We start from the raw sequence: 107,410 nt of genomic DNA on the forward strand, positions 1-107,410 counted from the left end.
TTCTACATGCTCATCTGGTGGAAGGGATGAGTGGCATTTTGTTGGTGTTCATACTGATGACAAATCATTTGAGAGCTCATCCAGATGAGTTTTAGCCTGCAGAGCCAGTCAGAGCGTCGCACACTTGTTTTCACTGCACATCCAATCAACATCAACGTGTTTTCCAAAGCTTTGTCATGCTTGGGTAGACAGAAAGTATTTTTTCACTAATATTTGTATTGTTTCACATCTGGTTCCTAATAATTCTCATGCTATTGTCATTTGCTCTGCTATTTCCTTTCATGATGTGCTTGATGGCTGATCTGGAGAACGGTTTATTAACAGATTCAAGAAGATGCTGTTGTGTGTATTTTCCATTTGGCAAACTACAAATGTAGCCTTTACAGCTATAAACACCTGCATATACATATATGTTGTATAACTTTCTTCACAGAGAGATATACAGTGTAAATAACACACAAACAGCTTTCCACAAGTCAAAGGAATGCAAAAGAAACCCAAGACTCTTAAGGAAATAAAAATCAGGGAAGTGCCAGCTCTTTAAAACCTTTTCAGTTCCATTTCTTCCCAATCCCAGTCATGGCACTTCACATTTTCTCCGGTGACTCCCTTTTGGAAGTAGTGAATGTTGTGTATTCATTTTATATTCTGTTGAACAAGCAAAAAGCTTCAGAACCACTGATTATTTTTATTTAGCGTTTTGCTTCTCTGCCCATTCACAGAGTAGCAGCTGGCTATGAAAATGCTCTGTGTTGTGTCTGCTCTTTGTCAGCCTTTAAGAAGTTTCAATATGCTCTTCTCAGGGGAAAATGGAGATCCTCAGTTGAGTCAGGTTCACAGCCAAGGTTGGCATTAAGTCCTTTCACCTTTTGGTAGTTCTCACCTGAGCATTCTCTGGCATTTTTAGGCAGCACAATTTCCTCGCCCTAAACACAGTTAATCAGTCTTCAGACCCGTTGTTCAGCTGGAGACCAGATATATAAATTTTAGGACTAATATTCTTTACATTAAAACGTGGGCTTCAGTCATGCTGCTGTCTGACTAACTCTTGCTTTTCCTTCATGGCTTGTCTGGGGACTTTTGGCAATCTCTTGTGACAATGATGATAACCTTACAAGTATAGCACTAAAAGCAGACTCTTCTAATTTCTTTACAGATTCCAGGTGGAAATAAAAGTAGTAGGGTGAGATGTACAAGAAAGTCAATGTTTCCATTGGTCTGATGTGTTTTGAGCAGTGTATTGCAGCATCAGATACATGGACAAGCACACAACACTATGCATATCAATACTACATTTGGATGTGGCCACTTGTGCATAAAGACTGTGGAGTTCCCAGAAATGGTAACAAACTCACAGCTGCCCATAGCAAAAATACCTGGGAGAAAGTTCACACTCATGAACCTGGTATTACTGACTGAAACCTGCCTCTTGTCTGCATATCTCTCCAGAGGAATGGAGAAGGCTGTTGGGCAGGACCAAAGCAACATCTAACTTACTTTCCTGACCCTCACATTCCTGAGAAAATGCATGTTTTTTTCTCCCTGCCCCTTCCACATCCTTCAGTCCTCTTCCAGTGGAGGACACAAGGCAAAGAGGCATAAAAGGTGCAACTAAATTAATTTCACTGCCTGTGGAAGGGTAGAGGCTTACCCTGTAGTCCTCTCCTGCCTCTGCTCCCACACACTTCCAGGAGGTGCAAAGCAGCTCCAGTGGTGTGGAGAAACAGATCAAAGACCAGCAATTCAAAGCTGTTCACCTCAGACAAGGCTGCAGCATGGACCCCTGGGCAGGCTCTTGTAAAGGACTCATATAACAACTAGGTCTTTATAACTGCCAAGATTATGCAGAAGACCACTGAGGCCACCAAAAAAGGAGGCACAGGATAAATTCAAGCCACTTGAGACTCAGATTTTCTAAGCCATGCCTCTGAGAGTTTCTGCACGTGTCAACCTTTCACAGGCAGTTTGGTGCAAATGCTGAGCAAATGTTGGCCTTTGCCAGGAATATGCTTTAGAGAACAGCGTGGACAAAGGCTAAGAAAAACTTTCACAAAAAGCACAGAAAACAGGAATTAATGGAATCCCTTCCCCAGCTGTGATTCGCATGTGTTTTAACTACTATTAACACAGACAAAAACAAATTCTCAGATAGTTTCTGCAATAGCAAAAGTGGTTGCTATTATAACAGGTTACGATTCAATGCTTCATTTTCTCTTATGCATTATAACTTACATCCAGCCATCTTTTAGTTGGCTCTGTCACCAAGTCCTGACTCCCTGTTAAGCCTCAGTCTCTGGCACTCACAACTAAAGCAATGAGACCACATCCTTAAACCTTATCCACTAAATGTGTTGGCTCTGAGAGCTTTTTCCAGAATTATGTCAACCCTCCACTTATCACTTATCTTCCAACCTCCTGCAAGTGCCCCTATTCACAACACTTTGTACATAGCCTGGGACTGTCAAAGACCATTATGCAACATATTAAAATGATTCTAATCTGCTGCTTCACACATAACTCCTCAATCACAGCTCATACTGACTCCAACCAGCAGGCTTATAATCTTTGTAGGACATTACAAAAAAACCCCACAACACAACACAACGAACAACAAAAGAAAAAACAACAAAAAACCCCTACATTTTCATTCTTTCTTATCCATAACATGTGCAAATATTACCTCATCCGTCCTTGAGCTGGCTCCAGAGATTAACCCAAAGCTGACATGATAGATGTCTAATTTAAAAAATAGCCCGTTTCCTGGCAGTTGATTTTATTGTCAGTTTTGTCTTAAACTTCAACTTTGGGTGTGACATTGCTACCAGAATTTCATATTTTTAAATTCCATTTCACTCTCAAAAGCTGAAGCCAAGGATGATGTCATGTGTGCTAGTAGCTTAGCCCGTATCTGAAGTGGGAGCTCAAAGATTAAAAGGAAAGTTTTCCTTGCAAAAACAAGAGCGGGACCAATAGGAAAAAGACTTTTGTAGGAAACCAAGGTGACACTATTTAACCTTCTGATTAGGTACAGCATTACGTGAGTCTTTTTAATTGAGGGAAAGTCACTTAAGCAGTTTACTAAGCAGGAAGTGGCTGCTGATGCCTATGGAAAGCAGGCTGCATGAGGTTTGAAGCAGCACCCTTTGAAGTGAATGGAAAGAGTTTTACTGAGCTCAGCGGAGGTACTGTGCATCTGCACTAATGCAATTCCAAGCACAATCTGACCCATGGGGATGAAGGGCACTGGCTAAATGGAAAAAATAGCATGAATCCTTTGTTTATGTTACAGAAAATCTCATATTGTATGCAATATTACTAAGAAATAAAATATCCTTTGCAGTGAAACAGTTTGTTCTTCCTAATCCAGTATTATTGTTACGCATGTGTTAAATCATAGGATACACATGGTTGTAAAAGCTGATTTATTAACTAACTAAAAATCAGAGGAGTACACCCGAGCGCCACCCAGCATCTGCTGAGACTCATGTCCCTCAAAAACAACCCATATGGCAAAGGAGGGTATAGGCTCAGAAAAACACTATTCCCAGCTGGTCAAAAGAAGCAAAACAGGTTTTGCTTTATAGACTACAGTATTTTGTTTGTTTTCATTAAACACACTTACTGATTTTAAACATCTGTATTTGTTAGCTTGTTTAGTTCTTTCAAACTTAAGAGTACAAACAGTGCCATATGTGCTCACTGCTGGCATTTCTGTTCCCCATGCTAACATTTGCCTCCAGAGCCAGGCTTATCTCTGACAACTTGGTAAACACGGCTCACGATGAAATCTGAACTATGCAAGGCACTTTGCTGCCTAGAGAAGGCAGAAGGGACACGTGGAAACCTCTCTGTTAAAAGCTATGCCAGCCCCTGTGGCTGAAGCAAAGCTGACATAGGGGGGATAGCATGTGGCCACCTCTGATGTCTCTGGTTGTTTGCTTACTCATAGTTTGCCTTTGCTGGATGGAATTTCTGCAGGCAGGTGGAAAGCAAAACTCCTGTGACTTCCACATCGTGCTCTCACATTATCATAGAGGCTGGTTTAAAGTGCAACGAGTAGCTTCTAGCAGTTGCATGAGGCAAGTCTACTTGCCTCAAGTCACAACTGGTCAAGAAGAAGATTAAGAAGTGGCTTGGCTTCAATGTATTAGTACTTTCACAGAGACAAAGCAGAATGCACTTCAGGGCTCTTTAATCTAACAGAGGATAGTCTCACAACTAGAAGACTCCAGCTGAACACATTTAAGCGATTAATTAGATGGGTTTTTAACAAAAGGAGTAATCATTATTACTGAACAAGCTGACTGGCACCAGCTACTAGGGGAAGTGATGTCTTACAGCTGGTTTCCTAGAAGGCAGGTTGTAGTCAAACAAGATACCAGTCCCAATACCACAACATTTCCGATGGACAGGACATCAGGCTGTGTATTCACCTTCACCCTGTATACTTCAGAAACCCAGTGGGCTGTGGATGCATCATTTACACTCCTCAGAAGTGTAAGGAAATTATAGTCATGGTTATTCTACCACTATGGGACCACCTGAGGAATAAAACACCTTAAATTCTGCTAACTTTTGGCAATTTGAGAAAAAAAAAAAAAAAAAAAAAAAAACACGACTCATGAAAGGTATTTTTATAGAGTGCCCTCATTTTGAATATTCAGGCCATTTTTTTCCAACCATTAATCTAATTCCAGGCCAGCCCCTTTTTCATACTATTTTGACTTCAACTCTTTTCTCTCTTATGATCAGCTTGTCATGTCTAATTTCAGTTTCTAACATATGCCTCCTTGGTAGGTGTATGGTCTTGGAACCTAGCCTGGAATTACACAATCTTAAGTTTTAGCACCCAACTTTCCTGCAGTGTAGTTAATACAAACGGGTACCTCTGAAGCAACGAGTCTGAGCTTCTTTTTTCACAGGTACTTTGCCCCTTCACACAGAAACCACAGATAAATTAAACATTTGTCTATATTCAAAATTACAGAAACAAATTTCTCTTTCTCTTATATGTGCAGCAGCTCTGCCTGCCTCTCTCCAGCAGATGGCATAGGAAATACTGATACTACAGAAAAGCTGGGGGAGCAGAGGCAGGAAGAGGGGGTGGTAGGTACATGTATACATACATTACTTCAAAGGAGAAGAAGAATGGTTAGTGGAATATATATATGTGTTTACACGGGAAAAGGGGGGGGGCAAAAAAATGGCATAGCTTATTTGGCAAAGGCTGCAGAAGGCAGAGGACAGAGGCAAATTGGGGTTGTGGCTACAGCAGAACTGGGGACAGCTTCTGCTGTTTGTGTGCAAGTGTATATACATGTTGGGGTGAGGGAGAATCATGCTGTGAATACTCTGAAACTTCTCCGAGTCCTCTCTGAACACACCCCTTATGAACCTGAAAGCAGCTGGATGAGATGACTAACAAGATGAGGTTGGGCAAGAGCTATGGTACAGTCTTGGTTCATTGAACATGCCCCAAAGGCAGGAATCCAGCTTTAGGACAGGTGTGTTACAGTCCTTCAGAAGTTCAGTAATCAATCCATCAGACCCACTGAATGTCACCACTATTCCTGGAGACTTTCTGAAGCCTCTCTCAACATTTCACTAAAAAAAGTGTGTGAAGTTGTCTCTTTTGCCCTTGCAGACTTCCCTACAAGGAGGCATCATTAGTATGAGCTGCTCAGAGAATGCACAGGTTTCTAAACATGTAGTTGATACCTTTTTCTTGCTCCTCTTTTTCCTACAACATCTCTTTCACTCCTTTTAATTCTTTAATACATAACTTTTTTGGGATTATTAAGATAATGACAGTTAACCCTTGGCACATCAGTAAGGATACGTATGTTAATCTGATTAGACTCAAAGTCCCCTAAAAGTGCTAAAAAACATCTGAGGGGATTATCAAAAGCTTCTAGGCAATGAAATATCTCAAGAAATCTGGCTTTACTCTCCTGTGTGTAGACTGTGGCTTGTATACATTTCTGAAATCAGGGGCAGGTGTCTGGGAATGCTACTGCAAAAAAAAAAAGATGCGGGGGGGTCTAATTCATATCACTTCACATCCCCTTCTGAATTTGCACCTCTTTCCATGTCCAACTATTGGGTGGTTTTTATTGCTTATTACGTTTTGAACTCAACACTGTGAAGATCAAATAAGCAGCCAGTCATCGATTAACTTTCCAGGCCAAATACTTCAATATTCCCAACACATATGCATCACAGGCATAAATGCTGGGGGCAGGGGGTGGGGAGGTGCTGGCGTGTGTATGTGTGTGTGTGCACATGTAGAAGGAACCAGGGGAACAGGCTGCTCAGTTAACGCACAAGTTTCCAAACATGTAGATTATACACTCTCTTTGTACCCCTTCTCCCCACAATCTCTCTCTCACTCCAAATGCAGGCAGAGACACATACACACACGTGCTCAACTTTGACATAAAATTGGGCCTGACTCTTGCTGTGAATGTAATTTTCATCTGCTGAAGGGCTCTCTTACGCTGCTCTTCTCTCAGCGGTCTGAAGGGGCCACCAGGTAAGGAGAATTTTGGCCCACCATGTTTTAAACCTCATCGCACGTGAGGGCCAAGAAGCAGCAATAGCTTCTCATTGTAAATTGTGCCTGTTATTGTAATTTATCAGGATCAAACAGTTGCTGGCTGCCCCCTTTCCATAAGATCCGGTTGCAGTGTCTATATCAGCATCAGGCAAAATCAAACATGGCTTGCGAACAGAGGTTTAGCGATAAATAAATCACCCCAGGAGCTTTAGAGAAATAAGCCTTCACACACACCAATGTTATGGTACTTGTCTTTATTTCTCTTCCAGCTTTCCTTTCTTTTCTTTCTCTTTTTTTTTTTTTTTTTTTAATTTGATTCACAGTGTTCTCATGACATGTGTTTTGCCTTATTCAGCCATTTGGAGTACAGGTGCATGACTGTGTTTTTGATGGAGTGTTGCTATTCTGGAGTGCTCCATCCAAAACACAATCCCACACATGTAATCCAAACTGCCGAAGATGAGTCAACCATCTTCCCTTTGCCATGATAATTAGACATTTTTTTTTGTTCATTCAAAGTTGCATAGTCCTTATTATTAGTTGCAGATGCCATGCTTGAACAATATTGTTGAATCTTGGAAGGCTTTCACACCGGGCTATTTTATCCCTCAGAGTGGAGGAAATTAACAAAAACCCAAGCTTATCCAGACTTATAAAATAAAATAAAATAAAATATTACACTGCAAGAAAACAATGGCACCTAAATACCTTAAAAATACAGTTGAAAAACACAGCTTAATATTCCTTTAAGTAAATACAGGAGCTCACCTGGGAAGGTTTGTTGTAATTAAGGGATTCGTGGAACAGCAGCTTCCAGTCTAATCCACACAGGCCACACATCTAAATGTCTTGTCTTTGAAAATATTTCAGTTTCTTATCACATTAGGAAAATGACCACTTCCCAGAAACCTGAAACAACAAAGAACCTCACAGGGTTTAAAATCCTTAAGCTAGGTGTTATTTTCCAGACAAATGCTTGCAAAAGGCAATATTCACAGGTCTTAATATACACTGGCTGAACCTTGGGACTGCTGGTGTTTATTTCTGGTACCTTAGGAGCTAATAGGCAATTAGTGGGGTAGATATGGAGAGAAAGAGAAGACAGGGGAAAGCAGGTGTCGTAGTCCTTTGAGGCTAAGCTTTAAGGACTATTTTAGTCTTTTGACAAGCCGATCTCTTGGTGGCATTTTTGGTACTAGGTGGGTGGCAGACAGGCACCAAATGTTCAGCTGCTGAAAATCTCTAAGTAATGACAGGTTGGATCTCTTCTTAAAGCACTGTTTACAAAAAAACAGTGCTTTAACAGTATTTCAGAGTGGTGAGGTTTTCCTTTCCATAGCACCCATCTGGGTTTTTGTTTTCTGTGCCAGAAAATCGGTTTAGATTATTTTTATTCCCAGATACAAAAAGTAAAGCAAAAAGAAGGACATCTGCTGACCCCAGAAAGGCTGCTGCACCAAGTACAGAACGACACCTCCTTGTCAAGTGTCACCAGCACAGGGCAATGAAGGAAATGTGCATTTATAAATGTCTTGTAGGTGAAGGATCTACACCCAGCCAAAATGGCCCCAAGCAGTTCTGGGGATGTGGCAGTAAAGAAGGAGACCTCAGATTTCTCTGACTTCCCCATTCCCTGGCTCTGGACTAAGAGCATCTGTACAAACAGCACAAGACCAAGGCCAGCATCTCCGTAAGAGGGAGAATGATGAGTGAGATGGTGACATTGAATCAACAAACCTGTTAACTTGCTTTGCACAGAGAACAGACTTCTACTAGTCACCCTGTTCTCCCCATCGATACCAGTTAACACATCCCAGGGCTTCTCTTATTACACATGGATGTTAGTATGGGAGGAGTTATTGCTTCACTGGCCAAAGACAAAAAAAAACAAAACAAAACAGGGTATATCCATATGCACCCATCTACCTTTTTTCCATTCACTGGGAAACAGAAACATATTTACCTGGGTAGTCCATGGATCAGCCAGAGGAGCAGAACTTGTATAGGCAATGATTCCTGCAAGGATTTTATTCTGTTCCCTCAGCTTTTCAGACCTCATGCTCCGTTCCCTGTGCAGGAATGTTAACACTGAACCTCATAGCACAGTTTCAAAGAAAATAAAAAATGCAGAGCAGATTAAATTAGTACAAAATTATAATGAGAAAAAAAGCTTGGGGAAAAAGGTAATTGGGATAAATGTCACACTCCAGCTCTCCTGTCCAAATGTACACTGTAACTCCATTTAGCCTGATGGAAATGCCATAGAAATACCACTAACAAGCCGTTTGGTTCACAGGAATACTGTTTATAGCAGGCATTAAGTCAGGAAAACTGTGGAATACATTATTGGTTAAAAAGTTAAATCAAACTCCTGGCAAATAAATTAACAGTTATTCCAAATTTTCTTTCTAAAATGTAGGCTAGAATATGGATAAGTAAGTGATCCACTAACAAAGTAATGTCTTTCCAAGCCAGAAGACAACCTCATCCAATAATGAACTGCTTAATGAAATTATTACCTCAGCAGCATAACTACAAGCCTCTTGCCAGAAGCTGCAAAGGGTCAAGCAGACTCTGCCCATCAAGCCTGAACTCGGGTGCTCACAGCTCTGCTGTTTCAATCTGTGCAAGGAGCCATCCATGTGTGCCTCAGCCTGGCACAGGGGCTGAGCTCCCGGAGCAAAACAGACTGGTGTGGGATTAGCATTAATTACAATACATGTCCACACCTGCTGCTGTGCCCCACTTCTGTCCTGGGGAAGACAGACCTGGAGCTGCCAGAGAATTGCCAGCAGTTACACACAGGTGAAGAACAGGCTGGAGGGACTGTTCTCATACACCTCCATATGAGCAAGGAGCACCATGTTCCTCGGTCGCAGCCACCACTGGAGCAGGACACACTTTAGTGCCGGGCTTCAAATGCTCCCAGCCTCTGACTGAGACAAATCTCAACGTTGTAGCTGCAGAGCAACTTCAAAACCATTCTGACTGATTCTCCTGAGATCTTTCTTTTTACTTCTTTACTTTAGCAGAGACTCCAACCCAAAATAGCCATCCTGCACTGAAAGTTGGGATAGACTGATCCTTGGCCAAGTGGGTGTTCAGGTTCCCACTGCTCCAATAACAGATAATTTTTAAAATCAACCCCCTGAAAAACCTGAAGACCTCCCAGTTGACACTAAAAAAACCATCCTTTTTCAGCCAGTAGGATATAATGTAGTGTTATGACTAGCTGTATTTTAGGGAGAAATCTCCTGTGGCAATCCTAATGCTACCTTATTTTCAGAGGAAAATGCTGAAAATAGCAAATCTATCAATTAAGATCTTAGGCTGCTTCTGTGCTGACAAATGTAACCACACTTGCCATACTGTGCTTTTTTGGATACTTATCTGCAGTTAAATGATGTTCCCCTAAATTAGCTTTTTAAGATAAACACACATGCATGTGCTGTTTATTGTATTTAAAAACACACACACACACAAAAAAGTTGAGCACGGAGAAAATACTTCAAACTGCATTTGGAGAGTGACCTAAGATGTGGGAAAATTGTCTATTGCTTATGTTATTTTTTCACCCACTTTTGAGTGCTTTGAGGCTACATTTCCCCTGAGTTATGACAGATATTGCCACCCACCTTAGTTCTTCCTGCCTCTGCCCTAACAGAACCTCTTTGTTGTTTTATCTAATCAGATTCAGAGGCCCTGCTAGAGTTGGCTCTTTCAGACTGTTCAAAGCGGTTATATTTCTTATTTCCCAGGCTTCTGAAGAACTAAAAATAACCAAGTGAAAATCTGAAATGCAAAGCTAATATTCTTGCCAGTGTCAAGCAGAAATGTTGTCAGGATTAACGAGAGATTTTACAGATCTGAAAAACCTGAATAAATCTGAACACTTAATTTTTCTTTGCTGAGTTTTCTGAGTTTAATCTTTCCTAAGCTACTAAGAATTTTTTATAAAAATATTTACTTTAATTTTTTCTGAGCTAAAGATATGTGGTGTGTCTTCACACTTTTCTCTCTCACAAGAGAAAAATTTGTTATTAAACTTTCTATATACAAAGGAGAATATTCATGGCAGATGAAGGCTTGTAGTTCAAATTACTTTAGGGTGAAAGTAACCCAGGTTGTTTCTCCAGTCCCTGTGGAGTAAAGTAGTCATGGCTGTGCTGCCTGATGCCAAGTACTGAGAAATTTTACTGGAAAAGAAGTACCTGCAGTTGGCACAGGGCAGGATCATTAGGCTCATGCAACTGTCCTATGGTTGGTCACACCAGCCATGTTTTAATCTATCTTTGCACAATAATTTTCCCAGGATTTGTTAAAAGCAAAAGCTCATAATAGGAGGGATCTTGCTGCACTGTCTGGATTATGCAGTAGAGCAATGTTTCCCAACAAGTTTATAGAGGTGAGGAAATGGAAGAAAAAGCAGTGTTAAATGTTGGCAAATGCACTTCTTTTAAGTTGAGAGAGTGAGAAGCAGCTGTAATTACTGACTGCAAACATCTACCCTCTTGAATGAACTTAACTGCTTACATTTGCTGTCAGTAGCACAGTTTTCCTTATGATGGGGAACTCCTGTAGTCAGTAATTACAGCAACTTTGCTGCTCCCCCAAAAAGCTGGGAACCTGAGGCACAGTGTTAAGGCAATTAAGCATTTACACAAATGAGCCAAAGGGAAGATCCGTTTTCAAAAACTCAGAGAAACGGTGCATGTCTGCTAACTTCCAGAAACTGGGAAACGGCCAGCAACAGGACAGCCCAGCTTCTAAACCTGCAGCTCAGTTCAAGGGACACAAGTATGAAGCAGAAATAAGATTAGCGACCAGACTAAGCCTCTGGAACCATTTGAAACACCACACACAATTTATTTCTCAGCCCGTGGAGAAACTGCATGATGGAAAAGACTCAGTGAGTCAGAAGCTAAGCTGAGTTCAGGCAAGCTACCCTAACACACTTGACCATAAATCTGGCCCTCGGGATCTGAGGACTACAGTTAATCGGTGGCAGAACAAAATAAGACCTGCAGTAAAACAAAAATAAAAGTATTAAAAATTATCCTTTGAACTGAAATTACAGTTCGGTGAACTATTTTATAGCTAATCCTAACTTGACAATGCCAGACTACTGTTTTCCCTTCCACAAAATACAGTTTCACAAAATGTTTCCATTTTCTGTGCAACTTGCACTGGAAAGGATTTTTATTGCATAGTCATGCAAGGAACTATTATCACAGTGGGCACGCAGAGAGGATGCAGTTTTAACTTTGTAATTCACCACTGTTTGTTTGCTTTTCATTCAGTATGAAACTGTTAACCTCTAAAAAAACATAACCAAGAATATGGCTAAATATTTATTATCATAATCTCGTATTTCACATATTTGTGAGTTCAGAACTGAAACCCTATCTAAAGCAATGTCTCAGCCAAAGTGGATGTGGCAGACGTTTTGTCTCTTTCTTATTTGATGTCTTTTTCCCCATTGACATTTACAGATGACGCGGATCTGAAACTAGATGTGCAAAAGCAAAAGTATAGATATTTTATACCTTTTAATTTTACCACTAATTCTTTGAAATTATTATACCAATATGTGAAGCCTTATATTTTACCAATCTGAAGGGAAAGAAGCATGTTGGGTGTACATGTGCCACGCATTTAAATGAGAAGCCGGTGACTACAAAATCTGGTTTCACCTGAGTCAATAAAGGCTTCCCACCCGTGTCAGTGGAGCCAGATTTTTACCTTACAATCCGGGGCTCTCTCCAGCAGGATCTATTTCAGAATCTGTGCCCACCCTTCTGCTTTGTTAGCACTGCCACCCAAATTGCCACGTTCCTGGCTGAAATTCACGCCTAGCCCTGCTCTCCGCTGTTCTTCAGCTCCGCTGTGAAGAGCTCTAGAGAAAACTGCTCCAACTGGTTGGCATTAGAAGGAAATGAAAATCTTTTAAGTGGCTATTGTGCATGTCATTTGAATGCACTGGATGACATTTCAACACCAGGCAATGCCTCCTCTCCACCACAGCCATCAAGAGTGGTTTGGGTTTTTGTTTCGGTTTGGTTTTTTCTTCCCACATGGGCACTGAGGTTTCCAAGAGCATTGATCCCTCTGCACATTTTTCTATACTTTGTAGAAGCCTCTTTCTTTGAACATCTTTCTGCAAACAGAAAGGCTTCAATGTGCAACAGTTTTTCAGCAGCTTGCAGGACCGAGCCCTTGATGTGACTATTTGATCATACATGAAGTAACTCCGATGATCGATGAATGATGTCACAGCCATCACTTTGAAGTTAGCAACAAAATTTGCATTGGCTTGAATCGGAGCCGGATCAAGGCAAGCAGCACCAGACTGACATCCCTTAATTAACTTCCATATCTCGTTAAATGCTCATGCCTGGCTCCATGCTTTTTCATGAGACGAGGGAAAAGAGCAAACGCTGGGATCCGACGTTTCCACCAGCAGAAGGCTGCCACACTTAACAAATTGTCCCAGTATATTGGTTTACGTGGGCATCCTGTCCTTGATCAGCTCCCACATTTCCCACAGACAGCAGCAGAAGTTGTGCAGGGAGATGAGACAAACGAGCCATCCTTTCCAAATGGAAATACAATACCCCATCTGCAGAGAAGAGGCCTGACTGAAGGAAGTGCTGCAGCACCTTCAGCAAAGCCAATTCCTATAGGCTTGGGTGGAACACGTGGAGCTCGTGTTTCTCTGCTCCTTTGAATTTCAGGTGTGGTTTGTAGTGGCATAAAGAAATCTGGGCTACACAAGGGCCGCGCTGGAAGCAGCGTCTTTGTCTCTGCAGCTAGCAGGAAGCGAGAGACAGCAGGAACATTTCAACTGGTTTCTCAACTCGCAACGAGCACCCAACACTCGCTGAAGAAAACTTCCTTTCGAAATCTCTCCAAGTCTGCTCAGCCTAGAAGCAAAACGTGTGTGTGTGTGTGTGTGTGTGTGTGCGTGTGCGTGGACAATGCCCGTTTGTATTCTTAAGTGAGCTTGTTTTATTTTCCCATTTACCGAACGCTGGCGTAAAAATTCCTAAAGCAACGTGACTCTCACAACAAACACAACTGACAGGCCCGAGCTGGGGAGCACACGCAGGCACAGACTGCAATTGTGCTGCGGTTATTTGAGAGACAGTGGTCAGGGAAACAGGGGCCATTAATTTCTCTGGCGTTCTTTAAACACTTCCAGAGATGTGCTACAACGCGTTTAAAGCACAGCGGCCGCAACCCCAGGCTGGAGCGAAGCCGGAGAAGGGGATTTCTGTGTGAGAGTGAGAGGGGAGGGTTTGGTTTCGACCTCTGCATGAGGGAAAGCAGGACGCCTTTAACCCTTTCCACCTCGCTGCCGGAGCAGCTCAGCTGCGGGAGCCCCGGAGAAGGGCGGGAGGCCAGACGGGAAGGCTGCCCTCAGCCCGGCAACCGCCTCAGCCCCCGGGAACGAGGGCGGCCCCCGCAGGGGCCTGGCGTGGCCACCGAGCGCGGCGACAAACCGAGCGCGGCTGCAAACCCGGCGCTGCACCCGCGGCGGCTCCCGGGCGGCGGGAACCCCGACCCGCCGAGCTGGGGGGGGCAGGAGCAAGGGCAGCAGGGGAACGGCCCCGCGGGGGCAGGAGCAGAGCGCCCCGGGCCCGCCCCGCTCCCGCTCCCGGCCCCGCTCCGGCCGGCGCTCCCGCCGCGTCACGTGGCCGCAAGGGCACTTCCGCCTGGCGGCCGGGCCGGGCCGGGCCGGGCAGGGCCTGGGGAAGCGGCGGGTCCGGCCTCCCGGGTCCGGCCTCTCGGGTCCGGCCTCTCGGGACCCGCCCCCCGGTTCCGGCCTCTCCCGCCCCTGTCACGTGGCTGCGGCGACAGGCAGCGCCGGCGGGTCACGTGGCCCGCGGCCGGTTCTGGCGGGCGGTACGGTGGCCGGGAGGGTTTCCTAGGCAACCCCGCCACGCCGCCCGGCAGGGAGCGAGGCGGTGGCGGCCCAGGAGGGCCCGGCCCGGCCCAGGTACGCTCCCGGCGCCCCGGCCTCGGCTCCGAGCCGCTTCCTCTCCCGTCCCCTCGGGTGGCGGCACCGAGAGCCCCCTCCCGCCTCGGCCGGCGCTCGTCAGGCCGGGCGACAAGGGGGCTGGGGTTGCGAGGCGCAGGGCCCGCTGCTGCCTGGGCGCCGTGTGCTGCGGGGGAGGAGGGTCAGGTCCCGGCCGGTCCTGGCTCCGGGGTGATTAAAAGCTTACGTGAGGTGTGTTCGGCTGCATGAGCTTCCCTTCATCCTTGTGGTTTAGCCGTACCTTCCCCAAACTGCTGCTTTCTGCACCGTTAGCAGCGTGTATCCATCCCAGCAAGGGGCTTCTTTGTTTTGCAACCTGTAAAGTCATTGGTGAGCCTTCGACTCCAAAGGTACGGCTGCACAGGACTTGTGCTGAGCGTCGTGTTTGTCTGCACTCTGCTGTTACGGAAATTGGCTTATTTGTTGTCCTTCTGAAAAATGAAGTCTTGTTTTGTTAGAATTTATAAAAGCTGTAATTGTAAAGTAGACAGAAGTACAGATAATGTCAGAGGAATCAGTTTGTTTTTCTGGCAAGGCTGAAGTTAAGTATTTTCCTCTTCCTGAAGTAGTTGGCACAGCTTGTAAACTGTTAAAGCATCTAGTGTTTAGCATCTAGTGTTCTTTGATGTAAAAGTATAAAAGGATACTGGATTATGTGTGTCAGGAGAGGTGACATTCTTAATCTACTTACCATGTTTTCAGAGATATTGTCCAAGTGATTACGTAAGTCTATCTTACTCAATTCAAAGTCTGGGCAGTCTGCTATAACTTTTTTATTGTTTATCTGCTAAAGCCAAAATATCGGGTGGTCTATGGATGAATAAGGAGTGAAAACAGGAAGCAGTTGTCACAGCTCGCCTGACAAAATCAATTTACCAGGTAGGTAACAGTGTATTGAGAGGGCTCCATATTGGGATAAATTTTGTTTAATGGTAAAAGCATTTCTGTGAATGTTTAGCCCTTTTATGTTTATGTAGCACTTCTCGGCCTGGAAGATGCTGGGGTAGGTTAATGCTGCCATACATGTGCAGTTTTGAAGGTAGCCAGATGTGTGGAGCAGTGTGATCTACAAAATCTTTGTAGCATTTGGAGTGTGGAGCATATTTTATACCTGAGAAGTCAACACAGACTTTTGGGAATGGGAGAGGGACAAGTACCAGTGGCTTTCTGTGTCAGGGCAGATCAATTCAAATGTCATCCTCTAATCTTAAAAGACTTTCATGCATTTATTGTTTACTAAGTCCTAAGCACAGCAGAGATGATGAAACAAAATTTATAATGCCAGATGTCTCCGGTTTTGGAGAAGAAACATAGAAAGGAATTAAAGCCTTTAAAATGGATGGGAGGTATTACTGCAGAGGGTTCTTGTTTGATCATTGACAAAATGCTTAATTGTGGGAAGCTAAGAGAGCTGTCTTTTGAAGAAAAATGTAAAGATGGTGAAAGGAATCATATTTTACTTATCCCTCAAAGTTTGGTTTCCAACCCAAAAGCTATTGGTTTGGAAATTAGTATTGTGATTAATAAAGGATTTAAGTAATCCAGATATGTTTGCACTGATTGTCTCATTCAGGAAATAATTTATATTAGGGGTGGGAGGAATGAAATTTGGCATCTTTGTTAAGATACTTTTTGCTTACAGCTCTCTATGAAAGCAGCAAATCACTAGACCATCTCTAATTTCAGAATGCTTTTGATTAACTTTGTTTTTATTTTAAATCTCAGTGTTTAAACTCGGTCGTTTGAAAAGTAACATCCAGTTGCAGATTATGGCTCATCGATTTTCCAAAGAAGAATTAGATGAACAGTTTGAAGAGTTTCTGAAAGAGGTATGTCTCAGAGCAAGGTCACATCCCTTTTCTCTGTTAAAATGCAGGGGGAAAATTGAGTATGGAATAATATGAAATGGAAGGTGCAGCTGTGCTTTTGTCACATAATTCACATAGCTGTCTTATGTGTGGATCTTTGCAAGGTATTAACTTCGTTGCCAAACTTAATTCATACTAATTTGCTGGATTGAAACCCAGAGAACAGTTTTGTGATTCAGTAAATATTTTGTCACTGCCAGGTTGTGTCTTCAGAAAAAGCCCTTTCTTCTTTGTTTTTGTTTCAGTTTAATTGTGGGTTGTTTAGTAGCAGAAGCTTCGAAGTGATATATAATTGAAAATGAGATAAAAAACCTTTCCTGTGTGTAAGCACAAGCAGTGTTTTAAGAAATTACTGATTTGTCTGTGCAATACCCAATTTCGCTGAATTCTATTTAAAAATTCTTATATTAATCCTAACAAAATGAAGTGTGTCATAGTGATTAGAAAACTTTAATTTTATTCCTGTTGTTCCTCATGGTGCTTCCTGATTCTGAGTAGAGGCAAAATCATGCAAGCCTGTGGCTCGTGACTGAAGGTGACAGCGGACTGGGTCAGAATGTCCTAACTTGATACTTTTTTTCACTGCATAGAGACCTGTAATTTCAGAATTTGCCCTCCAGTCCCGCAAGCACACAGTGTGGTAACCCTGAGATAGGAGCACTGCACACATAAGGCCTTTACTCCAGGCTGGTAACTTCATATAAGTGTAGCTAATGATGGCAGAGATTATTCGTGGCATCTCTGTTACGTGAAATATACTCTTAAAGGTTTTTGGATGTAGAGGTTGTGCTATGATTTAACTACTTGTAGGTGCTAAATTCCATGAAAACTACACTTTGTATAGTGTAGTAAAGATCTGCAGAAACCTGAGAGTTCTTTTTCAAGAAGATTATGGCTTTCCCAGGTAGGTCTGTAACTCTGTGCTCACCATACAGCTTGTGAGGTGTTTTTACAGATACACACTACATGCAGCTTTACTCAGCGATATCAAATTAAGATCATAGGAAACCTAAATGCCATCTGAAAATTAAGATTCACAACAAACGTAGAGGTAGATTTTAGCCTTTAATTTGATGATGTAACATTCTGGAATTCACTTAAATTATTAATGTTAGTAAGAATAGAAAAAAAGGCTCTGCACTTCTGCCAAAAGTCCTTTGCTTACTGTTGTTATGAAGGGAGTTGCTCAGGGGGAGAGAAAGGTTTATTAATTTTGTGCGTGTGACAAAACTCTGCATATGATTGATTCTAGTAATTTGTTTTAATTTTTTTTTTATCCTTTCAAACTTGAACTGCCAATACTGTACTGCCAATCCAGTCATTTAAAAATAGGCATTGCTTTAAGTTTTGCCAGCTAGATACAGACCCAAACAATGATATTATCTGCTGTTACTTTATAGGCATGCATCTCCTGTTACGTCCTCCCCTTTGCTTCTATTCTTTATAAAAAGTGTGCAGCCTTTTGATGTTAGAGAATGTTTTAATCTTTAATGTTAAAGATGAGAAACCAGTGTGCTCCACTGTTTGAAATTGCTGTGTGGGTGATATTTGTGTTGAGTATAATGACGGGGTAGGGGGGAATAAAATAAACTGGTTTTAGTTGTTTGAGGAAGACTTAATGCTGTTTAAGGAAATCTTTCAGAGAAGGAATGGAGCAGAATGTTTTTGCCTCTTAAATAACACATAATTAGTGAAACTGCCTTTGTTTGGGGGGAGGATTCTATGTATGTTTGTGATTAAAACCTTTAACGTGAAAAAAAACAAGACTGTAAATACAGTTGGATGATGCAGGTCTAATATGAGGATTAAACTAAAGTCTTTTGGCTTAGGCACTGAACTTAGAAAGCTGTCAGGTGTCCCTGCCCATGCAGGGGCTTTGGAACTAGATCTTTAAGGTCCCTTTCAACCCAAACCATTCAATGATATCGATCTTGTACTTCTGGCCAATTATCCCTTACCCCATAAGGAAGAAAAAAAATCTAAATTTCACAGTTGAGACAACTGACATGTTGGGAGAAATGCAGTAGTATTGTTGTGTCAGCATTTCTTTCCCAGCTAGTGCAACTTTACTTTCTGAAGTTGACAAGATGGCATGGATGACATAGAAAGTTTCCAGAACTTGAGAACAACCTGTGGGAGTTTCAGTTTCTTTAGTTATAATTCTACTCTAAGGTGTACAAGCATCAACAAGATGCTGCTTGCAGAGTAGAGGTTACTGTTAGTCATAAAAGAAACAGCAAGAGATAACAGAGCTTGCATCAATCTAGCAGGAGACAGTCTGACCTTTGGGGACAGTGGCACTAACACTTGTGTTGGGAGTAATGTAAAGAAGTTTATAGGACTTTTATGAAGAGTGTAAAGTTGTTTTGTTCTATGCCACTGAGTCAATGTAAAGAAATTGCAATACATCCTGTTGTCCAGAAGTCTCGTAATTTATTCAAATTGTTTATTAAAGTGCAAGGCTCAGATCACTTAAATTGTCTTTCTGAGACTGTATGACAGGCATTTAGTTTTCTCAAGTGAAACTGTAAGCTTTAAAGATGTTATTGGTCGGAGATATTAACAACAATAGTTTGTTTTGTTTTGTTTTTTTTCTTAAATGGAAGTTCTGGATAATAGGCATTTCATTTATGCATGTTCTTCTTAAGTCTGTATAAGTTGAAGTGTTAGATACATAGTAAAGATAGGCTTTTGTGGTAGTGCTTTTTGTGCAATGGGAATCAAGCAGTGGACTGCAGAGGATTGTTTTAATAGAACATCCTCTCGTGTTTTACATATTAAGTACCCACAATCCTGTTGCCTCTACAGTTCTGTTTATGTTACTGCATTTTGTTATTCATGACTATTACCAAAGGGAAGCTTTTGAAATTGTCCCATATGGTGCATTTCACATGTGAATTCTGTGTTTCTTAAGCTTTATGGCTTTTGCTAGCTCTATTAACTCTGTTAAGATACTTTAGAACAATTAGCTTTAACAATTATGGCTAAAAAATTAGATAAAAATAAAAAGTATGCCAGTCCCCTTAAAGCCATGTTTACTGAGTTGAAGCACAAAGGATACATAACACCTAAGGTTGCAGTGCATTAGCTTAATTAATGTATTTCCTTGTTCAATGTTGGAACAGCTAGTTGTGGCTGTGACCAAGAAGAGCTTTTTTAATGGAAAGGAACAGAGTTTGATTAAAATAAAAAGCAAAAAAAAGGTGTATCACTTCAAAAAAACAGTTCCTGTTACTCTTCAGCAACTGAAATCCATAGCATTTCATGTTTACATGCTTACACCCTTTTTTTCCTCCACTGATTTAAGCCATCAGTCAAAATTGGCATGGATGAGTAACACATATAAAAGCTTAACACACAAAGATGGATACGAATGGCTCTGGCATTTCTGTTCATTTCCATGAACACAAAGTATAAAATTAACTTCTGAAATCTGACTTGCTGGGAGGTAGAATGATGTTTGTGAAAGCTTATTTTTAGAATATTAATAATATTGTTCATGTACAAAAGAAGGCCACGGCTAAACTGTTGCTGCTCTAACTCATCCTTAAGGAGGTAGTTAGGATTTTGGTTTTTACATGTTGTAACTAACCAAAACAGAGCTGATTATGCAGTTCATTTAAAAATATTCTCTAGTAAGCAATTAAGTTTTAACATGGCTAAACTTTGGCAGTGAGGTTATTATAATATGCAGTATTATGCCACATGAATATGGTTATTGTCTGTTACTCAACTTTGTCATGCATATACAAAAAAGGCAGGCAGTGGGGAGTACAGAGGCATCTGAACTCAGAAGTCTAGAATTGAATGGCTGAAAGACAGTAGAACAATGTGAAAATGTAAAAGCTGTCTTTAATCTTGTATGCAATTCACTCAGTCTCTTTCAGATGATTCACTTGGAAATTCAAAGAAAAAACCGAGCATTCTTGAGACATTGGGACAGCCCAGGAAAAAAGAAACAAAGAAAAAGGATTCAGTGCCATGGTGGATGTCTGAGGAAGATGTGGATGATGGTGGTAAATAATGTAGATTTGCAATTTTTTGACCACAGGGGGTCAGGCGAGTTCTTTCTCATACTTCATATGGGCCTGGATTCAGATTAAGTTACTCCCACGCAAGTGCTTTAGAACATTACAGCACAAGTTTGTAAAGTATAAAACTCAAATGCAGTTGTATTTTTAAAAAGGAATTGTATTCAGGCTGTAAGCAAGCTTTCTGCTGCTTTTTCTTACAAGTAATGAAAACTTGTAAACACCTTATAAATAGTAAGATGATTAGAAAATGTAACTTGCAAATTCTGCTGAAGAATTTGTAGGTGTGTTTTGTAACCAACCTGTTCCTTACACTTTCTATAGATTACTGTTTCCAGACTGAAGAGAAAAAAAGACTATTTTGTGTAATTTTAAGCTAATTGCAATGTTTGTAATAGGTTGGGGAAGCACAGAAAAACTTTCAGCAGCAGTTGATTCAGAGATGTATGTCTGTCCGTATGCTCAATATTTCCCTTGCCAGGAACCATGGCTCAAGGGGAAAAGGGCTGTGTTGACATGATTGCTAGTTCAGCATTGACTTAGTCACATAGTTCTGGAAGAACATATATTATTGTTTGCAAGCTTTCCACCTCTAGTTTTGCATTTCTTCATTGTTTAGTTACTGGCTGGTAAAGCCTATGAGTATTTAATTTCCACAGGGTGAGTGGCTCTTGTTCCTGTAGTAACTGGTTTCTTATTTTCATGATTCATATAACTCGTAACTGGAGCTTAACAGAAAATTCCAGCAATTGGTTTTTTATATGACAGGGTTAAGATACCACTGGTAGTCTGCAGTTTGAAGCATAAATGTCCTGTCAGTGTTGTCATAGTTAGGAGTCAAATCTTAGTCACCAGTTGTGTCATTTAGGCATAACCCTAATAGGTGGTGGCTGGACTGCTTATCTGTTTCTGGCCTTTTAAGATATTGCTGGGAAACTCAGATGGATACAAGTGATTTCATATCAGGCAGCGCAACTACCTACGAGGTAGTTATTAGATATTATGATACCTGCTTATAGTATTTCCTTACAGCTTCCTGAACAGTGGAAAGACAGAATGTTCTTGCTGGGCAAAGGGTGAGAATTAAGGGGTTAGCATGACCTCATTTTTCTACATACTATCAAAGAAAATTTTCAGGTGACTTTAGAAGGTCAGCATTCTTCTGTGTTTTTTCTGAGATGCTTGAGGCAACCCCTAAAGTGGCCTGATATTTCTCATACTACTTAATCCAAAAAACACTGGAATAGGTACTTAAAAGGCAAGGTGATTACAAATTTTAGAGAACAGTGCTTGCATGGCTTTGGTGCAATGCAAAGCAGAATCGGAAGAAATACTGTGATTACATCAAGTTGTTCTTATCCAAACCAATTTCATTTTTAAAATTAAGAATACTTTTATCAACTGTGTAGTTTAACTAGAGGTAAATATTAGAACTGAAACATGCTTGATCTGCAGTTTATTGATGTATAGAATCAAAAGAGACTTCTGAAACTTTTTAAGGTCTCTCTTAAAAAGAGTTTTATATCCTTTAGGAGGAAAATGTTTAGAAGGTGAGCCTGCGCAGTTTTGCCAGTATGGAATCAATTTACTTGAAAAAGAAGCTAGCATGTTCATATTCAGACTCTTGATGAGGGGGTAGATTTTTTTCAGAGGGAGTTGACAGTGATCTGTGTGTACTGCTTTTTGAATCAGGTCCAACATGTCTTGGCAGTTGGACATCATAAAAGTGAGAATACAAGAATGTGGGGCAAATATGCTAGATCCATGAATTGAATTCTTCCTTGAGCACCATGTTGCCAGCCAGATTATTAGTTTTATTTCAGCTACACCTCTGTCACCACTCTGCTTAGGATTCCGTGCTTGTGGGATGTGTGCTGGAAGCCATATTCCACTTAAAATGTAATACTTCAATCAGAAGGCATCTACGTTTTACTAGAGAGCTTTCCTAATTCTGTCTTGGCAAGAAGAGGATAGCTTTGTGATATGAAGCAGAGCTCCTGGTTGTATCACACCATGAGCAAAGGGCTTTGCTTGTCACACTGGACACTCAGAAATGGTAGCAGTTGTATTAACATACACTGTGTTAGATGAAGTACCATGTAGCACAGAAGCAATCTGATGAATGCCATTCTGCTCACTGAAGTCACACTTAGTAATAAGCCAATTACCCTAGAGTTCAAAGAGAGCCATTTGCAGAGGGCAACTTGGCCACTTTCAGTATAAACTGAGTTTTCCACTGCAGCTGCAGAAGTAGCTTAACTTCTATATGTAACTGAGAATGAGGAATCTCACATAAAGGGGTATTTATGCCCCTGTGTACATGCTGCAAACTATGCTATGATTTTAGTGTGGACAGGCTTCTAGGACTGATCCTTTTCCCTCTGTGTGTCTCTTTCATTGTCTTGCATGCTGCCAAGTACTTTGTCAAATACAATTTTGCTAGGTCTCATGTTCTTCAGCAGGTGTATGTTGTGTGCATGTGTGAGCATGGGCTCAGAAGTATTAATAATGCACAGCAGTGTAAGTTACTGCACAGCATGATTTAAAAGGTGATGGTTTAGATTTCTAGCTTTTTGTAAGGTTACTAAATGTGCCCTGAAGGGCAAAATAATTGTTGTGGGAAAAAAAAATAGTATTTTTGCAATTATGGCAAATAAGGAAATAAGCTGAATTTAGTTTCTAAAAAGTGTAATGTTGTTAGTCTTTGAAATTTTGCGGAGATCCCTGTGTATCCTTCTAGACTTGACCCTCCACATTGGTTGGAGACAGGACTTAACTGTCAGGTAATTGAACTGTTATTTCTAAAGTGAATCAAAGTTATGTAAATGTATAAATGTTACCTCCACCCACAGTGTGGCACTGCATTACAAGTATGTGTTCCACCTGTATGAGTTGGTGTGTTTGACTGACACTGTCTAGAGATACTGCTATGTTAATAGAGTACAAAGTCTGGCTAATTAGTTTGAGTAATGTGCTGAGCTGGTACATTTTTTCCAGATTGAGATTTCCATTTTGGGTTAACTTCAAGATCTGTATCATGCTTTCTTGAAAGACACAAACACAGATGACTGGAAGACAAAATGTATGCTATACATTTAATTGTCTGTTTTTTCTAAGGCATCTTGTTGCAGAAGTGCCAGGAAATAAGCAGAGATTTAAACTAATAGCCTGTATTCACTTGGGTTTGTAGGTTAATAATAAACAGTGCAGACTATTTCTGTTCATGTGGCTGGGAAGTATAAAGTACATTTTAAAATAACTTGTTATTCCAGGCACACTTTGGCTCTGTTCTTCAGCTTTAAACTGAAATGTCCAAATTATTATTCAGGATACTGTCTTCCATATTTGACAGCTTAAAGACCTACATCTAACTAATGTCCTTTCAACTTGCTTTTGTCATTTTAATGATAAAAAGAAATTGGATAATAAGAATTCTTGTCCTGTTTTGCTTGCCTGTCTGTTCCTGCTGTTTGAATTACTTTTCAAGATTTTCAAACAAGATTTGTTAAACTGGGAAAAGAGAAGAAAATGATGGAAAGCCAAGCTGAAATTGTGGAAAACTGTGAACAAAAGAGTCCCCATTCAGATTCCCAGTCTGGTATTTGGCTAAATATGTTTTGTTAAATTTATTCAGTAGAAGCCTTGTATTACTAGTGCTTGTCCTATAGAAAATATATTGCAAATTGTCAGTTTGACCATAGTATTTTTATTGGACACAAGCTGCCACTTACTTCATTTGTTATTTCCAGAAGAAAATAATAACTATGTGACCTTTTTGCTCAGTTGTGTTTACATCATATATCACTACCTATAGTGATGTAGTAGGACAAAAAGTATGGTATTGCATGGAAGCCAGAAATATTAATATTCACTGTTCTGTTTATTTAATTTCAAAGACTACAGTCAGATAAACATTATATTGATATGATTATTTTCTCTATGCTGGGAGCCCAGTAGGCTGCTCTATGCATGCTTCCCCTGGAATGGAAACAGTACAGTTGGTGTAATAATGACAAACTTAATTGTTTAATCTGCAGAATTAACTAACTTCAGATTCAGGCTTTTATATGGAGTCACCTTTTATCTTATCTGAAGAGAAACTCCAAAGAATGCTTAAGAGATAAATAATTGATCCATTAGATACTTCTGCATAAATGACAATAGCAGTGAATTTGTGTGGACTAGTTTAAATGTGGCTTTGGTGTTAAATTCAAGCAGATCAATAATATTTTGGAGAGCCATAACAAAGAAATATTTGGCACTTGGTCTTTAGATCATGTTGGTGATCTACTTTGTACCCTGTAGGACATTTCCCTATATTTGCTTTCTAGAGCATTTGTGCTGCCCTGTTTTCATAACCCTCATTTGCATAGAATAGCTATAAAGCATCTCGATCTGGGAGAGAAACATTAAAACCATATCTATTTAATTAGGCTTAGTATTTGAAATATAAGCAATAAGAGGACTTCGGTGTTTTTTTCAAATTAGTGTTTTAAAATACACCAGATGGCAAACTGTCAACACTTTCAGTTTCCCAGTAAATGTGACAGAATATAAATCTAGAGAAGTGATGTCTCACTGCTGGCCTTGAACATCAGCTGAGGGCATAAAGGACCTGTGCAGTGTTGTAAGGATGGATTTCATAGAGTTTCTCTTTTTGCACTGCACCTGCCATTCAGTTACCAGCTTCATTTACTCATCTTGGATGTTTCTGTGCTGTGTTAGCTTCTGGTCACGCATCCCCATAGTCCTTTTTCTGGACAGCAGAACTATTTGGCCTGATGCCCCAGACTGCTCGTACTCTCTCTTGTGTCAGGGTAAATTCAAAAGACCTGGAACTAAGTTTTCTCTCAATTAGCCAATTTAGAAGCCCACTTCACCCTAACAATTTGAACAAGAAGTCCAATGCAGTGCATCTGGCTAGCCTAGGATATATAAATTGCAGAATGTGACTGTCATCTAGGTATCACGAGAGAGCACAGCTTTCTGCATAGGTACTGTTGTCTAAACTTAATTCTATTAATGTGAATGGAAGGCATTTGGTTGGTTTTGTTGCTAAGCAAGTCCTCTCAAGGGTTTGAGCAAATAACAAGCAGTTCCTGTACCTAACAGTGGCAAAGGCAGTAGTAATTCACAATGATGTACCTGTATTTTTCCACTTTTCTTTGAACCAATCTAGATGCTTTCTTTCAAAACTTGTAGCACAAAACTTATTTTATTATTGAAGTAGATTTACTAGTTTTCTTTGTTTTCAAATAATATATTGAGCTCCTAGAACAGTGTATTTGAATGCAAGGTATACATGAAGCAAGAAGGAATTTTGTCTTTTTTAAAAATGAAAGTTTTCTTCTCAGAAGTTATTAACATTAACTTTTTAGTTATAGCTAGAAAATTACAGCTAATTCAATCTACAAGAAACTGAACTGCATTTTTTTTTCAGAACTGTTAATTTGAATTCTCACATCTTTCTTTTCTCTTTATTCCCTGTCCATTATGTATAAAAACTTTAAAAATGTTTGTGTACACTTAAAAGTAGTTCCCCCTGAACCTTCTTCCAGCGCATCTCGCAGCAAGGCTTTGTCTAAATTCAAAATGTTGGAAAAATTTCATAAGGACAAGAAAGATTTGTACTTAAACAAAGAAGAAGGAAGCCTCACTTCTGACAGTCCAGACAATTCTGAGGGTAACAAATTCACTGTCTTTTATATTATATTAAAAAGGTAAAATGCTTCAATTCTGACAGTGTTGGTCAGACTACGGAAAAGAGAATGTACTTTGTAAATAGATGTTTGTCAACTGTAGGTTCCAGTCCTTTGTGGTTCTCTTTTTAAACTTTTATCTGCAAGTGTAGTGGCTAGAAATACTTCTCTGAGAAATTCTGGTTCTTATGTTAATTAATTTCAGGTAAGAGGACTTAAAAAGAATCCTGTATATCATTAGACTTACAAAATATTGCAGTAAAGATATGGATAATGAAATATTTGGAGTTCAAGAAAACTGCTGCTTCAATAAGTTTTTATGAAAAGTAACAAATACCATCCCTCTCCCAACCAATAAATCCCTCTGGCAAGCCCCACAGAAATCAGTAGGACTGTTCAAATAACAAAAAAACACAGTGGAAAGAGACTTTGGAATATTTTTTCCAAGTTTAATTAGTTTCTCGGAGTTCAGGTTGTGTAGGGCAGGTAAAAAAATACAGTCTTGCCTTCATTAGCAATAGTAGTATCCCCTGTAATCGAGTGTGTGTCTGGGAATTGGGGATGGCTGAGTTGCAGAACTCCATGGCTACAAAACAGTATTTAATTTTCAGATTATTATAGGAGGTGCCTTTTAAGAAAAGGTGTAGTCTGGTTTGAATGGGCAAAATACTGAAAACAAGTATTAGCTAGCTTACATAAATCCCACAAAGCCTTCAAAATCAATGTAAATCTGTTCAGAAAGTTCATTGAGTTTGAGATTATTTAAATAAAACAACCTAGGAACTAGGAACAACTAGGATTTTTTTTTTCTCTAAAATTTTGTTAAGTGTTCTAGTTGTCTTTTTACTGAAGTATATTGATATCTCCTTTCTTGCAAATCCTACATGGGAGGGCAGTGACAGTTTGTCTTTGATTCTGCTGACATATTCGCATTGAAAAAACAGGGTGTTGGAGGGCTGGTGAGATTATGGGCCAATCTGAAGATCTTCAAAAAACTTGTGATCCAGCTGCAGGTTCCTGTTTACTGTTTTGATAACTAAAACAGATTGCCATCTGGGTAAATTAAATTACTGCATTTAGCTACCAGAGAGATGGACTACTGATACTTTTTCACTTCTGTTCAGCACTTTGACCTTTCCATTTACACTTTTGTAATAGCAAAATAGTTTTATTTGGGCATTAACTTCGTGTTCCTGTGGAGCTTGACCTTTAGTCAATGTCTCTGACATGTATTTGTTGTGTGCAAGGCAAGCCAGTCAGAGCTCTATATCAAGAACAGAGCTGAAGTTAGATACAGGAATGTGGAAAACGTTTCCAAGACATAGAATCTTACACATTTAGCCTCCCAGTAAAATGTGCAAGGGGACTTTTCATTGAAGTAAAAATAAACCAAAACTGTTCTACTTGATAGGGAGGCACTTTTCATCAGAACGCATGTTCTAAGGACTGCCCAGTAGGGAAGGAAAAGGTTTTCAGCCTCTTACTCTCCCCACACTGGGTTCATTTTCAGTACTGAAGGGAGAGGACTCTCCATTGTCATAAAGACAAGTGTGGCATTTCTTGAAAGGGTCTTGGTTGGACCTGGGTAGAGGACAGAGTAACAGCCCCGAGTTGAAGCACTTCATCATCCAGTGGAAGACTGGTTTAGTGTTCTTAACCTGAAGAATTACTGTTGTACACATCTGCTGCATTCTCCTGCCAGCAGGAAATGAGCTGTCATCAGTGTCTTCACCCCTCTTAGTATGTTCAGTACAAGGACACAGCTACGGCCTAAACAGTTTGGCCATACAGAACAAAAAATTCCAAGTTTATTTTACCAACTTGAGGTTCATGTTGGAAAAGATGAACCTGGTTTCTGTTCCCTTCTGTTAGGACTGTTAAATCATTTCATATGTCATTGGACAAAATAAATAAGCAGCTTTTCTGCTAGCCTTTCTTCTAGAAGAACCTCTAGAGAATTTAAGTAGAACTGTATGTGTTTGGGGCAGGCAGAAGGGACTTGCTACTGTTTTTTAACTAGTAATGTACTGCAATATTTAGCTTTTAGTTTTCCGTAAGGAAGTTGCTAAGGCAGCAGTCTGTCTGAGAGTAGAATTTGCACATGAAATTGGTAAGGTGATGTTGAACCCTCATAACAATTAAATTACAGTCAGGAGAGTCAACTGTATGTTGTAGTTGCAAAATGTACAGAGTGGAACAACTGTGTGTTCATCAGTGACGTTTAAGAACCTTTGGTTACTATTTTTTTCCCTAAAGCACTTGATTTGCAACAAATAAAAAGGAGCTGCTGGGCTAGTGGGTCTGTGGATAGGAGATCAAATAAAACAAAGAAATGTTGATTTCTGTACAGAGTTTGTGTGTGTGATTGTCCTCCATAAGTAATGTAAGTGAATTTTTGCACTTGTTATATTTGCCCCATGCTAAACTATATAGGTTTTGATGCAAATATCACAAATGGGAAAAGAAATGTACATAATAGACTAATTAAACAAGATTTACCTATCATAATAGAAACTGAAGTTAGATCAATGTGATTGGTGGGACTGGGTATCTTTGTAGTTGCAGCATGATCTTAAAAGTGGTGGATCTGGAAGATTACTTTTATTCATTTTCATTTCACATGACTGTCATCACTTCAGACTGAAGTTGTCATACAAATCGCTTTTAGGTGATAGTGAAGAATATTGCAACTTTTTTCCTAGGAATGCTTGAAGCCAGTGGAAGGTTTGTCAAAATGCAGGATGCTGCGCAGCTCATGGGGGAAGCAGATGAGAGCATGCATGTGGAAAAGATGCAGCTTGAGACAAGTGATGGGGTTAATGTCTCCTTAAGTATAGACAGCCTGGAGAAAAATGGTGAGAACTGAAAGTGCAGCCACTTCATGAAGTTAGCTAGATCTAAATAAACTATTACTACAAATTTCTTCACTTCTATCAGCTGCCTCTTGTGAGCTGAAGGCTCCTAGTACTAGCTTGTAATTACTTGATACTCGTAATATTTTGCTAGTCTGTCTGTAGTTGTTGTTACTAGTATGACAATTATATGAGGACATACAGCACAGACACAATTAGTTTGTTCTTTGTTTTGAAATTTAGATTCAGTTTTAGCTTCTGGGCCTAATCAAAGTATCATGGGACTTGGATTGGATACCTTGGAAGAACAAGAAGAAAATAAGGACTTCTTTGCCAAACTTGAACAAGAAGCTTCCTCTACTATTGATTATTCAAGATTAAACAAAGAGCTGGATTCCAATGATTCTGCATTACTAGCACCATTTGTACGGTAATTTAGAGACGAAAAGTTGTGGACGAGATGAGTGGACTCATGGGACTTGCATGTCTGAATGCCCTGAGATTTTGTGGGACAAGAGTCTGTATTTCAGTCAGGTTTTTGTTTATTTGCTGTGGGTTTTTTTCTTTGCATTTTTGTGGGGGTATTTTGGGGGGTTGCTTTTTATATGAAGACAAGGACGAGAGTGAGCTTAATAAATAAAAGAAAGGAAGAAGACGAGAGCATGACTTGGTGATGAGTGGACATAGCTGCACAGCTTTGTGTGTAAGAATAGTTAACAGGTTGATCTAACATTAATGAAGTAGACCAGGAGAGATTCTGTGTCCCCTTAGACATGATGGTACAAGTGAATCTAGAGGAAAGATAAAAAATCTCCATAGATTAGAGCAATCCATTTATAGTCAGTTACGTGAAAATAAGTTCAAACGTGTGAGAGAAACAGGTGAAGGGGGAATTCTGGCTGCTGTTGCTAAAAATGCTGAGTGCAAAGGAAACTTCCAATATGAAAATAGTTGGTGGAGGGGTCAAAATTCTGAGGTGTTCTAGGTAAGGACAAAACTTTACAGGGAAAGAGGAAAGAAAGGAGAGATGTTGTTGTTAATGCATAATGAGAAGGTCAGAACAGAAGCAAACCTGATGATAAAAATCTCTTTGAGAAGCTAATGTAGATGTTGGAGGGCCTACAGAAAGCATTATTTTAAGAGTTAGATTGAGAATTTTAACTACAGTTAATTGCAAATACATAAATATTTTAATAATTGATGACATCTGACTTTATAGCCTATGATTTGACATTCAGATTTTAGATTTTATTGCTAGTTGTAAGAAGTATCAAAATTCGGAGCTAGGAAAAAAAGGTGCTTATTTACTGTCCATGAAGAGACTAAAATTTTCATTTTGTTTCTCAGAAATGAAAAAAATGAAAAAGAAGAAGAAGCTGCACATGAAGCAAAATCTGGTAATAGCATCTTTCTAAATAAGTGATTTGAAAATTCTTTTTTTTTTTTATTTCAGTGTGTACACTAAGAATTGTGAGAACTTCACTGAACAAAGAGAAATGAAAGCTGTTGATTAGTGCTCCAGTTCAAATGCGGAGTCCTCAGAAAATGTCACATCAGGGTGCCAGAGGGGTATTGTAGGATCTTTATGTTTGTAGTGGGATGTAATTTAGAGGTCTGAAAAAAGGAATCTGTACTACAGCCTCGTAGCTTGTTCTGTACTTTGTCTTGTCTTTGGAGCTAGTCAGAAAACTTGGCTCATTATAGGTTTTGGATTCACAGGACAGTCCAGCATCCTTACTGAACTTTTTTGTTCTGAGCAATATGTAAACCAATTGATTTCTGTTCCTGTATCACCCTGACTTGTGGGTAGAGCTTTTGCTTATCTGAAAGCTAAAATAATTTTCATTCTAATGATCTTCATTTATCTCTAGTTTTTACATCAGCCTTTTAGGCTGCCTTTGCATTATGACTCTGCAGATTTTATTCAGACAGAGAATTATAGAGGTTTGCCTTTTGGCTTTGTGCTTTCTGTTTTAGATTTTTTTTTTTAAGTTCATTTTTAATATATTGTGATGTAAAAGACAGAAAAGAAAAAAAACAAACCCAACTATCAATCAAGAAATGAAGACAAAGTGACCATGATGTTTGAGTTACTCCTGTATCTTAACTGTCATCTGTATTTTTCTAGCATCTTTCATGCCTGAGCTTAATCTCTGTAATCTGCAGTGTTACTCTTACCTGATTTCCATGCTACATTCTTTTCATTTTGCTTGTCTTTCACTTGTCACCTCTCTCTATTTCGCTCTTTGTTGCTAGCATATGGTAAAGAGTGTATTCCTGTAATTTAATCAACAGATTGTATTTTCAGATCTATGTATTTCACTGAGCTTTTGAGAGGTCCTAATGTCAGGCTTCAATTTCCCAGACATGAAGAGGCTTTATTTATAAACCTTAACACAGGAAATCCTTTCTCTCTTAAAGCTTGGTTGTAGTGGAAATGCTACAATTTTTTGGCCATTTTCCTAACAAAACAGTTGAAATTACCTGATTGTTGTGGTCAGTTTTTTGAAACTGACACTTCTGATTTTTAGGAAAACAATTCCTGTGGAATACCTGGAATGGCCTATCCGTGTGTTGTGTGTGGTTTGATTTAGTCTTTCTCAAACTGCTATTCCATGAAATAGGAACCAAAATAGTGGATAATACATGTGCAGGAATAGTATAGGCACTGTGTATGTCTTAAGACAGTATGAGAAAGCTGTTTTCAGGTGATCAGACTTCTCATGATTCAAAACCAAAGGGAATGCCAAAAGAGTGACTTTTCACACTGTAGTTTCCATGTATTAGTTAGAATGTGAGTTGGTTGCATTGGTGACAAAACACAGAAAGAACATGTTATAAACCAGTGTTTTGAAATGCTGGTAGATTTAAGCATTATAGGTTGTTCAGAAACTGAACCCTCGAAGCACAGGAGCTGAGTGGGGGACAAGGAATCGGAACTTGTGGAATGGTGGGTGTAGGTAACTGCAGGAAGAGCATTTGACTCGCTTGTAAAATTCATTCTTTGACACACTTGTGTTTTTAAATAATGCTTGCTCTCGAGTTGGACCTGGTGATCCAAGCTGCTTGAGGAGGTGGTTCCGCTACCATCCCTGGAGACATCTAAAAAGACAGATGTGGTGCCAGGGGATAGGGTTTAGTGATGGATGTGGCAGAGTTAGGGTAGTCATTGTACTCAATGATCCTGAAGGTCTTTTCCAACCAGAGTGATACCGAGAGTGGCTCTTGTGCCACCAAAGCAGGTCAGAAGAAGCAGATTTACAGATTCTGAGCCTAAAAGCTGCTGGAGTTGTAAAGGGGTATGGACAGAGTACTTTGTCTGATGGAAATTTGCATCATTTCACCCATAAGCTAAAGTGGTTGAATAAAAGGGATTAATTCAAATATGCCTAAGGACACTGAGGTAAAGTATATCTGATCATAAGGCAAACTTCATTTGAATTTAGAGATATTATATGTGACTTTTACTGTAGTTTTAGTATCACACCCAGTTTTGAAACCTTTCTGTTGCCTTTGTGGAAGGCATAATAGTGGCAGCAGCTGTTCTTAGATGAGGGATTGGGGAAAAGAAATAGCATTTCCTTACTGCTTTGTCTTCCTTGGATAGTCATTCTATTTGATGTTTATTTTGCACTTCAGGCAGCTACAGTGAAGATTTTGAAGAAGAAGCAGATGCTAATCCTGTCTCTAAAACTGAGGGAAGTCAGGAGAATCAAAACATCATGTCAGGAGCTGATTTAAGTCCTCAAGAACAGGTATAACTTCCCAAATATTTATGTAACTTGCATGAATTGTGAAACCTCTGTAATGTATAACTGTAAATATAGTAAACCTTTACATATTATGTAGTGTCTGAAAGAAAAGAACTTAGTGGTCTAGGGACTATATTGTTCTATTAAGGATATACACTTTCTTGTAATAAATCACTGAAAGGATTGAGTTCTTTGCAGGGTTTCCTGCTTACTTCTCTTTTGAATTAAGAACTGTGAATGGGAGTGCACAAATTATGAGCTCAGATTGGAGCCTCAGCCTTGGAGTGGGCAGTAATTCATCCCTCTCTTGGAGATAGCAAGGTGGTGTTTACACCAGCAAGTGACACAGGCTGGGGGAAGTAGTTGTGGACAGGGAAGCAGTTTGGACAGAGGACCCAAAATCTACACAGTATGAGCTTTGGGGTATTATTGTTGATGAGTTTAGTCAGGTCTTGATGTGGAGCACATGTGGCTGGAGCACATCAGGTGGATTCCTGGAGCATGTGTTCTGATTATTTGTTTTATGAAAGGACTCTGTAGAGCACCATGTGTTCATATAATGGATAAATGTGGGGGATTTTAGGCCTTTTAAAGTAAGTTTATTAGAGTAGTATTTCTAATAAATGTTTTAAAAGAACAAATAGAATTAAGTGTAATGTACTTACCACCATGTTATTTTCTTTTCTCAAATTACAATGTAAGAGAACCAGGAAGGTGCAAAAATGTAATTTCATGTATGCAGAGCAGCATCTAGTGACCAGTCACTTGTGAGAGGGTTTATAGAGTACAGAGTGTTGAGAACCTTTTAGCACCCTAAGGGGAGTTTTAGAGAAGTGGATGTTCTTGGAGCACAAAGAACTGCTTAGTTCTAAGAACTGTTCTCAGGTTTTGGACCAACTTTTGAAGTTCATCCAGATTTTTCTTTTCCGTGAAATTCAAAGAGTAATTTTTTTTTTCTTTATTTTTGTTAGGAAGAAGCAAACACTGGCATGCTGGCTAAAGGTAAGATCTGATCAGTAGGAGAATACTAAATGTATATTTTTGAAACTCTCTTATTGGATTTCTACTATTTACTATTTTTCACCTCGTTCTGTTGTGTTCTACTGAAAGTCTGTTGGACTGAAATAGTTTTTAAAAAATCTGCATGTTAGCACTTCAAAGTGATCATTAACTTTTAAATTTTTTTTTTCATTTTACTACCTGAGTGAGGACTCAGATTTTGATGCTAGCAATTAGAGTTAATCTGTTTACCATTCATGGCATTAGACTAACCTAGATAGCATTCTTTACACATTTAGTACATGGAGATTTGGTGCACTTAAGAGAATTTCAGGTTTTTTAACATTGATCTTCTTGGTTTTAGTCGTATTACTTGATTCACAAGAGTCAACTAGAGAACTTCAAAAGGCTGTTGAAACATCAGATGTAGCTCCAGGTGAACAATACCTGCCTGAAGAAGTCAGTGGGATTGAAATGAACGAAGCAGGTAAGGGTTGCTTTAAAAAAAACAACAAACACACACACAAAACCCAAACCTCAAAATTGTGCTTTAGTAGAACAGATGGCTCTGATGTCTACATTTTTCTTAGGTTATCTGTGACATTGAGCCCTTGGCTCTTAGTAACAAGTCTTGAGGAGGAAATATTTCAGGAAGAAGTCATGCTTCTGCCAAAGAGACACCTTTTAATACTTTGCTATTGTAAAGTTACTTTTGACATTGCAGTTTGAGCTTAAGTGCCATCTGCTTTGGTTATTCCTCACAGCTAAAATTTGACAGCATTGAACACAACTATAAAATACAACTACACTGTTAGTTTTAGTACTAATAAAATGTTGAGGCGGGGTAGGGAGGGTGGAGAGGCATGAGAGGTAACTGAAACACAAGCTCCAGTGGGATGTTTCCCAAAACAGCAAATCCTGTAGTGCCTCTGATGAGCTTACATTTTCCACAGGTGCTTCCTATGGACAAACCAGCAGTGAGATGGAAGCATTACACCAAGCTTACCATCATATTGAGCAGTCTTTGGGAGACACTGATGAGCAGAAACTGCCCAGTTCTGCAGCAGCACTCACGGAGAACCTTCTGCAAGGGGTTCCACAAAATAATGACATCTGTTCAAAAAACATGTCAACCATTGAATCAGGTAAATGCCTCAAAGGAAGGCGTGTACTGTGCAAACATGTAAAATGAGTCAACTAGTAATATCTTTAATACTGCATTTATGAAATATTTTTTAATGTTGTCCTTTTTACAAGCACTTTTTCTAAGTTGTTTGTTTGTTTGTGGTGTTTTTTTTTATATTCCACTAACTAGACTTACCTACTGTGGAAGAATTCATGAAACCAATTAAAGGACATGCATCTGTTATCAGAAGTTTTGATGTGGAGCCCGGAAGGTATTTATTTCAGAATGCATTTAAGAATTGTAAATGCTTAAGTCCATTAACTATTTGTGAAAAACAGCTTACTAAGTAACTCATCTGTCTTTTTGCCTAATTAGCTACTGAAATTTCATTATGTCTTGCACTGGCATTATGGCATTTGCAGTGAATTGTAAAATGAGTATACAAGGTTAATTGGTTTAGACCAGGGATTTCCAAACTTTGTTTGAATGATAAGCAGTAATGTTTGCCAAATAATTTGGAGGAGATATCCACACGCTCACAGCTACCACAGCTGGGATTTCTACTTTCCCAGACTTCTGCTCTTTCCCTACCCCAATACATGGATTTCAGCCCACATTCTGTTCTATCTCTCATATCTCCCTAATCTAAGATTAAGTCCTCTTATTCTGCTTAATCTAGTGATTCTTGCTAACCTGTTCTCCATACCTCCTCCTGGTTTGCCCTGACTGTTGCATCTAGAGCAGAAATCACTGGCCCTGGAACTGGCAGAAATAGGTTATGTTTAGCAAATCAGTTTTGGGAGCTTATTATGTAGCTGCACCCAGCTGAAATCACAATCTGTTGTTTTATTAGCATTAGTTGAGTGCTTGCAGGTGTTTGTCTTGTAGCCAGATTTGGTACCTCCACAAAATAGTTACTGCTGGGAAATGTCTCTTGTTCCACAGTGTGGGAGTGAATCTGGATAACTAAATCTGCAAGGTCCTTCCTAAAAGAAGCTTAGTGGCTCTTTCAAATTGCAGCACTCTTTACAGCTGATACCTAAAGGGAAAGTGACCCCCTTTTTCCAGAGTGATAGAAAGGTCAAGGGCAAAAAATCTTGTTATATTTGACTGTATTCCTTTCTCTTGTAGTTCTGAGAAACTGGTGGACAGCACTGCTAATGACCTTGTCAGCTACTTGCCCTTTGAAGAGGGCCAGAAGAGTACAGTCTGGGAGACAGACTTGCTTGAAAACTTGAACAGAGAAAAGAGCATCTTTCAGACAGCTATGAATGATGATAACTTACAGAGAATAATTGAGAAAGAAATTCAGACCAGTCAAGTACAGCCTGACATACTAAGAGAAGAAATAGTACAAGACGCTCAGCCTTCAGAAGGCAGCAAAACTGAACGAGTAAGTAATACCAAGCATTTTTTTTATTATATGGAAATACACTTAAAATGTATATATTTTTATACTGCCTGTCATTTCATTGTGCTCTGAGTTTAGAAATTGAGAGTCTTTTGCTGTTTTTCCTGAAACTCTTATGTTACAATTGCCATTGTTAGAGGTAGCCAAATCCATGGGCTTTGGGACCAGTGGGATTCTTCCTGTCCCAGGCTAATACACAAAGGCTGCTGTGGTTCAGTGTCCCCAGCTTGAGCTAGCAGTGAGCCTGGGCATGTGTTCCCACTGGGGGGACATGGATGAACACACTCAGGCTCAGAATAGAGAGCATACCTATAGAGAACACAGGTAGAAATACAGTTCAATAAGTATAGGAGAGACTGCAGTGATCAATGTAGGGCTTAGACAAGTGTAGTGACCTGCAACCTGGTCTTGTCACCAGCTTCTTTAATCTCATTTTCCTCCATTTCCCACACTTGTTCCTGCTTGATCCACCTTAATCTCTCCCTTTTACCTGTTTTTTGTCCGTTTCCTAAACATCCTGTAATTCTTGCACATTCTCACAATCCTCTCAAACGTTCTATAACAAGATTAACACAATCCCAGATATTCTGCCTGCGTCCCCAATTCCTCTTCTCCCTGCATCCCCTAAGTTAGCCCCACACTCCTTTTTGCAGTCACCACTTCTGTCTGCAAGGAGTTCCAGGGAGAGATGTTGTTTGGCTGATTCGGCCTGGTGGAATTCCTGCCAGGGCTGAGCTTACTTCATTTGTTGGTATTAGGAGTTCTGTGTTCTGGTTTTGGTGATCAAGTTTAGTAGGCTTCCTCTGCCTGCCACTGTTCTTCCCACCACTGGGTTTGTGTTCACTGTGCATAGCCTTTAGGCATGAGCTACATTCCTTGGTAAGCTAAAGATCCTGTAATACAACTTCCCAGAACAGTTAAAAGGAGCCAGTACAAAATACACTTATTTATACTTCTGAAGTAGTAAAATTCTTCAAAAGTACCTACTATTAATTTGGTTAAGAATAATACTTCCCACTGCCCCAAGTCTTACATCTGTGTAATTCTGGTAACTGGTTGTATGTTCTTTTAGTAGTGAAAGCTAACTTCAGATTACACTAGAGTCTAAAACTTGTTTTGAACAAATGTGCTCTATTACAGGTTTTTCAGTCTTGTTCCTTGAAAAATGGAAGATCAGAATCAATGACCACTAAACCAGTGTTACACAAGAATATCAGAAGTCCAGCATCTTTGCATAAAAAGAAATCTTTTTATAGTCCTTATGGGGCAGTTAAAAGTTCTGGATATGGGAAACCCACTTCACTCACAAAACAGTCTTTTCCAGCTAGTGAAAAGAAAACACAAAAAGAAACTTTCAAAAAGACCCCTGTGAAAGCCAGAAGTCCTGCAGACAGAGCAAGATCTAAAGGTAATTTTATTTTAAGAAGTTTGAGTTGTAAGAGCCAGAGAGCTTTGCTGTTCACTCCTCACATTAAAAATCAGCATGTAATGATGCTGTGATCAGCATGAAGGTGCTGGAAGACAGACTTTTAAATAAAGCTTTGCACTGTAGCCTCGTTTCCTTTCCGCTCACCACCACTGCCTATGAGACTTACCTGTTGTTCACCAGTAGGATTTAAACAATTGGAAAAGCTGGTGTTCAGAAATAAGCATCTGCAAGCTAAGTTTGCTGACACACTAACTTCTGTGTGTGATGCAGAATTTCTCTTCTCAGCTTCTTTTTATCTTTGCTTTCCTAGAGTGCAAAGAAAGCACTAAAAAGAAAGTGCTGTTTCTCTGTTCACATCTCTCATGACACTAAGGAAAGGCAAGTACCAGTGTAGTCCTGTGAAAGCTGTGTTGCAAGTAAAGGGCTGAACTTTTTTTAGTTTGGGGTGAAGCCTGAAGAGTTTCATGAGATGATCCAGCTTCGTGTCTTTGCAGATGATATTTGCCATCTCTGAGGCATGGGAAAATAGCTCTACAGATGCCCAGGTTTTAGCACAGTTCTAGCACGTAATGCTTTTAAAACCCCTGCAAGTAGTGTTGGAAAAAACAGTTTAGGATTGTGTTGCCTGTTTTAGGGAGATGCTTCAGTGGCAGCTGTCAAACTGGTGTCTTCCTCAATGCATTCCTGTGGCACTCCCTGGGGGAGGTTTTACAGCCAGATTGAGGTGAAGTGAATGATGACAGCAGAGAAAACAAGGCCACTAGCCTCATTCAAACATGTTTTTCCCTCTCTAGCCATAGCTATTCTCCACAGCAGTTTCAGGTGCCTCCAGAAGCTAACTCAGGAGAGTGCATGCTGTAGGGGCCTCAGTAGCTAGAAAGAGAAGGGCATTGAATCAAACAATCCCCTAATCACTAGTGCTGAGGGAGCGCCTTTGTGAGGGATAACATGAAAAACGTAAAAAGTATTATATTTGGAAAGTGGTCATTGCCTGTTTCTTTTCAGGTTAAGCATTCCTAAGCAGGAGCTGCTAGCTTCCATTGCTATAGGCAGACATGAATTGGGAGTTGTAGTTAATATCTGTATTTCAGAAGACTGAGGTGTGAGTAGTTCCATGTTAGTTACTCTCTAGGGGACACTTACCTGTTTTTTAATTTCCAGTCAAGTTGCTATTTGATGCAACAGGGGGACCTTGCATGTCCTTGTATGCTGTCTGCACTCCCAAGTCCATTTTGAAAACTGTGTCCTATCTTTACCATAGCTTGAAATCCACTGTGTTTCTGTATACTTAGATAACTGTCCATTTCTTGAGCAGACAACCTTTTGCATAAAGGTTTTATTATCCAGCTACTTCTTTCAGTTGTTCACTGGGGTTTTGTTTTGTCATCATTTTCTTATTTGAAAAACTACAACATTTTCCATAATGCCTCATTGTTCTCAAGTTTCTACATTTAATTTAACTGTTCTACAAGCTGAATTTTCATTTATGTGCCTAAGGCGTAGATTGCATGAATAGATTTTTTGAAATTACATTAAATTCTGAATTTAATTTTGTTCTATTTTACTGTCTGCTTAAATGAAGAAGCCTTATTTGCTACTAGGATAACAAGATCTGCAACAAATGTACCAACTTGGAAGGCAAATTTTAACAGAGTTATGTCTGGCCAATCAGTTGTTAACAATCTTGGACACCAGGCTGTGGATTATTGCAGGCAGTATCAGCAGGTAAGTAATAATCAGTGATGCTCCTACTTATAGTAGGTACAACTTGGTTTGCAAGCCTGTTTGGTCAAGACTTTTAATAATTAGCACAAGATTGACAAATGCTGAAATATAAAGACAAATACTAGGTTTTGCTTTTAAAAATACAGAAGTATAATCTTACTGCTTTTCAGTTGCTTGCATAATTCTATGACTTAGGTGTTTCTATATACTTAAAGTTGGAATGCTTAGTAATTTCAAAAAATTATTATTTTGTGGTAAAAAAGGGAAAAATTTTAAATAAAACTTTCAAGTAAAAGTATTCTGTTGTGAATGCTAAATAGTACTGCTGTCTGGGGATTTTTTTTAATTTGCATTGCATTGAGTAATAGTACCTTCTGACTTCTCCAGGTGACTGGATTTGCAGTACCATGATGGATTTTTCTTCTTCCTTATAAACTGTATAAAAAATTACTCATTGAATACCAAAATCTTTAGTGCTTTTCAAAAAGTAGGATGCATAACAGAATAATTCTGTTAGCTGTGTAGTGGCTTTCATATGAGAGGTGTTTGTCTCTTGTTAAAAACAAGAAAAATTGCTTGTTTTCCTCATACATATTTTGGAAGTGGGAAGGTAGCTCATTAAAGTAAATCCAGGATGTTTTGCTATCAGTATTTTGGAGGTTATTTTTATTTGTTTTCCAGTGCTATATGTGATTGCCAAGAGACAGACAAGCCAGTTAAGTAAAATTTAAGAGTGGAATTTTTGGTAAACAATCAGCTCAGTGTAACGTTTCCTTGTATTTTCCTCTTCATTAGGATTTATCGTTTTCTCCTATCAAAAGTTGTGACAGAGAACTATATTTGCTAAAACGACTGCAGGTTGCAGAGGAAGATCTGAGTGCAGCTCGTGATTTGGTCCGACAACTGGGCAGCAGAGTTTCAGAAACAGAGAAAGAAATGGAGACAAAGATAGTAGAACTGAAAACACAGCATGAAAAAGAGCTTTCTCGCTTGGGTCAGGAAAGCTATGTTCTTCAGAGTAAGGTATTTCACCACCTCTTATCCCACTGCTATGGAGCAGAAGAAACATTGCTTCTGAAAATTAAATTAATGTTGTCCTGCAGGAGTGATTAAAGAACAGTAAATCCAGATTTACACACACACACTGCTAGTTTGTAAATGCCTATCCACTGTTACATGTCTTGCCCGTAAGACACCTTCTTTATATTTTTTCAAGAGAGATAAATTATTGTTATCCCTATTGTTATCTTTTAGTTTGCTATTTTGAGAGTTCTGTAGCAGGTTTTTTGCAAAGATTTAACTCACTCGTATGTCAAAATAAATTAAAAAAAAGAGATTAACAGCTACTACTATATAGCATATTCCCAGTGTTATTCCACTTATAGCCTCTTGTCTAGATACATAAGAATGGAAGAGTGAGTGTTAAACCTTGTTAACCTTCCCAAACTTTTTATACTTTGTTCCTGTTTTGTAGTGTTTCTGTTAAACTCCAGCAAGGTTAGCTCAGAGGTCTACTTTCATATCTGAATGGAAAGACTGACCTATCTATATGATAAAGTGTAGCCTTGCAGAGAATTCCATATTGCCAATAAAATTTTCTTATTAGTTGTGTGTCTTTTTCTTTCTGAAAGTTAAGAAGTATGGAAGAGCTGACTAAAGAAAAGCAATGGACCCATCATACAGAAGCAATTCCTGTAACTGAAGAAAAACTGGCACAGATACAAAAAGAAATTGAAGATCAAGAGGTCATCATTCAAGGTTATCAACAGGTACGTCACAGAGCATATTAAGCTGTGTTCAAGCCAGTTTCAAGAACAAAATTGCTTAAAGGTTATTACTTTTCTATTGAAAACTGTTGTCTTGCTATCTAAAAAGTGGATTAAATTTAGGTATGAAGAGCAAACGTATTGCACATTTAAAAAGTATTTCACACATGGTCTAGTGTGGGCTAAGTTTTTCCCTTTTTCCATGTAAGTGTTCTACATTGTTAAAAATATTCTGACTTGTCAGTTGAGAACTGGGAAGATGCTTTATGGCCAATAATGAACCACAAACTTTGTGTTTCAAATATAGTAGAAAACTAGTCTTTGTAAGCAGTATTAGAAATCTGGAGGGTTCTGGTTTTAAGATGTTTTTCAAAGGATCAAAGCAGCTGATTTCAAGGAAACATTATTAGAATCATAGAATAGTTTGGGTTGGAAGGGACCTTAAAGATCATCTAGTTCCAAACCCCCTACATGGGCAGGGACACCTCCCACTAAATCAGGCTGCTCAGAGCCCCATCCAACCTGGCCTTGAACACTTCCAGGGATGGGGCTTCTACAACTTCCTTTGGCAACCTGTTCCACTGTCTCACCCCCCTCACAGTGAAGGATTTCTTCCTGATGTCTAACCTAAATCTCCCCTCTTCCAGTTTTAAGTCATTATCCCTTGTCCTCTCACTACAAGCCCTTGTAAAAAGTCCCTCCCCAGCTTTCCTGTAGGTAGATACTAGTTTGCCTGATTTTTATTCCTCAGTGTAGTAACAAATAATGCAAACTGAGTCATTTTGAACACTTGCAGCTATAAAGTGAAATAGATTAGTTCAACTAGCTTCCAGCTGATGCTCAGCAGCATTCCTTGGTGTAGGCACAATGTCTGGCCAGTATGGCTGTGAGCATCCTGAATCATTGATGGTTTGTGTCCACAGGATTGGAGCTTGGGCAGGCTGAGCACTGATCTGTCAGCACCCATCCATATATGTGCTTTTAGAATATAGCTGGGATAGCTTTGCAGAGGAACTGCCCTGGGTTCTCCAGAGTGAGCACTTAGACAAGGTTGTAGAGGTCACTGTATACTACATTAGCATAAAGATAAGGAAAGTAAACATCCATTTTAGAAATGCAGTAATATTTAGTGTTTTCTTCCATTGTTTCAGTAGGCAAGCTATGCAAGTCATAGACAAATGTTTTTAAACTGGATAAAACAGTGATTTATTAACATTGTTTTAACTTTGTCTGTCTCATCTTAGGAAAATGAGAGGTTGTACAAACAAACAAAAGAGCTACAGATCCAGAACAAAAAAAATGAGGAACGTATGTTTAAGGAGAATCAGTCTTTAGTGTCTGAATTAAAAGCCATAAGGTAGGCTTACTTAAACATTCAACTTAAAATCTCTGGAGTTTTCAGCTGTGTTTATTATTTTTATTTGCAAATAATCACTGCAGAGTCTGTCAGATGGGTGTTTTTCAGTGTCTTGGAGTTTGTGTTTTTATTTTTTCTTTTGAGAATTGATTTAGGTTGATTATGGGCATTTAATTCTTAGTCTTCTTGCTAGTCTTGCAGACCTGTGGGAAGACTACAGTCTTCCATTTGGGGACTATCTCAATGCTAAAATTCAAATATTCACATCAGAGTGTAGTCCATATTCTGCACTTGTCCCAGTGTTACCTGTCAAAAAGTTTTGATACACTGTAAGATACACAGGAGATCAGGGACCACAAGAGATCCTGGTAGTGGAGGAACCATTAGATTCACTGCACTGTAGGTCCTCTAAGATTTGCATCCTATGCTAGCAACATAATAAAAACCCAGCAGCTGTGAGTATTCCTCATTTACAAATCTTTGCCATAGATGAGTTGCACTGAGGCAGAGCAGGTTTTGTTTCACTCCCTTCTGTAGTCCTAAAAAACAACCAGTGCAAGGTGAGCAGATTTCACCTTACAGGTGAAATTTTTGTGCTTAAAGTTGTACTGCATAGTTGCTTCTTTCTTTGTGTTAAGCCTGCACAGATTGACTTCATAATACCATTTTTGGGGAGGTTGTGTTTGGTTTGTAGTGTGCCACTGTTAGTACACCAAGTCACTGAATTGCATAAATGTTTTTGCTGTTACCATTTAGGGAAAAGATAGAGAAGACAAATAGCACCCAGTTGCAGAATGTGCAGGATTCTGAGCAAGCCAGAAATCAGAGTTTCACAGAGTTGATCTCAGAGCTTCGAGCAGCACAGGTAGGAATATGCCAAGCCTGGTTTTTATGTGTTCATACCAAAAACACATAACCATCCATGTTGTAGACTAATAATGTAAATGCAGAAAGTACTGGAGCACGCTATGATTTGCTGTGCTGGTGTATCAGAAATGTCTCATCAGATGAACTCTAGAACAAAAGCCTGAGAACAATACCAAAACTAGAAAACCTTGTTGCTGCTGTGGTCTGACACAGTCATTTTGTGGTGAAAAAGCATGGTCAGATCTTTTGTATGACAAGGTGTGTTTAGTTTTTTTTGTCTTATCATTTTCTGTGAAACTCAGAAGAAAGAAACTAAACTAGAAGAAGAGATAAAGCGTCTCAAGCAAGATAAGCAAGCTCTGGAGGTAGACTTGGGACAAGCAAAGAAGGAGAGAGATTTAGCAAAAGTCCAGGTTGCAGTCACATCAGGTAAAGCACCTTCATTTTGCCTAGCCTGTGCTTCAGTAAATAACTCTGTAACTAAAACCTGTCACTTCTTAAAATATTCCTTAGTCAAATGAATCTAGACCATTTCCAGATAATGGGTAAACTTCTAATAAAAGCACAGAGTGAAGGACATGCTACAGTACCCATTGGCATTCTGTTCAAAAGCCTGTTCTTGGATCCAGCCAAACTCTTTGTTGTTGCCTATTAAGTTTGATTTCTTGCTCATCTTCCACTGGGCATGGAAAATAATTCCGTTTATGTGACAAATCTTTTCATAAGAAAAGTTTTACTGTGTTGCATCTCAGTCTCCTATTTAGATTTTGCCCTTTTTTTTAACCTGTAACTTATGCCCTGTGACTTTTTTTCAACATTCTCATCCAAACTCACTCTTTCCATTTTGATTTTATCTTTCTTCATGAGAGAGGACCAGAAACTGGACTCTGTCTCTTCCAGTATCAGGCATCACAAGTGCTAAGAGCTGTAATAGTTACCTCCACATACCCTTAAAATGCTTGGTTGCTAAATGGGAAGGATATGGTCAGCAGGTATCTAAGCACGTATTCTATATTGTCATCTGAGTTGTTATTGAAAATGTGTTTACTGGAGTGTGATCATGAGAAGATCAACCTGGGATTCTGTTTTAAATATTTTCCATGGTAGATTCTGAAACATTGAGTACTACTATGTATGAGAGAAAAAAGGGTATTGTTGTGGGTTGTGGAGTCTTTTTCAAATACTGTTGTGTTTAAAATCCTATTTAGGGTCTGTTTTTTAAACAGTTCTGCAGTAACAGAATTGTCAAAAGAGCAAATGTATGAAATGTACTAAGAAGGATAGTATTGACTCATTACTTCTTCAATACATAATTACTAATAAAACAATACTAAAGATGCTTTGTTCTTGTAGGTGAGAAATCGTATGAATTTAAAGTTAAGGAAGAATCATACAAACAGGAAATAAGTAATTTAAAAAGAAGACTTCAGTGGTATGCAGAAAATCAAGATCTTCTGGATAAAGATGCAGCCCGTCTTAAAGATGCAAGGGAAGAAATTGAGAAACTAAAACTAGAGGTGATAATATCTAGATTTATCTAAGAAGTTGGAACTTAAATTTTTTTCTTTTCTAGGGACAAATATAACGTAATCCTGTCCTTTGTACCAATCCCATTTTTTTCAAGAAAAAAACATGTAAACTCTTTACAACCTTTAAGTAAAATGTGAGTCCTCCTATGTAAAATTGATACTGCTACATATGCAGAGAGAGTTGGAAGTGCAGAATGCTTAAAACCTAGTGTTTAAAAACAATGAAAAGCATTGACTTCATAGAAAGAATCAAATTTGTCACGTTGTGCTGGCATAAAAGCATTATTGATGCTCTAACAATGCCAATGTGTGAGAGAAATGAAGACAGGAATACTTCCAACTATACAAAGTGTAATTATCCCTGTACAGTGCTCAAGGTAGGATATTCAATTTTAGATTAAAACTTTGAGTCTTCATGGCCAGGCTTTATGGGAGTGTAGGAGTGTTAGCTTTCCAGTTCCTTCTCCTGATCCTGAGAATCAGTATTTATTCAGGCACAACATAACATTGCTTTTTGGCTGTTTCTATATCTCATCACAGAACATTACCTTGCAAATCACAAACTGTTAACTCACCCAGAATCCATGTAATGCACTGTAGTACTTTTGTCACTAATATGAAAGTATGGGAGAAAGAAGCTGGTTTACTGGTCTGAAGACAAGAAGGTCCCAGAGCTGAAGTTCTCTTCTAGATTTCTGTAGCTGTTTTCAGCTCCTTTGACCTTAAGTGGCTTGAAGAAGCTGTAACTTAGTTTAAAAACCTGAAAAAACAGTTAGTACAAAAATTAACGTTAGTAGTTTTTAAGTTGCAGAATGCTGCCATTATACTGTACGTGTGTTTCAGATGTGCACTTTCCTACTACAGGATAGTGTCCCTGCATGTATATTTCAATTTATTTTCTCATAAATTGAATAGGTAGAGAAGCTGAGAGCTGAAGCTGGAGATCAGTGTCTGCAACAGAAGAAACGTTTGCGAGACAGAGCAGCAGATGCTAAAAGAATTCAGGATCTTGAGCGACAAGTATGTAATAATAGAACTGTGTTTCCTTTAACCTTTCAGATAAGGTCTCTTACAACATTTCCCATGCATTCCATAAGGATAAAGCATTGAATGAAGCCCTGTGATAAAGTAACTTGTGCTATGGAAGACTCCAAACAAAAACCTGCAGTTATTTACTTACAAAGGGCTCTTCTGCTGCTATGTTCTAATGAGCTATTTACTGATAATTTTAAATTTGTTTAAATTATTTTATTTTTTTATTTAAATTATTTTTAAAATTTAATTTAATTTATTTGAATTTTTAAATTTAAATCCTTTTACATTTTAAATTCTTTAAAATACCATTGAGAGTTTCTTGGAAAGAGGCAAGAGGGGAAAAGCACACACAAGCTTGCTCTTTATCTTCTAAGACTCCTTCTGTCCATGCTCAGAAATCCCTACTCATTATAACCAATTTCAACCAAGTTGATTCAAGAGCAGGGGTTTAAATGTTACTGGGTTCCTTTAAGATGCAAAAAAGCTAGGGGAGTAGAGACCTTAAAATTCTTACCTCTACTGAGGAAAAGTCAGGCAGAAATGGGCCTTTCTGAATTTTTGGAGGTGGCAGCTGCATTTGGTAGGAAATGAAACAAATGCAAGAGCCTCCAGTACTCTAATGCAAAGAATATCTTACCCATAGTTAAAAAGATGGGCTTTTTATTAGTCTTGCATGTAAGGTGTTAGGTTTATTTTATTGCAGACTCCAAATTAAAAGGCATATAATCTGTTATTTGGAATAATATTTTCAGTACTGTTATGAAATATCTCTGTAACAGTTGGAAAAGTAGAATGTGAATGTAAGTCCAGAAGAAAAGCAAATACTTTAGCAGCATTAAGAGCCATACACAATTTAAGGGCTAAGCAAGTAAATAAAATGTCCATTTGAGATAAGACAATCTAAAGACCAGACCAATATTTTGTTGAAGATTATGTGTAAGTCAATCAGTAAAGGATTGAGTCTTGCTTTTCTGTAAAAAATAACAAATTTAAATAATGTAAAAAATGTCTCCATGTTGCATGTCTCATTTCCATTTTTCACTCAGCTTAAGTGGTTGACATTTGTTAACACTCTGTCACCTATTTCTCTTCACTTTTCATTAGAACTTTTTTTTTTACTTCTGACTTGATACATTTTTTTTGATAGATCAGAGAAATGGAAGGAATTCTAAAAAGAAGGTATCCAAATTCTTTGCCTGCTTTGATTTATGCTGCTGCTGCTGCTGAGAAAACTGATGACCTTTCAGCTAAAACAAACACAGTTGATTTTTTGGAGAAAAGAATAAAGAAGTTAGAAACAGAACTTGAAGGTAAAGATGATGAAGCTAAAAAAAGTCTCCGGGCCATGGAACAACAGTTTCAAAAAATAAAGGTAAAAGTTGGAAGCTTCTTAAGTAGTCTTGCTCTGCAAGTCACAAGGTCCAACACAGAGTAGTGGTGAGAACTGAAGGCAAGGACCACATTTTCCTCACTACAGGAAAGACTCTGAGGTGCTGGAGCATGCCCAGAGAAGGGCAATGAAGCTGGGGAAGAGAACAAGCCTTTTGAGTAGCTGAGGGAACTGGGGCTGTTCAGTCTGGAGAAAAGGAGTTTCAGAGGAGACCATATTGTGCTCTACAACTAGCTGAGAGGAGGTTGTAGCCAGGTGGGTGTTGATCTCTTATCCCTAGTAACAAGTGACAGAAACAGTGGGAACAGCCTCAAGTTTTGCTGAGGCAGGTTTAGATTGGGTATTAGGAAAAATGTCTTTATCAAAAGGGTTGTCAGGCACTGGAACAGGCTGTCCAGGGAGGTGGTGGAGGCACCGTCTCTGGAGGTATCTAAAAGTTGTGTAGATGGGGTGCTGAGGGACGTGGTTTAGTGGTGGACTCAGCAGTGCTGGGTTAATTCTTGGACTTGATCTTAAAGGTCTTTTCCAACCAAAACAATTCTGCGATTCTGTGACATGCAAGGGAAAAAATATGGCAAGAATTTATAGCCAGAATTTCAGTAGCTTTCGCACCTAAGACAAAAAGAGCATTGGAATTGTTAATTGAAACTGAGAGGACAAGCTTTTGAGGTGTAGTCATTTCGTTCTTACAATTAAGACAAACAGGTTTCATTCTGTGGGTCAGAGTAGCTATTTACCTAATTCCTGGCTGTAGGAAAGGCTGTGGTTTCCAAGGGCTGCTGACTGGGCATTTCTGCAGGCAACATCTGGGAACACTGAAACGCTCTGTCCAAAAATTACATGATCGCGAGTCTTAAGACTTGTGTGAGGAAGCAGTGGAAGTCTGGCAGTTTCCTTCAAGGAAGAGGTGAACTGCTCAAGTGCTGAATGAGCAGGAAAGGAAAGCACTGGCTCATTGTTCCTCCTTTTCTCCATGTGAATATCTCATCGTGCTTTCCTCAGAGGGTATCCAGGTGATTAAGAAGTGTTAAGGTTTTCTCAGATCATTAGGAAGAAGGATGCTGTGTCTTTCTGGATTCATACTTCTGGATTCATACTTCTAAATAAGTAAAAAAAAAAAATCTGTCCTGTTAAAATTTAAGATGTATTTTAAAATGTCAAATATAATTTTGAGTTACGTGACAGCAATGTTTGCAAACTGACATGTAGTAAATATATAATGACAGATTTTTTAAAAAATAAATACTTCTTCCTATACTAAAACAAGAAGTTACTTTGCCTGACCAAGGCAGTAACATCTGAAGAGAACTCAATTATATAAAAATAAAATAGTTTCTTGTTAATTTAATTTTCTTTCCTGTAGTTACTGCACTCACTGTGAGGAAGGATCACTCTGTAGTAAATGTTTTGAGTGATTCTATTTTACTTAAGTTTACTTCACAATTTTTTCCCTCCCTAATTTCTGAACTGATTGAGGAGTGTTGTTAGTGACACTGATGTATCCTGTGTTCTGAAATCTTGCTTTAGATGTGCAGTAACTTTAAGGAATAATAGGAAGAGCTAATAATAACAGCACACTTGAAGAAACTGCTTTTTCTTCCCCTCCTCCTGCTCCCCTCTCTTAGATACAGTATGAGCAAAGACTTGCAGAGCTTGAACAGCTGCTTGCCTACAAATTCGTGAGTGAGTCACCAAAACTGAATGGTGATAAAGCCAGTACTACAGAACTTGAACAGGAGCTTCAGAATCTAAAGAAGACCCATCAGATCACTGTTAAAAACCTCCAGACAGAAATCGAAAACCTTAAAAGTCAAAATTCCCAATTAAAACTCAGAAGTAAAAAGGATAATAAAGACTTAGAGTCCACAGACTCTCAAATGAAACAAGGTAACACAAAAGACAAGCTGTTAAAGCTAAATGAGGAACTGGTCACCAAAAATAGAGAAATACAAGACCTCACAAAAACTGTAGAGAAACTTCAAAAAGAAAGGATGGTGATGTTGTCTGATGATAATTTGAGAAATAGAGCTGATAATAAGGATAATTCTGCAGCAATCTTCAAAAAGAACACCTCATCAACAGATGAAAGGAAGTCCAGCACCAGTGAACCCTTTCAAAGCTTTTGCAATGATGACAAAATACACCAACCACGTGCCTTTGCTGATTCCAGTCTCTTGGAAGTGCTGCAAGAAAATGCACAGCTGAAAGAGGAGCTGGAAAGATTGTCTCTGGAAATGAACCAGCAGAGGGTGAAGTCTCAAGCAACACTGGCTTATTCTGAAAATAACATACGCAGGTAAATGCCTTAAAAACCTCGTTAAAGTGATGGTTGATTCAGGATTGAAGTGACACACTAGTATGTCAGCCATGGGTGAAACTAGTTTATACTTAGCTAATGTTCTTGGTTAATTTCATTTTTACTGTTTGCTTTGGGTTTGGGGTTTGGGGTTTTTTTGGTTGGTGGGTTTTCTTAGAGCAGTGCACTGTCAGGATTCTTTCTACAGGCAAACCTATGTTAATCCTTCCTATTAATGCTACAATTTATCATGGTTTTGAGTAAAAATACCTCAGTAGAAATCACTATTTTTTAGATGCTTTCTGTTTGTGCTGTATAGCATTGAGATTTGATACACAGGCTTTCCTTCAAACTGGGGTATGCTTTCAGTGGGATTTGCTTGACCAACTGCAGAAACTTTACATGTCACTTGGTCTCCCTTAGATTCCTTCATAGTCAGAGGAAACTGGCATATTTATATTGCAACACATGCTGTTCTAAAACAGATACCTGAAATAGGACAGCTGCATTATGATTTAAATGAACCTGTTTTCTCTCCTATGTTTGTTTTTTTTTTTTTTTATAAGAGGAAAAGGTGATTGGCTGAGTTTTCTGTATTTGAGCTACCTCTAGTTAAGTGGGGCACATAATCAACATTGTAGGCTTCCCACCCTGTCATCCCTCCAGAGCAGCAGAAGTAGTGGTGGTGTTACCTTTTGAGGTTTTGTTATGAAAATTCAAATACATGCTGCCTTAAATGTTTTTGATATATGTTCAAGTAAGAAACTTTGCTGGATATTTGAAGAACTGTCTGTAGCTGCTTTACGTTATTTTCCTTTCACTCTGTTCAGGATACAGGAAGACACAGAAGAATACATTGCATCTCTGAAGGCTTCTCACCAGAGGGAGGTGGAGAAAATTCTTTGCCAGTATGCAAAGGAGCATTCTACCTCTAAAGTAGCTGAACTAAACAGCAGAATTTCAACACAAGAGGTAAGACACAGTAGATACGTTCATCACATATAGATATTGTTAAAGTTATTTATTTATAGATTACTATATACTTTTTCTTACTTTGAAGTAGGATCTGTTATTTCAAAAATGGCCCTGTGCCACTGTATTCACAGAATCTTGCAATGGCTGAGGTTGGAAGGAAGCTCTGGAGATCATCTTGTCCAACCCCCCTGCTCAAGCAGGGTCATCTAGAGCCAGCTGCTCTAGATGGGTTTTGAATATCCCCCCCGGGAGGGAGATTCCACAACCTCTCTGAGCTTAGAGACCCAAACAAGTGCTTGGTCACTTTCACAGTAAAGAAGTTTTTCTTATGTTCAGACAGAACCTCCTGCATTTCAGCTTGTGGCCTTTGCTGCTTCACTGTCACTGGATACCACTGGAAGTAGCTTGGTTCTGTGCAAAGAGAGGCTTTGCACTCTCTCTTCAGATATTTGGAAACATTGATGAGATCTCCCTGAGCCTTCTCTCCTCCAAGCTGAATAGTCTCAGCTTTCTGAGCCTTTCCATACGTGAGAGATGCTCCAGTCCCTTCATCATCTTGATGGCCCTTTGTGGACTCTCTCCAGTAGCTCTATGTCTCTTGCACTGGGGAACCCAGAACTGGACACAGAACTGCAGGTGTGGCTTCACCAGAGCTGAGTAGAAGGGAAGGACCACCTTCCTCAGACAGCTGGCAACATTCATACTAGTGTAGCCCAGGATACCCTTAGCCTTTTGTTCAGCTTGGTATCAACCAGGACACCCAGGTCCTTTTATGCAAAGCCGCTCTTCAGGTGGGTGGCCCCAAACATACACTGGTGCCTGGGCTTGTTCCTCACCAAGAGCAGGACTTTGCACTTCCCTTTGTTGAAGTTCATGAGATTCCTGTGAGGCTATTGCTCCAGCCTGTCAGGGACCCCCTGGATAGCAGCACAATCCTCTGGTGTGTCAGCCACTCCTTCCAGTTTTATACGATCAGCAAACTTGCTGAGGCTGCATTCTGCCCCATCATCCTGATCATTAATTAAGATCTTGATCAGGATTGGACCCAGAATTGACAATTTTACACACCACACACCTGAGTGACTGGCTTCCAACTGGACTTCGTTACACCCATTGCTACCCTTTGGCCCAACCATTTAAGTCAGTATGTAGTCCACCTCAGTGTGTGCTCATCCAACCCATACTTCATCAGCTTCTCTGAGGATCTTGCAGGAGACAGTGTTGAAAGCCTTACTACTGAATTCCAGGTAGGCAATATCCACTGCTTTCCCCTCGTCTGCCAAGCCAGTCATTTTATCATAGAGGGTTGTCAGGTTGGTCAAGCATGACTTCCCCCTTGTGAACCCATCCTTACTACTCCTGATCACCTTCTTGTCCTTTATGTGCCTGCCAGGTTTCCAGGATTAGCTGTTTCATCACTCTCCCAGGGTGAGGTGAGGCTGACTAGCCTGTAGTTGAGTCACCATCTGTGGATGTGCTTAAAAGTCATCTACGTGTGGCACTTGGGAATATGGCTTAGTGCTGAACTTGGTAGAGTAGGGCTAATGGTTGGACCTGATGATCTTGAAGGTCTTTTCCAACCTAAGTGATTCTGTGATTGTTAATATATGCATCATTTACACCTGCAGCACTACAATACTGGTTATATATTTTTCCTGTGTAGGTCTTCACATGTTGTCTTGGGTATTCATGTTAATGATGACTATTTTTAACCTTTTTGTAGATATTAATAAAACATCTTCAAGAACAAATCAGTGAGCAACAGACACGTCAGGAAGCCCTGCTACTTTCACAAATGAGAGAGGAACTCCTACAAAAAGAGGTATGTTTAAATTTGGATTGAGGGTACCTTATGCTAATAAAAGAGTTTTCAATTTCTTCTGTGTACAGTCTCAAATAATATATAGGATATAAGTCTTAGAAGTGGTATCTTTGCCAATTGCTTCTACATCAAGTATACCTGAGAATTCAATACATTTTTTCTAATGTAAAACAGAGAACACAGCTCAGAAGATGGAACTTTGTCCTCCTATTAGTATTATTACTGTTACTAGTATTATAATTGCTATTATTATTGATATAATTATGCTGTTGTTATTAACTATTATTAATTATTACTCTTAAGAAGTTAGATGTGTCTGACATCTGTCTTAAAATTGAACAGGTTAATCCAAGCATTCATAGCCTCCTCTTTGAGAGTTGTGATGGATAGTAAATAGACCACAGGACTTTTTCTTTATTAAGAGGCTGTTTCGCTATTATTTGAAAATTATTTGTTCAGATAAGCCTTCCTTTTTTCTTCCTTCATTGCCATAAAGCTGACTTAGGCAATTATTTTCTTGGGTTTCTCCTTTGATATCTATGAACCTTGAGGTCTCAAAAAGAGAAGGTTAATTGTAGTAGTTCTGAAATTCACTAGTTTGAGAGAGAGGCATCTTTTTCTTTCCTAATCTACTTCTGTTGATGTAATCTAAAAATTAGACTTGTTCATGCTTTCATTTTTGGGTTAATATTGTGTAAAATTGCTGTCTTTTAGCTCAAGCTTTTTGAAGTATTGGCTATGTTTTTGGCATCCTTAAAATGCTGCCAATCTTTCTATCACCTGGTCAGGTGGAGAATACAGCCTGTCCAAGCATTGCATGTATGCTTAATTTACCATCTCCTTGGTGTAGGAACATTGCTAATTTTAACTTCATTTTGATAATACAGTTATTAACCTGAAAAATTATTGAAAAGAGTTCTCCTATTCTGTAAAGGACTGAGAACTCCAGACATTTAATCCTGTTTGCTTGACCCTGTTTACTTAGAAATGAATTTTCAGTGTGTTTTTACTATGTACTTAATATAATTAATCTTAAATACTTAATTAGATCAGCGAGACTATCTTATCCATTAAAAATTCCACCTCTGTTGTGAAGTATTTATAGAAATGGAGAGAGTTCATAGAGAGAGAAAGAAGATCTCCTATTAAACAAGCTCTGTATCTCCAGAATAAAGGCTGAGACTTTGAGTTCATATTATGAATCTAGTAACACATGTTGCCTTTCCATACGAAGCTGGTTTCACTCCAGTGACCCCAGTGTATATGTAATACTTCCTCCTGGGAGAACAGGGGTAGAGTACTATGAGACAAAATTATTCAACAGGTTTGTTTCTTCTGTGCCTGTTTGCTTTACAGATTATTATTGACAGTGCTGGTTAAGAGGATGGTCATCCTATCTGACCCACAGGTTACAAGCTGAGTTTGAGGTGCTGGCATTTAAGAAAATGGAGTGGAGCACCTTTGCTACCAAAATAATTGCTGGACTATACAGAGAGAAATGTCAAAGTAAAGCCTTGCTTTTGGCCTCTAGTAGGATTGCTTTATTTGAGTAATAATCTCTGCTGCTTTAAAAATGCATTTTAAGCATTAAATGTTTAAATAAGTTGAGCTGAAAAAAAGAAGGCAAGCAAACCTGTAAATATAATTAGTTGTGATAGGGAAAAGCACTACCATTGGTAATAGGATTCAGACTCCTCTCTCTAAAATGGTGGTACCTCAAAAAAGGCAAAGTTCTTTCCTGAGGGTCATTGGAAGATTGTTCCTTGAACATTAATGTTATAAGTGTTGTTTGTGGATGTTTTCCATTAATTATATGACATAACAGCTTGCATGTAGCACAGCTTTGTATTTAACATAGTTCTGTTTCTGGCAAAAATATACAAAGCCCATATTAACCCTGGGGATTTTTCCTCCTCATTAACATCTTTCCTGCCTGATTTTTTTCTTGAATTTAATCATGTACTTGAGATCACACATCAGCTCTTTCCTTCAGTGGGGAAGCTTAGCAGACAAGCAGCAGACACTTTATTTTCATAGGACTCATGAAACTAAGACTTCTGCTTCTTTGACAAATGTGGCTGAAATTGGCCCACAGGTTCAAAGCTGCTGGAGAAATGGACAGGAAAAATGTAGTAACAAAGGCCTTATTGTTTTAGAAAACCACACTGAAAAATGGAAATAATAGTATGCCATCTTGGAATCACTTCTCAGTAAGAGGGGCAACATCCATTGAAGCACACACTGCTTTCAGCTGCTTGAGTTCAGCAGCAGAGAGCCAAGGATGCCTGAGTGCTTGAAGAGGGTTTGCAGTCTGCAGATATATTGGATAAGGGAGTATTGGGGAGTTAAGAGTTATAATAAAGAATAAAAACTACAAAGCTTTCTCTTTAGTTTACTTTACCATGTTAAGAAAGTGACCAAAAAAACCCAGGATGTTACATGAAGAAATAACAAGTTACTTAAAATGGGCAAAGAATGAAACTAAACCAGTAGGTAATTTTAAGAAAGCTTACCTGAATTTCTGGAGGTTTAGGAAATTAGTTTTAAGCAATCGCTAGATTTGACTTGGCCTGGCAATTATTAGGTCAAAAGGGTTTGTAATAATGTGCATGATCACCATGGCTTTTCTTAATTTATTCCTTAGAAATACACTGGTACGTTTTATATTTGATCTTTATCCAGGATATGAGAAGAGATTGTGTAAGAACATCTAATAACAATATTCATAGAATCATGGAATGGTTTGGGTTGGAAGGGACCTTAAAGATCATCTAGTTCCAACCCCCTGCATGGGCAGGGACATCTCCCACTAGACCAGGTTGCTCAAAGCCCCATCCAACCTGGCCTTCAACACTGCCAGGGATGGGGCAACCACAGTTTCCCTGGGCAACCTGTGCCAGTGTCTCACCACCTTCACACTGAAGAATTTCTTCCTAATGTCTAGCCTGAATCTCCCCTCTTCCAGTTTTGATCCATTATCCCTTGTTCTATCACTACAGGCCCTTACAAGAAGCCCCTCCCCAGCTTTCCTGTAGGCCCTTCAGGCACTGGAATGCCACTGCAAGGTCTCTCTGGAGTCTTCTCCTTTCCAGGCTGAAAAACACCAACTGTATTAATTTTTTAGTATGTTTAGAAGTATGAAAATTGACTGTGAATAATCACATCATCACATACTATGAACAGGATTGGATTTATCAAAAAGGACAAGATTCTCATCTCCTCAGGCCACTCATTACAAATGAAGGCCCTCACCTAAGTCCCTGAGCCCCTGTTTAAGCTTGTGAATACAGGAGCTTTATGTCTTCCTTTCTGCAGCTTTTGAGTGGAATGATTAAACAATGCAAATACACTTTGAAAGGAATCTTAACCACTACTTAACACTTAATGGTAACAATTTTAATCAATTATCTCAAACTCTAGGTGTCAAAATTGTTGGAAGAACTGAGAGAGGCTAAGGAGAGTCAGAGCCCTGAAATGAAACATTTCTTGTGCCTGGAAAAGAAAATCAAGCATATGGAGACCAGACATGCAGAAAGAGAGCAAGAAATTCAAAAGGTACACCAGAGTATATCAGCATTTACTTATGCAATTGATTGGTTTAACTGTAGTTTTATGGTACTTGCACAGGCCCATTCAGCTCACACTGCAGGGGGCAAGTACCTTTTCAGGGAGCCGTGGTTTTGTCTTTGGGACCTGCTGGTGCACGTGAATGTAGATGCAGTCCTTGCCAGCACCTCCTTGCTGTGGGAACTCAAGTTACTTGTGCATGACTTGTGTATCTGGTGCATAACCTCCTCACAACGTGATCTAAGGAGGCCTTGCTTTTGCAGAGGGTTGGACCACCTGACCTCTGGAAGCCCCCTGAATCAGCCAGTTGTTTCGTGTTTCAATGACAGGATGAAAGCTAGCTATGAAAAATTGGTGAGAGTTTGTAATGAAGTTTGTTAAGCTAGGATGTATTCCTCAATTGAACTGTAATTTTATTTTCTAGCCCTCAAAGTCCCATTCAGAAAAGCAGCATTAGAAGTATAGAAACATCATGTACTGGTTTTAATACCCAAAACAACAACAAAAGTCTTTCTTCTCCTTTTTTGATTTTGAAGGCTGGATCTTGTATCTGACATTTGTGTCCCTTGAATGGGCAAAACAATTCTGCATTGACTTTTTAATCTGATTTTATGTCATGGCCTCTATCCTGATTTTTCATCTATCTGGGGAGCTTCTATCATCTGGAAACAATTTTCTGTTCTAGTTCATAAAGATTTTTTTCTCAGTACTTTCATCACTTACATACACGACTGTCTTTTGTTAGTGTCTTACCTTATGTTTTACTTAAGTATTTGAAGTCAAAGGGCAGTTGGACTGGAAGATCATCAAACCCATAGTAGTTCTTAGTTTGTAGAGTTTGTTCTAGATTTGAAACGAGGTGTCAAGGAACACACTTTTAGGTACAGCATTATTTCTGGTAGGTTTTATCCTCATACATTTCCACGTCGGGTATTTACTTTCCTTCCCAAAAAGATCTGTGTATAAAACAAGTCACTGGATTAAGAACAAACCTTGCAACCACTGGTGATTTTACTCTTTTTGTTCAGATTCTGTCCTCCTAAAGGCCACTGTCATAGTTACTTTTTTAAATACTATTAATTTGCTTTTGTATAATTTGAGAATTTTTTTACCATTTCTGCGAAGTATCTGCTGCTGCCTCATCTGTGATCGATCTCCACTGAATTCATTACCTGGCCAATAGAATTTACCATGATGTTTTAAAAAAAAATTAAAAATTTGATGTGCAACAACTCCTGCTAAGTAATTTCATCTTTCCTGGTGCTACTAGCCTTGTTATGTATTAAGAATTGGGTTCTGTTTGTCCTAGTTTTGCACCTAAAATAATCTGCAGTGGGTGACACTGAACAGTCCCCCAGACAATAACAAACTGAACAGTGTAGAAAAATGAATTGTTGAACAAGGAAATATAACAGGTTATCCTTAACTCTCAAACTACAAATACAGTCATTTTATGGCCTTTAGCTGATAGAGCTTAAAGACTATTACAATTAGTAGTTCTGTGGAAATTTTGATATCTTGTGACACTTTTGATTTGGGGTAATTGAACAGGATTATGCCATGGATACATAACAAAAATTAATTCAATCTTTTATCTGCAGCAGCTTCAGACCTTTGTCACTACAGGATATTTTCTCTCCCAAAACACATAATTCAGATTTGTTTTCTCTTGCAGAGTGTTCTTTTAATTAACACTTAGCAATTCAAAAGGTTAATTTTTATTAGAGGGTTTTATGTTACATGCTCAGCTTTGTCCTAAATATTCAAACTTTTAATTGCTGCTTTGGAGAGGATGAAAGATAATTCTCCTGAGACTCAGGAGTCAGTAATAATCCTACCCTTCTGTCATTAATACAGATATTTAAAGTAATTTATTGCCAAAGGGGCAGAGCTGGCTGAGTATCTGCCTAGAAAGTCACATTGTGCTGCCTTGCTTCTAACCTGCAGGCAGCCCAACGGGCACAGCATGTGAGTGAAGCAAGACACAGCCAGGAGGTGGAAAAGTGGCGAAGACTGGCCCAAAGGAAGAATCAGGAACTGGAGAGATTCCGTGTGGAATTGGATGCAATATTGGATGTTTTACGTGAACTGCAGAAACAAGGGGTGGTTATTCCTGCACCTAATTCCAATGGATTCGGCATGACAGACAGCTGTTGGAAGACATGATTAGGTAGGAGTTGGTAAGAGAGGCAGGACTTTATTATTCAAAGTTATATAAAGAAAATAGTATTATTAAAAATCATTAATATGACATTTGTAACTTGAATTGCATTCTGATCTTATCTGGAATCTTGCTTGTCCAAGGGTAGGTTTGCACTGAGCAACTGTGCATATTCTACATTTTATATTTCATTATGAATAAAGTTACATGCATTTTTTTTTTAAGTATTGGGAATATGAAGGTTATTTCATAAACTCCCTTGCCACTGAGAAATTCCATTTGATGCTTTTTCAAATACTGTGGAATATGCCTGAGTATTTTTAACTTTTGTTTATAACTTGTCTTACAGGGATTACTTTGTGAACAATTTGAGCAATAAGCAGTTTGCTTGTATTTTTAGTCTTTTTTCAAACATTTTGCTTCTCTTCCTCTAATACATAAAATGTTCCTTCCCTTATCTTTAAGACCCCTTTCAACTTTGTGAATGACTGGAGGTCTGGAGCAGAACAGGCTTTCTTTGGTGATGTTCAAATTCGAGCTATTCTGTTTACTTTGCAGAGATTTCCAACAGTGCTGGTAAGAATGATGGCAGAGTGATCTAGCTGAACTGTTATGGGGCAGATGTGAAAAAAGCCTGTGAAGTACAGTGTGAGGGTAGTTACTGGTGTCCCTTTTAAAAGGGAAGACTGTACTGAGCAAGATTTTTACAAAGGGCTGTTCTGGATCTGCTCAAGTACCATCTTCATAGATCATCTTTGCAGAATAAAGAGGTCAATCAAATAGGAAAGCAGAAAAGCTCAACTGCAGGGATATGTTGGTGGGCAAATTGAGACTTAAAATACTGAGCAAATTGGAAAAGGGGCCAGATATAAAAACCAAACCAAAACACAATAGTCTTCAGGAGTGACAAAGAAGAGTAATATGCTTGAGCAGAAATAATTTACCACCCAAATACAGAATATGGGTCTAACTTTCTGCTGCACTGACAGGCCTCATAGCAGGTACCAAGATGAACCTCAGGGAGACCTAGCCTTCTCCCTCTCCTCCTGCGCCCTGTGGGAGTTACACCTGAGTGTAGAGCCTGCTAAGATACTAGACAGCATAGGGGCAGTTGCTACTGCAGCATGAATCATACAGACTTAGTGTGCTAAGCTTTTGGTCCCTTGTTTCAGAAGAAAGATGGACCAGCTAGAGGGAACAGAAAAATCAGCAGCCTAGAAGACAGCCTTAGGAACCACTGAAGCCACCAGGGCTGCCCTGCTCCAGAGGAGACAGGAGGGAAGATGGGGATGGCTGTTGTGCTGGTCCCGTGCAAAAACTGCTGCTACGAGGAGAGAAAAGGGAGAAACAGTTAAGTCAGATTCTAGTAAGGAAAAGTCAATCTAGCTAGCTATTTGGTAGCTGTAATGACAGGTTTTCAAACATTAAAATCAGTACATGACTACTATTGGTTCATCAGTTTGAAGACTCAGCACTGGAAGTCCGTAAGTGTTCCGTAGCACATATATTGAGGTTGTAGATCACTCAACTATACCTTCATTTTGGGCAAAGAGAAGATAAAAAAGTCAGAATGTACTCTTCAGGTCCCTGGTTTAAGCTAGCTTTTAAGTCAAATGTGGTGTAGATCAGGTCTATCTATTTATGTATTTATACATCATGCTTCTTCAGGGATCAGCAGTAATTGTACATTTTGGATTATAGAAGCATGTGACTGAGCATGGATAAAGAACAATATATATATTTTTGTATAAACCTACATGGTGTATAAGCACAGACAGTAATCAACAGTGCAAGGATTTTTTTTTTTTTGCATATACACACACAAATTGAGACAGAATGTATACACAACAGATATTAAAAACAGTCAGCTGGCAATTAATTATATTAATCGTGGTTGTTTAATATTCAGATATTTTCAGTATTTTTAGTTTGGATGTTTTTTCCCTCAGTGATGAAACGTTAGTCATAAAATGTGTAAATACAATAATGCTCTGTATATAAAATATCAGCTATATGTAAATATGCTATTTTCTTAATTTAGAACTGGTTTGCAAATGAAAAGGATAAAACTGAGTCATTTCAACTTCCATTTATTTTCTGTACAATTTGCTATACATGTAACACTGTACATTATGCTATACATTAAAGCATGTGACCCAAAGTGAGATTTTTTAAATGAAAGCAACTCTTGTGTTCCCAGAGGAGCCAGGTCCTGGATGTAAGTATGCTGGGGCACTGCCTGGGACAGGAAGGGCTAGGGGAAGCATTTCTTGTTCCTGGAAACTCCCTCTCTCAAACATATAATCCCTTAGGTCATCCAGAGGGAGTGTTCTCGGTGTTCATGCAGTTCATTCAAACATCTCCTAAAATTCTTACATTCAGTTCTCAGCAAATGTAGGTATTTTACATAGTCTGAATTAAATTTCAGATTAAATTCTCTCTCCCAGTCTTATTTTACTAAGGACAGTATTATTTACTATTGCTGTAATATGATTCATACTGTGTTCTCACATATTTATGTAGTTGTACATTCCCAGAAGCATTGTTTGAAGGCATTTGCTGTGGACTGGCACTCTGGGCAGTAACAGACTCTCTCTGGTCTTGAATGGCTGTAATAAATGTGTCCTTTTTGGAGAAGTAAGGCCCAACTTTTAACTTCTCTGCTGAAGTGGTAAGTTCTTGGCTCTCCAGCAGTCTTTACAGTACAGAAAGGGGAAAATACCCTGAAACACAGAGCAAAGGCTGACAAAACAGGTCCTTAGCTCTTGCTGTATTCCACTGAGGATTTCAGTGGGATATTTCAGAGGGTAATTCATAGAATTATATACTCCTCTTTTATGGCTTTCCTTTTCTTATGCCATGCTATTTCATCAAGCATTTCCAGGAGGCATTATAGTGAATGGATTAAAAAGATTTTATAATGTCTTCGAATCATTGCCGTATGTTTAGCTGGAGTTCATTTGTTTACAGCAAAGCAGCTGGAGTATAATAATTTGAATTGTCGTGCTTAAAGCTTTTAGGAAATGACATGAGCAGCTGGCGGGGTGCCTCAGTGACCTAGATTACAGACAAGACCTTTATTTCAAGAGAGGAAAATAGGGTGTGCAAAAGAATATCAGACCTCATTATGGCATTTGTGGCAGAGACATAAACAGTGTGTTCTATTTCAAGTTTTCTGAAATACGTCAAATTTGTTCATGTAGCAAAACAGGTTATCATGGATCGAGACTTTATTTGATAGTACATAATACATTTTGAACTCTGTCACTGTATCCAGTATTTAATCTGCTCTAGGAAAAGATGGAAGAGAGCCCTGCATACTAGCACCAGATATTAGCTGTGCAAATCCAGTTCTGCAGGAAAGGGAGGCCATGCATCAAGTGCTGCCATGACTCTTTTGAACAGAAAGTCCTCTGATTCCTTAGGTAATGTTTAGCCTTTCCTACTGCTAACTACATGCCTCTTGGCAAAAAATAAGGAAGTACAGGCCTCCAACTCTTGATCTTGTCAGAGAATATGTGGTTGGAGAACATGGCTCTGTGCTGTCCCTGCTGCCTGTCAGTACCTGAGGCTAGTAAGTTCAGTCCAGTTCTACAGTAGCTTCAGTTGATTTATTTATCAGCTTTCACTGTCAGGAGGAAAGCAAAAAAGCACACTTGAATTCCGCCTTTGCCAGTGACTTGTGAAGGGTGTTGTGAGGTTCTTTTAACCACAGCATTACAAAAAAGTCATTATTAAATATTCAAGATCTGCTGCTCAGGCACATAAATACTACATTGCATGAGAAACATCACAAACTTCCACCTTTCAGCCTCTGAGACCACAGATCACTGGATTTTAGTACAGAAGTTCATGGTTATACCTTTTCATTTGTTTCTTTATAAGCAGGCCTTTTCTGAATGTAGGCTGTAGAGTGTTTGGTTTTGATTATTTTTTTCTTAAAGATACACAATTAAAAACTTTGCACAGAAAAACAGTTCACAAACGTTCACCTTTGAAAACTGGAATACGTAACTTGACTTAGTAACTTCTTACAGAATACATGTTTATGCAAACAAACATATGTATTTATCTTGGGGGAACTCTGTGAAGTTAAATTACCACAGGTGGGGCATTTATAGTGAATTTTGAGATCAGGCTCTCAAACAGACAGCCCAAGTAGTAAGAAAACTTGCAATAATTCTTTTTTCAAACACTATTAAATTCAGGGTATTTGCTTTTAAGGATTACCCTTTGAAAAAAATGTCAAAACATTTTTAACTATTTGCTGGGAAAAGATGGATTTATTTTTTTTAATGGGGTATATAAAGCTGGTTATTATGCCAACCTCCTTTCTTCTCAGGCAAAACATTATGACTATTAGTTCTTTCAAAAGGAAAGAAAAATAAAAAAGAACAGCTGTAAAGTTAACTGCTTTTGAAAGCTGCAGAAACTTTGTGTTTCCCTTTGATTCTGCTCTAATGCAGAGACAGAGCAAACATCTGAATCAGACTGTATTGTTGCCTTTGTGCTTCTGAAGTCATGTGGGATCTGTAAAGTGGGAGATGCCAGGTTATTTTTCTGTAAAAAGCAGAGTGAAGAACTTTAAAGGTAGAAGGGAAGTAAGATGAAAAAAGTAGAACCATCAGGGAAGAACATAAGAACCAAACACTTACATGCCTTTACAGAAATAACAAGGTTCACATAAGAATACAATGCAAATGTGTGGTAAATTAAGTTGGTATGATCCCTTAATCATTTTATTAAGTATCCTTCACCAAGGTGTTAAGTGTCACTAGCATCATACACATGAATCCTTCTCCTTTCTCCCCAAACCAGAAGTTATGCACTGAAACAAAAACCATAAAGATTTAAGGTAGCAGAAGAAAAACTTAAGTTAGCCCATTGGGAATAGCAAGCTTTTCTTTTTCTAAAACCAGATCTGCATTATTCTGAAATCTTGTTCTAAGTGCTTTAAGAATAGCCTTCATTTCTCAATTGCAGAGGAAATGGATATTTCTTCTACACAGATTTTTCCTCATTTAAGCTTTATTGCTGTTTTCAATCATGGCAAAGGGAAAAAAATTGTAGATCAAACATCACTGAAGGCAGCTCACTCATCCAGAAATAGGCTATAAAAGCCATATTTAATATAAGTCCCACAGCTTGTTAGCAGGAATAATACTGACCTTCAGTTTGGACAAAAGCTTAACCTTTAGATAGCTAACAGTTGTTTGAGGTGCCACACTCAGAAGGCAGATTTCCCAAATCTCTTAATTTGGGAAGAGAAAAGGGAAGTCCACAGCTCCAGCTTTCATATTCACTCATGGTTAAGTACTTACTGTAAAAGGAGGTTGCACTTCAGACTTTTTCTTGGGAACTATTTTCAACAATAATCTGCTAGCTTTAAAAAGTCTCTGGCTTTAAGTATAATCCCATTCCTTTAAACACTGGGAAACAGTGCAAGAATTGCATTTGAAAAGAGGAAATCGAGATATAAGTGATTTATAATAAGGGCACAGGAGATGAAAACAAGATGTTTCCCCCCACTCCTTGTATTCTTTACATGCACAACCCCTTTGCTGTTTTTTCTATTGGTCAGGTGAAGGAAGAATGAATTAATCAGCATTTAAGCATCTGAAGAATGTATCAGCAGGCCATTGCTACACTTTCACTCTGACACGTTGTACATAAAATAGGTTAGTTTCAAGAAAAAACAGTTAAGCACAGGATCTCGGATCCACTAGTTTCAATTAATAACTTCCTTCAGGGCACCCTTACTCCAAATCCAGCAAAGGAATTGATCCTGGTTCCTCTGCATCCTATGTGCTTGCCCTAAAACCATTTAGCCATTAGCTACCCATCTTTTGAAGAAAGCTGAAACATAATTTAAGTAATGGCATATATTCAGAACCTTATTCCTCTCCAAAAAAATAAGCTTCAATCCCTTAACAAACCAGAACAGATGTGGTTCCAACACCATCCCAACTGAGTACAAAAAGAAGATGGAGCAAGTGCAGCTCAGCTATGCCTTTGGAGCTGGTCCTCTCAACAACTCAAAGCCTGCTAGCCCTTCACTGGCCCACTAGTCAAGAAAGGGCCATTTATAGAGCCAAAAAGCATATGAAGCTTAACATATCACCACCATTTATTTGCATATAGTAACTCTACTGGCAAAAGAAAAATTGTTTTAATCTGATTTCCTGTGATTTAGCTACTGAATCCTGCACTTAGCAAACTGGAAGTTGCATCAACAACTTGAAAAAAAAAAAAAAATATTCTGTGTGTAGAACACTAGTTTCAGGTCATCACTGGGCAGCTCTCAGGACACCACTCTGAAGTACTAGAATTACAGGCACCAATTTGCTTTCACTCAGCAGCAGGTGGTGGTATTTTGTTAAAAAATAACCAAACAATTTGATATGAGAAGTATTCCCCCTATAAGCTTGGTAAGTTGAGTTTGACCTGCACCAAAAAGCAGCTAGAAATCAGAATTTGAAGTTAATGCCAAGCAGATACCTATTATGCTGCTCAGTTTCAGGTGTCCTTTTTGGGAGTGGTGGAAGCTGCAGAACCTCCCCAGGGGCTGCCTGTTTATTCTTTGCTTCAGTCTTAATTTGAGGATTATACATTTCTTGGCCAAGGAGTTTTCATACCCCCCCACAATGCCACGCTCCAGCCTTCACAGTCCCCACAAATTATTGTGATATCCTTCAGAAGCTGGACGTAAGCAGTCATTTAAAAACAAAGAATAAAACAAACACAAACCAAAAACTCAGGAGGCTAAAATAATGCTGGGCAAAAGGTTTAGACCACAGAAGGCCTCAGAATAAAGCATGTTTTACTTTTAACTAAATGGGATTCTGTCAGCACAGACAGTCTTGCATACAAGAAAAAACACAGTTATGAAATAGCTTCTAACAAAATACCAGAAGGCCAAGGAAGGCTTCAAACTGGACAGCAACAGGAATGGTTTACCTTAAAGTAAAAGAGTTTTCAGTCAAGGATCCGATGGGAAGATTGCATGACCGATTTGCTTTCCACAATGATTGGTGGCTCTGAGATGAGGAGCTCATCCTCACCTGCTGAAGAGTTCTGATCCGTGTTCACAAAGTTAGGAATGTTAAATTTTGTAAGACAATTTAGGTCCTCCTCAAACATTCCACTGCTCCTGGGAACTTCCTGGAAGTAGGTATTACTCTCTAGACCTGGACCTTTCTGACTTTGTTTTGTTTTATCCAAATGTTCCACCTCATTAATACAGAAATGGAAAAGTGAGCGGGATTCTTCAGCTATTTGATGTGAAGAGACCCTCTCTGACTCCAGAGGTCTTCCAAAATCTGCCACAAAGCTGTTCATGCGAAATCTTTTTTCAGAAGGTTCTCCATTGCTGAGAAGGGAAAAGAAAAATACAGTAAGCATGAAAGTAGAACTATTTGAGTTCTTAACAGCAAATTGGCTTTCAGCAACCATTATGATCAGAGTGAAGGGAAACCCTATAGTTTATCTACAATAGGTTTTGAAAGCCAGCACTAGTTATTGTTTTTTTGCTGAAGCTATTTTAAGTTATGGTAATTTTCCATGGGAATGTTATGGATGCCAGCACTCTTCTAGTAATCAATATATTTTAATAATCAACTCGCTGAATGAGCTTAGAAATACTCGAGTATTTCCTTTTGATATCAAGTAGTAACAAGTTGGGGGGTTTTTTAATGGTTTATAGAACACTAAGAAAAATCTTTGATAAAGAAAATCTTTCTGAGACTCAGGCAGCATGCTGTCACTAAAGGCATAATTTGAGTACTTGGTTGTCCAGACATGAAACCATCTTTCCCACTGACTTCAGTCAATGACATTCGGATTTCCAAATTAGGAGAGCTAGAACTACAGATTGCTGTAAAGGGTGGCAGTCTTGACAAATCAGACACAGCCCAGGAAGGGCATCTTAACATCCTTCTTGAGTTTTTTAGAAGCATTAGCTGAAATCTGCAGGGACTCCTGCAGAAGTCACGAACAGCTGGGGGTGAGAAAAGCTGAAGCTAGACAAAAGTTTTACAGACAGTTCCATATTCTTTGTCAGGCTGAATTTATATGCTATCATTACAAAATGCAGGTTATTTGCATCTGAAAGGCAGTAGAGGTATGAGAGGATGAGTAGTGAAAAATCTAAACATTCTCAGAATATAAGTTTTTCTAAATAAGACTTAATAAAGCAAACCGTTTACATGTAAACATGCAGCAAGTGGCACTGGAGCCAGATAGCTGGACCCCTAGAGGTGCACACAACACTTAAAGAGATTTTCAGAGAAACATTGTAATTTAATTCCCTAGAGCCTGCAGCAGGAGATTAAGTGCCTAAGTGATTATGGAAGCCTTAGATAACACCTTCAGAAGTTTACCCCCCTAAAACCTCAAGTTCAGAGCATATCTACCATTAGTCTTTCAGTCATAGGTAATCTTCAAGAGCCCTGCTTCTCCAATGCTAATTTACTTCCATTACATGACACAAGAATTCTATCTTTACCAAATCAGTTACCATTAGCCTACAAATCAAAGCAGTTGTGTAGTTTGTCAAAACTGTATTGCCTCATTCTGCACTTCAGCTTGAAGTACATAAAAGCATAACCTTTAAACTGATACAAGACAGACCAGTAACTAAGTAATAGTCTACTGTACACACACCAGGAGGCAGACTGCAGTAATGCCGTGGTAGCTTTCAGAACTGATGACTGACATGTCTGTATTTCTAATGCAACAGAAAGCACCACTTTGAATTTATGTCACTTATAGTTTTGCAAATCTGTCACCAAGAGTTTCTATTTAGCATTGTGGTACAGACATTGGAAGGGGTAAACAGGCATACAAAGAAGGACAAATGCTACAAGGTTAGGAAGAAATGGCTTCAGAAGAAAGCATAAATTGCATCCATTAGAGAGGTAAAACTAGTTAATGGGTATAGAAAGTGGTCTATAATCTAGTGAGCTATCAAGGAGCAAAGGCTGACTGCACAGAGGAGCACACAAGACTGGCAAAGGCAACCTAATCTAAATGGAAGAATAGAAGATGCAAAGACATGTTACAATGATCCAGGATGCTGGGAACATATGATAAAGAATAATCCTGTGCTCAAGAGTGAGGAACACATGATCTAATACACAGTCATATTTTCAGATTCTAAATTTCAGAAACACTACCTTTCTGTATTTTGGGAAGGAATTTTATTGGGTTTTTTTAAAACTAAACTAGACTAGAAACTAGCAGTCTTGCTCATTACAGTATGCAAGTATACCTCTAGTGTACATCTTTTCATAACACTCAAGAAAAGCAGCCTCAGAAATCCCAGTTTTACTGTGGAAAGAAGCACAGCCACCTGGACAATCAAATCCCTTTTGCAGTATTTGGGCCAACAGGACCCTCCAAGTCCTAGAAGCTGCCAACAAGAGAGCAGGAAGGTGAATGCCAAGATACCCTGAGCATCACACATACTGGAAACCACTCCAAACAAGCAGTTGCCAATGAACTAACCCAAGCTCCCTTTTCTGGGAATATTCCAGCCGACAACACTGGGTTCTGGCCTGCTGGATTCAGTATTCCACTCTGGACTCAGGCCACTGGACTTGAGTGAACTGTCAGGGTACAGACCATTTTGCCCAGTACACCCTTCTAACAGGAGCATACTGGTTTGGGACTGTCACTTAAGATTCCTTTATATCTCCTCTCAACTCCTCTCAACATTCCTTGAAGTGACCTGGGGTACTTGGCAAACCATGGAAAGGAGTAAGTAGCCATTCCTCCAAAACAGCAAGGTTTGGCATAGAATGACAGAATGGTTTGGGTTGGAAGGGGCCTTAAAGATCATCTAGATCTAACCCCCCAGCATGGGCAGGGACACCTTCCACTAGATCTGGCCTTGAACACTTCCAGGGATGGAGCTTCCACAACTTCCATGGGCAACCTGTGCCAGTGTCTCACCACCCTCACACTGAAGAATTTATTTATAGTATCTAACCAGCTTTCCTGTAGGCCCTTCAGGTACTGGATGGCTGCTATGGGGTCTCCCTGAAGCCTTCTCTTCTCCAAACTCCAAACCCCAACTCTCTCAGCCTGTCTTCATAGGAGAGGTGCTCCAGCCCTCTGATAATTTTTGTGGGGCTTCTCTAGACTTCTCCAGGAGCTTCATGTCCTTCCTATGCTGGGGACTCCGGAACTGGACACAGCACTCCAGGTGGGGTCTCACAAGAGCTGAGTAAAGGGAGAATCCCAAGGGGAACTTGAGAGATCTAAATACACCCTTAGTAATAATCCATGTTACCCTGAACATGGGAAACCTTCCTGAGTATGTTTTCAGCAAACACATACATATATCCATTTCTTTCAGAGGATCTGCATTTCTCCAAATGGGTTTCACCACATAATTCTTAACCAAAAGCAACCAATTTCACCTGGCCATTCCACCTTTACTGCAACTAGTTGTACAACCTGCCTCAACAGCTGCATGAAGCTCTGAGATTATATCAGCCAATACTGTGCACAGATTGGTTACATGAACACATGCATTTGCTGCACAAATGCCTTTTTAAGGATGTTTTTAAATGTAGAAACAAACATAGCTTACTATTTTCTCCTGAGTGATGAACAAGAGTACTTTACCTCTCTCCATCCATATCCTGACACTTCTCTTCTGGTCTGAGAATGTACCCAATTCTGAACATGTTGTACAACTTTGAAAAGTACATGCTATCATATCCCTTTCTATTGATCCGAGAAGAACATACTGCTAGAAAAATCAGAGTATTCTACTTTGGATCCAACCGTCTGAACCTGGCTACACTTCTCTCCCACATTAAGGGCACTTTAAAAAACTCCTAGATTTACTAACTGAAGTCAGAGACACATCCCTCAATCAGGTTGGCTTTTACCCAAGACATAGGAATTCCATCAATATCTATTTCTAAAGGAGGGCTGCAAGACAGCCCGCTAATGAAAAGATGAGTCATGAAGAGTCCAATCAGGTGTAAAGACAGAAGATGCAGGCAAACTAAAACCAGTCTGTACTAGTTTTACAGGTAGCTATTTCTGTTTGTCAGTTTTTATGTGCATTAATCAAAAATGAACAGGAAACAACAATATTCACTGCCCTTGGTGTACTTCTGGATGATCTATTTCCAGTACTACACACGTTTGGTTATGAAGTCTCAAAAAATAGTGCTCAAATTCATTAAAAGTGCCAACTCAGCATACATGGTAAGCAGGCAAGGATGCAAAAATATAGCTCCCAGAGCTACAAAGGAAGTTTAAAACAATTACCAAAAGGAATAACTGGATTCTCTTCAGCAATTGAAGAAAAATTATATTAAGATTTATATTGAAAGGGACTTCTGGAGGTGTCCAGGCTAATAACCTGATGAAGGCAAGGCCAACTCTGAATTCAGATCAAGTTATTTGGATATGTAAGTTGACCTAAGACAGAGGTTTCCCAAACTTCTGACAAATAACCATATTCGATTGTCTTTGTTGTTTATTTGACAACTTCATCACTTCTTCCTCTCTCAAATTATTCATGTGGGATGCAGACTCAGGCACTCAGCTAAGAAGCAAGATCTCTAGGGAAAAAAAGGCAGAACACCAACACTCACAAGGACTTGAAATATATTTGGGAGCAAGGTCTGGCTACTTTATGACAGTGTATAAGGGAGGGAAAAATACCAGTAACTCAGTTCTGGGAAGCTGCATTCTTTTACCTCTATTTCCTTCTTACAGAAGCAAACATTTAGGAGCACAGAAGAGGCTCACAATATATGTATGTCCTCTCTAATATGACCCTGTCTCTAGAGATATGCTGTCACATGAAGTTTCAGAGCCAGTCTACATACGACTAAATAGCAAAGGGCCTTCAATAGGCAGAAACAGGCAGGCTGCTTTAGGAAGTCATAAGCATTAAACTGCCTTTCACAATCAGCTCCTCATCATTGCTACCTGCCTGCAAACCATCTCACTATCCAGAGAGGCTTTTTATTTCTACTTTATGGCACACAAAGCTGAGATGAGATGTGGGTTCAAACCTTCTCAGAGGAAGGGACACTGGGAGCCTGCATGCTGTGCAAATGCAGATAAATGGTTGAGGGAAGGCATGGTCATCACACATCAGCCAGAAAAAACAAGAAAAAAGGTTAGTTTGTGACTTCCAGGGGAGCCTGATATTAAGCAAATGCACACCTCATCTGTACTTCAGCATCTACTGGAATTTCTCAGCAGAAACTAAGACATTCTGAGACTACTGGAGCTACAGGGTTAAGGGCAGACTTTGTAAATACTACCACTATCTACATTTTGGACTTGAACACATAAACATGTGGAAACCCACCAGACTTCAGCTTCCTTAATTTAACATCTGCACTGCATTTAATCTGTATATACTCTGTCACCATTCACATTTCTCCCACTCCATCACAATATTAGCCTACCTAGAATGACCCCATTTATTTGCAGAGCAGTAATCTAAGGCCAATGCTTTGGCAGCCTAGCCACCACCTTTCCCTCAGCCTGAAAATGCGTATTTGCAGCTATTCCTTTCTCTTACTGCATGCCTACTGACTATTTGCTAAATAGGGAACACATTAACAAAAGATCTACAGAACTGGTCCCCCAGAAGTGCTTGGAACAAAGATTACTTGAAAGAAGGACAGACTGCACCCGTTCATAAGAATGGACTAGGACAAGACAGTGCTGAGCCAGTGCAGTGTCAGCACAGGTGCTGCTTGTCTGGGGGCTGCAAAAGAACAGACCACTTAGCATTCTGGTTTGTTACTCCAGTTTTCAGACTCACTCTTGATGGGGTGGTGCTCCTGTCTTCGTCAGCAGGGTCAGGACAAAAAACATGAAGATGACAAAAACTGCAAGACCGACCCAAAATCCAATCACAATGGAATCTGGTGAAAAAGAGAAAACAAAATTATCAGTATTTCACCTGCACTTGCAGAAAGTCTCCTGCATGCAGCACAACAGCAAATCCCAAAAGACTTTGCAGCTTATTCCTGGGTGGCAAAGAGGAAGGATGATCAAATTTATCATTATCTATTTTTAGACAGAAAGCTGCCATTGAAGCTCTCATTTCTTGTCCAAATTTTACTGATGTCTGGACAAAACAGAAACAAGCTGAAAGAGGGAAGACACCTAATTATCTTGGTTAGTAAAGTAAAAGGAGTTCCATTTGTGCTGCCTGGCCCATTTCCAAGCATTGCTTTGAAAACAACCTGAGTGCTAGAACTGAGAAGAGAGGATTATTTGATTTTGAGCAAAAACCTCTGTCCCTGTAGAACTGAACTCCTGTTGTTGTCACAAAATCACAGAATGGTTTGGGTTGGAAGGAACCTAAAAGATCACCTGGCTCCAATCCACCTGCCATGGGCAGGGACACCTTCCACTAGACCAGGCTGCTCAGAGCCCCACCCAACCTGGCCTTGAACACTTCCAGGGATGGGGCTTCCATAACTTCCATGGGCAACCTGTGCCAGTGTCTCACCACCCTCACAGTGAATTATTTCTGCCCAAGGCCATTAGGTTCTTAGGGTATGATGGATTTCTTTGACACAGTAGGTTTAGGAAGATCTAGCTTTCTTTCAGTGGTGAAATAGGGGGTTCTGAAATGAATGGAACCACATATAAAACTATTTTCTACCTCAAAAAATATCAGTAACATATACAAAACACTTTTGAATAATTTTTCATTTGTATTTCCAACTTGCATACAGATACCTGTCAGAGAAGCCAAATGGATTTGGACAGAAAGTCAAACCACCCATTAATTCAGAGGAAAACACCAATGCAACAGCTAAATATAGGGGAAGAGTGTGGCTTTTTGCCTGTATGCATAAGATGTACCTACTGTCCTCATTTATAGCAAATGGACCCACAGATAAACCACCAGTCCTACTTTATACAAATCTATGTCCACTTGGCACTTCAAAGTTGATCCACAGCTGCCCCTGAAGGAAGCTCAAAGCTTCCAGGAATGTGAACAAGAGAGGTCCAAGTGGGACTCTTCCATACTTCCAGACAACAATCCAGACTCTGTATGCAGATAATTTCTCACCTGCCATTTCAGTTAGTTGGTTTTTGTTTATGCAAATATTCAAAACTGTAAAAGTTTTTAAAAAATAACATAGAAATATGCAAGAGAGAAATCTAGATCAGGACAGGTATCCTATTCACCCTTAACCTCTCAGACAGCTGCTACTGAACCTCAGAGTTTCTCAGTGACTGTAAAGCTCCACAATGATCTGTCCAACCCAGTGCAGCAAGCACAGCACAGAACTTCAGCCAGCCTGCCAAATCTCCCACACGACAAACTAAATACACCAGAAAACAAGGAACAGCTATCCTGCCTGGTGCTTGACCCCAACAGTTAATCACACTTCCACTGTGAAATTTCTTCTACGCCAAAAGGCAGATCTGGAAGCTGGAAATCAATTCTAACCACTTGCTCTTTCTCTGCAAAGTAAAAGTGCCTGCTGCAACTAGAGATTTTCTCCCTGTGAAAATACTTTATCACAATCAAGTTACCCTTAATCTCTTTTTCTGGGAAGCTAAGGAGGGTAAGTTTCAAGTCTCCCACTGCAATGTTTATTCCACCTCTCCTCTACCACATCTCCTCTCAGCACCCTTTGTAAAATAACTAGGGGGTGGTGTGAGTATAGGTCTCCATGATGGGGGTGGGGGAAGGAGGAATACTTCTTGCTGAAAGCCAAAATCATTCTGGTATGAGTTTATTTCTGTAATTCCATGCCTTTTGAGCCCTAAATTATTTTCAGAATAATTCTATAAGCATAGCCTCTATTCAATGGTTCAAGATTGTCCTTACTAATACACAGTAGCTCACGATCATCTACCATCCTACTGGGCTTTGAGGTATGTGAAAATTTCATTTAAAAAAATAAAATACTCCCATTAAAAAATGTACCATTTAACCATTTCCAGTTACTAGTACCTAACATGCCTCAAGGATATGTAACTGCATTGATAACCAGAAGGTAAAGTCTGATCAACACATCTAACAAATATGCCCATAGATTATATTGATCAAGCTGCAAAACTTAACTCATCAACTAAGGAAAAATAATTAAAATCTGGAAAAAAAACCCAACACTTAAAAAAAAAAAAAAATAAAATAAAAAAAAAATCAAGATTTTGATAAAATACTGCTCCCCACAAAAATCACAGCTGCCAGCAACTTGTACTGAATAGCAAGCCTGTCTTGTGGTTTGTTGGTGTGTCCCCACAACGTAACTCCGAAGTTTACTGAGCCTAAAGCCACATCTTCCTTCCTCTACTGTGGCTCCTGACACACTTCAGACCCTCTGCTGTTATCAACTACATTATTTAGATTTGTTTAAAATTAAAGCAGTTAGCCTGAGTTCTGGATTACTTAATGTAGGTCTCAGTCATTTATGTACGAATTAACCAAACTTGCTAACTTTTAAACATTCCTTCAAAATAAACAGTACAGAACACAACATATATTCAAACAAGTATGGTACATAGGACTACATTTATAATCACTGTCCCAAGTTACAAATAGATTGGGAAAGTAATCTATGACTTTCTCAAGTTGCAGCATCAGCCTTCCTTTGCTTCCTAACACAGACTCATAACATCCTGGCAGCAGTTCTCACTCCCCTGATAATTGCTACCTATTTTACCTCTCTCTAATGTTACTGACACCAATTCCAAAGGCACAAAAAAAGGATTTTGTTCTTACCTCTGCCCATCATAGGTATCTCCTGGCTATCTTTGTCTATTTCCTTTCTAAAGCCTTATTTACAAAGCATCTGGGGCCTTCTTATTTCATTTCTCCTCAGACAGATCATACTCTTTGCTTGTAAAACAGCACTCTTTTTATTATTTTTTTACATTGATATATTTGATTGTAGCATTTGAACACTTCATCTTCTACCCACCTCCACTTTTTTTAAGAAAGGTTTTTTTGTGTATTAAATTGTTTTGTCAGTATCTTTCTTCACAGGTCACTGCAAAAAAAATTATCTGCTTTCAAAAAAAAACCAACACAAACAAACAAACAAAAAAAACCAAACAGGCTTCTGAATTCCTGTGTATATACATTAACCTCCCCTTGCCTACAATTAATTAAATCAACATGAATCCAAAAGTGGCCTCCAGCCTTCTCTTGTGGAATTCATCTTACATTATGGTTCAAAACAGCACGCTCTCATTTTGAGTGAAATAACTTTTGCATATCAGAAATATATGAATAAATAATAATGAAAAAAAAAAAAAATCACACACCTCCAGCTGGCCAAGTGTCACTGCCAGCTTGTATCACCTGAACTGGAGTTCACCCTCCTTTAACCTCTCCAACATAACTCACAGGCATTCATTAACACCCCTTCTTTGTCAATATTCAAGTCTCCTTCCTAATACAAGCCCCATTGTATCTCCTCTCCTTCTTCCTGCCCAGCTTAGGATTTCAGTGAAGTCAGATGTCTGACCACAATGCCTCCACATTCCTTGACAGTCTCACCTCAGCTGGAAATAGACAGAACAAGAAACACACCCAGAATGTACCATCTCAAGAAATATGCCATACAGAACACGGACACAGAATATCCCTTTACTAGACTAAACTCAGCCCTCTGAGAATGCATGCAGTAACACCAAAATAAACAGAAATTAATCAGTTTTAAGAAAAAAAAAAAAAGAAAATAAAAGAACAAACCAGAAGAGACTTCCTAGGTTTGAATTAACTAGATTGCACTTAACTAGATTGAACTAACTCTTTCATAAGCACATGAGGCTGCACATGAAATGCAGTTGTTACTTCTGTCCCGTTCTCTAGTAAGAGTTGCCCAGAACCCTTCTGCTCTACCAACAGCACAGCCAGACAGTGAAGCTGAGCTGTCTGGCTTGCATGGCAATCACCTCAATGACAACCAAAGATCTGCTTTGCTGCTTTACCTTCCACAATCCAGAGCTAACTACCATTTTTACTTTTTTTCTCCCATCACACTCTGACACACCAAGCTAAAAAGAAAACATGCACATAACACTGTAGCTAATCTCTGTAATCAGCAATCTTGGTAATCAGGTTTAGCCTCTGACTGAGTGGAAGAATGGAATAGAAATTAGAAACGTGGAAAAAATAACCTACATTTTTCAAGTATCTTAACATTTATAAAAATACAGGCAGTAATCAGCAGGCTTTTTCGGGAAATGAAAAATATCAATAAACTACAATTTGGACTAAAAGACAAATTCTGCCCTAGGTTGTTTGTTGTTGGGTTTTTTGTTGTTTTGGTTTTTTTTAAGTATTAATAACTTCAGCAAGTTTCTTCTGTTCCTTACAAGCCTCCCTGGCTGTGCAGACTCAAGGAATATCAGCCTTTCTGGGCTGCTGTTGGCCATTGCAGGCACTCTGAATCCTCATCATGACAAATGAGGAGGAAAGTATGTGTCCCACCCTGGATCAGTGCTCCAGCACTGGATGGAGATGCTTCCCAGTGCTTTGAAGATTCGTGCTCAAACCTTCTCACAGTTCGTCCAGCTCAGAAACAAAGAAACAGGATGGTTAGCTACTCTTTGGCAAAGTGCTTGCAAAACACATCCAGTAATTCTGTGTTAGTCTCTGTTATTTTTTTATTTTGGTTCCCCCCCCCCCAATCACCTCTCCTTAAAATATAATAATAAAAAAATAGAGAAATCTAGCTGAAGCCATTGTCTAGATTTTAGATAAATGTTGGTCCAGCTGTGCTTGTCCTAACTAATTTTTCTCTCAATTCCTACCTATATTTTTCATCTCTCTGGCCCCTGTGCTCCACTTCTTACTTCTACTGTAAAAGAGTTTCAGTATTAAGTCCCAACAATAAAAGTTTCTTCAGAAGGAGAAAATTCTTATTTTAAGTCTTCTAAAAGCTATAAATTTGTTTACCATTAAGAGAAACAAAAGCAGTAAGGCTGCTCACCACTGCCTTTTTAGTGTTAATGAGAGCAAGAACAAAATAACATGGATCATACCAAGTAGTCACCAAAAGCAGCAGTGGCTGCATTTGCTGCTATAAACTGTTTCTGATAGTCTGATATTCCTCAGTATTGACAAACATAAAAAAAAAAATCCATGTTTCTGTCATGCACAAGAAAAGCAGTCAATAAAAAGACACAGAATAATAATCATAATAATATAATAGAGCAATACCTCTACTTGCTGAGAATCCAAAAAAATGCAAAAATCTTTTTTTTACAATTTTTAGTGACAAATGATGAGCAGGAACACTAAGATGGGGAAGCTCAGCTGCAATAAATTATGTCCCTACTGAACTTACATTTATGAGCTTTCAGGCCTTCAAACGACACTGGTCCATACTCATAGTACTCGTACTCCCAGGTGTAATCAGAATTAGACAAGGCTTGCTGGGAGGTTCTGTTAGAAATCAGCCTCAGAGCAGACATCCTGCAGCTCAGTAAATATATGCCTGTGGATACAAAATGCATTCATAGAGACTACATAGTTCTAGTGCATCTTTTGCTTTTATAGCGACTCCTTTCTCATTTAAAGGATCTCTTTCTCATCACTTTCCCAAGAGCAGCCAGTCATGCTTAAAAAGGCTCTCTCTCATCTGTTCCTTTAAAACCCAGTATCACTGCCTCAGCAGACAAGGCTGTCACATCCACTCCCATTCCTTCCCCAGTCTTGGCTGGCCAACCACCAGTCAATACAGAGCTTCTCTTCAATGGAAAGAACCTGTTGACCTCCACAGAATGTCTGTAAGTGTACAAAGCATCAAAAACAGGCTCCTCAGATTGAGTATAGGTTTTATAGCTAAAAATAGTAAACATCCAAGCCCACGAGCCTCAGCAGCTTAGGATGATGCTGCCACGAAAATACAGGTGAAGAACTGGCCAGAGAATGAGGCTTAAAGGGTTATATTATCTATAGAAAGTCCAGTTGGCAGCTAGTTATCAGTGGCACCCCTCAGGGACTGATACTATAATAAAACTGAGTGAACTTGTAGCAAGTTCACAAATCTTGTGTGGGGCAGTCAAGAGGCTGGAGGGCAGACTGCTATTCAGAGGGACCAGGACAAGCCGGAAAAAGGAGTGACAGGAACCTCATGAAGATCACCAGAGCAAATACCAAGTCCTGCATCTGGGAGGGAATAACCCAGCGCAGCAGTATGGGCTGGGAGTTGACTGCTGGGGAGCTGCCCTGCAGAGAAGGACCTGCAATGGACAAGCTCAACATGAGTCAGCAATATGCCTTGTGGCAAAAAAGACCATGTGTCCTGGGCTGAATTAAGAAGACTGCAGCCAGCAGGTCAAGAGAAGTGTTTATTCTTCTCTGCTCACCACTGTTAAGACTGCATCTGAGGGTACTATATCCAGTTCTGATATCCCCAATAACAGACAGACACAGACATGCTGAGGCAAGTCCTGTGGAAGGTCACCAAGATGGTCAGGGAGCTGAAGCACAAGAGGCATGAGAGCCACAGGGAATTGGGTTTGTTCAGCCCAGAGAAAAGAAAGGTATGGGGAGACATCAGTACTGTCTACAGTTACAGTCAGAGGATACAGAAATGACAAAGCCAGACTACTCAGAGGTGCAAAGTAAGAGGACAAGAGGCAAACACAAAAATTGAGAAACAGGAAATTTAAATTAGATACAAGTAAAAATTTACCCAATCTAGTCGAACATGCTTTGAGCAGGAGGCTGGACCAGATGACCACTAGAGGTCCCTTCCAACATAAATTTATCTGTGCTAACAAGCAGCTTCAATATGCCACTACAGGAGGAAAATAAAACAGGAGTGATTTTCCCCACAGATCAACAAAAACTGTAATGCAACATAAAGCACCATTAACTTGTCTTGATAGGTATTTCTGTCATTACCACAACACTGCTCTAGGGATCTGTATTTTGCAGAGTAACTTTTTCAGAATATTAAGACAGTTTTAGGCACATCAATAGAGAGCACATCTCTGCACAAAACATCTGCTGCAGCAGCTGGAGTCAGGACTCCAAGGAGAGAAGTGACGCAGCTCATTCTCGGCTCAGGATAAGGAGCTTCTGTCACCTTCACCCTCCTTTAGCCACTCAGAAAGCTTCCAGGGAGAAAAAATAGCCTAAAGCACAGAGGAGTAAGAAAAAGGATGTCTGTAATGGACAAGCCAGTTCCTGGCTGAGGATGTTTCCCGTCCTCTATTTCCAGCCTTTTAAGAACATGACATAAGAGCTAAGTTTAACTGTGATAGCTATAAAGTTCCTCCTTTGCTTTCCCAGGGACTAGAAAGCCTTCTTATTTCCTGGAATCAGAGAGAGAATGTCTAATTAAGCTTTAGACAGAGTTTTTCTTGGGTTTAATCAAATAAAGTAACTGCTGCCTCTGTAAGAAGCAAGTGGCACAGAGGAAAATCCAAGATTCCTGTCCTAGTTTGATCCCATCTCAGCTGTCAGCTGTCTCTTTACAAGAGTTTGTGCTTCATTTGGTGACTGGGCCTTAAGAGACTACATGGTACTTGCAGAGGGTTCCCACCATTTTTTTTTCACCCCTTCTCCTCAATGTTTTGTTGATGACATGTCTCTTCAATTAGCATATTCTTGTTAAAAGGGCTACTTCTCTTTTTCACAGCCTTCCAGAAGAGTCCCTCATTTAAATATTTCTCATAGGGCATCATCAATGTTCATTGTCACCTCTTCACTTTTAGTATTATAGTAAGAGCTGAACAGGAATCTGCAGGCAGAAAACTTCAGAATAGGGTACACAGTCTACAAAGTATTTTTTCTTCTACTTCAAATGCAGGTAGGATTAATTGGGCCACATACAGATGTCTCCCTGATCTAGTCACTAATGTCTGTTGATGATTTATGGGAGGACAGCCACTTCAAAGACACAAAGAATCTGTCCTGGTTTAGACTTAGGTTAGGACTTGAAGCTCCAGTGTTTCCCCACTGACTACAATCATTTCTAGACATATTTTCTCTGTAGACAAGCCACTGTCAGAGGGAGAGGCACTAACTGAAACCTGGCTCACCAGCTCCCAGGCTAACCTGTGCCTTAGGCTTTGTGGAACATATAAAATATGCCTCCAAGTCATCCAGTAGAGCTTAAGCATAATGAAAAAACCAAGCTCAAAATTATTTACTTTGCATTGTATAAGCTAAAAGGTTATACAAACCCTGCCTTTCTATGACCCTGCTACATGGCTATTGCTTTGAACAAGCTGTGCTGCCCTCAAACACCGATGAGAAAGAAGTCTGCAGGAAATACTTAACCAAATGGTCCTTGCTTCTTGCTAATTCTCAAGATCCTAGATTGGCAAGATTTCAGATCAAATTTGTGGTCTTTTCAGGGGAATACCCAACCTTTCCACCTGCAATAGAAGAGAGGAAAACAAGCTATACAGAACAACTGAAATTAAAAAAAAAACAACACCAAAAACTGAAAGATACCTGAAAACTCACTGTACAATTAACAAATCAATCATACATGCCAACTTTGAGTATGTGATAGCAGAAACTTTTCTTGGAGAGAAAATACCAGTGTTAACAGTAGTTTTGTTTGATTGATGTTCACAAACAGCATCATCTGCTTGTGCTGTTGCACTAACAGAACAAGAATGATGTTAATTTAATCACAAAACAACTTTATAACAGTAAGGAAAACTGTGTTATCATGTAAGAATCTAGAAAAAAGTTGCCTCCATAGTAGGGACAGAACAAGCATTATATTTATTTTTTTTAATAACAAAAAGATGACATTAAATTTGAAAGAAAAAAAAATCCCACTTCAAAGAGAATTTATGTCAATGGACATAACCCTATGCATAGGGTTACTAGGCCAGATTTACACAAATTGGCTAGTCTGCAAGTCATGAAGACACACTGGAAACACAGTGCTCAGTGTAGCCAAAAGAACAACTGAATCCAATGACAGAGGCACCCCAGAGTATTCCAAATGACCATTTACAACAGGGGAGAAGGCTGAAAGAAGGAACTGCTCTTGTGTGATTACTTCTGTGAAACTCAGCACTGAGTTACCAGCTGAAGTTACCCAGGCTCCATTCATATCAGTAGTGCTTGAAAACACCCTGTGCCATGCAGTGAAAGTGCTGCTGCTGCTCAGACCACCCTTACCAAACCTGCAGGGTGCCCCATTGCAATGTGCCAGTACCTGGGTGTGAATGCAGAGCAGCCCTTCACACAGCCCAGAAAATGGGTAAGTGCTTTCAGGCCTCATTTAAAAGCTGTTTTGGCTTTGTATCAGTGAAAAAAACACAAAAGCACAGACGCTGACAAGCAGAGTGGAAGCCCAGTACCCTTCCTCTCTCCCATTACAAAATAAAACTTCTGATCTTCATGCAACATCGATCTGATCTGAAGTCTAGGTCACAGCACAGCTCTACAGCACCTCCACTTCTCAGTGGTTCTTCTCAAAGAAACAGCTTTTTTCCTAGTCAGTGCTGAAGCCAGTGGAAGATAAAGTGGCAGCAATGAAAAAAAAAAAAAACAAAAACACAAAAACAACCCAGGTATGACAGACCATTTGTTTAGAGCTACTCCCACACTTGGGTATCTCACCGCCCGGGTTTGACTGTGCCATGGTGAAAATCTTCTGTTCATGCTCTCACCCACACAGGGTCTGGGAAGCCATAAACTCTCAGACACCAAGTAATGCTTGAGCTTTTCCATTTCAAAAGTCAGTTAGGTATTACATTTCCTCCAGAACTAACAAAATAAATTTAAAAAAATACAGCTTTTCTTGCAAGCTTTCACACTCAAATGATGTCTTTTGAACTTCTCTAGTTAGCCTACAACACAATGCAGAAATTTTGCCTTAATCAGATCAGTGCTTCCAGTGAGAATTTCAAGCCGTCACTGAAGCACAGCTCTTTATTAAAAGTCAAACTGGTTTGGGATTTTTGCAAATGAGAATTGTTTTCTTCCTGACTTTAGAATGAATTCTTCCCTCCAGTGCTGTTGAAGAAGCAATTTATTGCAGTGCCTCAAATACTGATTTCTTTTCAGGTAAATCAGACAGCAGTACATGGCTCACAAGCACACATCTGAATTCTCCCATTCTTAATCTCTGCTACGTTTCTGTGCTATACTGGGCAATAAACAACTAGGGACCAAGGAAACATCATTAAAACAATACAACCGAGGCCCATTTCAGTGACTATGCCAAACAAAGCCTTCATTAATTTGTATTAAAGTTGTGCCAGTAATAGGTTGTATTGTTGGCTCAAAGACTGCAAATTTGATTTAAACTGTTGAACAAGCTGCAAAAGTATTATCTGTGCTTCACCTTAAAATCTCTTCCACCACGTGTACACACATTACCAGCAAAAGAATAGGCAGGAAACACTGTCCTGCTCTCAATATTTGGTTTGGGGTTTTTTCCTTCACAATAAAGGTATTCACTTGCAATAGTTTGATTTATTTTACCCATTTTTACCTGTGATTGATACACTCGGAATGGCTCTAGTATCAGCAAGAATGAGGCCAGACTGTCCTCAGTCAATGGAGACTTGCCATTCTCCTGGCATCTTTCCAGGTATTTACTCCTGTGGTAAAAATTTTTCTTGAACTCTCTGATCAGGAACCTGAATAGGAAACCACAAATGGACAAGAAAAAGCAAGCCATATTTGAGACTATTACCTGATTATCTCCAAGCAGAAACCAAAACATCTATTTATTTCCACAGCAGTTACGTAAATCTGCATCCCTGTGTTTGCAGCCTCTGGGATGCTCAAATTAGAGTAACAGGAGCAGGGGGAGTGGATCCAAAAGAGAGTGGTAGTCTGGGAAACACAGCTGGAAATAGAAGTGCCTCAATGTTCTCACAAACCAACCCCAACCAGACAGTATTGCCACTGCTGTCCCATCCCTCAGCTAGCTACACTTGTCACAGGAGAAGTGGCAAACTAATTGTGTGCCTGTGCTTCCAGTCACTCTCCAGTGTCAAGCCCTGGACAAGGCTGACATGTCAGGAACAGCAGGGAACAGAGACTGGAGAGAAGTTTTGCCAGCTTGTCACTGAGGCAATCATCTCCAGCAAAAAGTAGAGCAGACAGGTCCTGAGACAGGTCCAGGAGACAGACCTGAACTGCCTGTCACTGTCAACACAGGCTGCTCACCGGAGGAAGAGATTAGCAAGAAGAATGTTGAGGGAGAAGCAAAGGAGGGGGGGAGGGGGTGGGAAAAGTAAAAAGTATTTTAAAAGTATGAGAATCAGCAGAAGACTAGGGAAAAGCAGCACACAGAAGCAAAGAAGTCAAGACTGAGAAGTAATTTAAGGCTGATGGAGATGTTCGTCCTTCCAGTCTAAAAGCACAAAGGGAGACGTCATCGGGAAAGAGAAAAGGAAAAAACACCCACAAAAATCCCACCACCACACAACAAACACACCACAAACTTATCTTGCCTTTTCTTTTCTCTTCTCCCCAAGCATTTTAGGTTACATTTCTAAGTTCGTTCAAACGCCCAGCAGTCAGAGCAGCACACAGCATCACATTTCGGGGAACTGAGAAGTAATTTCCACGTCCTCCAAGCAAGCTACTGTGCTTCCCAGCTGTTTTGCTCCTGAACCCGCACACTTCGAAAGACCCGAAGGAATCGCTCCACTACAAAGGCAGGAAGGCCACACAACCTTTCTGCGGGTGGCATCCTCCTCATCGCCCAAACAAACAGCTGTGTCACCTCTTCTTGCCCAGCCGCCTGTTAACGCGGGCTGAACTGCAGGCCCTGGGGGCACCGGGAGCACCCACCGCGGCGGTGGGACGGGGCAGGAGAGGAGAGGAGAGGAGAGGGCAGGAGAGGAGAGGAGAGGGCAGGAGAGGAGAGGAGAGGGCAGGAGAGGAGAGGAGAGGGCAGGAGAGGAGAGGAGAGGGCAGGAGAGGAGAGGGCAAGAGAGGAGAAGGGAGGGCAGGAGAGGAGAGGAGAGGGCAGGAGAGGGCAGGAGAGGAGAGGGCAGGAGAGGAGAGGGCAGGAGAGGAGAGGGCAGGAGAGGAGAGGGCAGGAGAGGAGAGGGCAGGAGAGGAGAGGGCAGGAGAGGAGAAGGGAGGGCAGGAGAGGAGAGGAGAGGGCAGGAGAGGAGAGGGCAGGAGAGGAGAAGGGAGGGCAGGAGAGGAGAGGGCAGGAGAGGAGAGGGCAGGAGAGGAGAGGGCAGGAGAGGAGAGGGCAGGAGAGGAGAGGGCAGGAGAGGAGAGGGCAGGAGAGGAGAAGGGAGGGCAGGAGAGGAGAGGGCAGGAGAGGAGAAGGGAGGGCAGGAGAGGAGAAGGGAGGGCAGGAGAGGAGAAGGGAGGGCAGGAGAGGAGAAGGGAGGGCAGGAGAGGAGAAGGGAGGGCAGGGCAGGGCAGGGCAGGGCCGGGCAGGGCAGGGCAGGGCAGGGCAGGGCAGGGCAGGGCAGGGCAGGGCAGGGCAGGGCAGGGCAGGGCAGGGCAGGGCAGGGCAGGGCCGTCCCTCCCGCGCTCCGATCGTCTCCCCCCCCCGCCGCAGCGCTGTCCCCTTACCCGCACCGAGCAGGTCGGCCCGCACGCCCACGCCGCTCCGTCCCGGGTAAAGGCACCGCCCGCCGGGAACGCCCTCGCCCCGACTCGCCGGGAGGCAGCGGCGCTGAGGGGGAGTTGGGCGGGATGGAGCCGGGGGGGGGGGGGAGGGACGCGCCCGCCCCCTCCCTCCCACCTGACTGGGCGAGCCCAGTCGAGCCCAGCCGGACCGAGCCGAGCCGAGCCGAACCCAGCCCAGCGCAGCCCAGCCCAGCCGGACCCCCCGCACCGCGCCCGCCCCAGCCGAGGAACCAGCGGCAGCCCCGGCCCGCCCGGGCGGCATGGCAGGGCCACGTGACGTGCCCGGGCCAATGGGCAGCGAGGGCGGGAGCGGCGCCGCGGCGGCAGGTGCGGCCTGGGCTGAGCCCGGGGCGGGCGGGGCGGGCGGGGCAGCCGGGCCGGGCGGGGCTGCCGGGCCGCTTCGCAGGAGCACACACGTCTCACAGAGTTATAGAATCAATTCCCTTGGTTGGAAAAGACCTTAAAGATCACCCAGTCCAGCTATCAGCCTAACACTGACAAGTTCTTAGCTAAACATAAAGCATCTGTATGACTCAAATACACCCAGGGATGGTGACTCCCTGGGCGGCCTGTTCCAGTGCCTGATAACCCCTTCAGTGAAGAAATTCTTCCGAACATCCAACCTAAACCTCCCCTGGTGAAACTGAGGCCGTTTACCTCGGTTCCGTAACTTGTGACTTCACTGACCAGCCCAATCAACCCCCACCTCTCCACCCGCTCCTGTCGGGCAGCAGCAGAGAGCAGCAAGGCCTCCCCTCAGCCGCCTCCTCTCCAGGCTGAACAACCCCAGCTCCCTCACAGACATGTGCTCCAAACCCTTCATCAGCTTCGTGGCCCTTCTCTGGGCACGCTGCCACAGCTCGGTGTCCTCTCTGCAGGGAAGGACCCAAGGCTGAGCGCGGGACTTGCGGCGCAGCCTCAGCAGCGCTGAGGACAGGGCTAAGGTCACCTCCCTGGCCCCGCTGTCAGGAGCGTCTGTGGTGCCGATGAACAGTTCCACGCAGATCCTTCAGGGAAGCACGGTTTGTTTACACTCCTGCAGGAACGGGTGACCTGAACAAGCAGGCACCCCCATAGTCAGGTGAGTAAGGGTTTATATTCCCTATTCCCGACACAAAGTTCCCTCCCCTGTCTCCCCACGGGCTGGGTACTCCAGGGTTTACAGCCTATCCCACGCTTCAAATTATCCTATGAGTTTCCCGCCCCTGTTTACACATTCCATTCTAGCAGTTTACTTTTTACCTTTTAGGGTAAAATTTTGACCTTTCTTGCCCCCTTGGCTGTCTTCCTAATTAACAATCTACTGGTGTCATCCTGCCCTGAGGAGCAACATAGAAGTGGCTTTGTTCGGTCTTACCTTGGGCCATAAATCCTTCTTCCCCAGATGGAGCCCAATCCACTCCCTCAGTTTCTGGGGCCGTAAACCACTCCCGGTGTCCTTGGAATGTGCAGATACCTCACTTATCTCAAACAAACTATTATATTCCTAACACTAGGGGATATATATATATATATTAACCCAATATATATTATATATATATATATAAACCAAACCCGACACCATGTTTCTAACACTAGAGTGCAAAAACAACACTACATTTCATTTCTAACACTGCTGGCCACCCTGTTCCTTATGCAGGCTAGAATGCCACCATTTCCATCCCTATGAACTGCAGCTTCTTAAACAGACGGTTAAAGAGCACGTGAGATCAGTACCTCGGTCTGCTGCTTGCAATTATTAAAGCACAGCACAGAATCGTGGAGGGTTGGTAGGACATCTGGAGATCATCTAGGTCTGCTGAAGCAGGGTCAGCTGGAGCATGTAGCTCAGGACATGAGACTCCAGGAATGGAGACTCCTCTGCCTCTCTGGGCAGCCTGTCCTGGTGTTAGATTGCCTTCACTGTTGAAAACAAAACAAAACAAAACCCCACGCTTTTTTCTCATGTTTAATGGAAGTTTCTGCAGTTTCAGTTTGTGCCCTTCTCTCTTGTCCTGCCACTGGGCATCACTGAGACAAATCTCACTCCACCTTCTCTACACCCACCAGCAGTTACTCACAGACCTTGGGAAGAACACCCTGAGCCTTCTCTAGGCTAAAGCAATTACAGCTCCCTTAGCCTCTTGTCACATGTCACATGCTCCACTCCCTTCAACATCCTTGTGTCTTTTAATGATCGTCATGACAATCAAGTGCTGTAACAGTGACATGACATGACTTAATGTTTCAATGCAGTACTAGGAAACAAGCCTCACACACCTATCCAACGAAGCCACTGCTGCAATCCCCACCCTCAAATTTGGTAGGGGATCCTTGCTAGTGCTCTGGCTTTAGCACTTGACTGCTCTTTACTACTGGCTTCTGCTAGCATCAGCCTCTCTATGTGATCTGTATCCATTTGTCTTTGTGTACTCAAATACAGGTCGTGTGCAAGTAAGGGCATCTGTGAAACCACTTTTTCTTTCCAAGCAGGACTGTCATCTTGAACAGTGTTATCTCTCTCCAGCAACAGTCATAAAAGCTATCAACGCTGCCATCTTCACCTCAGAAATATACAACTGACATCAACATTATGATCAGAAAAGTGAATAAGCATCATGGCAAGTCAAGAACCTCCCATCTCCTGCCAAGTCCACTTCTGTTGAAAAGGCAGAATTACCCAGGCTTTTGTTTGTTTTTCTTAGCCTGAAAATAAAATAAAATAATTTAAATTCCTTCTAAAAGGAAGAAGTCTCACGTAGCCAAAATCCCACTGCTTTGTCCTATAAGGAAAAAATTGAGAGCTTTTGTACCAAATGCAGAAGAGGCCAGACAAAACCCAACCACAGCTAGACTAATGAAACAGAATTGCAGTTTTTTCTCAAGATTCTTGATTTTGTTTCTAACACTTGAAAATGCAGAATTAATGATTATTCAGTAATAACAACGTGGCAGAAGAAATGTGGTGTGGAACTGCAGGTGCACAGACTCCAAGGGTAGATAAGGGTGCTCCACAATCATTTTACATTCCTCCTGTCATTTCATTTCCTGTCTCTTCATGTGCATCATTAGCATCTCTTCCTCATAGCAGAGACAGCAGTGGGAAATTTTAAAAGGCAAAGGAATTCAGCTGAGGGAAGAGGAGAAGCAGAGCAGGCATTCACACTGTGGCTGACCAGGATGGAGCTTCACCTGCAGCACCTGCAGCATCAGCCCAGGGTTTAGTGACACACAGCTAAATACTGCATCTACAGTTGATGCACAAATTCCACAGAAATTAATTCTACCAGTCCTTCTTGCCAAATCTTTAGATTCATGTGTAGTTAGTAACTGCCTGAGGTTTGGCAACCACTTGATGACAAATAGGACTGTGTTACAAGAATAAAGTTGGTTGGTTGCATTTGTATATTAATAAAAATGATATGAAGAAACAAACTTAAAACATAGAATCATAGAATGTCTTGGGTTGGAAGGGACCTATAAAGGTCATCTAGTCCAACCCCCCTACAATAAGCAGAGACATGTCCAACTAGAACAGATTGCTCAGAGCCCCATCAAGCCTGGCCTTGAATGCCTCCAGGAATGGGGCCTTCACCACCTCTCTAGGCAACCTGTTCCAGTGTTTCACCACCCTCATATTAAAGAACTTTTTCCTAATGTCCAACCTAAATCTACCCTTCTCTAGCTTGAAACCATTACCCCTTGTCCTATCATTATAAACCCTGGTGAACAGGTCTTTCCCAGCCTTCTTATCGACCCCTTTCAGGTACTGGAAGGTCGCTATAAGGTCTCACTGGAACCTTCTCTTCTCCGGGATGAACAACCCCAGCTCCCTCACCCAGTCTTCACAGGAGAGGTGCTCCAGCCCCCTGATCATTCACTGCAGCAGCTCTCTGTATTGAGAGCTCCAGAGCTGGACGCTCCAAGTGAGGTCTCACCAGGGCAGAGTAGAGGGGCAGAACCACCTCTCTTGATCTGCTGGCCACACTTTTTTTAGTACAGCCCAGGATGGAACTGGCCTTCTAGGCTGTAGCTGCACATTGGTGGCTCATGTCCAGCCTTTGATCCATTAGTACCCTCAGGTCTTTTTCCACAGGGCTGCTCTCTAGCATGTCTTCCCCCAGCCTGTATTCATATCTCTGGTTGCCCCGGCCCAGGTGGAGGACCCTGCACTTGGCCTTGTTGAACCTCGTGAGGTTCACCTGGGCCCACTTCTCCAGCTTGTCCAGGTCCCACTGAATGGTATCCCATCCCGCTGGCATACCAACCACACCACCCAGCTTGGTACCATCAGCAAACTTGCTGAGGGTGCTCTCAGTGCCACTGTCAATACCATCAATGAAGATACTAAACAACACTGGTCCCCACCCCTGAGGGACACCACTTGTCATGTTTTCCATCTGGCCATGGACCCATTGACCACTACTCTCTGGATGCGACCATCCAGCCAGTTCCTTATCCATGGAACAGTCTACCTGTCAAATCCATATCTCTCCAGCTTACAGAAAAGGATGTTGTAGGATGTTGTGGGGGACTGTGCCAAAGGCCTTGCAGAAGTCCAGATGGATGACATCCATAGGTCTTCCCTTGTCCACTGATGTAGTTACTCCATTGTAGAAAGCCACTAGGTTGGTCAGGCAGGTTTTGCCCCTGGTAGAGCTGTGCTGGCTGTCCTGAATAACCTCCCTGTCCTCCAGAGAAGGAGACTCCACAACCCCCCTGGGCAGCCTGTTCCAGAGCTCTGTCACCCTCAAAGTAATGAAGTTTTTCCTCATATTAAAATGGAACTTCCCATGTTCCAGCTTGTGCCTGTTTCCCCTTGTCCTGTCACTGGGAACTACTGAAAAGAGTCTGGCTCCATCCTTCTCCCACCAACCTTTTCAGATAGCTACAACAGTCTTTAAAACCAAGTTAAAATACCTTTGAGAATTATATAAATACAGCCGATCTTCCTGGGGAGCAGGAGTATATAGATGCCTCTCCTAGCCTAACAGACTAGTGAATTATCTTTGGGAAAAGGTTAAAGCAAAATAATGTAAGGGGAAAAAAAAAAAAAAAATCACAGAATACAGCTGGTTCTCTAGGCCCCACTGCAGATCACTTCTCTTTTACCTGCTAAACTACAGCAGACATATTTAAGCAACTTCTGGAGAAAGAAAAGAGATGGGAACAGCCAGGAAAAATAAATCTGAAAGTACTCCCCATTTAAGTAAGCCCTAGAGCTGACATAACTTCTTCTTAACAGCAGGTAAGTCCTTTACTGATAGTTTTGCCCCAAACTTGTTCAGAATTACAAATTTCTAGCATATACTCCATATTTTCTTTATGTGTGACCTTCAGTTTGTGCTCCTGTCTTTACAGACTGAGTGTTCTGTAGCACCTTTTAATAATTAAAAAAATAAAATAAAAAAATTGAAATAAGCTCATGCCCATGGTAGCTTGCTACCAATAGCTGTTTAAAATTTGAACTGACACTGACCCAATCTGATATGTTCTTATTGGCACTTTAATGCAACTTATCTGAACACAGGGCGGATATTACTTGTAACTTGAAGTTATTTTTCTGAGCCAAACCTGTAATCTCATTTTAAAATGGATTTATAATTGTCAGATATGCCCTAATTCCCTTACAAATATGAAGACTTAAGCTTGGAATAAGCCTGTGCCTCTTTTTACTGTCAGTGGTTAAAATAAACATCTCTCTGTCAGCCAGAAAAAAGATCAGTAATCAGATTCATGGACATTTGTCCTACTCCCCTGACACTTGCACTTACCTTTTTGTCTATTTTGACTTCTGGAAAGAGACTAAATTACTTGTAGTCCATGCATTAATGTATTAGAGTAATACCTTGCCAGTCTTTTTTTTACCATATCTGGGGATATCTTCTCATCTGGTCCTTTCTTGGTATTTTGATCACAGAACAAAATCTTTTCAGCTAGCATGTTTCACCCTAGTTTATGGAGCATCTTTTGCAGTTCCTGGAACAGCTCCTGTTTCTGGCAGGATTAGAGGGGAAAAACAAAAAACCCTCAAAGCTTTCGAGTTCATCCTTGTATGCAAAGCAAGGAGAGAGGGACAGGCAGGCCTCATTGAAAAAAATTCTGGGCATTGTTTTCTAAGTATTATGTTGGCTATGAAGCTGCTTTATTCCAGTAAAACTACTCATGAGTCACAGGCATTATATCCTAGTTTATTTTACAGATTATGATTCTGCCATACTTCAGCAAAGTAATCTGCAGTGCTGGCTGAGCCCAGCAGCAGTGACACAGAAATTTGACAAGCTACAGCATCTAGTTCAAAGCCTTATCAAAACATTGTGTTCACCTTCTATGTTTGCTAAGCCACAGCAACTGGTGGAAATCACAAGTATGCCAAGCTGACCAAATGTTTGCAAGGTAAGGTTTTGTTAGCAAGGCAATGGGGTCTACAGAGGTGGCGTCTGTGAGAAGCTGCTTGAAGCTTCTCCGATGTCCAATGGAGCCAATGCCAGCTGGCTCCAAGGTGGACCCACCACTGGTCAAGGCTGAGCCCATCAGCAATGGTGGTAGTGCCTCTGGGATAACAGAGACACTTCCCCATGGGAAGCTTGTGCAGGAGCTGGCTCCTGGCAGGACCTGGGGCTCAGTGGAGAGAGGAGCCCTTGCTGGAGCAGTTTGTTCCTGAAGGGCTGCATCCTGTGGGAGGCATCCACAATGGAGCAGTTCATTAGGAACTGCAGCCTGTGGGAAGGACTCACATTGGAGGAATTTGTGGGGGACTGTCTCCTGTAGAAGGAATGAGTGTGAAGAGCCCTAAGGAGAAAGGAGCAGCAGAGATGACATGTGATGAAGTGACTGCAACCCCCATTCCCCATCCCTCTGCTTGGCTGGGCAGGGGAGGAGGTAGAGAATTCAGAAGTGAAGATGAGCCTGGGAAGAAGGGACAGGTAGAAGGAAGGTGTTTTAAGATCTGGTTTGTTTTCTCATTGCCCTACTCTGATTTGATTTATAATACATTAATTTGCCTGAGTCAAGTCTGTTTTGCCCATGTTGGTAAGTGTTGAGTGATCTCCCTGTCTTTATCTCAACTCACAAGCTTTTTATTATATTTTCAGTCCCTGAGGAGTGACTGAGTGGCTTTGGCGGACACCTAGTGTCCAGCCAGGGGGAATCCATCACACCTCAGCAATAACTCTTCCAGGTTACATACACTTCATTTTACAGATTGAGAAACACTAAACCTAATTTGCACTTACCACATGGCTTCTGCTGTGCTGCACAGAGGAGCAGCTCTGCAGTGGAAACCAGGGCAGTTGTGTCTTCCCAGGGACTCCACAGAAAGAAGGAGAGACCCTAAGTTCAGTTCTGCCTTCAAACACCAAGCTCACAAGTGCTCACAGACCCTTGCACTGTGAAAGTCAAGTGTTGCTGAAGTTGCCTATAAGGAACTGGCTGCTCTGAAGCTGGAGGAAAGGAAATCTATCCACTGAAAGTACCCCCAGGCTTTCTAACAAGGGCAGCTTGCTCTCTGCAGCTCTTCTGTTCTCTTTTCATAGATCAATATTCTTCCCTAATCAGGGATGACCTGCCTAGCATATTAAAATTGGAAGCTTCAGTATAGTAGGTTTTTACAGTATTTTCTTTCTTACTGGCTTCTTCTTGGACCAGAGCACATAACCTATAGCAGGTATCACTGTCTGCCAGAAACACATCACAGTAACTTGTTCACTGCTGTAGAAAGCATCTTGATCAACCAGGGTTGCACCTCTTGAGAAATATCATCATTGAACCACCACACAGCTCACCATAATAAAACATCCTTACAGTACTTTGTGTGAGGCATTGTTTGCTGTGACAGACAATTTCTTTTGTCAGATAAACCAATATAATCTGATGGGCAAACTAACGTGCACACAGCCCTTCTTCTGGTCTGCAGGAGAAGTTACATCCTCAAAGCTAAGCACAGTTGGAACAAGATTTTAACTGAATATATGTTATGTTTAGAATGAAATGGTTTATGAAATGGTTTGAAAGAGAAGGTGGCTGATACATGTAAAACAGAGATGGATAAAAGAAAGACAAAAGACTTTAAGGTTGGTAGCTCCAAAAAAAAGAGAGAGAAGTAGTTACTCTTTACAGAAGAGACATCTAAACCAAGGGTGGGAAGTAGGCACAGCACTATGTAGCACCAAACCAGCTCTCTTTTCAGTCTGTGTTTTTCAGTATGCAGAACAGTTATGAACTGCCAGACCCTTTTGGTTAACAAACCCTGTTTGTGATACATGTGCGGTTCTCACAGAGCACTGGCACCAGTGGGTGTAGGGAGGAGGTTCACAGCCAAAACTGAATCACTATCTACAGTGAAAGAAAAGGTCCTTGATGGGAAGGAATTGCCTCTTTCCCTCAAGGTGATCAATAGGGACTCCTAAAAGAGTTTTAACATTTCCCATTTCTATTAGGTACTTCAAATACCAAAGATAATTTTAGAACTCATCTCTTACTTAACTTCCTGTGAAAATTTTGCTCTTCAATGTGTTTGCTGTTTTAAAAAATTAATTTTTGATCCTCAGTTGGTATAAAACCACAGCTCACTGAAGTCTGCATGTAACATACTGGCTTTTAGCCACCTTCAGCTTTGGAAAGTTTCCTTTGATAAAACTAGATATATTTCCACTACGAACAGTTTTTTAGCCTCTGATCATTGTGAGTCATGTTTCTCCAAATAAATAATCTGTCTGCATGGACTGGGATAGGGCTCAGAAATAGCTATTAATATTTAAGTAAGTGCTATTTGAATAGCAAAGTGCCTTTCATCTGAAGGCCCCAGACTTTCGGCCAGCTTCAAATCTAATGCTTGAGTTCAACAAAGTTTAAGCTCTCTACTGTGTCAGCGAGAAGACCACACACTGTTTTATCTTCTGTGCAGTGAGTACTAAAGTGCTCCAGAGGCCAAACAATCTCAGTAGATGGAGAGCATGGAGAACAAGGATGATCAATCCAGGAATCCTGCTGAGAGGAGGTCAGAACTTTTTACCAGCAACTCAGTGAGGAGTATTCATTCCTGCTCCTTCAAATGAGGCTGCTCCCATCATAGAGAGCTTGCTAGTAAATGGAAAAGGCTGAACTTGCTAACCTGCAGGCCTTTCTTACTGAGGGTCTGGCACTTGGATCATCCAACAGTTCAAAGATTATTCACAGTATGGAAGAATTTTGCTCTGCAGTGTTGAAAACCTCCATAGGCAGCATGCAACCTTACTTCTCTGAAAGTCTCTTGTGTTAGAGGCTATACAAATATGGAATTTGTAAATCTGTGCTCAATAAGGAGATTTTGGATGCTTCAAGGTCTTTCTTTGGTAGGGAAAAAACACCTCTCTTAGTTTATTTAGGTCTAAAACTCAGTCTACTGGCTCTGCCAGACCTGCTACAAGCAACACTACTTCCAGGTCAGCACTGTCACTGAGATCCTCATTGGCAACTTGTTTTCAAGTGAAACTTACTTAATGGGACAGCAGAGGGAGGGACAGAGGAGGATGCCACCAGCTTCTAGCACCGTTCAGCCCTCTGTGTACTCCAGACAGACATGTGTTACCATCCCCAAGAAAGAGTAAAACAAAAACCACAGCCACTAGAACATACTATAGTCAAGCATATAGTTTAGAAAGCTAAGCTGAAAGTTGAATACCAGGTACTTTTAAACTGTGAAATATGAGAAGGCCCTAGAGTGACAACAGCCCTGGTACACTAATTGTTGTGCTAGGCTGGTCTTTGAGAAGGCAGTGAAGTTCCAACAGCTCAACAATATGAATAATAGGCAGCTTTATGGAATTGTACTACACACCTCATAACAAAACTAACAAAACTTATCTGTATTCATCAAAAGAAAAGAATTTAGTGTCTTAAAGAGCATAAAAGTTATAAATTGGCTCTGGTTTGACAGGGATATAACTGCAAAATGATTCACAGAGCTGGTTTTATGATTAGTGTGGGTGGAAGTGATGCACCTGAAGTCTCCTCATGAGAGACACAATTAATGCTTAGATCCTTCTCTCCAGCAAGAGCTGATTATTAACTTCTTGCCACTTTTACATATATTCTAGAATAGTTTTTTGATTACATGAGAGGGAATGAAAACAAAGCAGGTAATATCTCTTCATCTTTCTTATTTCTCAGATTCCTGGTAAGCAACTTACTCTATTTAATAAGTTCATTATGATAATGAAAAGCCATTGATGGGGATTGTCACAGTTTTGGGGCACTTGTAATTAGAAGCTGAATGAAAAACTCAGGCTCACTTTAAAAGACTTTAAAAGCAGCAGGATATGTTGTACAGCTTACAACTTTCCCATGCCAAAGGGAGGGGAAACTTTTCTTACATTGTAATGTAAGAATAAGAAGCTACAGTTCTGTTAAACCTTTGCTTTATTACAGCAAAAGTATCGTTTTTGCCTACCCATCAATACCAAGTCTAACTCACAGAAGTTTAAATGTTACAGTTTGTACTTTTCAGCTAGGAGATTCATACACAAATACTTTATATCCAATTTAACAGCAAACAGCAGCTGTCCATTTTCTTGCTGAATATGTTTCAGGTTTCAATATGTTTCAATAAGTTTCCAAGTTTCAACTTGGAAATCTGCCATTTCTGTAACTAGGCAGTAAGTATCCAGACACTATCCATTAACTTGATTGATAAATGACCCTATTCAGCAACTGAATTGTCAAGTGTTAGAGATAACTGCAGGACACAACTGACAAAAAATAAAACTCTTGAAGACCATAAAACCAGCTGAAGAAAAAAATGTTGTGTGTATCCTGGCACTTGACACATTTTCACCACTTCAGCGTTTTCTTGCCCGCATCCCATCTTCTTGTCCAGACTGGTCTCTTGTGTGCTTGCCTTTTCACTCTGGAGAAGGCAGTTAAAATTACTGCTGGGAAGGTAATGTGGAAATGAGAAGAGATAGCAGTAAGCTCCATGAAAACACTGATGGCTGAAGACCTACCCCAAACAAAGGTTCACCTTATCACTGAAGGCTGACTGGGGACCAGACTTCCAGAACAGTTAGATCCATGTTGGCAAGACACAGTAAAGACATTTTTAATAATCCACACTACAGGGCAATGATCACTTTGGAAAAAATATCTTGTCTTGAAAGAGGACAGAAAAAAAAAAAAGCTAGAAGGAAACTTCTTGCAGATGTCACTCTTCAGCAGCAACCTACCAGAGTCTGCATAGCAGATAAAACATAACAATTTAAGTGTAAGTATCAGGATGGTGCTCCTTGAACACCATCAACTCTGTGAACAGAACTAATGGCAATACCAGCTGAGTAATTTTATTTACCAGATGTTTCAGAAAGTGACTTGCACAGACAGTGAAGACAGGTGCATAGTATCTTCAGTGGTAGGTTGTAAAAGCAACAGGTTTACATACTTGCTCTTTTAAGTACCTTACTGAGAGAGAGAAGTGTAGAGTAATTGGTATAAGGCAGTTTTCCAGGAGATGTAGCCACAAGGCAGAACAAAGACATTTTGGATGTAGCCCCTTGCAGAGACACGGAGGGCAATGAGGACAAGGCAAGCAGGACACACAAGATGCTCACCTCAGATCTCCATGCTCTTCAAATAGATCAGACTTTCTTGACAGCAGCAATAAAATAAAACATCCAGAACAGATTTGAAGGGAAGACAGAACATCTTACAGGCACAAATTTTCCATCTCTCAGCCCAAACACACTATACCAGCAGCTATGGCCCTAGACTGCCTACTGCCACTGCTCCAAGAGAAAGTGGCTTACTATGATCTCAGAGCTCCAGCAGAGACTCAGCTTTAGATGATGTACACAGAGCATGTTTTATGCAAATACCACCTACACATTCAGATCCCTGCACTTACCTGCAACAAAAGCTGAAACAAAGGCCCTGGGCCCATATCTCCCAGGGCTTCCCGCATAGGGGTATTTGAACACTTTGCAGTTCTCCTTGGGATGAGAGAAGACAGTCACTACTGAAGAACTGAATTAGTTTTAAGTCTATACTTCTAAATAATGGAAATGCTTGTAAACGTTAGTTCCCTTTTCTTCCATGAGAAAAGTACTTAAAATATGCCATTCTAACATGTCTACAGTAATGGCACCTCATCAATACAGAAGAGATTATTTTCACAGACGAGAGTTTTTATTAAAGAGGTTTGAGGTTTGCTTACAACAGCAACCTGGACTTGAAAAAATCCACCATTCTTACAAAAGAAGCAGGGGAGATCTGAAACAAACTAGTAATTTGATTAAATTCTGTCATGCCAAATATTTGTTTGCCCAATGGGAAGAGGAAAAGGAGAAGACATACATTCACCACTTATGCTCATCAAAACAGTTCACTGCAGGCCCAGATTAACAGCAGAAGAATATGGATTCAGGGCCTGACATCAGACCCATTGAAACTGAAGGAAAAAAGAAGGTAACTTTTTGCACCTTGGTGTCACCCCTGGAATTCTGCAGGCACATTACAGAATTTCATGCCAGTCTCATTGTATTTTTCACACACTTCTAAAAGCATCACCTTTCCGTCTCTGAGAACCCTTGTAAACAAATCAGCAAAATAACACCCACCAGTTAAAGCATTTATATTTACCTTAGCTCTTTTCTCTGGTTATTTAACTTGACATTTTTTCAAGCAGTGCTCTGAGGCACTCTGAAATACAGGGTTGTGTCAAGTTCAACACCTGTGCTTCTTTATTATGCTGCCGTTTCTTTTCTTTGTTGAAGGTTGAGGAGGAAGAGAGAAGGAATAAAGTGTTTGCTGCCCTTCACTTCCACTGATACATGAAATAATCCCAAACTAGTAACAAGACAGTGGGCGTGATTTTCAAGTCTACATTTTTGGAAGTGACACATACTGAAGACCCCAAGTCAACTTCAGGTAAGTACACTGCAGATGTCATCCTTGTTTCATTCTAGTTTTAACTAACATCCAGGCTGGGTAGTACATGAAGTCCCAGTACAGACATCTATCTATACAGTCAATTGTGTTTCTCCAAAAAGAAGTCACCAAAATCAGTGCACTCAGGGGGAAATGAGCCAGTTGATGAGACATATGTTGAGCCATAGATGCACATGAAGCCAGTCCCTCTCAAAAAGGCACTAAGTAAGGGAACACCATGTCCCTTAAGGAGTCACAGTCTCACCTAGACATAGCCCTCCACATCTATGCCAGCACAGTCCCAAGAGAGAAGCCACACTTGGGACCGTTTTCAGGTTAGCCACTGCTGCCTTACAGCTCAGTGGTCACAACTGCTTTGAGATGCAGGACATGCTGATCCTGCTCCTCCATGAGCAGAAGGGACTGAAAGTCTCCTGCATTGAAGGGTGCTGCCCTGCTCACTAGTGGCTAATAGGTATCTTACCCCAAAGTATATTCAAACAAAGCAGTTTCACAAGCACTAGGACTGACATGATCACAAGCCATTTGTGGCCTTGCAGAAGACCAGCAAGGTCAGAAAACCCCCTCGGAGTGGGGATAATCCACACTCTCCTGGACTCTGTGCACTGAGCTGAGTGTGCACAGAGCCCCAGCCTAAAGAATGAGGGGACTTTCTGCACGTGCAGGACCATTCACCTCCAACATGGAACACGAAAGCAGAAACCCCTGCGCCTGTGTGATGGATCCACCCTGTGCACCTGTCAAGCAGCACACAGTGAGAGGGACTCCCAGATAACCCTGCTCCTCTGGGTCTTGGACTGTCAGGTCCTTTTTCTAGTGTTCAGGTTGTGTGAGCATCTCAATACATAATTCATACGTATTGTTGTCATGCTTAGAATTAGATTAACTCTTAATGGCTTTATCAAGAGGAGATTCCTCTGCATTTGAGATAAAGAATAAAATTGTTATTGAGTAACATTTCACTGTCCCAGGGTTTCACTGTGCACAGCTTAAAAGGATATGAATTCTGAGCTTGACTCACACTCATATTGTCTTGAGTACATAACATTTATTTGTAAACACTGCCATGCTGCCAGTCAACTTGAAAGAGGAAATAAAAGCAAACATACTTTCCCTTAGGACACCAGCTGTACTGCCAAACTGCTGCATGCCATTAGCAGCACAACTGTGTGTGTCATACAGACAAAAATTGTATTCTGTGCCAGCTTCTGTAGGATTTTGCCCACCTGAGACATACTCGGGCCTTGTCAGTGTCCTGTTTTATTAAACAGGACATTGTTTTGTTGGCTTTTATCCCAGTGAGGGAAATCTGGACTGAGTGCTGTTCCAAACCACCCCTGGCATGTTCCAGCTATTTTCTCTCTTTTGCTGAACAACACTTGCATTACTATGGTAACTATCCAGCTGTTACAGGATTAGGGTAGCAAATCACTTCGGTAATTATTCATTAATTTCCCCAAATCCAAGGGAACTCTTGCTTGTACTGCTGTATCTTCCCATGTTCTGGGGAGCACAGATATTCACTCATTACTGAGCCTCCATATAGTCATGCCTGCAAAAGGAAAAAACCTGCAGCTGGCAAGAAACCCACATCCCACGCTGCTGAAGGGATCTCTGCCATACACAGAGGCAAAGCTACATGGATTATCCAGGTTCAGGGTTGGACTAAAGAAACCAATACTACAAATCAAAGCCAGACACCTTATAAAAAGCTCTGGTGCATTCAGCCTGCCTGGCAGATCAGGACACCTCACCTCATTTGGCTTTCTAATAGGTTAAACTGTTTCAATATCATCCAGACACTCCACCAGTCTCAGTTTATGGCTTCCAGTTTGACGACACCACAAAACCAGCCACTGACGCAGCACAGACAACAGCAGGAGCATTGAAACTGCTGCCCAGTTTTGCTGCAGGACATCAAAGCAGAGTTCACTGTAAGTTCTCTCAGTGGCAACTGATGAGCTGGTGAAGCTGAACAGGTGTCTTTGTAGTACTAGTAGTCATAAAAAGTGAAAAAAGATTAAAATTTATTTCAAGCAGCTCAGTTATTCAGGAGCTTAGCTTGCACTATGCAAATTTAGTTCATTTTTCTGTTACCTTGAAGAATGGAAAAATTTGAATTTCTAACTGAAAAATAAGCAATATGCACAGGATTCTTGGGCTTTCTTCACTTCTGACAAAGGATGAAAAGGGAAAGCAGCTACACTTGATTTTCCTTTGGCAGTACTTTGAAGTAGTCATAGTAATAATCAGGAAGAGACTACATAAAAGTTTGGCCTCTACTTCCAAGTTTTGCTGCCAGATCTTTATTAGTTGTGAATGTTTAAGGAGTCATTTTCCAAAACAATTATTTTCTGGGCTGGGAGAAACTATTTATTAGCCATAGATACAATGGCATATTTTATTACAAAATTATTCTTATTTTACTAAGAGATTGCAAGGGAACTTTACAGATTTACATGTTTACCAAGATAAGCAACATCTTCATTACAAGGCCTTATCAAGGGAGAGACTGGCACATCTGTCCCCGACACAGGCAAGAAGACACCATGTGCTTAACCTCCTCAATGTGAGCTGAAGGGTAGACCAGAGATTAATTGCACTGGACAAAGTGATGTATAAACACGTCTGAAAAATAATTGACGAACTATTCACCAATAATTCACCTATAAAAGCAGAATCTGGTATGTCATTCCATACAGAATCCTCTTCCTCCCTTGTCCTTCTTCACTGAGCATTTGTGGTTCTACAGGACACCACTGCAAAGGCCTGATCAAAGGCTCTGTTGGGTGGAGCTTTTTGAGATGCAATGTCTCAAATAAAAGTAAATACTTTCAATCCAAGCTAAAGCTCAGAAAAAATCCTAAGTGCTTTCAATGTAGTGCGATTGTCCTGCAAAAAGAGGAGAAGCAAGGTAAATTATTTCCCTCTGAAAGGGGATTGATACAACTCCAAAACTACACTGGACTGCCCAGCCTCCTCTCCCACACAGCATATAAAGCCCTTTCAGCAACTCTTGCCTATCGCAGTTGGGTTTAGGCAGTAAAGAGGATTCAGTCCTGTATAGGCAAGGAGAAAAGAAAGCCTGCTACTGAAATTCCCTGGATTTTGTCACTTGATATTAAGTGACAAAACAGTGTAATTTGTAAAACATCTCTCAGATTGTCTAGACAATGAGTTTAAAAGACAAACCAAAACCTCAGAGGTTTACACTTAAAACAAGTAACTTATTTATTAATGTGAATTGAAATCTGATAAAGCTGCTTGCATCAGCAACCAAGGGAAATGCTAGCTTCCAATTAAGGGAAGACCAAAGCTGAATGACTAAAATTCCACTAGGATTTAAGAAGAATGAGTGGTTTGCTTAAACCAGCACATATGGGGAGCCAAACACCTGCTCTGCAAACTGGCTCTCTGCAGAAGCTGACACCCTGCATGTGCTCTCCAGTATCTCCCTGAGGACTGCGAGACAAGCCCTGCATTTCTCCTTACACAACTGAACACCCTTCAGTAGATGGAAGAGAAGGTGCAAGGTTTGCAAAAGCATTTTGGCAGGGTCAATCTTTAGTGTATTCACAAAATCACAGAATCATAAAATCATTTGGATGGAAAAGACCTGTAAGATCATTTGAGTCCAACCCTTAACCCAGCAGTGCCAAGTCCACCACTAAACCATGTCCCTCAGCACCACATCTACACATACTGTAAATACGTCCAGGGATGGCAACTCCACTACTTGCCTGGGCAGCCTGTTCCACTGCCTGACAACCCTTTTGGTGAACAAATTTTTGCTAATATCCAATCTCAACCTCCCTTGGCACAACTTGAGGCCATTTCCTCTTTTTCTATCACTTGTTACTGGGGAGAAGAGACCAGCCCCCACTTGGCTACACCCTCCTCCCAGGTAGTTGTAGAGAATGATAAGGTCTTCTCCCCTCAGCCTCCTTTTCTCCAGGCTGAACAACTCCCATTCCCTCAGCTGCTTCTCTGAAGAGTTACTCTCTAGACCCACCTCCAGTCCCAAGGGAGTAGAGCAGCAGTCCTGTAGTACCAATATCCCTCACATAAGTAGCCTGGACTGAGTCAGAGCAGCCTCCACAGAGCTCTGTGGTTTCCAGGATGCAAGCCTGGGAGGGCTGGTCAAGTCCCTTGCTCTTTCTCAAGAAGAGGACATAGCAGTAATTCAGCATGTAAACTCTGAGGCTTTGCTAGCAAGTTTTTTACAGTTTGTGAAAAGAACAAGAGGGAAGGTCTTAAATTATTGAACTAGTTTCACTAGTTTCAAAATATTTGCAAAGCATTCTCTGCATAAGTCTAACTCTACCCAGGAAATAAATTATTTAAGATTTTAGCATTGCATATTCTTTACAATAAAATAATTTCACAGGTTTTTCTGCACCAAAAAATAACAGTTTAGCAAGTGTACTGGAGAAGTCCTGTTAGCAGAGTTATTTTTCCTTGGAGAAATGGCATTGAATTTTGCAGAGACAGTAGATGGATTTAAGATGTTTATTTAAACACTTTTTTGGACTTAAATATGCTTCCATACAGAATCTACTCTGCTTTTATTCATTAATCTTGTGGGATAGCTAAGGACAGAGGGTACAGGTAAAGACCACCTTATGTAAAACTCACAGTGACAGTGGCTTTTAGGAGCAAACCCCACTGCTCCAAACAGTCTAAATGATCAGTGGCATTGGATGCACTTTTGAACAGCGGTTCAGCCTCCTGTGGGGGTAGGAGGTAGCTCTTAAGACACACATGGCAATTGCTCAAGCTGGTGACCATGGAGGTGCTCAGCTGCTCTTTGTGCCTCTTAGGGTTAGCTTTTCTACCCCACAATCAAGAACCTACATTCAGCTTCCTAATTTTTACAAGTCTTGCCCCAAAAATGTAAAGTTCAGTTAAATTTTATGTATCCTCTTTTCTCTCTCGTCCTGGGGAGAGACACCTGTGGAGGCCTTTCATCAATTAGAGAATTAACTGTATGGAACATTCAACAGAGTAAAGGCTTTTTTCATGTTACAGTGCACAGAAACCCCCAAGCTGTAAACTTTCTGGTCCTAGTTTGATAAAGAGGGACACAGTTCAAAGCAGAAATTAATGAGGCCAGAAAGGGAAGGAGGAAGATCCCTTCTCCCCATCCTAAGCTACTCAATCAGTTAGCTACAATTTTGAATCTTTAGAGGCATTTCTTCTGACTCTGTGAGAAGGTTTGTATCATGCTGTGTTTTAACAGCCGTACCTGGTTTTAAGTATACGTTGCCAAAAGCTCCTCTTGCATGACTAAGTCTAGTTAATTTGAGCAGCATGAATTTATTCCTCTGCCACATAGTCTAGAGTATCTTTCCCACCCCCACTTTCTGCCAGGTGGGTATAGACAGAGCTGTGTGTATCTTCCCAAGTGACTCAACTTATTTTACTTGCTCTTAAATTAATTAGGACTAGATCTTCCTTACTGCATCTCAGTGCATTTTAAATAGGTTCTTCATGTCAAATAGGAGAAAATATTTCCAACAGAGCCTTGTTTTCTACCTGCAGGTATGAACACAGATGGGATTGCCAGCATGTACATTTCAATTAGAAACATTTGCAAGTCGATGACAAAAACCAGACATTCCTCTTTGATCTCTACAAGCCCAAGCATCAATAACAGAATCAATAAATCCCTTGGGAAGCTACAAAGCACTCTGCATGGTTAAATGCAGAAGGGTATGAAAGCTCTTAGGAATATTCTTCCCTTTTCAGATTTAATACCATCATCTGTACCCTAGGGAACTCTTCATTCCTTTTTGGGGCATCCAGCACCAGTTCCTGGCAGACTCCAGATGCTGGGACTTAGCAGCCAGCACAGGCTTGACACTTTCCTGCACCTACTAGAATTTACCTGTGTTGCCAGAGCAACTCAGTGTGCCTGGTTTGTGTGAAGACAGTCATTCGTTGCCATAGGAACAAAGCATCCAGGCCTGCCTGAAACTTCAGCTTGGGAAAAGGTGAAACTTGGCCAACAAATGGATAATCAAAGAATGAAAGGCAGGTAGTTAACTAAGAGGAGAATCTGTATTGCATAAGCATAGGGCTGTCTGGAGAGAATATTCCCCAGCCAGGGAATATTTACTCTGGCCCCAGACTAAGGAAGTTTAGACTCAAATGTGAAGTGGCTGATCATGCACACTAAGACAGCTCTGTAAGAACATAAATTGAGTTTTATCCCCCCAGTTATTGACATATTTAATATTTACAGTATCTGCTCAAGAAGCTGAAATGTGGGACTGGGGTAAGGAGAGCTTGGTGTTTTTTTTAAATACAGATTTCTCCTCATTTATGATGCCTAGGAAAACCACGTAGCCCCTGTCCTGAGTAGATTTATATACCTGACGAAAATGAAGCAAGATTATTCTTGCTAATGGTTTTGTAAACACAGGTATGTTACTAAGACTATTTAAAGCAAAATCAGGAAAATTCTGGTTTTGAGCAGAAATGGTTTTGAGTCTCACCTGGTCCAGCTGATGATGCTCCCACAGAGTCCATAGCAATGGAGACCCCTGGCTGTCCTGGTCAGAAGATCCAATTCCCCACTAAATTACATAGGAGAATGGGAGCAATCTCAGCCACACACTTGGCCCTTCCCCCTGCATTAGCCTTGATATTCAACACACTCCTCTTGGTGAGCTGAATCAACTCAAGACGGTAAAGAATGTACCCAGAAGAAGAAACAGATGCAAAAGCCCCAGTTTAAGGAGCCGAAGGACCTCCTCGAGGCTCTTCACTGAGCAGTTGTCCAGGAGAGGCCGTGGGGGACCCCCCCTTCCCAGCACCCAGCTATGAGCCACATGAGGAAACACAGGTGGCAGTTCCCCAGCTGCAGCTAATTGCCCAGGGTTCCTACTGATTACCATCTTTGCTTTGCCCTACTCATTGTGATTTATCTTTCACTGTTTCATCAAAGGAAAACTGCTTGGCTGCGTCCAGTGACCCCACTGACAAGGCTTTTCCTCCCTTATTTACATAATGGATGACTATAGCTTCTGATAAATTAACACATTGCTTTCCATCTGTATTAATTGCTTATTACTGTCTCTGCAAGCTTTCACCTGTAATCTCTAATCACCAAGTCCTGGTCTATTAGGATTTCCTTTTGTAAAACCTGTCACCAGAATACATAATCAGTAACTACATTCTACTACTTTCAGCAAAGAGAAAATTACTTCAATTGTTACTTTAAAAAAAAAAAATCCCCTAAGAATACTTCTCTACCTTTTAACTATTTCTACCTCTAAACCCATCCAGTATGATCCATAGTTGTAATCTGATTTGCAGGTATTAAAAAGAATAACACATTAAAAAAGCCAGACACAGCCACTGAATATCCATACAACTCATAAGAATTCCTACTTTTTATGAATATATTTTTTCCTAAGTAGACTAGCTACCATACCATACTGTAAGGGACATTATAGAGAAAGTACATTGTACAGGGTACTCAAGTATCCAAACTTACAAACTTTGTCCAGTAACCCAGTACCATAGCCAAAGCTGCTTGTTATGTATTTACAAACAGACACATGGCTCTGACACTACAGTGGCTGTATCCTTCCAAGAAAAAAAATCAGCTGCTGCTGCTGCTGTTGTCCTTACTGCAGAACAACAGGTTCAGAGAATACAGGTGTGAAAAATTATGATAAACAGAAGAGGTATGTGGTCTTGTGAACAAAATGGGCAGGTTATATTCTCTAACAACAGAATCAGCATGAAACCCAACTATGGATTAGAAGGAATTGTTGTATGAAAAAGTTTGTACAGGGTTCATAGAGTCAGAGGCTAATTTAGGTGTGAAGAAACCCCAGGAAGTCTCTAGTCCAGACCAGCCAGCTCAGGGCTGTGTATGCAGTCAGGTCCTGAAAGCCCCTGAGAGCAGAGACTGCACCACCTCTTCAGCAGGCTCCTGCAGCCAAGGTTTCTGAGAATCCTATTGAAGACCAGTGCTGGAAGCTTTCACCTGAAGATTTGAAAAGTATCAGAAGCCACTTTGCAATTTACCTTATAAACACCAGTTCAGATAGGGACACAGAACAGTTGCAGGAATGTGCCAGTTTGATCCCATCACCAGCAATAAAGGTTAATTGCGAGAGAAATACAGACTGTCAGCAGCTCCATTTTAACAGCCACATAAGGCTGTCATGCTACCTAATGCAAACATCTCTGCCTTCAAAATATATTTTCATTTGTTAATATAAATTAGCCTTGATTTTAGATGTTTAGATCCTGAAGTCCATTACTTCAGGAATTTACTATAAAATGTATAATTTGCAACAAGTCTGTCAAGTATTACAATATAAGTAACACTTAAAGTTACACTACAACCACTTCTAACAAATAGTATCATGTCTAGATTGGAAAGTTGAAATAATGTCAAACGGCCACTTGTTGCTAAGCTACTTGTGCAAATCAAGTTATAACAGATCCATTCAAAACTTCAAAGGAAATGAGAGGCTTTTAGAAGTATGATGATTCAGCCTAAATTACATCTTAAAAATTCCCAAAGTGCCTGAAGTTTTGAGAGCCTGTCTTGGAGGAAACAAGCAACTCTGCTCATCTCACCAGTAAGTCCACTTTGGAACTTGGAAACAAGTGTCCCTCCACTATGGATGTCAAATTATGATTGCTCTCAGCTAGCCACTTGGATGAAATCTGGATTTCAGTTGCAGGACAATGCTTAAAGAGATGTTTTCTCAATTGGAAATGTAGAATGCCATGTTTAAAGAGATCCTCCTGAAGTGGTCTAGGAAGGATCACTGTATTACCCTTGACAAGGTCAGAGCAATGAAGACTGTAGTTGGAATCAAAACATTGGGGACTATTCTTTTCCCAAACCATGTAGCTCATATCACAAACATATGCAACAGAAGAATAAGAGAGGGGAAAATGCATCAGTCTTCTACATCAGCATTTTATGCATTCATCAAAAAAGCATGAAAATTCCCATTCAACTTGTGATTTAACATTGAGATTCTGTGAGTGTAACTTCCACAAATCTGTGTGGTGGGTTTATGTTTTAGTTTGGTGTTGGCTGGATGGTTTTTAAAGCTACAAAATCAGGATGCCACAGTCTGAAGTAAATGGCAGAAGATGTATTCCTAAGATATTGATAATTTACCTTCTTGTGAGGGAGGAGAAGAAACTGCTTATTTCAACTGCACGTAGCATGAGCCACAGATGTCAAGGTCACTGACACATACAATTTATGACCATCTTTTATAAAGGGTGAGTGTTGCAGTTTTGTAATGCAGGAATTTTTCTAGAAAAGCAGCTGTGGGCTGGTATGAGAAAAGATACACCTACACAGAGGTTTCTGTGGCTTCTCCCAAAAATCAATTTCTCTTAGGAAAAAAACATGCATAGGAAGAGAAAAATAAAGAAAATTTCTCCACCTTCCTATGCAATTAATCTCCTCCAGGAGTTGGAAGGACTGATGCAGTGAAATAATAAATTTTGTGTAAATAAAACATCAGAATGTTGTTTGTTGTTGTTGTTGTTAATGAAGACCTACTGAACGATTGCATTCTTCAAATTCCTTGTAGATGCTGGGATTAATTTCGTAACAATTACTGAACATGCAGTCATCATCCTGAGCAGCAGCAGAGAAACCAATCAACTACACTACTGCACATTGGCTCCTCTGACCTTCTTTTTAATCAGTCTCTGGCTATGCAAGTATTCCAGAACTAGAACTGATATATCTGCAAATGGATTTTCCTATAAGCAACTGTCTTCCTCATATTTACTGAAGGCAACAAAACTCAAGAAGCTGAGTTTTTTAAAGACACAATTGGCAAGTAATTGTTACAATTTATCATCCCTTTTCATTATCAGCAGGGTGCAGCAGCTAGGTATAAAAATGTCTCAGTAATGGACTAGAAAGTCTAACTGGAATTTCAATCTGTATGTCTTCAGCAGCAAAATACAAGATAAATACTGTATTAACTACTGTGTATTTGATGTTTCTCATGTGGAAAACAATTTTTTTTAAGTCTCTTAGCAGACATTATTAACATGGTGTATTCAGGTATTTACTTCTTCAAGCTACTGTTTTAACTACACAAAATATTTATCTATAGCTGTAAATGTAATAAATCACATGAAGAGTTTATCCAAGAATATGTTCGAAACAAAGAGATGGGAGACTGCAGATGTCCCTTTTTCCCCATAAATTGTGAAACAAGTTCCCTGTTGGATCCTGGTAACACATTAATTAAATCAGTGCCTTTTGAGAAATGTTTCAACTTTCCTTTCAGAAAACTATAGAGGGTTTGTTCCTTGGTGAAATACCATCCAAATGGTATTTCAATACCAGAAGCAGAGCAGTTCAAGAGAATGTTTACCTGACATTAACCAGGTTAACAGGAAGATATTCTTCAGATGTCATCTTCCAACTCTTAGTCTTATTTCCTAGGAAAGCACAGCTTAATACATTAAGATCCACATGCCTTATGACAATGAACACAACCAATTGTGTCAGGGTCTTCCTTGCTTCAGGATGCCAGTCCTAAAGTCTCCAACACCACAACTTCCTTCAAGCTGGAATTGATAACAGCCATTACCACTAGTAACCAGACTGGAAAAAAACTTTTAGAAACCAAAGGGGATGCACCCTGACTGCACAAGCTTCTAAACCTATTCTGTAGTAGTTCCATATCTATGACTGCC

General features: G+C 40.4%; 2 protein-coding genes across 6 annotated transcripts; one reads left to right on the forward strand and one right to left on the reverse strand.

Moving 5' to 3' along the window:
- The first annotated feature begins 14,742 nt into the window (after positions 1 to 14,742).
- CEP162 (centrosomal protein 162) lies at positions 14,743 to 60,416 on the forward strand. Of its 5 annotated transcripts, XM_051614765.1 has the most exons (30): positions 14,743 to 14,944; positions 15,388 to 15,473; positions 16,320 to 16,423; positions 20,340 to 20,478; positions 23,981 to 24,091; positions 26,027 to 26,176; positions 28,895 to 29,047; positions 29,288 to 29,474; positions 30,392 to 30,441; positions 32,684 to 32,799; positions 33,768 to 33,798; positions 34,160 to 34,282; positions 34,749 to 34,940; positions 35,111 to 35,192; positions 36,053 to 36,314; positions 37,473 to 37,740; positions 39,344 to 39,486; positions 40,282 to 40,509; positions 41,118 to 41,255; positions 42,497 to 42,609; positions 43,366 to 43,474; positions 43,779 to 43,905; positions 44,830 to 44,993; positions 45,921 to 46,025; positions 47,188 to 47,412; positions 49,056 to 49,726; positions 50,557 to 50,698; positions 52,425 to 52,523; positions 55,944 to 56,078; positions 58,038 to 60,416. In XM_051614765.1, exons 3-30 carry the CDS (start codon positions 16,364 to 16,366, stop codon positions 58,254 to 58,256), a joined length of 4,542 nt encoding a protein of 1,513 aa, XP_051470725.1. In that variant the 5' UTR covers positions 14,743 to 14,944; positions 15,388 to 15,473; positions 16,320 to 16,363; the 3' UTR covers positions 58,257 to 60,416. The 5 variants fall into 5 exon arrangements, with proteins under 5 accessions (XP_051470725.1, XP_051470727.1, XP_051470728.1 ...); XM_051614767.1 differs by lacking the exon at positions 28,895 to 29,047; XM_051614766.1 differs by lacking the exon at positions 14,743 to 14,944 and having other exon boundaries at positions 15,366 to 15,473.
- Positions 60,417 to 64,498: 4,082 nt separating this feature from the next.
- MRAP2 (melanocortin 2 receptor accessory protein 2) lies at positions 64,499 to 76,705 on the reverse strand. The gene is made up of 3 exons (XM_051614770.1): positions 76,563 to 76,705; positions 71,057 to 71,159; positions 64,499 to 65,620 (listed from the first exon to the last, which is right to left on the reverse strand). Exons 1-3 carry the CDS (start codon positions 76,687 to 76,689, stop codon positions 65,227 to 65,229), a joined length of 624 nt encoding a protein of 207 aa, XP_051470730.1. The 5' UTR covers positions 76,690 to 76,705; the 3' UTR covers positions 64,499 to 65,226.
- Between the last annotated feature and the right edge of the window lie 30,705 nt (positions 76,706 to 107,410).

Source organism: Apus apus, chromosome 3 (genome assembly GCF_020740795.1).
Source record: "Apus apus isolate bApuApu2 chromosome 3, bApuApu2.pri.cur, whole genome shotgun sequence".
Classification (NCBI taxonomy): Eukaryota; Metazoa; Chordata; class Aves; order Apodiformes; family Apodidae; genus Apus; species Apus apus.

Excerpts from the sequence above, each read along its gene's own strand:
- MRAP2 (XM_051614770.1), bottom strand. The coding sequence starts at position 76,689 with ATGTCTGCTCTGAGGCTGATTTCTAACAGAACCTCCCAGCAAGCCTTG. Across the intron at positions 71,160-76,562 it reads AGGCCTGAAAGCTCATAAAT|ATTCCATTGTGATTGGATTT; the intron begins GTAAGTTCAGTA and ends CTTTTTCACCAG. Across the intron at positions 65,621-71,056 it reads GGAGCACCACCCCATCAAGA|CAATGGAGAACCTTCTGAAA; the intron begins GTGAGTCTGAAA and ends TTCCCTTCTCAG.
- CEP162 (XM_051614765.1), top strand. The coding sequence starts at position 16,364 with ATGGCTCATCGATTTTCCAAAGAAGAATTAGATGAACAGTTTGAAGAG. Across the intron at positions 16,424-20,339 it reads TTGAAGAGTTTCTGAAAGAG|TCTCTTTCAGATGATTCACT; the intron begins GTATGTCTCAGA and ends CAATTCACTCAG. Across the intron at positions 32,800-33,767 it reads ATTTAAGTCCTCAAGAACAG|GAAGAAGCAAACACTGGCAT; the intron begins GTATAACTTCCC and ends TATTTTTGTTAG.